Here is a 144,179-nt window from a genome sequence, read left to right as displayed (position 1 = left end):
ACAGCTTATTTCTGCAGAGTCTAAGTGTACATTGGGAAGGATTTGGCAAATATCTTAGAAACCAACCATATAAGGAAAAGGTAGTGATAGAACAAGGATTCTTACCAAGATAGCTGCTAACAGAAAAAGGTCCGAAAATGTAATATCTGAATCATTCAGGACACTTTTTAAATATTCAAATCTCCAAGCCCCATTCCAAAAATTCAAACAGCAGGTCTGGGATAAGGCTTAGGAAACTGTTAGAAAAATTTCTCAGATGATCTGAATGCATAGTTGGGTGTACAAAGAACTGACATGTTCTGCTGACAAAGTTGCATTTTTATAGCCCATGTTTTATTTAGAGACTGCATTTCCAAAAAGAGATTTGTCACATGCTGAACAAGCACACTGTTGCTTTCTCCTATGGAGGTGGCTATTATGATTTGGACAATTGCTCACAGAAAAACTAAGATTGAAAGCTCAGAAGGTAGACTAGTACATAGTCATGATCTTTAGCTCATGCTAGAGGAAGCATTCCTGGATGAAATGTGTTGCCATTCAATAGTAATGTATTTTTTCCCAACTTAAGAAATATGAGGCCAGGCGCGGTGGCTCACGCCTGTAATCCCAGCACTTTGGGAGGCCGAGGTGGGCAGATCACGAGGTCAGGAGATCGAGACCATGGTGAAACCCCGTCTCTACTAAAAATACAAAAAAATTATCTGGGCGCAGTGGCGGGCGCCTGCAGTCCCAGCTACTTGGGAGGCTGAGGCGGGAGAATGGCGTGAACCCAGGAGGCGGAGCTTGCAGTGAGCTGAGATTGCGCCACTGCACTCCAGCCTGGGCGACAGAGCGAGACTCCGTCTCAAAAAAAAAAAAAAAAGAAAGAAAAGAAATATGTACCACTTTCTCCGAGCTACTGAACATCCGTGTTTTCTAATGTCCTTATATTGAGAGAATCTATAAGAATCTTCCAGAAGCCACTGACTTCAAAAGCAGATTTAAGATGATGGAACAAGATCCATTTTCTGATTCTTCAACACCTATTTCTGTCCCTTTACTACCAATATTGCCTATTATTCCACTTTATCTCACACATTGCTGGGTGAAATTTGTCAACATTCAACCAAGACTATATTGTAACAAGAAAGGAGCTAACTCGGCCGGGCGCGGTGGCTCACGCCTGTAATCCCAGCACTTTGGGAGGCCGAGGCGGGCAGATCACGAGGTCAGGAGATGGAGACCATCCTGGCTAACACGGTGAAACCCCGTCTCTACTAAAAATACAAAAAATTAGCCGGGCGAGGTGGCGGGCGCCAAGTAGTCCCAGCTACTTGGGAGGCTGAAGCAGGAGAACGGCGTGAACCCTGGGGGGCGGAGCCTGCAGTGAGCCGAGATCGCGCCACCGCACTCCGCCTGGGCAACAGCGAGACTCTGTCTCAAAAAAAAAAAAAAAAAAAAGAAAAAGGAGCTAACTCTTCCGTTCATAATTGGGTACAAAATGTGAGGAAGGAATGACCTCTGCTACCAGATAGGTAACTCTCCTAGTAATGTGGACTTTTCCATTCTGATGTGGTTATTGAGATCACAAGCCTTAGTTCTTATGGGTATCAGGATGGATATCCTCTTAGGGAATAGACATTCACATCTGTCAGTCAGGCTGAGAAGAAGTGCATCTTGGGACAGGAAATGAGAAAATGGAAGTTTGATGTTACTCTGAAGGGACATATAGGATGAGAAGTTCCTCTGGGTCTTCTCCGACCTGAACAGGAGATGTTCAGAGGAATTCCCAGATGGTGAGGGAAAGAGGACCTCACTAAGAACTAGGCAGGGAGCAAAGTTTGTAATTGACAGGAAAGAGCCTATGGCACAGCATAGAGGCACCACAAAGGGCTTTTCTTACTTAAAATCAGCCAGAGTCTGTGGTGTAGGATCGATCCTATAGGTAGAGAGCCAAGTGGTATCTCTGTGTTATAATTCTCTTTCATTAACTTGGAACCTTTACTAAAGTCTTGTTAAACTTTCTACACCGATCTTAGATATTATAGGAATGGAAAGGAATGATACGTTTCCTCACTCATTATAAGAGTCACAGACAACACTCCTATAACAAAAGACAGGTTAACAAGAAAAAAGCATAACAAACTTATTTAATCAAAGTTTTATGTGACACAGGAGCCTTCAAAAATGGAGACCCAAAGACCCAGGGAAAACTATCTTTTTTTATGCTTACGTTTGATGAAGAATGTACAACCATAGAAATGTGATTGGACAAAAGGGTATAATCTAATGGTCATAGACAAAGGGGAGAATCCAGCAAGGCCTATCTGTTCAGAGTCCTCTTGGCCTCTCTGTGTTGCATTACTTCCGCCTACGTATGGGCCAGGATTCTTCAGAAATGAGAGTTTTCAAGGGACAGAGCAGCATTTCTCAATTTTATGGCTTGCTTTGGGGGAAAGCAGTTCTAGTTTCATTGATTTGCCTAAAAGAAGAATAATTCTGGTTTCTATGACTCACTTTACAGAAGAAAGAGGGGTGGATGACAGGAGGACAGGAGAAGATCGGGAAGGCCTTGCATCTGAGGCCCTTCCAATTTTCAGTTCAAAATATTCCACATGCCAAGGTGCCATACTTTGAGATGTTATGTTCTGAACCCCAATAATATGCAGGGAAGACAAAACTTGCATTGCCTAGGGTTTTCTGGGTTGCAAGTGACAGAAAATATCTTGTATTCATCTAAAGTAATAAAGGCCATTTATTGGCTTCCAAAACTACAAAGTTGAGGAGTCAGCTTGCTTAATTCCTTGCTAGATCTGGAAATGCAGATGGGTTGCTGGAGATCTCTTTCTATCCACCCCTTGGCTCTGCTTCTCTTTCCCATAATGGCTGTGTTGTTTCTCTCCTGCTGTAGCCTTTCCTAGGGTGGCAGAGGACACTTACTGGCCACCTTGAGCCCCAGTCTCTCACCAGTCCTTGTTCCACCTGACTTCTTGACAACCAAGGCTTCGAGTCCCAGTTATGGAAAAAAAAAAATCCTTCCATATGCTAAGTTCTTTATGTTTCAGATGGGAAGAACAAGAAAAGGAAAATAGAACTTCTGAATGTAAGAAGAAAGAATATCATGAATATGGCATACTGCCTTCCTTATGCATTAGAAAAAAGAGTCAACCTATCTCTTTCCAAATCTAGGTAAGAAGATGGCAAATGTTTCCAAATATATTATCACTGAAAACTGCAACATCAACGTTTGAAAATACAATTTTAAATCAGTTTTATTGATTTTTAGTAATCATAGCAACAAAGGGAATATAGTCAGGACCTAAGATAAAGATGCAAAACTGCCATTTTCTTAAGGAAAAAAATTAGTGAAATGGAAATGAGATACATTTAGGCCATGGAAAGAGGTAAATCTGTTTTATATCCACAACGTGCCATTTCTGTTTTCCCCTCAGAAGTCAGTCTTTTTCAGCTGCTGATACCCTTTTCCTTCTGTAAACTGTGATAATAAATAGGAATGGGAAATCACTATGGAAATAGGATTATTACTGCTGTTGAGGGACCTCCTTTCCTCCAGGCATCATAATTCCATGTGGAGGAATTTAGGATTAGCACTGCTCACCTCTCACTGTCCTTCCCTCGCTCCTACTCAGAGGAGGGAGAAAGGCAGGGCACAGGGGTCTCAGAGTTTCTGAGCTGTCTCATCAGACCACCCGGTTTGTGCTCTGCCAGGCTCTCTGGAGCCCACCATCCCAGAGGAGAGCTGCAGGAGCCCAGCTGTCAGAAACTGCTGTGTGTACATTTAAGGGTATAAAATTACAACCCCTTTGGCTGCACATCTAAAGTGACATTGTGCAGTTTATCAGCAGCAAAAGTGATACTTTGGCTTTCATCTATCTGACTCTCGGTTCTTTTTCCCAACTGGTTCAGAACTCAAGTAGTCAGGAAAAGGGCGCTAGGTATTGACCCAACATTATTATTATTATAACAAACCACAGCAAAACTCATAAAATAAAGGACCATGTCTTCTAAAGTTGTTTTTCACAGTAGCAAGGGAATGACTACATACAAATAGCTTTAAAAGGTGTGGTTTCCAATACGGAATTGGAACACATGCCAAATCGTTTTCCTGCCTGTGGAGCCAAAAAAAAGAGAGTAATTCAGGCTAAAATGCGAGGTACACCTCCAGCCTTGTGTGGAATCATGGAGCAGCCCAGAGATAATCAACAACTTTGCTGCTAGCTTTCTGCTTTGCTAATGTATGTGTCCTCATTTTTCTGAAAATTAGACCAATCTAAAAAAATTCCATAAACATTTTTTCTCTTGCTTTATTCTAAATACCTGCTTCAATATATAAATGACCATTTTGCCTTTATAAGGAGAAATGAAGATGGTATTTCACTGTAGAAGTTGCACCATTACCTCAACGCTTGCCTCTCCTGCCTCCCCTTCTACCTCCTCCACCTCTGCCACCCCTGAGACACCAAGACCAACCCTTCCTCTTCCTCCTCCTCCTCAGCCTCCCCAACACAAAGGATGAAGACCTTCATGATGATCCGCTTCTACTTAATGAATAGTTATTATATTTGATCTTCCTTATGATTTTCTTTTTTCTAGCTTAATTTATTGTAAGAATACAGTATATAATACATACAGTATATAACACATAAAATATGTGTTAATCAACTCTTTATAAGGAAGGCTTCTGCTCAACAAAAGGCTATTAGTAGTTAAATCTGGCAGGACTAACAGGTTATACTGGGATTTTTGACTGTGCTAGGCATCAGTCCCCCAGCCCCCAAGTTGCTCAACAGTCAACTATGTTTGCTTGGTTGTATTTTTTGGCGCCCCTTTTCCTTAGTGCTTTTAAACACTAGGCAGGGTATAAGCATGGATATAGATTAGACAGACACAATTTATGCTGATAGTATTTAAAGGCATTACCGTCTAATTCTATGTCTCAAATTATGCTCCAAAACCCAGTAATATTGACTTTCCTTTGTGGCTTTAATACTTTAAATTGATTTTAGAAAGGAACTTGACCAAAGAGCCATTATTACTCAAGAACAATGGTTCTTACACATAATGTGAATCATTTTAAAAATTCTAGATTTCTGAGACCCAGGTTCTGAGGTAGGACCTATGCAATGTGCTGTGATTACAGAGGATGCTGCTGTCAGCTAGACTTGTCCCTGCAGACAGCACAAACCTGCAAATATTTCAAATAGAAATTCCTGGCCAGAAGGTAAAAATGGTATGCAAATACAACCCTTACTCTCTGAAACTGGGTCGTTTACCTCCAGTTCTCCTGTCTTATGAGCACCTCCACCTTCCTCCCACTTCTTGAGATTAATACCACAAACACATCACACACACACACACACACACACACACACACACACACACACACCCCTCTCCCTGGAAACACAATGTTACCATTTTCTTCTCTCTCAGGCTAGTCGGTGATAAGAACTATATTTAAAGGCCAAAACAGAACAAAGCTAACCTCCTTCGTTGCAAACGCACAAGATGCCATTTAGAAAAACATTGATGCAATCACCCTGGCCCTGTTAAATAAGGGGACCCTAATGTGGCCCGCGATCAAACTCACTTCCTCATTAAGAGCACAAGCCTAAGGTAAGACAGAGCCTCCTTTGTTTAAAAAGAGGCTGTGTGAACTCTGCCACGGGTCCCCAGACACCCCTAAGTCCTCTGTTCTGAACTTGCAATTAATTCGTAAGAAACCAGGTACCACAGCAGCAGCAGTTTGACAGTAGATTCATTCAGCACCAGCCAGATGTGAAAGGCTTTGAAAGGGACCAAAAGACACTCCTGTTGCCCAGGGAGGCAGGAAACGGTAACCTCTGGTTTGCAGCCCTACCATCATCTGATAATGCCGTTTCTAATATATTTCAATTCACTTTAATAATAGCAGCTGTTTTTTGCAAAACCAAAGGTTATTGATTAACCCAGAGCAAGTAGGAGGTCACTATTTGATTTGTTATATTTTTCAGCCTAAAATGACTTAAAAACAGCTCAATAGGAATGCTCACATCAATGATATTTTACTATTTTCTATGCTCTTTTTGAAGTGTGAATAGAGTTTCACAAATTAAAGGGAAAAACGTTTTCTTTTAAAAAAATTGTAGGTTATTTTCAGAGAATTTGCTCTATGGAGAGGCATAATAAAAAATCTTCCTCTGGGAAGACTGTATTAGAGTGTCACTAAATTCAGTTCTATTCAACCTCTATCAGCTATTTGGAAGATGTAGAGGTTGACTTTTTACTGTCTGAAATTACACAAAGCTTAGAGGGATATTTAATGTAATAAGCTACTTCAAGATGAAAAATTATCTTGACATTAGAATCAATAATACAAAATTTGTCAGCAATAAATATGAAAATTTACATTTAGGATTTAATAATCAATTATGCAAGAACGGAATAAAGGAGGCTGGGTTCCTTTGAATTCATATGAGAAAAATGCCTCAGAATTTACTTTATCATAAGTGCACTAGGAATTGGCCATATGGTTTGGCTATTTAAAAATCTAACATAATTTTGGACTATATTAATAAAATGTAATTTGTATATTTAATCATTTTGTATTTACCCTAGTTGGACCATATCTGCAGTATTACAGTAAACTCTGTACCTTGCATTTTAAGAGTGACTGGGCTTGTCCAGATGGTTCAAATATCAAGGAATTTTAAAATTCCATCGGAGAGTGTTAAACAAACTGAATACATTTCTTCTAATACTGCCTCCCAACCAGCATGGAAAAATACTGTTCAGCATCTATGCCTGATGGTCACTTATCTTGTTTAGAATATGTTTAGTTATACAGAGATCATTACTCTGCATTGTCAGGCAGGTCTCACTTTAAAGTCCTTTCGAACTCTTCCTCATGTTATTGCCACTCTTTAATTCTAGATTATTAGTAACCTATTTTTCCTTGCACTTTCTCTTGACAAACCATTATAAACTTGAAAGCCTACTATGGCTTCTTCAGAGGATGTAAAGAGATTCTTTCTTTCTTTCGGAAAAATCAACTTGCAAAAAAAAAGAAATGTATTAGTCCATTCTCATGCTGCTGACAAAGACATGCCTGAGACTGGGTAATTTCTAAAGGAAAGAGGTTTAATTGACTCACAGTTCCACATGGCTGGGGAAGCTTCACAATCATGGCAGAAGATGAAGGAAGAGCAAAGGGACGTCTTACGTGGTGGCCAGAAAAGAGAGAATGAGAACCAAGTGAAAGGGGTTTCCCCTTATAAAAACATCAACTCTCGTGAGACTTACTCACTACTATAAGAACAATATGGGGGAACCACTCCTATGATTCAATGATCTCCCACCGTGTTGCTCCCACAACACATGGGAATTATGGGAGCTACATTTAAAGATGAGATTTGGGTGGGGACACAGCCATACCATACAAAGAAAAGCTTATATTGATAAGCAAAGCTTATCAATACAATAATAAATACAGATGTCCATAAAGTATTTAAGACCCCATGGTAAATACAGATTATAATTTCAGAAGGCTATTATTTAATTACTGATAAATAATCAAATTTTTAAAATTTGATCAATTTTAAAATTCTTCACCAATTTTTATGTTTTGTCATTTGAGAGCCTTGACTGATCTTTAAACATGCTTAGTAAATTCACCTGAAAGACCGACTTTGAATTGGTACAGGATACTCCTCAGCATTCATTTCCTATCTATTCAATTTCATGACTAAAGCAAGCTGTAGCTGGTGGCTTGAGAATGAGTTTATTTTTGCCTTTAGGGAAATTTAACAAATAAGTAATGTTCTGACTGGTGAAAGTAATAATTTACTATTTAAATTAAATTATTTAATTAAATAATTAAAGGTCCTAATTACTATTTACTTCACTGAAGACTTACCACACACAGGTAAAGAGAAACCATCCCATGGAAGTTCAAGCTTCCCCTCTAAAGTGTAAGTCTGCTGAAATGAATTGACAATACACATTAACAGAAGAAAAGCCATAACAAAGTTATTCGATCATAGTTTTATATGACATGAGAGCTTTCACATTGATGACCCAAAGGCTCAGGGTGAACTATCCATTTTTACGCTTAGGTTCTATTAATCATGGACAGCCATGTAGGCATATGATTAGGCAAAAGGCTATGATCTGATAGTAATAGACCAAGGGGGAAACGTAGCAAGGCAGGTTAGAGCAATATTTTTAGAGTCACAGTTTTAGGTCTTATGGCTGGCTTTGGGGAAAAGGGATCCTGGTTTCTATGACCGCCTTAAGGAAGAGAGATTCTAGTTTCTATGGCGTGCCTCAGGGGGAAATGAAGGATGAGAGACAGGAGGGAAGGAGAAGGCCAGAGAAAAATTTTGTTACTTCTGAAGTGTTCGCTTTGGGGTATCATTGTCTGAGCCCAACACTATCAAAGATCATGGGTTTTCATGTCATGTCATGTTTGTAATTAATGATTTAAGGCCTATTGAGAGAAAGAGGAGGAAGGAACATGCAAGAAGTGGGAGCTAAATAATTCCAAATTAGAGCCAGCTCACTAATACCCCTAAGTATCAATATACCAAGCATGTTGAGAGAATCTCACACCTCAGCCCTCATGTGTTAAATGTTCCACCTGCCTCTGACACAGGCGATGATCTCAGAGGCAGTCCCATGTCCTTGGACTTACCTCCCAAAAGGAAATTTCTTATCCAGCACTCCCCTACATTCTTCAGACAGCTCTGGTTTTTCCAAGTAGAACTTTCTTCAGTCTATCTGTAGCAATAGCAGAAAATATTTCCTTGGCTTCCAAATTCAAGGAGACTTGTGCATAGAAATTCTATTTTTTTTTTTTTCATTTTTGGTAAGTTTTAGTGTCAGGGGCAAATGTCAGGTTTCCCTGAGGTCATTTGGGAATTGAGGATGTCCCCATGTGAGATATTGCCGTACATGAAAAGGGCTCTGGGTGATAGAGAGACAAGAGAGGAAAAGAGAAAAGGAGCCATGTGGAGACTGGAGGTCTTGGGTGGGAGTGCTGACAGGCACTGGGTGGGAAGGCCGAGTTTATTACCCTGTTAACAGGTTCCTTTGTAAATTCATCATTTGAGGGGAGTCCTGACGCAAGGAGTGGGAACTGAGAAAAGAGAAAACAGGAAATACACACCAACAATAAAAAGCAGGCTTTCAAATGAAGAACAGAACATCCAAAATTTCAGCAATGAGAGATGTAAAATTCATGGAAACACTGACTCACGAGGTCAGTTAGCCATAGTTTAATGTCTTTAGTTCACTCTTTCTTTCCCTTCCTCAAAAGGAAGAATAAGGAGAAAATAAAAACTTTTATCCATAGTATATAATATCAAATGAAGTATATTTCAAAGCATTGCACAGAATTAACATCCTTGCTACTTTAATGCTGTAGTTAATTGTCTGGCCTATATGAAAAACTGAAAAATGAGAGAACAGTGAAATGAAGCAGATGCCAAAGGATTCTGGAATGAGAACAAAACACATCAATAATCCATGGGCAGATTTTCAGAAGTTTACAGATGATAATCCTGAAATATTGATTCAGCATTTGTTTTGTTTAGGACAGTCTTAAGTACTTAGAAAAAAAAAATCTTAAAATATATATGCCTAGTCAAAGATTCAAAGAGCAAAATGAAGCTATTTATCTCCAATCAATGTATAAGCATGTAAATTTTTTTTGTAGGTGACTAGATAAAGACAGAGAAATCTAGAAATGCCACAACCTTTTAAGGTTTTGAATTGCATTTCAGAGAGTCTGATAGTACACAATATTCAGAAATTAAAGAGATGGTTCCCTTCTACTTTCTTTTCAATCGCTGCCTCAAGAACAGGGGACCTTTGTTACACTCCATGGTATACTGAGCGTATGTATGGGAAATATCCTGTGTGGCTTAGGATGAAATAAATAACCTCCTGTGGTCACAAGCCACTCTACAAAATGGCACTAAGAAGACTGAGTTTAAAGGCAGAGGCCTTTAAGCATGGCCTTTGGAATCAATTGGTTATTAACACTGTTATAACACAGTTTAATTTTTATATGAACATTAAATAACACTTATTGAACAAGCTCAATTTCAGGACTTTTCTCCCCATTTATCTCACAAGTTTTTTTTTTTTTTTTAAAGCAACAGAAAAGGTCTCCCTATATTAGAAGTCCTAGAGTGACAGAGGAAATGAGTCATCAAGATAATTTATGAACTTTCCCATAGCTTGCAATGCACGAGCATAATAATCCTTTGTTATTTAGCCTACTCAGAGACCAAACTCCAAGACCTTGATGGAACACAATTAAAACAGGATTTCTGTAGACTCAAGTCTCTGCTTCACATCCAAAAATGGTTTTACCTTATTGCAATATACTCAATTAATTTTTTTTTTTTTGAGACAAAGTCTCGCTCTGTCACCCAGGCTGGAGTGCAGTGGCGCAATCTCGACTCACTGCAACCTTCACCTCCGAGGTTCAAGAGATTCTTGTGCCTCAGCTTCCTGAGTAGCTGGAATTCCAGATGTGCACCATCACGCCTGGCTAATTTTTGTATTTTTAGTAGAGACGGGGTTTTGACACGTTAGCCAGGCTGGTCTCGAACTCCTGGCCTCAAGTGATCCACCTGCCTCGGCCTCCCAAAGTGCTGGGATTATAGGTGTGAGCCACGGTGCCAAGCCTCAATTAATATTATTTACTATTTTTCACTTTTCTACTGTAGTCACAACAAGCTAGTCTCGGTAAGAAATTATTTTTAAAATGAATTTTTAAAAAGTTTCTGGGTTTTAGGAACTTATAATTCATAGGAGAAAAAGAGAAGCCCCAAACAGCTGGCATACTCAGTAAAGTATATGGTGAAAGTCACAGGAGAGCTTCAAAGTATTAGAAAAGAGGTAATTTGCATTCCAACAGATTTTTGTTTTATTTAATAATTGAAGCTTCTGGATCAATGGGGAAAAACGAATCAGGCATGATGTTTAAAACTCTGGTTATTTTTGAGAATCTTTTGATAGGGAGTCAAAATGATGTTCTTCAACTCATTTCCAAAGAAAAAAGTGTTCAACAATCTTAACGACCTAAAAGGTGTGTAGAGACTTATATTGTTAAAGATAGTCACGTTTTCCATAGTTTTGTAAAACTGTACTTTCTAAATGCAATTGTACTTTCTAAATATACTTTCTAGGTATAGTACATATTACCTTAAATATTCTCCCGCCTGTGAAATGTCATTTAGCTTGACTGGGTGTTGAAGGGTGTCCTCCAGTCTCAGAGCAAGGATAGCCTTTCACATCCTGTCTCTTCTCAAACACTGTGTCTTAAGGCACCTATCCTCAACACCTTGGAAAATTGGGCAAGGCCTGGCCTTCTGTCTGCCACATTATTTATCATGTGGATGTGATCTATTGACAATTCTAGACACCACGCATGGGAATAGGGGTTTCTAAGTTAACCCATCAACTTCTCTCCTGAGCAGCAAGAAACTCCATTCTATTTGGTAATATTTGCTGAGTCAAATTCTGGTTTGGTAAAAATATGTTAAGAGTGGATCCAATTCAGTCCTGAAACACATCTATGCACTCCATGAGGACCACACTGGATATTGTTTAGGCCAGTGCTTTTAGTCCTGGCTATGCTAGCCCACTTACCTGCCTTCCAGGAGACCGCTAAACCACATGTCTGCACATGAGCACAGGTGTGTGCTCATCACACACAGTTCTTACATTACATGAGGTTAGCTCCCAATTGCTCATTAGAATGTTAAATGCATTTTCCTAAAGGTTAAGCACTTACCAAATTATGCAAAACATAAAGATTAAGAATATTTTTTTCCCATTCCTAGACCATGGGCCTGTAGGAGTGAAAAGGTAATAATACCTTTTCTTCATATATTATGAGAGTCATGGCCAACACTCCTTTAACAAAAGACAGGTTAGCAAGAGAAAAGCATAACAAAATTATTTAACAGTTTTCTAAGACATGGAAGCCTTTAGAAACAGAGACCCAAAGACCCAGGAAAAACTGTTTTATGGAAAGTTTGAAGAGGAATGGACAGCCATGTGGAAATGTGATTGAACAAAAAGGGTATGATCTAATGGCAATAAGCTGAGGGTGGGGTGATGGGGAGCAGTGTGGGAAAGGGAGTGGTATCCCAGCAAGGCCTGTCTGTTCAGGATCTTCTTGGCTTCTCTGTCTAGCACTCCTTCCCACCACATATGGGGCAGAAGTCCTCTGGAATGAGGGTCTTATGACCTATTTTGAGGCAAGGTAGGTCAGATAATTCTTTTACAACCATGCTTCACACAGAAAGGTGGAGGAAAGGCAGAGTGACCTTGCTTCTGAGCCCCACCCAATCTCCTTCAGTTCAAAGCACTTTGGGATAGTGTTTTCTGAGCCTGACAGGCTCTAGTTTTTGGTTTGAAAAATGTGATCACCAAGTATATACAACAACGCTCCTGACCCACATTAGTAAGGCATACTTTTTTGCAGTTTCCTAGTAATAATCAATCCCACTTAATTATATGAGAATAATAAATGTATTTGTAAGATGCTTGGCTAGATCTTGAAATATTGTTTGAATCAAGTTACAGCCACTACGTGGAATAATTGGGGACAAGGGGAGTATTTTTTTGAAAATGATGCACTACACAACTAGGAAACAGTAAGATCCACGTAAGTCCCACACAGGACCAACAACTCGAAAGAAACCAGTGCAATCACAAAATTCTACTCTATTTTCCCATCGCTCAGATGCTTACAATCCCTTTTCCAGGAAAGCTTTTCCAAAATATGATTCTTTTAAGGCATACAATTTGTGCACCCATGCACTGCTTCCAAGTTGGGCACTTCTACTTAGAAAGATTTCTACAATATGTGGGATTGACTCTTACGTTCATTGAGGTTAAAAAATTGCTAATTAGCCAGGGTGTTTAATAATAATAAAACACCTAGACCTGATGATTCAAGTGCTAAACCTAACTTTATATTATGTCAATTTAACAAATAATAAATAATTATTTTTTTTACTTAAAGGATGAGGTGGGGTGGAAGAAGCAGATTTTTTTTAATAGTCTACTATGAGTTATGTATTTTACAAACAGTATCTTCCTTCCACTACATAACAAGTTCTGTTCTTATCCCTTTCTTACTTAGGAAGAGGACATAGAGACTCAAAGAAATTAATAGCTAGCCTGATGTCACACAGCTAGTAGTCAGCAGAGCTGAAATTTGGTATTTGCTTGGCTGCAAAATCCAGGCTCTTTTCAAAACTCCAAGCTGTTTCTTTCTTACCCAAGTTGGGTTGATATTGCCCAAATGAAGAATAGTAAGCCAAAAACCTAAAACCAAGGAAAGGCAGGGGGGAATGTCCCTGTGTGTTCCACGTATACTTTATTCTTTCCTGGCAGCTCAAATAACCACAGAATCCCTGGTGATCCTAAGCATTTGACGATGACTGTGAGAAGCGCTTGCATTGAAGAACTAACTAATCAACTAAATCACTCCAACATGTAGTACATTGCAGCCTTTGTTTCACAGTATGCCTGGGAAAATGAGATATAAAAGAGAGAAAGTACTTCAGGTCCTTTTATTGGAGTGGAAACATAAAAGAGGAGGTTAAGCAATAACACATATGAACAGTCATTTGCAATTACTTCTAACGCAATCTGGATCCATGGGTCATATGATCAACTAGCAGTTTGGGCACTTCAAGGCATAATAATTTCCTCTCTTTTCATAGATCAGAGCCATAGAATAACTCTCCCAAGTCGTAGGTTTCTACATGTCTCTATAATTAGCCTTTTGGCGCTACCCAGTCTGCTTTTTAGCCTTTTAAGTGATCTTCTAACACTTTTCTCCAAAACCTTACGCCTGTGGTTTGCCAAATCTCCCACAGGTCTTTTTCTTAGGAATCACTTTCCTTTTTCTTATTTTTGCATTGTTCCCCCTTATTAATGACAGACTAAATTTACCAGTTGGGAGTCTTCTTAAGGACAACATGTAAATCATGTATTTAGGATTAAAGTGAATTTCCAAAATGGTTATGTATACAGATGAGCCCAAAAAGTCCAGTTAATAAATGATCTTTCTGAGTTGTGGAACTGAGATACCATTGAGCCTATCTCTAAACATAATTTATAGCAATTTATAGCACTGTTTTTTTTTTATCAGAAAAAGAGTGTGTTCCCAGTTCTATATCCATTTATTTACTAAACACATATTAATGAATGCCTACCTGGGCCCAGATTTTATGGATAAAATGGTAAGTAAAAACCATGAGTTTCTGGAGCATTCAATATAGTGGTTGAAATAGTCAATTAAACACATTAATATACACCCCAAAACATATGAGACAGTGCAGGATGCTACTGAATATACTGCAGGGATATGTCACAACCTAAATGATGGACAAGAGAAAGCCAGGTAAAAGTAGTGACAAAGGGAAGGGAAGAGGTGACAGGCAGAAAGAACATGTGTGAAAGATGAAGCAGAAGAGAACACAGTTCACTGAAACCACTTTGGAAAGCTGAGCAAACTGGAACTCAGGTACAAAAAAAATTAGTGACAGGTGTAGTGGGGCAGGTGAACATTGGTTGGAGTTCACAGGGTTTGGAAACTAAGTGAAAGGGTTTATAAACATATTTGAAATTTAATAGGACATGGCATCCTTAGCAGCAAGATGAATGGATAGACAACAACAATATTAAACTATATAGTAAAAATAAATGAAAGGGAATAGAGAAAATTAAATAGCCTGGAGGAAACTATCCAATATAAAGTCAGGATCCCTTTCCTGGTTTTAGGAACTGAGCCCATTTTTAGGCTCAGAGCTTACTGACTGTGGGAGAGGCCAGATTCCTAAGGAAAAGGATCCTGCAATATCATGGTAATTATAAGAAGTAATAATTCCCCCAACCTTCTCCAAAGGAGGCCAATTGCTCATTTAACTGTGTTCTTGAAAAAGGATAATACTCAGATATGATGAGGTCTACAGTACATAGGGTTGAAGTTGACATTGGTACCAAGGGACCTAAAGCATCAAGGTGGCAAGTTGTTTCCATCGAGCTTTTTCTATACTAGAAAAGTCAGTGACTTGTCTTGGCTGGAATTGTCATGAATTCTGAGACAGGGCCTCAACCAGCACCACTCTTTAAGGGCTTACAGAGTGTTTGATGCACTAACATGGCATCCTATCTATCACTCAATCAAACAAAAGAACACACTTTAAAATAAAAGTGAGGATGCAGTGGGCACATCCCCATGGGATTCACTGATCCTACCACATACTAGAGCACCTGGAAGTTGTCAGGCTGAAAAACAACAAAACATCCTTGTATTGATGCAGCTGAAGTAGTGGTTTGGAGATGATACTCATGAAGATGAGGTACATTCCTGCAGCACAGAGTCAACCACAAATCAATGACTATCATTTGTTGCTTTGTCCTCACTGAAATCCAGAAATCAAGAAATCAAGAGCAGAAACAGGAGTGGCCCCACTTATTATTGTGCCCAGTAATCCACTCCCTACATGGCTAGGGTTTACAAGCATGCAGTAGCTGCAAAGTCTTCTTAAGATGTAGGTATAGAGCTGGGACAGTGATGTTTCTGCTACATTTCACTGGTTAAAGCAGGTCACAGGGCTAGTCCATGGTCAACAGGTATCCACTGACCTTTCCAGCATAAAGAGGCTTAATGTAAAAACTCACCATCTTGATGCTTCAGGTCCTCAGGTGTCAATGTTAACTTGGACTTTGTGTCCTGAATTCCTCAAAATATTCCAGTATTCTCTTTTCCCTGGAATACAGTTACATGAGTAAATTGTTATAAGCCCCATTGGGGAAGTCTGGGGGAATTATTATTACTCTATATACGTACCATGATGCTGCAGGGTCCTTCCTCCTGGGGACCTGGCTTGACTATGTTGCCCTCTTTAGGGACAACAAAAGGGCATGAATACTGGGAGTGCAATTCACTGGGAACCACTAATGTGTCAAACTACAACTCTCTCCAAGACTGAATTCACCATTTCCCTAACATTATTGATTGGAAATCAGATTCTATCCTGTTTCAAAGGCAGTGACTTAAGTAATCTTCCAACATTGTATAGGAAAGCACCTCTAGGGTAAAGTGAGGGCTCCCCTTCTGAGCACACAATACCTGTTGTCTCCAAGGTAGGATTACAGACGTGGGTTAATTAGTACAAATATCCTAGGTCTTTTCTTGTGTGGTCCTGTATTTCTGCCTTAGGGTTTTGTGTTTTTGTCAGGTAAACTTTTTCCTGGTAACTGTAGATCCTGTAAATATTCTTAATGTCTAGCTCCTCTGACACTTCTCTCTCTCATTTTTATTTATTAATATTTGTGGATAGGTAGAGGAGGGAGAATCAGGAGTAAATAGTTTCCTGTTTTCATAATTAAGAACAAGAGTTTGGTTCAGTAATTTAAGGCTAGGGTTAGTGAGGGAAGTCAGTGGGGAGAGGAGAGGATGAACAACATAATCTAGGAAACTTTTCAAATTATATACTTTGCTCTCTCGAGTTAGTAGAGAGCGGAGAGAGGGAATTTGAGGACCACCATTATTATCTTTTTAATGCAGAGCAGGTTGCAAATATAATCCTTACTTTCCCAAAGTTTATTATTGAGGGATATTTATCTGTAATTTTCATCTAAACCCTAGTTTATCATTTATAATTTTAAAATTCTTTTAACCACAAAATGTTTCACAGAAGCTGACCTTTAGCAGTTAACATGAGCTATCATTGCTTTTTTTTTTTTTTTTTTTTTAAGAGATGGGGTCTCAACATCTTGCCCTGGCTGGTCTCAAGCTCCTGGGCTCAAGCGATCCTTCCGCCTCATTCTCCCAAAGTGCTGGGATTACAGGCATGAGCCACTGAACCTGGCCTATCATTGCTTTTCGTGAAAGTTTTTCTTATGTCTGTACATACCTGATAGGTAAGATAAAGTATGAGATACAGTATGAAAATTCTGAAGACATAGAATGTTGTTTAGAAAGAAACTTAAAATTTGACAAAAAGTAAATGTATTTTCAGTACCCTATCTGTAGGCCTCTTTAGATACCTAAAATTACATTGTTAGTTTCTCAACGGGTATGATTTATGCATTTATCCTTTACACAGTGACTTTAAGGGATGTAGTCTCTGGGTCAAATTATTATTATGAGTGAACTGGAGGTTTCTGGGTTTTCTGCATACCACCAAAGTAGCTTGAGGCTTTGATCATGCTAAAAACCAACTGTCCTAAATCTGTCAGTGTACCCCTGCCAAACTCAGTGAAAAGGGTCCCCTTGATAGCTCAAATTCCAATTCAAAATTTGGATTCTAAATGGAACCCAAAATTAAAACATTTAACAGGAGATGATAAATGGTTGATAAAATATAAAAATATGCTTAACTCCTCTCAAAGTGAAATGGAAATTAAAACTAAGCCAGGATACTATTGTTAACTATTATATAGGCAAAGATTTAAAATATTCCTAGTAAACAATTTTGAATACTCTATAGGAAGACAGGCATGCTTACATATTGTTGACAGGGGCATAAATTGGATACTTTTAGATACAACTGTTATTATTTTTAAAGACTTTCTTTGTTTTCTACAAAGATTTCAGGAAGTGTTATGGCTCTGTTTTACTCTAAAATGCAATCTTGAAAACAAATTTTTAAAGTTTTTAGAAAATCATATTCAACCTAATCTCTTCCCACCATGTTCCCAAAAACATTTCTTACTTTTTTCTATCTATAGTCATCTCCAGATTCAACCATTTCCATCACTATTGACCTCTGCCTGCAGTCCACTAAAATGATCAGATATCCTGGAACTGAATCAGTGTGTTGATTAACTTGTTGATTACCAGTCCAAAAAATTCAGTAAGTGTTTTGCATGTCTTGCCAACGTTTTAAATTTGGGTACTCGGGAGGCTGAGGCAAGAGAATTGTTTGAACCTGGGAGTTGGAGGTTGCAGTGAGCTGAGATCGTACCACTGCCCTCCAGCTAGGCAACAGAGCGAGATTTCGTCCCGTCACCCACCCCCCCAAAAAAATCTGGGAGTGTTCACATAAAAACCTGTATTTCTGGCCATCCTTAAATACTGGCAACTGAGTCTATATTTCCATATAGTGTCAATATAATAAAGCTGATGAGCAGTCACTGAAGAAAGTCACATGTAAAGGAGCTTAGGAAATATAAAATCTGACTGCACAGCCATGTGCCCGGCAACAATTAACTCTACCCATATGCAAGAAGGGGAGAATGAGATCTTACGGGTTGCTAGTGATCTCCACAATACCATTAGATACACAGTTTATCTAAAGCAAAGACAAAATGCACTTGGTATTCAACATTTTTTAAATTATTTTTTTATTCATTAGAGGATGGCCTTTCAAGAATGAGATTCCAGTTCCAAAATGGCAGCAGAGAGGCAAGAAGATTTCTCCCTGTGCCACTATATATGTATATATATATGTGTGTATATATATATATAGTGGGTATATATACATGTGTGTATATATATATAGTGTGTATATATATATGTGTGTATATATGTGTGTGTGTGTGTATATACGGTGCTGAGATTTTCACCAGTAACGTGACAGAACTCATATACGAGGATGAGACAGTTCCTAGGGCCACAGAGAAGTTAAAAAACTGACCAGATGGTAAGAGAATCGGATTCCATATATGAGATGTCCCTCTCCCATTCTGCCTGGCACCAAGCTGCTGGAAAATCTCCCCCGAACTCACAGTTTCTACACTGGAAAATTGAGTTTGAGGTGGACAACCAGCTTCTCCACCATCCTGAGTTCCCTGGCAGAAGTTTCTACACTGGAAAAGTGAGTTTGAGGTGGACAACCAGCTTCCCCACCATCTGGAGTTCCCTGGCAGAAGACCTGTCCCTGCTTTAACTCATGGAAGTACTGTGAGTACCTAAAGAAAGACATGTCCCTGAGGTTAGGCAGAGACAAACAGGGGAGGCAGAACTACCATCCCCAGCCCTGGAAACTCTGCTCTGTAAATAGGCCAAAGGAAACACCAAATTACATTAGCTGTTCAGCAGCGCCATGCTGTACGAGGTATGTTCCACAGGCCCCTTGATACAAACCTCCAGCCAGCCTTCCCACACTGCCAAGATAATCCCTTTGGGACCTCCCCCATTCAGGATAGGCAGCACTCTGAACATTTGCTACAGGTGAGGCCAACCTGGGCTTAAAGTACCGCCTAGAGCTGAAATGGAGGCAGCAACCTAGCAGTAAAGATTTGCTAAACAAACATATCCAATAAATAATGAAACAAGCTGTACAGAGAAAACTGGAGTAAATAATTAATCCTTCAATGCAAGGACGTAGACGTATACCCACAAGTGACAACATCACATAGAGAATCAAGAATGAGGACTTGCTATGGTTTAGCTCTGTGTCCCCACCCAGACTGCATATCGAATCGTAACCCCAACATATTGAAGGAGGGGCTTGGTGGGAATTGATTGGATCATGGGGGCAGCATCCCCCTTGCTGTTCTCATGATAGAGTTCTCACAAGATCTTATGGTTTACAAGTGTGGCACTTCCCCGCTTACCCTCTCCTGCTCTGCCATGGTAAGACGTGCTTGCTTCCCCTTTGCCTTTCACCATGATTGTAAGTTTCCTGAGGCCTCCCAGTCATGCTTCCTATTAAGCCTATGGAACTGTGAGTCAACTAAACCTCTTTTCTTCATGAATCACCCAGTGTCAGGTAGTTCTTTATAGCAGTGTGAGAACAGGCTAATACAAGACTCAAAGCACATGTGGAAGCTTGATGAAGAAAAATAGCTACGTGCTATAAAAATACCAACCCATTAAGGCTTGATGTCACCCAAAAAGCTGGTGATTCTCAGTGAGTCAGTGCATGGTGCACCATCAAACTCCTACTGTGGTTTACACAGGGTTTCTGGCACTGCTGACATTTGGGGCTGGATAATTATTTGTTGTGGGTGTTGTCCTGTGCATTGCAGGATGTTTAGCAGCATCCCTGTCTATACCTACTGGATGCTAGGAGCACCTTCCCATCCTCACCCTCCACTGTGGCAACCAAAAACTGTCTCCAGACATGGCTAGGTGTCCCCCAGAAGCAAAATTGTCACCATAACACTGGCTGGGAACCAGTGGCTTAACTATAAATCAAAACTATGATTTTTATAAAACATGCTTTCAGTTGACCTCTTCTTATGGATGTATTGTTAACCCTCCATTTAATATTTAAACAGGTTCAATACAACACCACCTGCATTCTGAAAGTGATTTCTGTTAGCATCAGTAGTCTCTTTCCTTACTTTAAATTGGATTCTGCTGCTTCAGATGTTTTCAATCACCGTTTATGAATCATTCTTGACATCAAGGTTTGGATTATCAGGTTAAGTAAAAAGCAATTTGAAAATGCTTCAGTGGTGGCAAAAATAAGACATTTAGGATGAATGTAAATTATGCAGGATCTTAAGGTTGCAAAGAGTCAGCAACCCCTGTTTTTGAAGAAAGTTGACTGCGTATCAGTTGAGCTTTAACTCAATAGTAATACCTCGAGTCCAGAATTTGTCTAATCCTGTTGAGATCCTTGTTCATCTCTGACAAGATCAAAAAGCCACCAAGAAAAAAGGTTAAAAAAATTTTTCTACTTACTTTTTCTACGTTTGGATTGAAACAAATATTTAATTATCAAAGCACTAGCTAGATTCTATGGAGACTACAGGGTTCCTTCTTTCAAGGGGCTGATGGTAGGGGGTAAGAGAGGGGAAGGTGGTTGGGAGCCTTAGCAAGACTTCATGCTCCTTCCCACCAAACTCTTCTGAAGGATTTAAGGAGAAAGGTCTTGTCACCTAGGATTGAAGGGTATCTCCTTATGGCTTTATCCCCTTGCATTCAGCCTGACAGCAGTGCCTGCCTAGCTCATAGAAAAATTTCCACACCCACAGCCTCTTATGCCTGGGTAGCCACATTTTCTCTCTCCTGCATGCCACCCCCCTGCTGCCCACTAATGGCGGCTGATTGGATTGAGATGAACACGGGGACCCAAGGACATCTAATTATCTGGCAGTGACTTGTGACATTGTCTTGTCCTAAAAGATAAGCTAGACCAAATGTATTTCCTCTTGAGAATTTAATCTAGGAAATATCCAGTGGAAGCTGAAGTCAATAAACTGCATGGAAGAATGCGCCATGAGGCAGTCGGGGCTTTAAGATGGACTCAGAGCTATAAGGCATTATGTCAAACTAAAGTTATGAATAAGAAACACATCTATGAGCATACAGAATCTAAAAATTAGAACACATATATTCAGAGGAGAAGAAAAAAATAAATCACTTGGGATGAAAATAAAAAACAAAAACTATTTTTTAACTCCCCCCCTCCCTTTTCACCAGAATTATTATAACAACTCCAGCAAAAGATAATATTGTGGACTGGTTAAGTAGGTCTGCTGTGGAGTCAGGCAACCTGGGTTTAAATCGCAGCTTGTCTACTTAATAGCTGAAGGTTCATAATCATGCAAATTAGAAAACTCTTTATGCAGCAGTTTCCTCCTGCCTCAGAATCTGGAGAGGATAAAACTGAAAGGAGTGCTTTTAAGAATCATTTTCTTATTATTAGGTGAGATTTTGGGGATGCTCACCACCTTTTGTTTCCAAGTCACTGACATTTTCTGGAGACTTCAGTGTCCCAGTAACCTTCCTAGTCCCCGAGTATGTTTTTAAAAGCACCTACCCATTGGAAACTAGTCTCTAGCTGAGATATCACACTCTGCTAGGGGGCTTTGGAGCAAGATGTCACTTTAGAGGACACTGACTACTCAAAACCTCCTGTATTCCTGCACAATACAGCTCCACCTCTTCCAGCCTTAGCTCTTTTTTTCCAAGATAATTGCTCTAGTCCTGACAGAGTTATTGATTTCAAACATTTCCCTAAAATACAAGTTTCCAAATTCATTTATTTTCTATCTCTAACTGGAGTTTTCTGCATATGTCGCTCCTCTTCGCCTCTCCCGAATCCTCCCCTCCTATAAGGTCTTCCGTGAACTTTTCCCTACTCATTCCACCACACATTAGTCTTGCCTTCCTCGAGTCTCCCTGTGTGTGCAGTTCATTTCCACCTGTGTAGGCTATCTGTGGCATTATTTCTAGGCTGCAGGATCTACACAAGACTGCTCCATGCTGTCTAGTACTGTGCCTCAAACACTGTGTTTAGTGAACAACTGTTAATTCTTTGGGGGAGGATCATATTTCTGTCAGTTTGCCACAAGACTCAGCAATATGGTGAAAAACCACCAAAACCACCAAAAAGAAGCTTTATCCATGACTTGTAGGAGCAAGGGAAGATCATATTGTTTCAGGTTGGATTGTCTAGGAAGCAGATTCTGGGATGCAGGTTAATAGACAGGAGATTCATCAGGCAAAACTCTCATGGTCAATCACTGCAGAAGGGGAAGGAAGGAAGGAGGCAGGATTGGGCAGAGAGAGAAATCAGGCTGCAGAGCAATTATAACAAGACCTCTGCAGACCCCATGGGTGACTTTGAACCCAGCATAGCCCTTCAGAGACTTCCCAAATGGGAAAAAGGGCACAAGGCCTTTATACCTGTTCCCACCCCACTGACCAGTTTTTAGATGTGGACTGGCCTGGGAAGGGGCAGGTCTCTTCAACTGAGGAAAGACCCAGAGAGGGCTGACAATGGAAGCCCATCTGCTGGCATCATTCCCAGCAGCTGGAGGAATTTGTCCTTTGAGGATCTGGGAGACACAGCACAGAATCCAAAACAGACTTCTGCAAAGGCTTAAGAATCCTGGAGCTAAAAAGATCCAGTCTAGACAGTATCAGACAAGGTCCATATCTGTGGCAATAACCTGCTTTTGATTCTTCAGCAGGTTCTCTCTTGCCCATGTCATAAAGTACACACACTCTTCTGCCTGGCATCTAAGCCCCGCAAGGGACAAATCCAAAAACACAAGAATGATTTCTCCTTGGCTCATGGTTTTTCCTCCATATTCATCCTTTGACACCCCAAGCCCTGTCCACCATGAAAGCCAACTCATTTCTCCCATCTCTTCCTCCACTGAGCCCTTGTCCCAGCCTTTGCCGCCAGCTCCTGCCCGGGCACATGTAGATTCTTCCACCTGCTCCATTCATTTGGGTCCCTGAAAATTCCTACTGTATGTGGCTGTATACCTAGGAGATGTGTATAACCTGCTCTGCCTGTGAGATATTAAGCTCCTTGAGGGTGAGAACTGTGTTTCTAACACTTGGCAGAGAGCCGAGTGCACAACAGTCACCCAAAATATACTTACTCCTCAAAACCAGACCCATCTCAGGTCAGCAGTGTAGAAGAAAAAAATGCGCATCAATGAGCCTCACTTAGCTGTCTTCTCACGTGGGTTCCTGTGCTTCAGTAAGAACTCAGAAAGCACAGTTCATTAGACAAAGACAAAGGGGGAAAAATAAAGGAAAAGGCCCCTGCTCAGATGTTCTCCTCACTCACAGCATACTTCAGGACAGGAAATAGAAACTTCCTGCCAATTCAAACAACATTATTTTTGTAAAAGCTTATCCACAGGCATGTAGAAAGAGGTGCACATGAAATGAGTTCATCATATATCATATGAATTGGTTAAAATTGAATTCAAGTAAATGAGAAAATTTTGAAGAGCCACACAATTTTAAAATTCACAGTCATTTCCCGAAAGTACCGTCTGGTAAAATTGGCTTATCACCTCACTTTTAATACACATATGCGATTTCCTGCTTACAGCATTTCCCCAAGGAATGAAAAAAAAATTACAACTGAGAAAGTTTTCTAAGAGGGATTATCTATGGTTTCTGAATAAGAAGCCTTCTGCCTCCCCAAGCACACCTGCAGCTCCTAATGACCGATTTACGCAATTTTCCTCTCTACTTGAATCAAAAATGGTAATAAATGTTGTACATGTCTCAAACAGTGAATTTTTTTTAATTTTGTATTTACTGGTTCGTGGAAACGATTCCATCTAGTTTACCAAAGTGGAGGGGTAGGTTTGCATGGAGCAATAAGGGATAAGATAGCCAAAGAGACAAAGTCAGTTGAAAAAAAAAATCTGTGTGTCTGGCTTTCTGTATGAATTATGACTATTCAAGGGGGGAAAAAAATCTGAACATTTGCCAAAAAGACTGGCGTGTAAAGGGACAGCTGGAGTTTTCTGTTAGAGGTTACAATGCATTGCTTGTTCCGCTAGGGCAGAATGGAATCACTTACCACAGCGACCCACACATTGCTTGAGACACTGGCACATCGATACCTCACGAAGCATTTTCTTCAAAGGAAAAGAACCAGATATTTCAGGAAGGTCATTGAAGATGCTTTGACCACAGACATGCTGACCTTACTGATAGAGATTTGTAGCCTTTGTGGCGTGTGGACTTAGTCTCTATAGATGCCTTCATTGTGCTATAACTTTTATACAGGATGTATTGTTTGAAATGCCAACCCTAATTCTAATTCCCTTGGGGACTCAGGAAATTCTAACTAAATAAAATAAAACCCCATTGTATTTTTCCTTGTTTGAGATGCAAATATGCAAATAACATTTTTAACAAGAATATGAATAAACACATAGCACATGACACACAGTTGGAACTTTCAATGGGACTCTAAAACTGAAATAATTTCAACAGCAAAGTAAAAATGAGGGAAGAAAAATGAAAATTGAACCAAAACCATGTTAAAACATCTCTCATCAGAACCAGAGACTCTGCCACCACTGTGCTAGGTGTTCCCTGCAGGTCTGTTTGCTCATCAGCCCTGAGAACACCACTAACCAATCCTGCATGGGCAACCCTCTTTACCGGGGTCAAATGCAGACACTTAGGGAGAATCATGTCTTTTTTAACCCTAGATTTAAAGAAACAAACAGAAAACTTTATTTTTTTAAATTTTACTTTAATTTCTGGGATACATGTGCAGAACGTGCAGGTTTGTTACATAGATATACATGTGCCATGGTGGTTTATTGCACCTATCAACCTTTCATCCAGGTTTTAAGCCCACATGCATTAGTATTTGTCCTAATGCTCTCCTTCCCCTTGCCCCCAACGCCCAATCAGGCCCCAGTGTGTGATGTCCCCCTCCCTGTGTCCATGTGTTCCCATTCTTCAACTCCCACTTATGAGTGAGAAAATGCAGTTTTTGGTTTTCTGTTCCTGTGTTAGTTTGCTGAGAATGATGGCTGCTTCCAGCTTCATCCATGTACCTGCAAAGAACATAAACTCATTCTTTTTTTATGTCTGCACAGTATTCCATGGTGTATATGTGCCACATTTTCTTTATCCAGTCTATCATTGATGGGAATTTTGGTTGGTTCCAAGTCTTTGCTATTGTGAATAGTGCTACAATAAACATACATGTGCATGTGTCTTTATAGTAGAATGATTTATAATCCTTTGGGTATATATCCAGCAATGGGATTGCTAGGTCAAATGGTATTTCTGGTTCTAGATCCTTGAGGAATCATCACACTGTCTTCCACAATGGTTGAACTAATTTACACTCCCACCAATAGTATAAAAGTGTTCCTATTTCTCCACATCCTCACCAGTAGCTGTTGTTTCCAGACTTTTTAATGATTGCCATTCTAACGGCATGAGATGGTACCTCATTGTGGTTTTGATTTGCATTTCTCTAATGACCAATGATGATGAGCTTTTTTTCATATATTTGTTGGCCACGTAAATGTCTTGTTTTGAGAAGTGTCTGTTCATATCCTTCACCCACTTTTAGATAGGGTTGTCTGTTTTTTTCCTGCAAATTTGTTTAAGTTCCTTGTAGATTCTGGATGTTAGACCTTTGTCAGATGGGTAGATTGCAAAACCTTTTTCCATTTTAACAGAAAACATTTTAAAGACTGATTTAACAAATCGGTTTTAGTGAGCCAGGATCTGTTCACTGTATGTAATTAATGTTCACATCCTAGACTCCCCAAATTGGCAGAACAGTCAGACTCCATCTCATTGGTTAAGCATATCAGGACATATTAATTAAAACATTTATCTCATATTTAATTTGCCTTAGAAAGCCATATGTTTAAATAAGTACTCATGATGCCTACGGAGGGAAAAAATATTTGCTAAGTTCAGGACTTGGAGCATAAACCAACTTCAGGCCAAATGGAGCAGACTCCAGGATTTAGAATGAGAGACTTCTAGAGGGCTGTTAGCTGGAGACTCCATTTGGTTTCCTTAATTGTGGCGTATGTACCAGTGCTTGTGTCGTCTCAGACCATGGCCAGCAATGAAGCTGCAATAATGGCCCAAGAGTTGTTCAAATTCAAGGGCAACTCTGAATCACATAACTGAGAGTGGGCCAGTCTCTGGCCATTAAACAACCCCCAACATTCTTTTTAGATCTTTAGCATTTGTCGTGAGACTTAAATAGGAAGAAATAACTGTAGTAGATAAATGATGTTTTCCAAAAAGATTCCAGCTACCAGAAGAATCTCCTATCATTTAAAATGACTACTGTCAGGTATACTGAATAAAAATAATCTATTACAAAATTTTTGAATGCTCATATTAATGATAAAAGATCTAAAAGAAAATAAGAGAAGTCCACATTATGTTTAATGCTTTATTTGTTCAGATCACATAATGTTCCAGGAAGTAGTCCATTATTATTTCTATTGAAGAAATCACTTTCTACTTCATTCATGAGGTTTGCTTTCTTTATTATTCCACTGACTAAAGGAGTCCATTTAGCATTTTTGTCATTGATCTTTTATCTTTATTCACATTTTACTCTATAATAGCTTATATGACAGTATATATTTCTTAGAATGGGTATTGTCTGTAAATTTTTACTCAAAAAACAAAAAAGGACATCCCTAGTAATTGATTTAAAAACTATAGTTTGTAACCACAATTATTATCATCATCATCTAAGTTTTTTAAATTGTGGTCAAATATGTATAATATAAAATTTACCATTTTTAAGTGTACAGTTCAGTAGTAGTAAGTACATTCACATTGTTGTGAAAGCAATCTTGAACTGTTTTGATTTTATAAAACTGAAACTCTGTACCCATTAAACAACTTCCTATTCTCCTCTCCACCCAGCCTGTGGCAGTCACCATTCTACCTTTTTTTCTAGGATTCTGACTACTCTCGTTACTTCATATAAGTGGAATCATGCAGTATTTATCTTTTTGTGACTGGCTTATTCCACTTAGCATAATATCCTCAAGGTTCATCCATGTTGTAGCATGTGTCAGAATTTCTTTCTTTTTTAAGACTGAATACTATTCTACTGTATGTATATGCTACATTTTGTTTTTCCATTCATCCACCAATGACCATTTGAGCTGCTTTTATCTTTTGGCTATTGTGAATAATGCTGCTATAAACATACTTATGTAAATATCTCTTCAAGATCCTGATTTTAATTCTTTCGGAAATATACCTAAATGTGGAATTGCTGAGTCATATGGTAATTCTATTTTTAATTTTTTCAGGAAGCACCATACTGTTTTCCAAAGCAGCTATGCCATTTGACATTCCCACCAACAGTCCACGAGGGTTCCAACTTCTCCACATCCTTATCAACACTTGTTATTTTCTGTTTCTTTGACAGTAGCCAACCTGATGGATGTGAGAAGATATTTCATTGTGGTTTTGATTTCCACTTCCCTAATTATTTGTGATATCAAACATCTTTTTATATGCTTTTTGACCATTTGTATATCTTCTTTGGAGAAATGTCTATTCAAGTCCTTTGCCTATATTTTAATCAGGTTATTTGAATTTTTATGTTGTTGAGTTGTACAAGTTCTTTGTATATTCTGGATATTAAGCCCTTATCAGACGTATGATTTGCAAATATTTTCTCCCATTTTCTCTAGGTTGCCTTTCACTCTGTTGATTGTGTTCTTGGATGCACAGAAGCTGTTTATATTTTTAGAAGTTTTCAATTCTGATGAGGTTTAGTTCATCTAGTTTTACTTTTGTTGCCTAAAACCACAGTTCTTCAGTTAGCTTTTTACACTGTATACAAATTAATTAGAATTCTATATCCATCATTGAATTTAGTGCTGCTCCCATTTGGCAATAATTTCCAGTAGTTTTTCAATGTTTTTGCTTCATGGATGAGATGATGACATCATCATTTTAAAGTGTTAATTGAGTTGATGAAAATACAGAGATTAGGGTATATTTAGAGAAAAGAATCTTTTGCCCAGCCAAATTTATGCTACCCACTCTTTTCTGGTTACAAGTAAAAGGATTTTTAAATTACCATATATTTTAGCTTTCGTAAGCATAATAAAAGGGAGAAAATTATGCTTTAAATATATAATCAGAAATCTATGCATTTGAAACCAATCAAAGCAAAAGATATTATTACTTTCTATAAGTACAATTAACACAGTCTGCCATTCTCCAAAAACCAAATCTTTTGATCTACATTGGGACTAAACAGGAGTTTCTTTGTATACTCTTAGAAGCCCTGAGTGCTGAGAAGCTAACTATGCCGGATAAAATATTAAAGAAGCTCTCTTTGTGTTAACAGAGTTATTTCTCAACATTCATGCAAGACTTAGTACCCCACTTTGGTGAAAGTACTACTGTAGGATCATAGTTTCCTGGTGAGAAATATTGTTGCAAACTATCAATAAAGCATATGTGTGTTTATAGGAAAAGGAAGAAAAGAGTAACAAGAAAGTACAAACATTCATTATTATTTTTTAATCACCACCATTAAAATCTTTTGCTTACTTCCCTCTATTTCTTTGTGGCATGTGTTCAAAGATCTACAATGTGGTGTACTGTGTTATTGTTTTTGGCTCAATGCTATATTTAAGCAATAAGAAGTATTTTAGTTTCCTTTTTTCCTTGATAATCTAACAGCTATTGGAGTGCATAAAGTTTAGGGTCCACTGTCTTTCATTGCAGATTCGTTCTTACAGGTCAAATTGAATTTGGTTTCTGCAGAGCATTCAAGGTCTCAAGGCTATCTCAGACTCTGCTGCCTTTTGTCACTTGATTTTCAATTTACTGGAAGAAAGTATATTCCTGCTGGTCATGAGTAACTTGTTGTTCCTACGTTTATGAGATTTATAAGGGCCAAAGTTATTTATTGATGACCATATGTCACCTCCTAGAGATGAGTACCTGGTCAGATGATGCATAAATGACTCTTAAAATAAATATTTGACTATCTATGGAAAGGCAAATTAGCCTGGTTAGATTAAAAGAAATATTTTCTTTCTTTGTGTTTTTTCTTTATTCTTTATTTTTTGTTACTTTGATATTAACATTGCTTTTATTTGATGTACTTTTGTATTAGAAGGAGAATAAATGTTATGGTGAGCAAATTTAGAAATAAAATGGAGAGTTAAGAGAAATGTAATTAAAAGAAATAATGGAGAGTAAAGAGAAGGGAGGGAGAATTGCTAGGAGAGTGGAGTAGGGAACTGAAAAAACAAAAACAAAAACCAGAACACTTTAACTTCCCCCTCTACTAGTTTCTTACAGCTTGGGGATTTATACAGTTTTGTTGTGGTGGTGGTGGTGGTTTTGTTTTTTTGTTTTTGTTTTGTTTTGAGATGGATCTCACTCTGTCACCCAGGCTGGAGTGCAGTGGTGCAATCTTGGCTCTATGCAACCTCCACCTCCCGGGTTCAAGCGATTCTCCTGCCTCAGCCTCCCGAGTTGCTGGAACTACAGGTGCATGCCACCACACCTGGCTAATTTTTGTATTTTTAGTAGAGATGGGATTTCACCATGTTGGTCAGGCTGGTCTCGAACTCCTGACCTTAGGTGATCCGCCCACCTCGGCCTCCCAAAATGATGGGATTACGGGTGTGAGCCACTGCACCCAGCCAGATTTATACTGCAGTTTTAATTCAAATAACTTTATGTGTTAGTACAGTGAATTCAGAAGAACTGATTAACTGGGAATTTCAGGTGAAGGAATCTTTGAAAGAACTTCATCTAGCTTAGCCCCACAATTTGCAAGAGAAGATACTACACTGTGAAATCGTTTTCCCAGATTCTCCCTGGTTGTTAATAATAGAACCAAAATTAGAACTAATGACCAAGTCACTGTTATAAATTGATAAATGGAGGGTAATCAAAATTCTAAGATTGAAACAACTCAAAATTTAATGAAGACCACTTTCCATATGTTATACATTCTAAATCATGTCATTGCAATCTGTGTGAATAGTGCCCCAGGAGTTGTACAACATGATGGGACTGCTTCAGAGGCCCTGAAAAAGAAATCAGGAAACTTGGGTTTAGGCCCTGCTACAGTAGGCAAATCTCTTCACCTTTCTAGGCTTCAGTTTCCTCATGTATAACATATAAGGGTTAGACAAATGTTTTCTAAAGTCTTTTCCAGGTCTGAAAATAAAGCTATAAGATTATCCTCATTCAAGTTCACATATAATTCCCCATATACCCTATCCTGGAACACTTTTCCCAGAGCAATCTTTGCCCAGTCGATTTCATTGGCATGTAGTCTGCCACATCCATACTCAATCACCTTGTTTGGCCAGCCAAGGTTTGGAAGAGCTTTGCTGCTTTACTCGCTTTGAAGCAAGCAGAGCTACGCTTCTTTTCTGCATCTATACCACCCAAGAATATATTCCTGATCTGGCCAAGCAAAGTTGCTGAACAGTTCAAAAGGGCAGGGTTTTATTTTTTCTTTTCCTTTTTAAATTCTCACTGGAGAACAAAGCAAAGGGCATTACAAGAACCACATATATCTCAGTTACTGGGCTATGCTCTGTACACAGTCCTAGAGAGAGCAGGTCTCCTTCAGCCCTGAAAATATAAAAAGCAAATCTTAAATTTGTACAGCATGAAGTCAACTCCATTGCTCTGTGGGAAGAACCTCAAAAATAGACTTGGTTTATTGAAGAACAAAAGAATAAAAACAGATGTAAGCCTTTTGTAAACAGTAGAAAATGATCTGCAGATGATGCAGGGACGGCCATAAGAGCTGACAAACTTTTAACAAGTACAGTAAGCATGCATCCAGTTTGCCTGAGACAGCCCTGATTATTCCTGTTATCCCAAATTGTTAATAGTACCTCCTTTAACTGTAAAAATGCCCCAGTTGGAACATTAAATGACATGGTCATTTCTCAAATAAGCGACGCTGCTGAAAGGAAGTCTTCCCCATCCCAGAGGTGGCGGGGACAGCTCTCTTTAAGGATCCCTTTCAAGAACCTCACCTTGATTTCAGTGTTCAGGAACACTGCGCCCTGTATGCCTATAATGTTGTTCAACTCCAAGAGCACTATTCATGTAGACTGCAATGACATGATTTAGAAAGTATAACATATGAGGAATGGTCTTCATTAAATTTTGAGTTGTTTCAGTCTCAAAATTTTTGCTTATCCTCTATTGCCAATTTATTACACTGACTTGGTCATTAGTTCTAATTTCAGTTCTACCATTAACTTACCAGGGAGAACTTAGAAAAACCATCTCATAGTGTAGTTTCTTCCCTTGCAACTTGTAGGGCTAAGCTAGATGAGGTTCTTTCAAAGGTTCCTTCAGCTAAAATTCCCAGTTAGTCAGTTCTTTTACCACCAAGCTTTATTGTCCTACCTCAGTTGCCTATCAGCCAAAACATGAGAAAGCTATTTGATCACATATAGGGCTGATCCCATTCCTATCTAAGCCCACATGAGAGCCAGTTCCCAATTACAGCATATTCTTGGCCGTGTGTCGTGGAACTGGGAGGAGAAACCATCTTTGTTGAGACATATTGCCTTTCCACAGCTGAAGAACGACTTAGCCCTTATTCTTTCTTTTGCTGGGAGAGTTTTCTCCCAATAAGGGCTCCTCAAAGATAAGAGATAGGAGAGGCTGTAGTGTGGTAACTGTGAACATGCACCATATGCCAACAATAACTAGAAGGGACAGTTTTATACTGGCATACAAGAAATTCAAGAGCTTTTTTGTGGTCAAGGGAAGTGGACTGTCAATCCACTGTGTATTTTTATAAACAGGAGCCAAAACAAATCTTCAGATTTTTTTGTATGGATCATGTGCTTGGAGAGAGTGATGGTTGTCACTGGGCAAGACATGTAACATCATCACTCATAGGGAAAGTCAGATCATCACAGAGAAACACATGCACATAAAAGTGGCCTCTGTCGTTCACTGTGAGCCCAGACACATCCTGGGGGCACAAATGGGAAGAAAGGGAATGAACCATCCGCAGGAGGCAAGTTTACTCTGTGGCTCTCTTGTGTGTGTGTATGTGTGTGTGTGTATGTGTGTGTGTGTATTTTCTGACAGTGGGTTTTATTTTTAGTTTTTTAAAAGGAAACAATTAACTAGCCAATTCATTTTTGCTTTGTAACAAATGGAGTTTCTCTAAATAAGCAGGTATTCCTGCATTAGACAATAATCATCCATATCAAGTATATCTTCAGGGAAGAACAGCAAGAAGGATAAGATGTATACAATTTGTGACTACGTGAACAGAAAGAAAATTATTTTGCTTTGTTTTCTTTTGTTTTTATTTTTTTTTTGTCTTCAGAAAATGCTAAATGGAAATTTTAAGTAACCATATCATACTCTAGGAGTTTTGTCTTTATTTGAAGCATTAATTGTATCAAGACATGTCAAAGTAACATAATCAGAGTTAAATAAATAATTCACCTCTTCATAAGATAACAAATATTAGTGCTATTATTATTGTTATGACTATTTAAGTAGAAGAGAAAAAGCCATTTGTTATGAAAATATTTTAGTAAACTCACACTCCATTTCCTGGAAACACACCACCACCACTCTCATGTCTGGCTTGTTCATCCTATCTAAAATTTCTTTTTTTCTTTTTTCGTAGAAATTTGTCATCACCCATAATCCCTGAAGCCATGACTTTCTATAATGTTCTTTTGATGACTTTGGAGTAAAGCTTTTCTTCCTCAAAGCTATTTTAGCGAGCTTGTAAATACTCTTAAAACTCACAAAAGGAGCTGAATTGAACTAAACCCATTCCTTTTCAACTTATGGTTATTTGTCCAATAGTTTCTAGAGAATTTTCCTGAGATACACAATGAAGACAATAAAATAGGAGGCCTTAAGTATTTGTGTATAACTATGTATTTGCATTGAATTTGCATAGGCCTCCATGGAACATTAAGTTTGTTTTCTGCCTAAAAATATTTATTTGTTAGGCTTAGATTTGTTTTCCCCTGATATTAAATCTTACCCATATTTGTATCCATCATGCCATTTATTTAAAAATATTTGTTGAGCCTAACTGTCCCATAAGTTGATGAGAATAAATAGGGAATAAATAAGTTCAGGCAGTCCTTGGGAGGTTCTTCATGGAAAAGATTTCAATCTTTGTCTGACATTTTTGTTTTTTTAAATTTTCTGTTTTTGTTTTTAAAAACTTTGTTTTGGTTCCAGTAAGGAAATATTTCAAGTAAGAGACTCTTAAATAACACTCTGGATCTAGTTTGCCTCTGTCCACATTTTTTTTTAAGTCTCTGGCTTGTTAAGAAAATCTAAAAGTGGGAGAGAACCAGGAAGGGGAAAAATAACTGGAGTGGGGTCAGGGGAGAGCCTTTGAGGAATACATTATAGCCTCACCTAGTTTCATGTCCACTACACTCCCGCGGTCCCTGAAGCATACCCTATCTCCCTGACAGCACGCATCACTGTGGTTCTAACTACTCTGTTACATGACCATTTTCCCTAATCTTTTAATGGTTCTATTGCTTTAGGAAAGATGTCCCCTGAGAATATAAATGGAAGAATCTTGAGCCATTCCTCATGATGTACCTTACTTATTAGAATTTATAACTGTTTTTTCAAAAATTAAATAAAAATCTGCTAAGTTAAACTGCATTATTGTCTCTTTTGCTTATAAGAACTAGGATGATTCGGTATCTTACTCTTTTTTTAGGGGAGAAGGGTGGGGATGGAGTCTCGCTCTATCACCCAGGCTGGAGTACAGCGGAGCGATCTCAGCTCACTGCTACCTCCGCCTCCCGGGTTCAAGCAATTCTCCTGCCTCAGCCTCCCGAGTAGCTGAGACTACAGGCGCGTGCCACCATGCCCAGCTAATTTTTGTATTTTTAGTAGAGACGGGGTTTCACCGTATTGGCCAGGCTGCTCTCAAACTCCTGACCTCGTGATCCGCCCACCTAGGCATCCCAAAGTGCTGGGATTACAGGCGTGAGCCACCGTGCCTGGCCCTGATATCTTATTCTTATTAAAACATCATACTGCTATAAAAATCCTTCTCAGTTATACTGTCTACTAGATGCTTTCTTTGCCCTTTAGACCAAAGTAGCAGTCTCACTTTCATCTCTGCTCTGGGTTTAAACTTACTTGAAGTAAAATAAAAATAATGTCCAACTTCTTCACACATCAGCTTTCTTCATATGTGAAAACATTTGCTTTCTTACTTCAGAGCAATGATCTGATTATTCTCTTTTTAAAAATATAGCCTTGGAGGGCTAGGGTTCATTGGTATTTGCATTTCATTTATTTGGATTATACCCCTTTGAGAAAATGGCAAATCCTTTCAATATGCCAGCAGGAGAGGTGGTGTGCTTATATACAAAAGCGGAAATTACTTTTGTTTTTAAGAAATAATTTTTTTCATCTGGCTTTCCATCCAAACATGGATTTCTGTACAAACCATCAGTTGATTCTACCACACAGTAAATTAGACGCAATTGTTTAATTGACAGGAAATTAGTTTGAATGGGTTTGGATTTTTTTTTTTTTCATTTTAAAGAAAAGGGTTCAACCTCCAGGAATACCACTTTAAAATCAGAACTTAATTTCTTTTCAGAATTACAACCACTCAATCTTCTCTCGTTCCTTATTCTTTTTTTACTTAATAGTTTTCTAAATCATTTGTTAACTATTTTACAACTATAATACAACTTCATGAAGCAATCATAATACATAACAGTGAAGAGCTATTTATAAATACTAATCAAAAGGGAACAACCTAATGATAGGAGCAGGAGGCAGGGAAATACTGGGTAGAAGAGGGCAGTCCCCAGTGAGGTCCACACCCTTAAGCCTGGAACCGCAGCCCAAAGTGAGAACATGCATTTGTTTTCCCGCTTGAATGTTGCTTTTTGGCCTGCCACCCCGCACCCCCAATCCTGTACCCATAAAAACCCCAGGCTCCACTGGCAGAGCAGCAGACCAACAGAGTGGCAGGAAAGGAGAGAAGAGAAGAAGCACCTTGACATCAGCGAGAAGCAGCTTGACTTCAGAGCAATGGCTTGATGGCAGGACCTCAGAGAAGAGTTCAGCAGGGGATGGCCAAACTCCAGAGGAAGACCACCTTCCCACTCCATCCCCTTTCCAGCTCCCCTTCCTGCTGAGAGCCACTTTCATCAGCAATAAAATCTTTCACATTTACTATCTTCAATTTTTTCGTGTGATCTGATTTTTCCTGGACGCCGAACAAGAGCTCTGATACAGAGGCTGTCACACTGAGCTATTAAATATTTCAGCTGGCTGTCCACGGATAGCAAAGCTAAAAGAGCACTGTAACACATGGCCCCTGGGGCTCCAGGGGTCACAGGCACCCCCAACACTGCGGGGGCTACACGGAGTTCTGCCCCTGCTGGAGCCCAGAAGCACTTGTCGCAGCCCCTGCACCCGCTCACCTGCATGCTCCCCCTCCCGCCAGGGGTTGAGAGCTGAGTAAGGGGCTGAGTAAATGAGCCACTCCCTTCATAAGTCCCACAAAGGGGTCAGGGAAATTGCCTGTTTCACTAACATTTTAATATTCATGTAGAGTATTATCCACCAAATAAATGGTTATCACCTGGTTTGGCTAGTCAACCATTTTGTGCGTTAAATACACAATACCCACCACTTTCTCCAAGTCAATTTGGCACTCATTTGCTGTGTTTAAAGATATTCTTAATTGACATGTAACTTCTAGTAGAAAATGGGAGGTACTAAACAGTACTGGAGAGATTTTTTTTTTTTTGAGACTGTAACGTTCGGTATTGATAGGAAAAAGGAATCTCTCTAGCTTCTGCATCTAAAGCGAAAGTTTATTTTTTATTTGTACAAATTTATGGGGTACATATGCAATTTTGTTACATGCATAGATTGCATAGTAGTAAAGTCAGGGCTTTTTAAGGGTATCATTACCCAAATAACATACATTGTACCCATTAAGTAAATTATCATCATCCACCTCTCCCTGACAACCTCCTGCTTTTATTTTTTACAGATTACCTTGTGGTGGTATTGAATTAAATAGGTCAGAGCATGTAGTGTAGCAGAAAGCACATTATAGTTGAAATCAGAAAACCTTTCTGGCATGTGATCTTGGAGAGGTCACTTGACTTTTCTGGAATTAGTTTCATCATCAGTGAAATGAGGACATAGACTAGATTTCTTTATAGATGTAAGTTTCTAATAATCCATTTTATTAAGTATAAATCCTTTTTATTAGGGCACTTTATTTTATACATTCGCTGGAAAATAACGATAGCCAACAGACACCATGCTGAATATTTTATTGTCTTGTTTAATTTACTTCTTAAAACAACCTATGGAATATATGTATCTCCATTATACATCTAGGAAAATGGAGGTTCAAGTTAGAATATTGTAAAATGTTCAGAACATCCTCTCTATGTAGAGCGCTTTAGGGAGGTGATTGTGAATCAGCAATGGTTGTAAATTAGACTTAGTGCAGTGCTTCTCAGTCTTGCATTTCGTGATGATTAATATTGAGTGTCAACTTGATTGGATTGAAGGATGCAACGTATTGTTCCTGGGTGTGTCTGTGTCTGTGAGGGTATTGCCAAAGGAGATTAACATTTGGTCAGTGGAGCTAGAGAGGCAGGCCCACCCTCAATCTTGGTGGACTCTATCTAATCAGCTGCCAGCATGGCTGGACTAAAACAGGCAGGAAAAGATGGAAGAGCAGACTTGCTGAGTCTTCCAGTCCTCATCTTTCTCCTGTGCTGGATGCTTCCTGCCCTCAAATATCAGACTTCAAGTTCTTCAGCTTTCAGACTCTTGGACTTACACCATTGGCTTGCCAGGGGCTCTCAGGCCTTTGGCCAAAGACTGAAGGCTGCACTGTCAGCTTCCCTACTTTTGAGGTTTGGGGACTCAGACTGATCCACCACTGGCTTCCTTGCTCCTCAACCTGCAGATGGCATATCGTGGGACTTTACTTTGTGATCGTGTGAGCCAATTCTCCTTAATAAACTCCTTTTCATTTATACATATATCATATTAGCTTTGTCCCTCTAAAGAACCATGATTAATACACACACATATTTAAATCCCCAGAGGATCCTGCTAAAACTCTGATTCCAATTTAGTATGTTTAAGATGGGTTTGAGATTCTGCATCTCTAGCAGGCTTCTGGGTTTTGCCAATGTTGCTCATCTGTGGGCCACACTTGGAGTGACCATCAGATTGAGGAAGTTTCCTTCTAGTCCTAGTTTGCTGCAATGTTTATCAGAAACGCATGTTGGATTTTGTCAAGTGCTTTTTTTTTGCATATATTGATATGATCATATACTTTCCTTAAATAGTCTGCTGAAATGATAAATTACATTGATTGGTTTTCTGTTGTTAAAAAAATGCATTCCTGACAAAAACTACATTTGGTCATGATGTATCATACTTTTTATATATGCTGAATTCAGGGTGTTATTTTTTTATTTTTTGTAACTATGTTAATGAAGGGTATTGGACTGTTTTCCTTTCTTGAAACCCTTTTACCTGATTTGGTATAAGAATAATGCTGGTTCATAGAATGAGTTGGGAAGTATTCACTCCTCTTCAATTTTCTGGAAGAATTTGTATAGAATATGTTTTTTTAATATTTAGTAGAATTTATTAGTGAAGCCATCTGGGTCTGGACTTTTCTTTGTGGGAAGGTTTTTTAACTACAAATTTATTTTAATGTTATCTATTTCTTTTTGATTGAGCTTTGGTAGTTTGTATCTTTCAAGGAATTGGCTCATTTCATCTAATTTGTCCAATTAATCGGCATAGAGTTGTTCATAATATCTTTTACCTTTTTGATATCTTTATGATTTACAGTGAAGAAATGTCTTTCATTCTTATTATTGGTTGTGTTTTCTTTCTTTTTTACTGATCTGTCTGGTTAGAGGTTTAGCAATTATGTCAATATTCTCAAAGAACTGGCTTTTAGTTTCATTGATTTTCTCTATTATTTTTCCCTTTTCTAATTCATTGATTTCCACTCAGACTTTTATTATTTCTTTTCTTCTGCTTACTCTGCACCTAATAAGCTTGTCTTTTCTAACTTCTTAAGGTGGAAACTGAGGTCATTGATTAGAGAACTTCCTTTTTTTTAGGCATTGAAAGCTATAAATTTTCTTCTATATATGACTTTAGCTGCACCAGAAAGTTTGATATGTCGTGTTTCCATTTTTGTTCAGTTCAAAATACTTCGTATTTAAAAAATTTTTTTCTTTGACCCATAGGTTATTTAGAAGTGTATAATATGATTTGCATATCTGAGAATTTTCCAGATATCTTTGTTATTGATTTCTTAGTTAATTCCACTGTGGGCAGAAAATATATTTCATATGACTTGAATTGTTTAAAAATTTTTTGTCTTTAATTTTATTGAAATATGTTTTATGGCCCAGAATATACTGTGTTTTCATCAATGTTCAGTGTGCACTTGAAAATAATGTGTATGCTGGTGCTGTAAGGTGGAGTGGTCAATAAATGTCAATTAGATCAGGTTGGTTGATAATCTTCAAGTCTACTATATTCTTACTGATTTCTGTCCTTGTATTTATTGACTGTTGAGACTAGGTTTTGAAATCTCTGACCATGATTGTGGATATGTCTGTATCTTGCAATTCTATTGATTTTTGCTCCATATATTTTGAGGTTGTGTTACCTAATACATAAATAATAAATATGATTATGTCCTTCTAAAGAATTGGCCCTTTTATCATTATGAAATGACCCTCTTTATCTCTGACAATATTCTTTGCTCTGAAATCTATGTCTTGTATAAATAAGGTCATTCAAACTGAATTTTTATTAGTTACATAACATATGTTTGTCCAGTCTTCTAATTTATAGAGTATTTTTGTCTTTATATTTAAAGTATAATTATGTTCTTTTTAATTCATTTGAACAATCTCTGCCAAATTTGTTTAAACAATTTGCATTAAATGTGACTATTGATATGATTGGGTTAAATCTACCATCTTACTTTTGATTTCTATTTATCCCATTTGTTATTTGTTAACATTTTTCCTATTTTTCTGTATGCTTTTGAATGAATTGAATAATTATATGATCTTATTTTATCTTCATTGCTGGCTTATTCAGTATACCTTGATATATTATTCTTTAGTGGCAATTCCAGCATTTATAGTATACAACTTTTACTTATCACAGTCTACCTTCCAATAATACTATTCTACTTCCCATTTAGTATAGGAACTTTCAACACTATTTCTCCATTTCTCCCTTCCTATCTTTTAGGCTATCGAAGTCGTATATTTTAGTTCTATATACAGATGCTTGTCAACTTAACAATGGGATTACATGCTACCCAATAAATTCATCACAGCTAAAAATGTCACAAGTCGAAAATGCGCTTAATATACCTAGCCTACCAAACATCATAGTTTAGCCTAGCCTACCTGAAACATGCTCAGATCACTTACACTAGCCTATAGTTGAACAAAATCAGCTGACACAAGGCCTATTTTATAACAAAGTGTTGAATATCTCATGTAATTTAGTAAATACTGAAAGTGAAAAACAATGATTATGTGGGTTCTCAAGTAAGGTTTCTACTGAATGTGTGTCACTTTTGCACCATTGTAAAGTAGAAAAATTGTTAAGTCAAACCATTTCAAGCTGGGAATTGTCTTTATACTACAGAGTATACCTGTTATTTTTGTTTTAAGTGAGTAATTTTTTTCCATAAAGTTTTCTTTTATTTAAAAGATCATTCACAAAGATTGTATCCATAGATTTACTTTCAGTCATATAGCTAAAGTATTTGGAATTCCATTCTTACATTTAAAAGGCAACTGGATTGCCTAGAAGTTTAGATGAATTCTTTTTGTTCTTTACTTTTTCCACATTGAAGATGTAATTAGGTCATCTGAAAACGTTAGGTTTGATTATAACTGCATAGTGCATGTTATTCTTAAGTATTAGTATAACATTGCACAAATGGTTCTTATCTCCAAAGCAGAGAAGATCACAGGTGGAAGGAAGGAAAGGAGAGAGAGTTCTGTAAATTGCTGAGAACTTGTAACATAAACAACGTAACAGAAGCCAAGGATGACAGCCAGTGATGAGCTATTATCTAAGTGCACCACACTGCACAAGCCAGGCTAGCCCTCAGCTCTGCAGTCATCCTAGTGAGGGTCTCCTTTCCTTAGGTTTCTAGCTGCTAACTGACCCTAAACTGCTCCCAATGGGACAGACTGTGACTCAAATGCTTAGAAATTTTTCATTTGTTTACACACTGGTGTGTAAGCTCAAAAGCTATTGCCTAACCTTCTACTCCTGGATGAGTGCTAAATGCTGTAGATGAGAACAATAAACTTTGTCCCAAAGATGAGGCAGCATACCTGAAAATTTATTGTCATCTACAGTTATTTTAAGGTTCTTGACAGCTCCATTTAGTAAAAATTTCAATTCATCAAGTGAAATAAAGTGTCAGATTCTAGGCCCATTTTCACTATGAATTAACAGGACAGTGGGAAGCACAGCATCTCATTATGCTACTTATACTAAAGAACAGATAAACACAAGACAGATGAAAAGCACAAGGACAACAGAGATTTGGGGGAGAAGCACTGTCAGCCTTATAAAGTTAGCCCAGTGCAGCTCCAGCACCACCAAAATGGGTGATTATTTTCTAAAAGCCCTTAAGTATTCAGAAAAAAAACCTTTACATAAACCCATATAGTTGTGATTTCTGTGGCTTTCATTCCTTTGTAAAGATTCATATTTCCATCTGGTATTTTCCTTGAAGGATTTCCTTTACCATTTCTTATGGTGCAGCTTTGCTAATTTAAAAATAAAAGCTATTTTAGCTTTTATATTTAGGAAAGATTCTTTATTCTGCTTTCTTTTACAAAGATATTTTCACTGCTTAAAGAATTCTAGGTTGCTAAGGTTTTTTTCTTTCACTCAGTATTTTAAAGATCCTGCCTACTTTCTTCCAGTGTGAATTGTTTCTGATGTAAAATCTGCTGTCTTCTTTATGACTGTTCCTCTGTACATAATGTCTCTATTTTCTTCTGGCTCCTTTGATCTCTATTAATTAAAATGTGTCTTGATGTAGTTTTCATTATATTTCTCATGCTTCAGGTTTATGGAGATTCTTGGATCTGTGGACTAATAGTTTCATCAGTTTAGACAATTTTTCTCAATTATGTCTTCAAATATGTTTTATGTCTCACCCCTCTCAACTCTCTTTTGGTTACTCTAATTATTTGGTCATTTGATGTCATCCCACAGATCACTATGCTCTGGTTTTTGTTGTTATCGTTGTTTAGCATTTTTTCTCTGTTTTTTTTTGGGGGGGGTGGTGGGGAGGGAGGCAGGCTGTTTCTATTGCTATACTTTTAAGCTTCTTAATCTTTTCTATTGAAACGTCTATTCCGCTATTAGTCCCATCCAATGAATGTTTTAATCACACAGTGTGGTTTTCATGTGTACAAATTAAATTTTGGTTATTTTTATATTTTATATATTATAAATATATATAATATATAATATATAAATATATATTTTTATTTATATATTAACTTTTTCAATTTTGCCTCTAGCTTCTTTGGCTTATGGAATACTGATACGGTTTGGCTGTGTCCCGACCCAAATCTTGAATTCTAGCTCCCATAATTCTCATGTGTCACGGGAGGGATCTGGTGGGAGGTAATTGAATCATGGGGGCAGGTCTTTCTTGTGCCATTCTCGTGATAGTGAATAAGTCCCACAAGATCTGATGGTTTTATAAAGGGGAGTTCCCTGCATAAATTCTCTCTTGCCATCCACCATGTAAGATGTCCCTCTGCTCTTCCTTGATTGTGAGGCCACCATGATTGTGAGGCCTCCCCAGCCATGCAGAACTGTGAGTCAATTAAACCTCTTTCCTTTATAAATTACCCAGTCTCAGGTATGTCTTTATCAGCAGTGTGAAAACGGACTAATACAAATACAAATATAGTAATGATTGCTTAAGTATCCTAATCTACCAATTCCATCATCTGTGTCAACTACAGATCAGGGTCAGTTCCAAATGAGTGATTGATCTTCCAATTATTTTCTTATGTTTTTTTTTGGCATGTCTTTAGGTTCAAGACATTGTGAATTGTACCTTGCTGAGTGCTAGATATTTTTCAGTTACTTTGTTCTTGATGGATCTTATTTTTAAGCTTTATTAGAAGAATCACAGCAGCATTTCATTTAGGGTTAATTTTTTCCGCACAATTTTTGCAACACTCTTCTTAGTTCTCTAGCAGATGTCCTCTGAATTGTGAGGTTTTCCCCTGTAGCTGTTGGAAACAGGCAGTATTTCTGGCCCCTTGTGAGTTCCGCTTACTATTTCCCCCTATTCTTTCAGGAAAATTTTTCTTCAGGTTCGGGTACTTTCCTCACACACATGCTAATATGGTTTAGCTCTGGGTTCCCACCCAAATCTCATCTTGAATTATAATCCCACGTGTTGAGGAAGAGACCTGTAATCCCCATGTATCGAGGGAGGGAAGTGACTGGATTATGCGGATGGTTTCCCCTATGCTGTTCTCACAATAGCAAATTCTCACAACACCTAATGGTTTAATAAATGGTAGTTTTTCCTGGACTCTCACACACTGTCTCCTGCTGCCTTATGAAGAAGGTGCCTGCTTCCTCTTCTGCCATGATTGTAAATTTCCTGAGGACCCCCCCACCCATAGAGAATTGAGTCAATTAAACCTCTTTCCTTTAAATTACCCAGTCTCAGGCACTTCTTTATATTAGTGTGAGAGTGGACTAATAGAGTAAATTGGTACTGCAGAGAGTGGGCGTACTTGAAAATGTGGAAGCGACTTTGAAACTGGGTAATGGGCAGAAGTTGGAACGGTTTGAAGGGCTCCAAAGAAGACAGAAAGATGTGGGAAAGTTTGGAGCTTCCTAGAGCCTGGAGACTGGTTTTGAGCAAAATGCTGATAGTGATGTGGACAATGAAGTCCAGGCTGAGGTGATCTCAGATGGATGTGAGGAATTTGTTGGGAACTGGAGCAAAGGTCCCTCTTGCTATGCTTTAGCAAAGAGACTGGTGGCATTTTGTCCCTGCCCTAGAGATCTGTGGAACTTTGAACTTGAGAGAGATGACTTAGGGCATCTGGTGGAAGAAATTTCTAAGCAGTAAAGTGTTCAAGAGGTGACACAGCATAAAACTTTTTTAAAAATGCAGCCTGATCATGTGATAGAAAAGAAAAACCCATTTTCTGGGGAGAAATTCAAGCCTCCTGCAGAAATTTGCATACAAACTGAGGAGCCAAATGTTAATCGGCAAGACAATGGAGAAAACGTCTCCAGGGCATGCAGAGACCTTTGTGGCAACCCCTCCCATCCCAAGCCTAAAAGGAAAAAATGGTTTCCTGTGCCCAGCCCAGGGCCACCCATGCTCTGTGCAGCCATGGGACTTGGTGTCCGCATCCCAACAGCCAGGGCTAAAGGGACCAAGGTATAGCTCTGGCCATGGCTTCAGAGGGAGCAAGCCTCTAGTCTTAGTGACTTCCACATGGTGTTGGTGACTTCCACATGGGCCTGCAGGTACACAGAAGTCAGCTATTGAGGTTTGGGAACCTCCACCTAGATGTCAGAGGATGTATGGACACACCTGGCTGTCCAGGCAGAAGTCTGCTGCAGGGGCAAAGCCCTCATAGAGAAACTCTGCTAGGGCAGTATGGAAGGGGAATGTGGGGTTGAAGCCCCCACATAGAGACCCCACTGGGCCACTGCCTAGTAGAGCTGTGAGAAGAGAGTCACTGACCTCTAGACCCCAGAATGGTAGATCCACCGACAGCTTGCACCGTGTGCCTGGGAAAGCCATAGACACTCGACACCAGCCCATGAAAGCAGCTGGGAGGGGGTTGTACCCTGCAAATCAACAGAGGCAGAGCTGCCTAAGGCCATGGGAGCCCACTTCTTGCATCACTGTGAGGTGGAAGTGAGACATGGAATCATTTTGGAGCTTTAAGATTTAATGACTGCCCTGCTGGATTTGGACTTGTGTGGGGTAGTAGCCCTTTTGTTTTGGCCAATTTCTCCCATTTGGAATGGGAGCATTTACCCAATATCTGTACCCCCATTATATCTAAGAAGTAACTAACTTGCTTTTGATTTTACAGGCTCATCAGTGGAAGGTACTTGCCTTTTCTCAGGTGAGACTTTGGACTGTGGACTTTTAAGTTAATGCTAAAATGAGTTAAGACTTTAGGGGACTGTTGGGAAGGCATGATTGGTTTTGAACTGTGAAAAGACATGAGATTTTGGAGGAGCTGGGGTGGAAAGATATGGTTTGGCTCTGTGTTCCCACCTAAATCTCATCTTGAATTGTAATTTCCACATGTTGAGGGAGGGACGTGTAATCCCCATATGTCAAGGGAGGGAAGTGATTGAATTATGGGGGCAGTGTTCCCCATGCTGTTCTCATAATAGTGACTGAATTCTCACAAGAGCTGATGATTTTATAAATGGTTGTTTTTTCCCGCACTCTCATACACTTTCTCCTGCCACTTTGGAAAGAAGGTACCTGCTTCCTGCCAGAATTGTAAGTTTCCTGAGGCCCCCCACTAGCCATGCGGAACTGTGAGTCAATTGAACCTCTTTCCTTTATAAATTACCCAGTCTCAGGCTGGGCATGGTGGCTCATGCCTGTAATCCCAGCACTTAGGGAGGCCAAGGCAGGTGGATCACAAGGTCAGGAGATCAAGACCATTCTGGCTAACATGGTGAAACCCTGTCTCTACTAAAAATACAAAAAATTAGCCAGGTGTGGTGGGGGGTGCCTGCAGTCCCAGCTACTCAGGAGGCTGAGGCAGGAGAATGGTGTGAACCTGGGAGGCGGAGCTTGCAGTGAGCCGAGATTGTGCCACTGCACTCCAGCCTGGGTAACAGAGCGAGACTCCATCTCAAAAAAAAAAAATTACCCAGTCTCAGGCAGTTCTTTATAACAGGGTGAGAATGAATTGATACACATGCCCTAATCTGGACTCAGCTGAATGAATACTCTCAAGGGGGGTTCCTCTATAGATATCCGGAGTTCTCTGTGCAGCCTTCTCCTCTCTGGTACTCTGCTCTGTGATCTGTTACTACTTTGGTGTCCCCAGACTCACAGCTGGCTCTCCAGCTCATGAGATCACTGGACTCTGCCTGGGCTCCCTGTCCTTGCACTGTGACCTGGAAACTTTCTCCAGGCAGTAAGTAGGGCCATTGTTTGGCTCACTTAATTTGTTTTTCATATCTCAGACATCCTTCTCCCTGTGATGTCCAATGTCTTAAGAGTTGTTTTATATATTTTGTCTGGTATTTTAGTTGTTTCAGTCATAAGGGTAAATCCAATATCTATTCCTCCAGCAGAAATGGGTTTTCCAGAGTTGTTTGTGAAACATAAATAATTTTACATTAGTATCTTGCTGCAAACCTTCTAATAGCTTCCTTTCAAAGACTCCTTACTAACTTATCCACATCCACAGATTCTACATATTCTAATCTGTGCTTACCTTTCAGAGCTTATCTACCATTCTAACCCCACTTTGCTCTCAAAGGGTGTCTTGTTTTTTCCCAATATGCCAAGCTTGTTCCTGCCTCAAGGCCTTTGCTATAGCACAGCAGTCCCCAACATTTTTGGCACCAGGGACCAGTTTCGTGGAAGACAATTTTTCCACAGACCAGGGACGGGGGATGGTTTCAGAATGAACCTAGCACATTATATTTATTGTGTACTTTATTTCTATTATTATTACATTGTAATATAAAATGAAATAGTTATGCAACTCACCAAAATGTAGAATCAGTGGGAGCCCTGAGCTTGTTTTGCTGCAACTAGATGGTTCCATCTGGGGGGTGATGGGAAACAGTGACAGATCATCAGGCATTAGATTCTCATAAGGAACATGCAACCTATATCCCTGTGCAGTTCACAGCAGGTTTCCTGCTCCTAAGAGAATCTAATGCCCCTGCTGATCTGACCAGAGGTGGAGCTCAGGCAGTAATGCAATGGAAAACAGCTGTAAACAGAGATGAAGCTTCACCTGCCCGCCACTCACCTCCTGCTCTGCAGCCCACTTCCTAATAGGCCACCAGTACCATGGCCTGTGTGTTCGGGACCCGTGCTATAGCAAACCTGTCCACCTGGTCCATCTTTCCCCCACATTTTCCAATAGCTGACTCCGTCTCTACTTAAGAGTCCACTCAAATATCACCTCCTCAGCAGGGCCATTTTATCTAAAATAGGTGTGTGTCATCCCCTCACTATATTTCTTTAACTGCTGAGCTTTTCTAATGAGCCCTTATTCCTGATATTATTTTATATAATTAACTTATTTGCTTATTTTCTGTTTTCCCTATAAAATAAGGGAAAGGACTTTGTCTTATTCACTACTCTATCCTTAGAGCTTACAACATTGCTTGGCACTTAGTAGATGATCATTACATATTCATTGAATGGATGGCTGGATGGATGAATAGAACCTCAAAATTAAAGGGCAATAGAGAGGACCCTATACACTAGAATTCAGGTACTGGTTCACATCTCAGACAGTTCTTGTGTCATCAGCCAATAGCATGTGGCTGAAGAAAGAAATGTGTTTTTGTAGGAAACGGTAGTTTAAAAATTACTGTCTTCTTGCCTTTTCTGAATTCAAAGGAATTCCACAGTCCAGCAGTCAGAGGCTGGGAGTGTTGAAGATTTGCTCTAAGGACCTTCGACCCTGATTTTTGTTTCTTGTTGCTTCAGCTGTTGTTTTTCTTTCCTTTCATCTGAGAAAATCCTCTATGTGGCTCAAAAGGCAGGTTCCCTACCCCTATGGATGGCTGCATTCATGGTTCTTTTGTCTTAAGTCCTATAGGGATGCTTACTTTTGCCTGTTTGGCCCAATGCCCCATTACCTTTGTAGTGCCCGTCACATCTTTGTCACTTTATAAGGCATAAAAATAAGTCTTCAGAGCAAAATTTTCACGCTACCTTTCAAAGCCATCTTTGGGAAAACATTTTTTTCTCCACTAATACATCTGTCATAAGGCCCTAAAATTTGTCTGAAGTCGTTCTTTCACTGGAGTTTATTGCTGAAATGCCAAACATCCTCAAAGATGGCATGCTCTGTGCTCCATACTATAGTTTCAAGACACAAAATTGCCAAGTTGGTATTAGATATGATTAGACTGATGCACTGAATACTCTTAACAAAATTTTAAATACAAAAATGTATATTTTTCTTGATGAAAGCAATTCTGCTAGGAAGCGAATATGTGGATTTTATCCATCTGTCTTATTCATAAATATACGCATTTATAAAACATAAACCTGGAGGGAAGATTCTCTCATTCCCCACCCCAAACCCTGCAAAATAAACAAGTTGAATGTCTTATCAAGTTATGCACTGATCGGGGTATATTTACTCCAATATGATTTCCCAAAAATGTTGCTATAGCAGGACTGCTGGGGAGGAGATATCTATATATGAGGAGACAGTACCTGATTAATTCTTTGGGCAGAGAGAGAGGCACTGGATTTACAAGTCGAGATTTCCTGACTTGAAAACTCCTATTTCCTTGGTTACATATGATTACATTCCTTCAGGAATGTTTATGATGAAAGCTTTTCATGAATTGACCTGGGAACCTAACCACCACATATTATATTGTTTCTATAGGAGAGACATAATATTTGTACAAATAACTACATTATATCTGAACTTTTGAAACACAATTTCTTTATAAGCTGAAAGCCATCTATATTCAGGGAACAAAAAAACATAATAGCCAGTAAGTGCCCTTAGGAAGAAGAAACAGCACTTGCTTCCATAGAACAAAGTAAACCCAAGGAATGGAGAAGTGGTCTGGATTGTGGTCTAGTGGAGAATAGTAGATTGGGTTGGGGACCTGACTCCTTGTCCTATCTCTTTTGCTGCTAGCCTCACTTGGCTGTGGATGGCTGCTGCTCAGCCATCTGTCAGCCCATGGTATCAGCCTAGATCTGCTCTCTGATCCCCAAAGGCTTAAGGACCAAAAGAATGGCTGGATGGGGCCCTATTGTTACCCCGTTACCCCCTTGTAACCACTGAATCGTGTCTTTCCAGTTTCAGAAGTGGGAGTCTGTACCTACAAGTCTCCTGCGTCCAGCAGTCTGCAGAGGTCATCCTCAGGAATAAGATCTAGACAAAATTGAGAAGGTTGATTTAGTCTCTAGTTCCCCTTTCCTGTCCCTATCCTGGTGTTGTCCTTCCTGATACCCCAACATTCCCTCTGACTTTGCTGCCTTTTCTTCCTCTTTTAAAATACACAGAATGATTAAAGTGACTCAAATCAGCTCCATATACTCCTTCTTTCTGAAGTGTGTGCTTTATAACACAGAACAAGGTCAATGTTGGATTAAGCCAAAGGAAGACATCTCAAATTGTAGAATTTTTGTGCATTAAGGTGTAGGTAAGGGAGGAACTCAGGGGAAAGTGGATTCTTCCAGCACCCAAGAAATTGTACTATATAAATGGCTAATCCATCTTACCTGCCCTTTAAGAGGCTGATAATACAGTAGTGATTTTCAACCCTGGCAGCCTTTTAGAATCTCTGAGAGTTTTTTTTTTTTTTTTTTTTTTTAGAAGGAGTCTCACTCTGTCGCCCAGGCTGGAGTGCAGTGGCGGGATCTCAGCTCACTGCAAGCTCTGCCTCCCAGGTTCATGCCATTCTCCTGCCTCAGCCTCCCCAGTAGCTGGGACTACAGGCGCCCACCACCAAACCTGGCTAATTTTTTTCCTATTTTTAATAGAGGTGGGGTTTCATCGTGTTAGCCAGGATGGTCTCGATCTCCTGACCTCGTGATCCACCCGCCTCGACCTCCCAAAGTGTTGGGATTACAGGTGTGAGCCACTGCGCCCAGCCAAATCTCTGAGAGTTTTAAAGACATATATGATGGCACAGGCCCTGCCCATAAAGATTCTGACTTCACTGATCCAAGTGGAACGTGGGTATTGATATAGTATTTTTAAAGTTTTGCCAGTAATTCTAACAGCGAGCCAGAATTGAAAACTATTTTATGTAGGTGCAAATGCTCCTGTGCCCTTCCCTCCAGAGACTCTTCTCTCTCATCCCTACCCTGGTCTCTAGACCCCTAGCAGACCTGACAGTTCTTCATTTTTCCTTCTCTGCTCACCTCTCTTTCCCTGCTCCACAGGGCTGAGTGGGCAAGTGTGTCTGTGCCCAACAGCCCTGTGATGGACCGGGAGTACTTCCTTGCCTATGAAGGAGTTTCTCTACAGGAGAAGGGTGTGTCCGCAGAGCAGCTGATTTGCCTCTGTGGGCCTGAGCAGGCAGAATGAAGCCTGCAGGATAGGATAACCTGTTCCTTATTCTTTGAGAATGTTCCTTAGGAGATAGACTTGCCAGGGGGATTTTCTGAGCAATTTGATTCCAATTACAACTTATTTCTGCCTCTGTAAGGACCACAAATCAATACAGCAGTTTCTATTTTAAGTCAATGAGCTTGAGCATTGGTACTAATGTTTTACGTGCTGACAAATCTATACATTTACTCAGAGATATTTTCAGAAAACTTTGATCATATCTCTTTTTGCAAATGCTTGAGAAAGGTATGCACATCAGATGGATATTTGAATGAATTAGGTAAAGTTTCCTGGTTCATAGCACTTGATTAATTAATTGTTCCTGCAGAAAACAGAATTCACTTGGGCCAGTTTCTTAATGGTTTCCAATTCTGACTGTACATGGAATCATCTCCAGAGTTTTTTAAAAATTTCTAATTGCCAGGCCCCATCCCAGAGGAAAAAAAATGTCTGGGAATGGGGCCCACGCAATGGTATTTCTGAACCATGCCCCAGGCCTGGAGATTTCTGTGTGGAGACAGGGTTGGAAGTTGCCACTCCTCAGCAACACTCAGCAGGCTGTGTTGGGGGCAAGCCTACCACTTCAGCAAGTTCACTGGCACCTGTCCCACATAGAATAGGTTGAATCTTCTCAGGGATGTTAGGTTTCATTTTGTTTTGTCTGCTTGGTAAATCCCATAATGTTAAATTTTGAGGAATATTGTTGACCAGAAACAAATGTCAGCAAACCTTTGGGAATGATCTATTTTTCTGTGTTTGGAAAGCTGTTTTCTACTTAATGTCATAGAAACTACCAACATTATTGCTTTTTCTGCCCAAATTTTATTATAAAACTTAGCAAGAAAGAAACTGGCCCATTGTGAGAATGAGATATTTCTTTAGCACTTCTAAAACACAAGAATCCTGAAGCAACACAATCATCTCCCTCTCCACAGCCAGCAGAAGGGCGGGATGTCATATGACTTGACGTGAGATGTGAATATCAGGAAACTCTGAAATCAGAGATTATTTCTGGGAAGTTTTTTTTTTTTTTTTTTTTAACCTGTAAGGAACAAGACATGAATTTTCCTTGCCTCTGACATTTAGGACAGCCCTTTAAGTCTCTACATTAAAACTTTGGACATTAGGATCTGAACGTTCTGTTTACCAGCCTTGCAGTAAATGTCCTGTACTACCACAATAGAGACTTTTCTTGGGGTAAAGAGGAGAATGTAATCTGATCGCTCCTGATTCCATGGAGGCAGCCAAACAATGTCAGCACCAATGACAGACTTTATTAGGTGTGCTGGGCAAAGACACAGTTGAATTTAGCTTTCTAGTCTATGCGGACATCTACCTAATGACATTTAGCAACCACTTCTAGTTGGAATATCATTATGACTACATAATTTTGTGGGGAAAAAAAGTATATATATATATATGCCACTTTTTACAAAGTATGAGAAACATACCATTAATAAGAATTATGGTTAAAATATGTCAAGAGAATTTTATTAGAAAACAAGATAAGGAAGGAAGAAGGAAAGAAAAAAAGAAAAAAGAAGAAAGCAAGAAAGAAAGAAAGAAAGAAAGAAAGAAAGAAAGAAAGAAAGAAAGAAAGAAAGAAAGAAAGAAAAGAGAGAGAGAACAAAGAATCTCAGATTTTGAGAAATTCTCTGTCTAGACTGGCCATATCCACCCAAGTTCTAGAAAACAATTTGAGTGCTGAGTGAATGCACTACAACGTAGAGAACTAGAGAGGTGTCTGGGAGTTCTTGGTTCAATGTTTAATCACCTGTATGACCTGAGACAGGTTTTTCTTCACTTCTCAGGGCCTCAACTTCTGAAAAAGGGCTGATTTTTTTTTTTTTTTTTTGAGTTCTGAGATTTCCTGGGAAGAGGAATGAGGAAACGAGCTTCACCTAGAAGGCAAAAGAAGACATTTGCTGACAAAAAGTCAAAAAAATGCTAGTTAAATTCAAAACAAGTAAAGGTAAGCTCCATTTTTGGGGAAAAGAGTATGTGTGAGCTTTCCCCTATCTCTGATGTATTGACATAAGCATTATTGGCATGCTTAGGTTAATTTAAACAGAAGAATTGTGCTTTATGCCACTGTACTGCTAGCCAGCAGCTTACAGAAAGAAAGGAATGTTTTAAATATATGAAGAAGAAACTGCAGGGGCATCGTTAAGCATTTTGAACCTGAAGGTTTTCCTGTTTTCTCTGGTAAATGTTAGGGATTTGTGTTAGCAAATGGAGGCCACGGCATATTATTTTGAGGAAGGTGGGGACATGTGTCTTTTCCTTGTTCCTCCTACATCAGACCTTCTAGGTGAGGTTCTAGAACACTTAGGATTTTCATCAGTATTAGTAGAGCGACTACAGAACTTTATCAATTCTATTCGTTATTCAATACTTGCTGTGCCAAGTAGGACTGTGCTCCGAGAAAACACATACAAAGCTGGACACATCCTGTCCCACCGAGGAGTAGCTGTTACTGGAGATGAAGTGCGAAGCATTCAGTCTTCAGTAACCCCGTCTTTTCATTCGAGATTTGGAAGGCTCTTATGGTAATTAACAGTAGAGCCACTGGACTTAGTGAGATCCATCCTCTTGGGAAATCTGGGAAACTGCCCACAAAAAGCTGGAGCTTTTTGCCCAAGGAGGGGATTACATTCTGATCCTCTGGGAGAGACCCTCTCGTGTGTCCTTTGAAGTGACTGCTTCTCTGCAGGTGTCAAGTAGCTCAGATTTGGAGCTCTCTGCTAAGCACTCTGAGTGACCTTTCTCCACGGGTCTTTGGGAAATTCACATAGTAATCCCTTAAAAGCATTATGGCGATCAGAAACAGTTTTTAAAATAAAATGGAAGAAGGCTGCCCAGTACTGTCATTCCTGGCTTCAGTTTTTGTTGTTGTTGTTGTTGTTGTTTTTTGTTTTTTTTTTAAGGTGGGGCTATTTCAGGTAAGGTTTTTCTAGCACTCTCCCCTCACCCACCAGACATTCAATGCCCTGCCTGCCCATCCCTAGCCAAGCACATGGGTCCAGATGCAGTGTTTCCCAGGCTTGGTCGTTCTTTGCTAAATGTGCTATGTTGAGATTTGCTCCACCAAGAAGGATGCAGTAGGAGGTGTGTCCTATTCCTGTGTCTGTCTGGTGACTTCCCTATTCTAGCCTTAGGCTTTGGGACCAGTCATTGCCCCAGAGTTAGGTCCTGGTGTTCACTGTTCCTGGTTCAACTCTCTCTCCTCAGCACCTGCCCCCACTACCTGCCAGCCAGGAAAAGGAAATGATGGCCCTGCTTGCTTCTCTCTGTATTTGAAATATTAGTATTTTCTATCCTTTGCTGATGATGCCCATTAGTGCTGCGGCTGGCACGGTAGGGCAAGGCCACACCAGAACACATCCTTTGCTTCTTTTCCCAGCTGTCACTTTTTGAAGTTAGCATCATTGGTTATGACCCTTTGTTTAGTTGTTTCTCACAAAGTTTTTTAAGCTCGGCCTTACTACTCTTTTAAATTGTATTAAAAGATTGTACATAACTAATTAACTTCATTCATTATATTTCATAGTAGGGAAGGTAATGTTGTTTGTTTGTATTTAATAGAAGGAGTCTCACTATATTTCCCAGGCTGGCCTGGAAATCCTGGCTCAAGGGATTCTCCTGCCTCAACCTCCCAAGTAGCTGGGATCCAGGGGAAGGTAGATGTTTGATGGTTCTTCATTTCACCATCTTTAATCAGAATAATTGTTAAATAATTGCTAAAAATGTTTTTTGACTAACAAACAATGGACAACTTTATTTGATGATAAGATGGGTTTGGGTTCAAACTCTTGCTATGTGACTTTAACCAAGCTACTTCACCTCTCTAAGACTTAGTTTTGTCATATTTAAGAATTTGAGGTAACTCACAACCCAGCAATGTTGGAAGTATTGCATGGAGGAATGGGGTCTAGCTTTCAGCAGAACACCTCACATATGGTAAGCCATCCATAATGACAGTGACAATGGGAATGATGAGTGAATGCACTTTGGGAGGAGCAAGGGACAGGGTTGATGGAAGAGGAAGAAATCAGTCTATTAGGAATCTGCAAGTTTGAAGCAAACATGCAAGCAAAAACAACAAGAAAACATTGTTTTTTAATGACTATGGTGATAAACAATAGAAAATAGCCGAAATAGCACCTATCACCAGCAGTGGGATAGAACCCACTCACATATACATACACATCCACACAGATCCACACGCACACACCACACTCATGTACACACTCAGCCACATACACTCACTGACATATACACGTATATGTACACAGACTGCATGGTTTGGAAAGCTGTAGAGAGTGAGACCTTTTTAATTATGTGTTTAGCTTAAATATTCAACCTGCCCCAGTCTTACTGTCAGGAGTGTCCGGGGCTCTTTCTGGCACAGTTCTACCCCAGATACAGGTCACTCACTTGACTACACTTTGACTTGACCTTGTAAACAAGCTTCTTCCCCTTCTGAGGTCCATGTGGTTTCTGTGGTCTTTTATTTTTTAACCTGTTAAAACACTTTTAAGTTCAATTTTGTGGTTTTGACATCCCTCTCCCGCTGGAACCTGACAGTGGTTTCCTATTTCTGGTTTATTGCTAAGGAATGATGAGAAATAAAAAGCATTAGAGCAAGGTCACCACAATATAGTAAATAAGAAATCTATCCATGGTGAACATTTCCAAAGAAGGCTTCCTCTCAGGGTGATTTTCTCTTTGTCCTGTCTTAGAAGATGAGCTATAATTCTCTGAATTATTTGCCACATTACTTACTTTATCAAGCATGATATTTCAATCTTCACATCTGCTTGTAATTAAAGAGAAGAGTCTCTGAATGTCACAAGGACACTGGAATACATGCAATGGGACCTGTAAGCTGCTGCAGGAAGATTTTGGTAGAATTTCCCTTGATTCTCAAAAAACAAAACAATGTCTTACTAATACATTTTCCCTGTGAGTGCTGGTAGACCTACAGCTGGTCTCTGTTTAACCAGATGATATTTGTTCTAGTTGTTAAGAATCAAGCCTATCTCCAGAGAGTTCAAGTGCAATAAAAGAGAAGATGAGAGGGTAGAACTGATTTCTAATCTCAGAAATGCTTGGTAATCTGGATTAGGAACAAGTCAAACATACCCAAATGAAAGATGATAGTGTTACCAACAGAGGAGTCATTTGAAAAGTGCTTACGCTCATGAATTCTCAAAGTGTGAAGATCCATCTTTGTGGAACCTGTGTGCCTATTGTGTACCCACACTACTTCTTAATGGATTTAGCATGAATGAAATCTATGAAAACATTTCTAAATATCAAGTGGAGGCAAGCACAGGTGAAGGCAAGGTAGAATGTAGTAAAGGCCAACCTGGTACATTTGCATGATGTTCGGATGCAGGCCTCAGCAGAAGTATCCATGGAAACAAACTTTCTGGGGCTCTGAAGGAGCTGTCGATGGAAGCATATTCAGTCCTCACAGAACCAAATGAGTACCAGTTTATGGTTCAGAAAGCCAAGAATTCAATATAGAAGCACATCAAGGGAAGAAGATATAGGGGCCTACAATAATCCATTTTCTCTATTCATTTAAACATAACTCCACACATCATAAGGAAAATGTACAAGAAAATTTATGAAGCTATATGAAATCCAGTCTAAGGGGAAAAAAATTCTAAGAAAAAGGTACTTTTATTTTAAACAGAACGATTCCAAAATGTCTCTTGCCTAAAAGACAAATGAGGTAACTCAGAAGATAAGCATCCTCAGAGATTAGAAGTGTGCAGCAAACAGCTAAATCAAACAATTATAATCTCTAATTTTCTAAGATTTTTCAGATTAAGATAATAAACATATTGATCAAGAAATAAACATCCCACTAACATGCCAATTACATTCTCCATCCTAAGGACACAATGCAATACATGAAGAAATGGCTACTATGCAATATGATAGGAAATATTTTCAAACTCACAAAATAATCACAAAAACTTAAAAACAGAAGGAAATAATACCAATAATTAGGCTTATGAAATCATACTGTTGCTCTTCTGATCTAGTCTTATTCCTCCAAGCAGCAGGGCTCCTAAACCATGTAATTATGTGGTGAACAAATGGCATAACAACTTTAAATATAGCCTGTTTCTATTCAGTGTAAAATATCTGGAGATAAATTTAATGCCTTCTCTTCTGTTTTTTGTTGCCTGTAATCCTACAACATGACCAAGTTTTATCTTCAAGGTCCTCTGCTTTATTTTTCCTTCAGACAGGACACTGATTCATTATTTGTTCACTCATTCAACATTCAACACACACTATGTGGCAGGCTCCACTGGCCTGAATGATCATGTTCTCTACTAGATAACCCCAGACCCTTTCCTTAACCACAGCTCATTGGACCTGATGCAACAACTGACCCAAAGATGGTGGCTCCATTTGCTTCTAAAACTTACGGCTTGTGAGGCTTGGCTAAAAACTAGGTAGAGCCAATCTTCCCTGGGAATTTGGAGCCTGACGTCCTTGGCTAATCAGCAGATGAGGGTCAGAAACATAACTATAAAAGGTTTCATGATTTAACAAGGACTGGATCAGCCCCTCTAAGTTATGTACAAGCTGAATAAGAGGTAGGCAGAGATGAAGATGGATCATAGACACAGAGAGTAGCAGAGACCCCATAACCCTGAAGCCCCCACAGAGATAGAGTAACCTCAATTCCTGATAGCTATACAATTTTAGGTCCCAGGACCTGGTTACATAATGAATCTAATTTTTGATTTCTATCACCCTTACTATATTTTTGTAAAAATTTAAGTTCTTAAGCTATCTTAGGTGGGTTTCTGTTCCTTGAAACAAAAGAGCCCTGACAGGAACACTGCCTGATTACATATGTCCTGAAGAATATGGCTGAGTCCATGAATATGTGAAAGAGGCATTTCAGTGCAGGTCAATTGGAAGTTGGGCTCACTCTTTTCAGCTAGCCATTGTCACCTTTATAATGATGTCCATTTTAAAATCTATACTTGTAGCAAACCCAGCTATCCATTTATATGTAAAAATTGAATTTGCTATCCCATCATGCTAGGTACAATTTTGAACACACTACATATACAATATATAGCAACTTATGGTTGAAACTTATCTTACTGGCAAGTCTGAAGTAAGAGTTGGGTAAGAAACCAAAGTCCCTATGACTGTTACTGTGAATATAACACTATATGTTTAAAACCTCTTCTACACTATTTCCTTTCCAAAATATAAACCTAGAACTCCTGCTATGCATCTGTGAGGTTATAGTCTTAAACTTCTGTTTCATCCCTCTATGACATACTTTAGATCATGAAACATGTTCTTTCATCTTGTTGAACATGTCATTATAATGTCTATTTTGCAGTAAATCTGAACCAATAAAAACTTCCAGAGTGAAATAATTCTTCAAGATTCTAATGTCATTTTTAAACTCAAAAATGGGTATATCTACAGTCCAGGAATATGTGTATGATCTGTGTTTTAGAAAACTAAATTGTGTTCTTCCTCTTTATATAAAATAAGTGGTAATATTTTAATAACATGGACATATCAGTAGAGTTTGCGTTGTTTCCCTGGAATTAAAAAAATTAGTCATTATATCAGTGTTTACAAATGAGCCCTAATGGTAAAAATAAAATATGTATGTAGTTTAATAGTGATGAGTCAATTGCAGCTCATGAGATACTTTTTATACATATTTATAAAAGGAAGCATCTTCCATAATACAAAACAAAGCAGTTAGAAAAATTAATTGGAAAACGCAACCAATAAATGTTTGTCAAATAGGGAAAAGCTTTTGTGGTCAAGAAAACCACATAGATAAGAAAAGTGTTAACAAAATGCTGGGTCAAAGAAAGATAGATGAATTAATAGTAGCTCTGACTACTGCAATATAATATATACATGGAAATATAAAGGACATAAACTAACCAAAGCAATCTTGAAAAGTAGAACAAAGCAGGAGGACTTAGCAATATCTGATTTCAAGAATTACTATACTATTGTAATCAAGACAGTATGGTGCCACTGTAAAGCGCAATGAAATAGAATAGAGAATTCAGAAATAGACTATGAATATTTGGTCAATTGATTTTTGATTAAGCATTTTCAACAAATGCTACAGGAACAATTGGATATATATATAGGAAAAAATTAACCTCAACTCTTACCTCCTACCATACATAAAAATTAACTTGAATGGATTATAAACCTAAATGTAAATAATTAAAGCCATACAATTTATTTTTTTTAAAAAGCATAGAAAAAAAATCTTTATGACACCGGTATGGGAAAGATTTCTTGGAATTCAAAAAGCACAAGCCATAAGAGTAAAAATTGTTCATTGAATTTCATCAAAAGAAATATTTCTGCTCTTAAATAGACACCATTAAAATATGAAATAACCAAGTCATAAGCTAAGAGGATATATTCACAATACATACATCTGATAAAAATCTTGTATTCAGGATATATTAAGAATTCTTAAAATTTAGGAATAAAAAGACAAACAGTTCAATTAAAATAAACAGGGAGAAGATTTAAACTGACATTTCATACACAAAAATATGAATGGCCAATAAACACATAAAAATATGTTTAAAATCATTAGTCATCAGGGAAATATAAGTTAAAACCATGAGATATCACTTCATACCCACTAAAATGGCTAATATGAAAAAGACTGAAAATCTTGGAAATGATGTGGAAGAACTAGAACTCTCATAAATTGCTGGTGGGAAAGTAAAAGTGGTGTAGCAAAACCAGCAGTTTCCTACAAAATGAAATGTACGCTTACCACACGACCGAGCAATTCCACTCAGAGATAGTTACTCAAAAGAAATAAAAACATGTTCTCATAAAAACTTGTCTGTAAATGTTTCTAGAAACTTCATTCAAAAAAGCCAATAATTAGAAATAACCCATATATACATCATATGAATAGACAACCTGCAGTATGTCTATACACTGAAATATTGTACAGCCATCTAAAGGGCAACAACATGGAGGAAGCTCAAAAACCTTACACAGTTGAAAGAGGCCAGAAATATAATATTCCATTTATATGAGATTATAGAAAGAACAAAACTAATCTACAGTGAGTAAAAGCAAATCAGTGGTTACCTGGGGTTCTGTGGTCGTGTGTGTGTGTGTGTGTGTCGGTGTGTGTGTGTGTAGGGAGTGTGGTTGACTGGCAAGGTACACAGAGAATTTGGGGATTAATAAGAACATTCTATATTTTGCTGGTTATGGTGGTCCTATAGATCTATGCATTGAATACGTGAAGAAGGAAAACCCATCTTAAGAGTTATGACTGAAAATCTTTTGACCAAACTAGCAAAATTTAACTATACAGAGAAAGTTCAGCTAAATGACCTGTGTGTGCGTCTACTTGGAAGGAGCATCCAAGTTCCACTGTCTCAACAAGAAATTGATCCACTGATTATCCAGATCTTGTGGCTTATTTTGGCTAAGGAGGTGTTCTTTTTCTTTTTGGCCTGGTAATGTTTCTCTAACCCTAGGAATATGTTAACATTATATTCTTAAAACCTTTGGAAAATATCAAAATTAACATAACTAAAATGCCAGTCTCATATAGAAACTAACATATAAAAAAGAAGCAACTTTAAACCCATAGTGTTGGTGTTTTAGAATAAATTTATATATAACTGTATTCATTTGTGCATATTTGTCTGATTTTTAAAATATTTAATTTATGCAAACTATTCAGCAATACCAGTATTTTAGTTGTTTAAACTGTTTCAGGAAATTTAATTGATTAAATTTGTCATTAATGACCAGATGCTTCAGGAAAAGTTTCTAAAGTTTTTATCTGATGTAAGAATTTAATAATTCTTCCACTCAAAGTGTTATGTGGTTAAATGTCTTTACATCTTTATACAAGGTACACAAAACCATCTTGCCATAATTAAAGAACTACGGTTGACTCTTGAATAGTTTTGAAGTATACAGGTATACTTATACGACACTTTTCTTTCGGCTCTGCCACCACTCCTCTTCCTCTTCCTCCTCAGCCTGCTCAACATGAAGACTACAAGGATGAAGACCTTTATAATGGTCCATTTCCATTTAATGAGTAGTAAATATATTTTCTCTTCCTTATTGTTTTCTTAATAACATTTTCTTTCCTCTAGCTTATCTTATTGTAAGAATACAGTATATAATACACATAACACACAAAATATGTGTTCATTAACTGTTTATGTTGTCAGTAAGGCTTCCAGTCAACAGTAGGATATTCATAGTTAAGTTTTGGGGAAGTCGAAAGTTATACGTGAATTTTTGGCTGCATAGTGGGAGGCAGTACCTCTAACCTCTGCATTGTCAAGGGTCAACTGTACTATACACGGCTCCCCATGAAGCATCAAAGAATCTGGGATCCAGCATTTTCCTAGGAAAGGACTTGTCATTTGCATAGTTAGGCTTATCTCAATTTCAAGGAACAGAAAAGGTTTAGGTAAATAAAGAAATAAATTATGGGCAGCGTCTCAGCAGCCACATGCTTTTAAGCACTTCTGAGGCTGAAATATATAGCCATGACTTGACCAAGAATTGTGGGCACCCTGTTGTCATAGTTTGGGTTTACCCCAAACACAAAGCCTGAGCAGAAATTCAGGTGCAATGATTTACAAAAGACCAATAAGGGAGTGGGGAAGCAGGATAGGAAAGGGGAAGAAGCTAAGTAAGTGATTTTAGCCTAATCTCAAGGGCATCACAGGCTTGAGATGAAGGAACTGGACTTATATCCCACCCCGGTACATGTAGGCTACAAGCCACCCTGGAAGGACAAAGGTCGAGGGAGGCTTGAGAAGAAAAGAATGGGAAATTTCAGAAGAATGGCAGCTCCAGTGGCTCCAGTGGCCAAGGGCAGTTGTAAGTGACAGTTGTTAGGGACAAAGCCCAGCAGTTTGAGGGATGCACTCACAGAGCTAGTGATCCGGGTGGGATGGCAACACTGCCCACTGCACTCGTGCGGTCTAATAATGTCACCCCTTCAACCCAATATTCTCCAATACTAGGAGACATGCTAAGAATTACTTGGAAAAAAAGATAGAAAGGACAGACTTGAGTGGCAGGGCTTAATCAATTTTCCAAAGAAAACCAATTTTCCAAAGAAATTCAAGTTTGACTCCAAAATGCAAAATTCATCCAGGAAAGAGAAACATCCCCCAAATAAAAGCCTATAGATAAGAGATTTTTCCTTCTTCAACGTGAGTTTAGGAATTATGTGAATACAATGTCTAAGAGACATTGATATCCCTTGAGATGGATCTCCCCGTACCTTAAAAACCTTTTTCAAGAATTCCTTTCAACCAAATATAATACTCTTTCTGAGAGAAGTTCTAGTGAGTACATCTTGTTACAGTTTTAGGGCTGTTTTAGCATCCCTTATAGATTGGTGCCACAGGCAACTACCCAGTGGGCCCCCTTTCATACAACTCAATATAGCAAACCTAAAAGTGGATTCGAACAGTGGGACATCATCTATTGGCTATCCATATACCTAACTTCATCACCTCCTTCAAGTGTTTGCTCAAACATCTTCTTAGTATGACCTGCTCTGAATACTCTGTTTAAAATTGCAAGCCCCCACCTATCAGCATTATGAATTCTCTTGATCCCCCCTTACCAAACTCTACCTTTCTTATCCATAGAATACTTACCACCTTCTAAGTGATAGTGCTATTAATCTATTATATCAATATCTTATTGTCTGTTCCTGTCCCCATTAAAAAGAAACTACATGAAGTTAGGGCTTCATTTATTATGTGTTTCAAGCATCTGGAACAGTGTCCAGCGCATAGTCAGTGCTCAAAAAATATTTACTACTTTAGTAATCCTACAGTTTAAGTGACTCAGATAACCTGTTGTTCTCTAAGAAGCATGAGCCCTTTGTTCCCAGTGTTGGTGATTGAACCATTCTCATAATTTAGCCACAGCTCATGGCTGAATAGGTGTGATCAGTTATCATTGATTTGAAACATCTCTAGGGGATATGCTTCTCAAGACAAACCAACGGTTTCCTATGTGTGTGCTTAAATGGTGTTTCCTAAGGTATAGATCCATGCACCAATCAACTGTGGCCACCATAACAGGACTACAGGACATGACACATAACAACTTTTGCAGAACAAATGTCCTGTGGTGACCTTTTCCCATGCCACAGGGTCTGTGGGTATAGACTGGTGTAGTATGAACTGGCCAATGCCGTTTAAGCTAGTCATGAGCCCTTTTCCATTGTGCTGAATTTTTGCAACAATTCATTTTCTTTTCCATCTAAATGAGGTCAGTGGGAAAAGTTCACACTTGGGCTGCACTTGAAATGTTCATTTTAAAATAAATATGTATGTAAATATATGTGGATATTAACTGATGACTTCAGGGCTTTGGCCCTCTGTCAATTGACTCTCAATGTTACCTGTTTCAGAAACCCTTAAGAAAAGTCATATCTTATGACAGAGTTGCTGGCAAGGAAAACAGCCTAGAAGAGAGGTTTGGAGTTTAGTAGAAAACTGCAATTGTATCTAAGTAAACATGTTTATAGATTACTGTCTAAATGTGGGATTAAAAAGTGATGTGGATATAGTAATTCCTTTGACTTCCACAAGTCCATAAAAATTAGAAAGGAATAAAATAAAATTTAATGTTGTGGAAAGAACTGTATACCAGTATTCTCATTTAGCTCTGTCTCTAAGAAATTATGCAACACTGGCTAAATACTTTAACCTCTCCAGGACCCCATTCACACATCTTTAAAACAATAGGGCTGGAAGAGAGAGCCTCTAAGGCTTGCCAGTCATGACCACTTAGAATTCTGGATTCAAAGTACTTGGGCAAACAGTCTGCTAAACTCCCCCAAATCCATCACCTACTCAGTAAGTACATTTTCCACAGATAGCATTTTGAAACCACTACACACATTTTACATTTTAAAAGCTCTATTCATGCAGAAACTAAAGAAATAATATTTACAAAATCAATTTCTGTTATTATCTGGCATTGTTTTATGCCATGTAGACTATTTTAACCACTTAAGAAAGATACTCTTTTATCCATAAAATATTAGATGTGGTACTAATCCATTGTAAACTAAATGCAGGCCATTTAGTTTACACAGGGCCACAGATAATCCTGCAAGTACAAGGTTACTGCATTATGCTGAGAGAAATAGATTATACAGCACAGTGCACTGCCTGTATGATTAGGTCATAAAATTCATGAGTTTTGTATTGCTTTGCAACAAGAATTGTTAGTCTTTTAACTAGAATCCTGCCATGTGCACCCTATAGTGCTGCAGACTTTGTTCAGTGGCTACTGTTCAACTGTCCTTTGCCCATGATATCAGTAAAACATACAGAAGTTTATCTAATATTTATTTAGTAAAATGATTCATTCTTTTGGTTTCTCTCTGGGACTAGACTGAGTATGCCATCAGAGAACTCATAACTCTTGTATCCTGATAATACAGCAGTTTGTCTCCAACCCTAAATCAGCTGTAGAATGATAGAACACAAACTTGGTGTCCAGCTTGTCTAAATCCATCATTTAACACCTGGGCAACCTTTTAGATGAAGTGACAAGTTATAATGTCATTTTTTAAAAGCCTACAGAAATAGTAACAAGTATTAATACAGCCCTTATATGTGCCAAGCACTGTTTTAAGGGTTGTACATGTACTAATTTACTTAGTCCATTCTTCAACCTGATAGTTAACAATCCTGAGGGGCATGCTATTTATATCCTGTTTTACATATGTGGAAACTGAAGAAAGAGGTGCTAAGTAACCTGGTTAAGAACACACAGCTAGTATGTGAAAGGGCCAGTATTTGAACCCAAACAGTTTGTCTCCACATATAAACATATATGTATGTATTAGAAGAGAAATAGACTCCCAGTAAATAAAAGGCTTTTTACTAGAATTTAAACACACAAATATTCGTATTTCACTCATTTGCACTTCTACACCAAAAATAACAATCTGCTTTCATGGGTGAGTTTTCTTTTGTTGAATCATGAACATTATGCTGGAGAATTACGGTGGGTCTGAACTTATTACCAGCATGGCACACTGGGAACTCAGTTTGGATTTACAACATGCTCATCACACGTCATGTTAAATAGAAGCATTGACAGCTAACTTTCCGGCTTTTAGTAAGACTAATTATATAGGTTTAGTCTGCTCTAGGATTCAGTGAATGAATTTAACATAAGAAATATGCTATTTGGCACAAAGTAAGAAGATTTAAATTTGTATCATGATTCAAAGGAATGAGGAGAAAGAAAGCAAATCCTGAACCTCTTTATAAAATTTTAAGGAAGGAAAAATTAAGAAGCAAAATTAAGCTAGTAGAATCTCTTTTATACAAGCTGACCTTCAGAATAAAGTCAGCTCAAATTATTTTGCCCTCTACCAAGGGTGAGTTTCTCCTTAATTCTTTTCCCTTTAAATATCTTCACAGTGATGGTTGTTGTAACGGTTAATTTTATGTGTCAAATTGACTGGGCCATGAGATGCCCTGATATCTGATTAGACATTATTTCTGGGTATGTCTGTGAGGGTGTTTCTGAAAGAGATTAGCATTTGGATTGATGGAGTGAGTAAATCAGGTGGCCCTCCCCAGCCAGTTGAGGAGCTAAACAGAGTAAAAAGGTGGAGGAAGGTTGATTTACTCTCTCTCTGCCTGACTGTGTGAGCTGGAACATGAATCTTTGGCCCTTAGCGTTCCTGGTTCTCGGACCTTCAGACTCCAACTGGAATCTATACTATCAACTTTCTGGCTCTCAGGCCTTTGAAATACACCACCAGCTTTCCTAGGTCTCCAGCTTGCAGATACCAAATTTTTGGACTTCTCAGCCTCCATGGTCACATAAGCCAATTCTTTGTAATCTGTCTCTCAATCTCTCTCTCTCTCTCTCTCTCTCTATATATATATATATGGAACATATATATTTATTTATATTTATGGAATAGATAAATGTGGAATAGATGTATATCTCTCCTATTGGTTTTGTTTCTTTGGAGAACCCTAATAAATTTGCCATTGTTCTTATAGATTTTTATCATTTCTAGTAAGCCTAGGTACTTTACATACATTGCTTCTTATTTCTTTTTTTTTTTTTCTTTTTTTTGAGATGGAGTCTTGCTCTGTTGCCCAGGTTGGAGTAGAGTGGCGCGATCTCCGCTGACTGCAAGCTCCACCTCCTGGATTCACACCATTCTCCTGCCTCAGCCTCCCAAGTAGCTGGGAATACAGGTACCTGCCACCACACCTGGCTAATGTTTTTGTATTTTTAGTAGAGACAGGGTTTCACAGTGTTAGCCAGGATGGTCTCGATCTCCTGACCTCGTGATCCACCCGCCTCGGCCTCCCAAAGTGCTGGGATAACAGGCGTAAGCCACCACACCCGGCCCATTGCTTCTTATTTCTAATCCTTACTATGATACCGCAAATTATTGCTATCCCCATTTTCAGTGTAAGAACTCGAGGTTCTAAGACAAAGTAACTTGCCTAAGGTTGTACCACCATTCTTCAGGATGGCAGAGTTTATCATTATTAATATCCAAACCTAACTGCACAATGAGGTATCACCTCATACTCATCAGGGTGCCCACTATTTAAAAAAGAAGAAGAAAAGAAGTATTGGTGACAATACGGAGAAACTGGAAACCTTGTGCACTGTTGGTAGGAACGTAAAATTGTGCAGCCACTATAGAAGATTAAATGGCAGTTTCTAAAATAATTAAAAATAGAATTACCATATGATCCAACAATTTCACTTATGGGTATACACCCAAAAGAACTAAAAGCAGGGCTCAAAGAGCTATTTGTACATTCATGTCCATTATAGCTCTATCACGATAGCTGAAAGGTAAAAGCAGCTAGTGTCCACTGATAGATTAATGGATAAACAAAATGCGGCATATACAAACAATAGAATATAATTTAGCCTTAAAAAGGAAAAAAAATTCTGACACATGCTACAACATGAATGGACCTTAGGGTCACTACACTAGGTGAAATAAGCCAGTCACAAAAAGAAAATGCTGTATATATGATTCCACTTTCCTGAGATACTTAGAGTAGTCAAATTTATAGACATAGAGTAAAATGGTGCTTGCCAAGGGCTGGTGGGGGAAGGAATGGGAAGCTGTCGAATGGGTATAGAATTTCAGTTTTACAAAAAGAAGAGAGCTCTGCAGAAGATTTGCACAACAATGTAAATGTACTTAACACTACAGAGCTGTACAGTTGATAAAGGTTAAGATGGTAAATTTTGTGTATATTTTACCACAATTAAAAATTAGAAAGAAAACTAACTTTACTCAGAATGCATTACATGTGTCAAGCAGTGACACTGGCCATTTAATCCTTACAGTAATCCCATAAGGTAGGTATTATTATTCCTTTTCTACTGGTGAGGGTTGTGGTAGGCTGAATAATGACTCATAAAGATGTCAGTGTTCAAATCCTCAGAGCCTGTGAATATGCGCACTTTATAGATGTGATTAGCTAAGGACCTTGAGATGGGGAGACTAAACTGGATTTCCTGAGTGGGCCCAATGTAATCAGAAGTGTCCATATAAGAGGGAAATAGGAAAGATTTGATCATAAGAGAGGAGTCTGAGAGTGATGCAGCATGAGAAAGACTTAACTAGTCACTGCTGGCCTTGAAGATGGCAAAAGGGGCCACAAACCAAGGAAAGCATATGGTAGGAAAGTCAAGGAAATGAATTCTCCCCTAGTTTCTCCAGAAGAAACACAGCCCTGCTTATTTATTTTAGGACTTCCAGTCTCCAGAACTGCAAGATGATAAATCTGTGTTGTTTTAAGTCCCCAAGTTTGTTATAATTTTACAGCAGCAATAGGAAACTAATTCAAGAGCTTCTATAACATGTTCAATATCATATAATTACTAAATTTTACACTTAAGATGCCAATTCAGATCTATCCAACTACAGAAGCTTGAGTTCTCAACCAGTGAGTCTATGACAGAGTCAGTCAAATGAACTGCGTGGTACAATGAAATAAGAATGTGTTCATACCAATCATATGGTGATATCCGCCTTACACTTACTCATATATACATTCCTCTTCTTAAGAGTTCTCAGAATGTTTGACACTAACTTTTCAATTATTTGAAATTGATGTTAAGTAGCACCCACTGGGTAGAACACTGAAATATAAAAATTAATATTTCTGCCAAATGTCATCTATACAAAAATTTTAACTGAAAATAGATTACTTTCTTATTGGAATATTTTTCTGGAAATAATTGCTTGAATTAAAGAGAGGAAAAAATATCTGACAAAGAGGAGTTGCAAACATACCCTAATACTGCAAAAAAGTCAGACTGTCATCACCCTGAGAGATTTTCACTTATAACTTTAAAGCATCATTATTGTTTTCATTATTACATAACAATGTTCCCTGTTTCCTAATTTTTTCACTGAGGTATTACTGCATATAGTAATAGATCCTAAGTTTACAATCTGATGAATTTTGAGTTATATAGCCAATATCCCAGTCTAGATAGAACATTTTCATCATCAAATGATAACAAGGAAAGAGGCACCCTCTTCTCATGCCCCTTTCCAGTTTTGATCTTCAGGAAACTATTTATGATCAGATTGTAAGCAACCCATTTCTTACCCCCTAAGCCATAATTCTGCTATGCCCATAACTGATCATGCACGTATTTGGAATAGAAATTAGGGTTATATTATATATGGTACACAAAGGGAATACTTATTCACCTTTCAATATGTCATTTCATGCTCTCCATAGTTCAGCCCCTACCTGCCTCCATAATTTTGGTCCCCCTCTCTCCTTTGAGTTTTCTTCTTCAATTGTATGCTCCTATACCCAGCATAACCTCCTCCCCTCCCTATAAATCTACATAATACCTATTCCTCTTTTAATGTTGAAACTGCCTTTGCAAAATTATGACAGTAAGAGAAATCTGACATAGTTAACTCCATCTTGCTTCTAACCTCCAAGCTGTCCTTGGTCATTCCTGGGTGTGGGCCAAACTCACTTTGGGAGGAATTTAGCCTATAGTTTAACCTTAAAGCAAGGATGATAATAGCTCTTCCCAAAATTAAACCACCTTTGTAAAACTAGTGAAAGGCCAGAAGGTTAGAATTATGAAAGGAGCCTTAGTGCTGCTAAGATATACTTAAACACTAACCAGCCATTTCTCTGGAGGTCACAAGACTTGTAACCTCCCCCAGTTACTCCTGTAGATAATATCACTATCGTAGAACCTAAAATTGGCCTTTTAAGATTTTTTTTCAGACTTTTGCATTTCTAATGACCAGCTGACTCAAGACTCACATAGTCCTGTGGCCCCCACTGAGAGGTTGACTCAGTGCACCAGGATCATTTTCCACACCCCTATTATTTCATCCCCAACCAATAAGCATTCTCCATTCTCTAGCCACCTGCCCACCAAACTATTCTTGAAAAAACCCTAACCTCTGGGCCTTTGAGGAGACTGATTTAAGTAATAACTCTATCTTCCACATGGTTGGCTTCACGTCCATTAAACACTTTCTTTACTGCAATACCACAGTCTCAGTGAACTGGTTTTGTCTGTGCAGTGGACAGGAAGAATCCATCAGGTAATTACAGTGACAATTCAAGGGCTACTTCTTTATTGAAACGTTTCCTGAAGTCTTCCCCAATCTATGAAAAATTACCTCCTCCTTTTTGTCCCCAGTGTATCTTAATCACTATGCTCAAATAAAATCCAATATTGCATTTCTTTATACATGTTAGACCATAAAAGAGGGTTGCAAATCAAATGCCTTCATGACCGAGGGAGGCATAAGTGAGTGAAGCAGCTAGAATTAATATAATATGGAATGGTGAGAGTGTAGCAAAGTAGAAAGTGCATACCACTACCTATAGCATGCAAATAAATTTATTTTAGAACAAACAAAAACTGAAAAGTCTGGGAGCGAAAAACTTATGACACTATCTTTTTTAAATGTAAGCCACTAAAGTTGGTGTATACTCTTCAAGATGGAAGGGGACAAATACTAGTGACCAGCCAAGGTTTAAAGAAGTCTGTATGTTAAAGAGTTTCCCAGCTCAATCCCAGTCTAGCAATCCACTCTATTGCTTGTGAGAGTAAACCACAACTAATTGCCTTTACTTAAAGTTCTAAGTATTATCCAAGAAAACAGGAAACAATTTTCATCCCAATGCTTTATTATGCACAGATTAATTTTACTTTCATAGAGAAAGTCAAAGATATGATTTCTCAAAAATGCAATATTACTCTGTTTGACATCATACAACAGCTTTTTCTCATTAAGCATTAAACTTGGGATTTTAAAGTATCTACAACATGTTCACATTTTATAGGCAACTATTATATATCCTGTGTTTAATTGGGATCTAAATTTATGACATATTGTCAGATAATTTCCTCACTAATGCCCACAAATAGTCTCTTACAATGTTTATTCGTTTTGACAGCATTGCTTTCTTGGATCTTTTCACTTTCTTTGTAAGGGGTCTTGCTTCAAACTACATTTTATGAAGTATGTGCTAAGAAAGAAACACAAGCCAAAAGTTTGAGCAATGCCACTAGTTAGATGTTGCATTGAGGAAATCAAGTCTCAGAACTTCCAAGGGAAATGTGGAATGAAGAACAAACAGTTTTGGTAAACTCTCCTTAATCCTCTAAAAGACTATAATGAGTGATTTTTGTTAGAATTTTAGATGATGCTAATGTCATCTGAAACATCTACTTAGGTAGGCAACACAGTGCAGATATTAATGTCACAGACTCTGAAGTCAGAGGCCTCAGGTCAAATCCAAGGTCACTTAATCACTTGAGCCTCAGTTCCTCATCTATAAATTTGAATTTATCACCAAAACTATGATAGGAATACTAGCTACCTGTTAGGCATGTTAAAAAGTGCAAGTAACATAATTTGCAAAGTGCTTAGCATCACTTGACACATGGTAGGTGATATGGTTAGGCTTTGTGTCCCCACCCAAATCTCATCTTGAATTGTAATCCCCATAATCCACATATGTCAAGGGACAGACCAGGTGGAGATAATCGAATCATGAGGGCAGTTTCCCCCATGCTGTCCTCATGATAGTGAGTGAGTTCTCACAAGATCTGATGGTTTTATAAGGGGCTCTTCCCCCTTTGCTCAGCACTTCTCCTTCCTGCTGCCTTGTGAAGAAGGTGCCTTGCTTCCTCTTTGCGTTCTGCCATGATTGTAAGTGTCCTAAGATATCCCCAGTCTTTCTGAACTGTGTGTCAAACCTCTTTTCTTTATAAATTACCCAGTCTCGGGCTGTTCTTTATAGCAGTATGAAAATGGACTAATACAGTAGGACCCAAGAAATTATAACATGTACTATTGCTATTTACCTGGAATTATCAATAAGTTAGATGACATTTAATTATTTTTGGTAATAAAGAAGTTTGCGTTCTACTATTTTTCATACTGATTGTTTAAAAGCTTCAACATCTGTTTTGTACACATACACAACCACATATGTGTAAACAATTTTTATAATAAGCCTATAGTATAAAAAAGGATAATTCTACCTAGAGTTATCATGAGGAGGGAATGATCTTTTATGCAAACCTCCATCAGTAGTGTTGGAAACTAGCGGGAAACTACAGTGTAATTACTACACATACAAGGCTCTGCATTCTTATTCAATTACTGCCTTCGCAGGCCTTTTATATTTTTACTCAAGCATAGTGAAGACAATATGGCATATTCAATCTCTACTTGGATAATTATAAATAATTAAATTTAATTAAGCCCTAATTATGCATAATGAAAAAAAACTAGCATTTCCCTGGGATGTTCATGCAATCCCATGACTAGCTTGGCTAACTGTACACTGCAGCACAAAACTTGAAAATTATTAAGAAACCTAAAAAGCAGCAGATACCGCTAATTTAAGATGTGTCCTGGAACAAGCCGCTCAATTTCTGTGGGACTTAGCTTCCTCACCTACATAGCCTTGGGTGGAATTAATTCTTTCCAAGACTTCTTCCAGACTTCAGAGTCTGTGTTTATATGATTATCTAGTCTACCTTTCTCTTATCTCAACACAACTTAAGGAAAGCAGCACAATCCCATCTTCAGTGGTGGCAGAGATCCTCAAATGACGTGATAGGTGCCCCCTACTGGAGTGTCTCAGAATTGCTAGTGTGGTGGGAAAGAGGAATTTGTAGCTTGAAAAACAAATAAACAAACAAAAAAAACCCGCCAAGGGAAAGTAAAGTGGGGCTTTACTTCTGTTGTCCCTATTGACTAAAGTATTCCAACCATCCAAATACTAAATTTTAAAAATTATTATATTTAGAAAACCTTGTGGGGGCCAAGAGAGACTTCCCCTTTGCCCTCTGGGGAGTTGCTGAAAAATCAACTCACAAAAGGCAGATTAACTGGAGAAAAGGCACACATATTTATTTAATGTGCACATAGGGAGAATCACTGAGGGATGCCCACCATCCCAAATGGTTCAGAAGCTTAGATACTGCCCTGGCAAAACAGGTTACCTGAGAGGGGCAAAGAGAAATTCTGTTGAGGGGATTACTAGGGAGAATGAATGTCTCAGGGAACAGAAATTAGCTTGTCCATTATCTTGTGAAAGGGTCTGTTCAGGCATCGTTGCATTCTTGGTTTTACAGGGAGAAGAAAAAACAATTGTTCCTTTTGGTGGGCCTGGATCTTAGGCAGATAAATGTTTTGGGAGAGACGGTGGGTGGAGGAGGGCACTCTCATGAGGTTTCTGCAGTTCAGCATGTCAAAACACCACATTTGGAGTTACTGACTTCTGAGCCCTAACAATCTCTAATCCAGGGATCATAGAAAAGCTGCCCTCAAACCATAAACAGTCTATATATGTGTTTTATACGGTCAAACAATGTTCTTAAAATATTGGAATTTGTCACCAAAACTTACAACCCAAGAGAATTCACAAAATCCGAATTTCTGGTTTGCTTTGAAAATTCAGAGGACCAGGCTACAGTAGGCTCACATTCTTGCAGCATGATAATGGTTGTAGCTGAGTAGCAGCTGACTCCCTGACTACCATTCTCAATGGCCTCTTTAGCATTTGTCACTATGTGTTTCTCTCTTTTTCTTCTAGTAGAGAAACATTTTTCTGTATCTCAGCTCTATCAAAGGTAGGAAATCTAAAGACAAACCATGTTTCTTATGCCATCCGATTTCATTCATTCATCGTCAGTGTCTCATATTTGACTCACCACTACTGTTTCCCAAAAATTGGCCAGTCAAATATCAGGGAACTTATTTTCTGCTTTGTCACTTTGAGAAATATCGATTTGACCAGTTTTTACTCTTACTCTTTTTATTCATTTACTCTCAGGATGATTGCCAGATTTTCCCTTTCTCTGAAGCTCATTTATTTTAATAAAGTATAATATACTTTATTACTAATTTACATTCCCAGAAAATATATGTACTATATAATATAATATATAAATATACATTAAATATACAATGTAGGTATATATTACATTTATATATTATAATATATAGTATATATAATACTTATAATATATAACATTATATTTTCTATAATATATACATAATATATGTATAAAATAGAAAAAAAGATCCACAACAGACACAAATACTGTCAGTCACACATAAAAAAATGAGCAAAACTTCCTATCAATTATAAAATGTTTCTAAAAAATATAAAGAGTATCTAAGTATAAGGAACAATATGCCATATTCATTAATAGGAAGATGCAATAATACGAAGATATCATTATCCTAGCATTCATTTATAACATCAGTAAAATGCTTAAAATTTTTTGAATTTTTTTCCATGAAACTTAATAAGCTGATTCTAAATTTATATGTAATTCCAAAAGGGTCAAATCTATTCAAGAGAATTTTCAAGAAGAAAAGGTAAAAAAAACTTATCCTAAAAATTCCAGGACTTTAAGCTATGGAAGTTAAGATGGTAAGGTATTGTGACAAGAATAAAGAGACCAAACATAAATCTACATGTATGTACCCCTAATTCAACAATGTAACTACACTTAGTCTCTAAATACCATTTCCTACTAAAATGAACAAAGGCTCCTTGGAGAAAGAGCTGAGTCCAGATCTGGAAACATAATTTACAGAATTGTCAGAAATATTTTGTCACTTTCAAGAGCAAGGAAGCTCTCCAAACTACTAGGGTCATGACAAAAGGACTTAGGAGCCAACTTAAAGAGGCTCCCAGTGGCCAAAAATAAGCATCAATAAGAATAATAACCAAAACAAATTTAAGGTATTGAGGTATATATGTATAGATTCTTGAGATAACAATGTGTCTACACAACAATTACCACCATGACAAACCTTGTTCATCACTTTTAAAGGATGCCAGAAAGCCAACTCATTTTAGTAGCTTATAAATAAAGATAAAGAATCAAATATTCTTTCTGACTTTCCAATAAAAACCATAACCCAAGGGAACCAAATAAGTAATGAAAATTTCTCTTTACAAACGATTTCTTGCTAATAAATGAAGAAAAATGACAGAATGAGAATATCACCATTTTACAACCCTTATTGAAATAAATTAATGGAGGCAATGATTGCTAACATCACCAAAAGTAAGAAAAGACATTACATGCTTTCTAATAGAAGTACATGTGTCATGTACCCATGGGATTTTAATTTGTAGAGGTGGCTGGGTGACAACATAGAGAAGCTAATGCCATTGAAAGATTTTTATTATTTACATTGCACAAGCGGAGTGGGTGTATCACAGCATCCAGGGCCACATGGAGAAATGCCAGGTTTGGTCAGTAAGCAGAAGGGGTGCAGGGACAGCACGGTCCAGAGCCTTTGTTGTGTTTTCCAAGGGGAAGGCAAAGCAGAGCAGTTTAGGTCGGGTTGTTTGAAGAATGTTGGCAGTTGCTGGACTATAGTGGTGGTCTTTGGTTGTCTGGTACTTGGCCCTCAGTGCTTAGGACAGAGGAACACTGCCTCTTGGAGATAAGAGCCAGATAAGAGGTGCCTCAGAGTACAGACTCTGGTTGGTTAGTTTACATGTGAAAGACATGCTTCTAGGCAAGTCTTTTACTATGTCTTGCTAGCCCTGGAGGGACAGTCTCTTCCCATTCAGAGAGGCCACTAATGCTAGAGCATTAAAAATACAAAAATAAGAAAACATAGTTAATATAATACATACTGCCATGTATGAAATATTACTGGAAATTCTTACATAATACCCTAGGATAGTACTGTGGCTTTCATGTGTGTCCTTCCAAAATTCATGCTGAAACTTAATCCCCAATGCAACAGTATTAAGAAGTGGGACCTTTTGTGAAGTGATAGTCATGAAGGCTCTGTCATTACAATAGGATTAATACCTTTACAAAAACGCTGGAGGGAACTTGCTAGGCTCCCTTTTCCCTTTTCCCTCCAGAGGACATAGCATTCCTGGTGCCATTTGGAAGCAAAGAACAGCTCTTACCAGACATTGAATATGCTGGCACCTAGGTCTTGGACTTCCTAGCCTCCAGAACTGTGAGCAATACATGTCTATTGTTTATAAATTATGCAGTCTCAGATATTTTGTTATCATAGCACTATTGGATTGAGATGGAAATAATCAGCAAAACTCAGACTATGAGAAACTTTATGTCAAATATCCCTGTTTCTTCAAAAAATGAATGTAAAAGTAATAAATAAATAGAAAAAGGGGGACATACAGATTAAAAGAGACAAGACATCAAAATTTGGATCTTATTTGGGTCTCACACAGATAAACTATAAACATGTATAATACAACTGGGAAAATTTGAACACTAACTGGATATGTAACTACGTTAAAAGATTATTGTTAAAATTTTTAGGTATGGTAATGATTTTATCATTTTTTTGAAAGAATTTTTTTGATTTTATCAGTTTTTTTGAAAGAATTCTCATATTTTAGAGACATCAAATGAATTAGCTTCAGATGCAATAATGTGCTGTTAGTGACTTACTTTAAAATATCAAAAAATGATAATGGAGTGGGCGTATAGAGAGTGGCTGTGTGCCTAAACCAAGACCGACCATAAGTCAGTAATTATTGAAACTGTAAAAGAAGTACATCAAAGTTCATTATATTACATTTCACTGAGCTTAAAATTTTACATAATAAAAATTTTTAACAGAAAGCTCACAAAAATTAAATTAGAGTCTGAGAATATCTAGTTTTGCAAGGTTGTTGAGCACTGGGAGTATACCCACGACATGGAACAATTTGGCAATATCTGGTAAATCTGAAGACAGGTATACTCCATAATGCAGCAATTTCACATCCGGATGTATACCTCAGAGAAACTTTTTCACCGATATATGAGAATACACATACAAGCCAAAAAAAAGAGAAAATAATCTAAATGTCTATTAACAGAAAAGAGGATAAATGCACTGATGCAAACAAAAGATATTCCACAAATGTTAAAAGTAATGAGTGAGAGCAGCATGCATCATCATGAGTATATACCAAAGCCATAATTTTTAGTAGAAAGAATGCAAGTTGCAGGATAATAGTTGTAATATCATTTACATGTAAGTTTATATAGAACTTTAAAATAAGCAAAATTATACTCTAGAACATTTATGAATATGTAATTATACAATAAATGTTTAAAATATATGCAGTTATAATAAACACCAAATTCAGGACAGTGATTTTTCTCTGAGAAGGAAGGGGATGGTATAGAATCTCAGAGAAATCTCCAGGGGATAAATGTGTAGGTAACACTTTTGTTTCGAATACTTCTTCTCTGAAACAAAAACAAAACTGAAGCAAATATAGCAAATTATGAAAATTCACTAAGTGGATGGTGGCTACTTTGTGTTTTGCTAAACTGTTTGCCATAGTTGTCAGCATGTTTAAAATAGTTTAACATTCTAAAATAAAAATGGTGGTGTGTTCTGTGTCAATAATGCAATAATGGAATGTTGCAGCTGTCTCAAAAGTGTCTAAAAATAATTAAATAATTTCAGCCAAGGCAAACATAATCATTCGAGGAAATTGAGAGCTTGAACCTCTGTGTGGTCAAATGGGCATTGTGACACCCAACTGGCCTCTTAGCAAAGGTTTAGCTTTAACCGCTGCTAGAAGGAGAGAATAACCTGTGTCATTACACTAGATTCTGTTTCTAGTGCACACAACGGAGATTAGCTGTTTATTTCTTCCCCTGACTTTTGAAAATCATAGTTTCCACTTGTAATATAAAACTTTTTTTTATCTTAGCTTGACTTTGTGGGGTGACTGCATGATAAGATACATATAAATCCTCACTTGTAAAACATTTCAAAGTGCCCAAATGAAACATTTGCTTCTTTTTTTACATTACATTCAAAACTAGGCTGTAGAAAAACAGACACTTTAGTGATGACTCTACCCAAATACTGAAGTCAAATAAGGAGCTGCAGAACAGTCTTTTCCTTGTTGGTTACAAATAGTTTCTTTCCTAATGACAAAGATATTTCAAATACTCAGGGTTTTTGTTTTTCCTTCCTCCTTTTCAAACTTATTTTCTGTCTTTCTTATTCGTTATTAGTGTTGTCCTATAAAGGATGACCTGTGACATCTCTTAAATTCTGAGCAAGTTTCTTTTAATACTGTAGCCATATTTTAACGTCAGCAGTTGGCACTTCACATGTTCATTCTCACGGAGTGCAATGTGTGAAATGTGCTGTAGAACTGCCCCATATGCATGACTCCACAAAGATGCCTTCTGTTGCAATCAAAGCCTGTCAGCAATATCTTTGGGGTGCAGCATAACACGTAGTGGTAAATGGAGACAGAAGGCCAGCCTCTGAGTACACTGCAAATGCTCAGCCTCTGTGAGGGTTATTCTCTGTATCTTGCTAAGGAAGCAATAGTAAGAGTCCAAATGTGTTTGGTAGAACCACTGAAAGAAAGCTCAATCAAAAATTTTTAGAATTCCCATCCCCTCAATTTCAGACTGTTAAAACAAGAAAGATCTACTTCTTTATTCAGGTGAGTGATGAAATGCCACAACTACCCTAGTGGCCTGCTTGAAGATAGTATTGCTTTTATAGTGTTGGATGATGTACATGATCTTCAGAAGCAAGATCCTATGTAACTATGTGTGTGTGTGATGTTCAGGGGGCATTAGCCCAGTGCTCTCTTTTTCAAACAATGATACAAAACAGAAACAAAACAGAAAATCACCTTCAGGTTTGGGAAGAATGGTCAGATTCTAGCCTCCTTCCTTTTCCTAAGTTTTTCCTAAACTGAAAAGCACTGAAAAATGGCCTCAGTTATATAGGCAGCCACAGTATGTAAGACTAGATCTGTGCTTAAGCCAGAGAAAAGACCCTCCTCTGTTTCAGCAGCCTTCCTTTCTATAGAGGTAGTGGAATGGAATAAACTCTTCAATATCTTTTTATCTATGTTTATCTATCTATCTATCTATCTATCTATCTATCTATCTATCCATCCATCCATCCATAGCTTCTCAGCCTTTTGGCTAAGATCAGTGTATTTATCTACATATTTGCCTTCCATTTTCTTTCTAGTTATCTTCTCGTCCCTTTCTTAATTTTCTTTCTCTTGTATTCATAATAACCTTTTCATTTGGTTCCTACCCCAAACCACGTTTGTATATTTGTTCTTATAACTTCTGGTTATTGCAGTTGTCATAATTTTTTGCTGACTGCCTTTAACAATCTCATCAAACTTGGATATCTTTAGGAAGATAAAACAACATAAACTATCACTCATACTAAATTTCAATATCTCAAATTAATCCAAAACATCATAATTTTTCATGAAATCCTGAGATTTAATGGGTCAGTAAATAATTGCATGGTTTTCTCCAAAAAAAAAGTATTTTTACCACCAAAGTGAACAGAGAATGTGTATTTACCCCCCAAAAGACTCTGAAAAATATGTGAATAATTAATTCCTGCAAACATAATTCTCATCCCCTGGTTGGAATTAATTTGACTGAAACTTTAGATGTATTCCTGAGTTTTTCTTGAGTCTACAGAGTCTACAATCTAGTCCTAGGGGTCACAGTTTGTAACAGTTCTTGGAATAACAAGAAAATCACTGCATGTGTTCAGCTCCTCTTTGTCTCTGTCTATGAACTTTCATTGGTCTAATATTTTGTCAACAGTTCATCAAGGAAATTAATGAGCAGTCTGACAGTTTTAGCTCATGGGGCCACCATTTCCATCTGTGCGGTCTTCAAGTTGTCTCTCTGGGAAGGAGTGAATACACAGGATTGTTTTAGGGGCTGGATGGAAGAACAGCATTCTTCCATCTTCATGAGTCTAATCCAATGATGATAATAAGCCCAAGTCATTCACTCTTTCTCAAAATGTGTTTACAAAATAATATTTGTTTGTTCAAGCTCTGTTGTTTGTGCAATGTTATGGTATATTTACCAGCCAATTTTCATTTCCGAAGATCTTTGATAGTGAGCTGTTCTAACTGAAACCACATCTTTCTCATTGTTGCACCTCCACTGCCAGCACAGTGTTTAATTGAACAACATGGTATGTAGAACTTTACAAACATTAACTCATTTAATATCCAGAAAAGCCCTGTGAGATGTTTGATTCTTGTCTCCATTGTAAGGATTAGGAAACTAAAGCAATAAGCCATTTAGTGACCTTGCTCAAGGCCCAGATAGCAAGTGGCAGAGCCTGCTTCCGAAGACCCCACTACTGCTGTGCTAGATTATGCGTCAATGCTATGCTGCTTTGGGAGCGTCTGTGTATTCAGTACTAGTCTGTGGATGCAAGAGCAAGTGAAAAAGACTAAAAGAGGAAAAGGGAAGGGAAAAGAAAACAATTTGAAGAACAGTTGAAGCTAAAAATATCATTAGTAATTCAGAGACAAACTGGGATTTGAGTTTCCTTCTTATAAGATGGGATCATCTGAAATAAATGCTCTCATTTTATTTTAATATAATTTTGATAACTATAAAATATAGGTAACTTAATTTTTGGAGCATAATAATAATATAATGAATACCCATGAACCCACCATTTACCTCAAAACTAGAACATGACTCATCTGTGTGTTTTTTCTCTAGCTCATCTTCTGGTCTTCCCCCAGAAGTAAGAGCTACACTGAATTTTGTGCATATCATCCCCTTCCCATTTTAATATAGTTTTATCATATACATAGGTAGCCTAAACAAGCTTTTCTTGTTTTTGGTCTTTATCAAAATGATATGATACTATTTAAAATTCTCTTTTGCCTTTTTCACTTAAAGTTATCTTAACAAGATTCATCTATGTTGAATAGAATGAACTCTCCTTTATAAAATGTCATAGGAGTTTTCAAAACACTTTGTTTGTTTGTTTGTTTGTTTTTGAGACGGAGTCTCTCTCTGTCGCCCAGGCTAGCGTGCAGTGGCGCAATCTCAGCTCACCGCAACCTCCACCTCCTGGATTCAAGCAATTCTCCTGCCTCAGCCTCCCGCATAGCCGGGACTACGGGCACGCGCCACCATGCCCAGCTAATTTTTATATTTTTAGTAGAGATGGGGTTTCACCATGTTGGCCAGGATGGTCTCAATCTCTTGACCTCGTGATCTGCCTGCCTCGGCCTCCCAAAGTGCTGGGATTACAGGCGTGAGCCCCCACGCCTGGCCCTCAAAACACTTCTATATAAATTATCTCATTTCATTCACATAAAATCTATTGGAAATAAGTAGATTGCTCTAATTTTTCCTATTTTTTTAAATTGCGATAGTACCAAAAACCATGCTGGCAGCCACTAACAAATCTGGGTGTTTTGCTGGGCCCGCCCACGTGCTTCAAGACCCACATGTCATTATGGGCTCCAGGTCTTGCAACAAACAGGGATATTACGAACTTTGCATATCAATAAGTCTGTTTGAATGCTTGTAACTGTGATTTTATTTTCCATGTGGTATGGGTGTTCTCTCATTATATTGAGAGAGAAAAAAAATAAATAAAAAAGCAATCAAAGCACTTAGGACTTCTTGGAAATTCATTTTATTTCCATATGTATGGCACATAAATAAAGCTTTATGTTCATTCCAAATGTGACTGTCATGTCCATTTCACCATAGCTGATAGGATGTGATAAACAATAGCACATGTAAATTCCCACCAAAAATATATATCTGGAGGAAGTTCTGTCTTTTATTACCTTGCAAATTTCTTTTTTAGACATTCTTTCAGCTGCCTGGCAAGCATGTGAGGCAGTAAGAGACCTGACGTTCCTGTGGTTGGCTTGAGTTTTGTGTTATTTATTACTCAGGGATGTGCTAATATCTACTACCTTACAAAATAACTACAGCAGAAAAACTAGAATTCTGCTTCCCACATGAAATATGCAAAACAAATATGCCAGTGGGCCATAACGCCTATGAGATTAAGAACTCAGAAAGCTCAGTTGACTAAAATGAAAAAATGCCCAATTCTCTGGTGGTTTCCTCCATGGCATTGGACTAACAGATAATTCCTCATCGGACACGGTATATTTAATGCAACATTAGATACTTTCTCCATAACTTTTTACTAAAGTTATGTCAGTATAAGGGAATTTATTAATAATTGAATAAACTAACATGGTAATTCAGAGCACACTTCCCTGACCATCAGGAAAGGGGTGAGGAATGGACTTTTCACATAAACTTTTCAAGTTTACTCTTACCTGTGGGTTGATTAGTCATTACTTCCAACGAGTAAAATACATGTATATACCACCATCAGAGTTGTCTGTAAAAGCAGTGAGAACTGCCTTGTGTTAAATAGTAAGACTAAAGCATTGACCGTCTTAAAGATAAAAACAAGTTGTTCTGTATCTTAAGTAGCCAAAAGATCTGCTTCCTTTTGAGGTCACATGATGTAAGAAAAAAATACTGAGCAAAAGTTGTTTTCCCTTGCCACATTGGCCTGCAATACCATGAAAAGTTTGGGAGCACACATTTAGAGTCTGCCGGACTAGGGTTCAAGTCCTATCTTTGCTACTTGATATATTTGTACCTTAAAAAACTGTCTTAACCTCGTTGAACATCAGTTTTCAATATCAAAAAATGGAGACTTTCTTCTGGTCTTTATCCACAGGCTTGTTATGAATATTAAAGGAGGTAAACCACCTGACAGTGTCTGACACATAGCAAGGGCTCCTTAGAGACAGTGTCTTCTTGGGCAATCTGATATCCTGCTGATATAAACAGCTCTATCATACTTGCCATTCTAGAACCATGTTTCCTGCAGACAGAGAGTTGGTGATTGCATTCTCAGACATCACTCAGCCTTTGGTTTCCATGTGTCCCACAGCTGGAGCTGGGGGACAGGAGTCAGTGCTCAGCAGCACATGAGCTGCCAGTTTGCACCAGAGCTGCACTTTCTGTGCTCAGCCATCTGACCTGCCGGAAGAGGTCCAGAAGCCTCCTGTCTCCTCAGTGTAATCCCTATGGAGAGTCTGTGTACACAACTCACTTTCATTTTGCCTCCACATGGCGATTGTTGTCCTTTTCTAGGGCTTTGTGTTTTCTTTCTTACTAGGTCCTTTTCATGTTGAAGTTGGGCAAGACCTACCTGCACAGCAGGCATACTCACTCCTCCTGAGGAGTATCCATCTCTTGTTTCTACCCAGCATGGTTAAAGATGGTTGTTTTGTGAAACAAACAGGCTTGGCCCAAGTTAGGGCTAACAGGATGTGTTACTCCTCAGGGGTGAAAGAATAGGAAAAGTCCCGCATGAGGTGCTCTCTCACCCCATTACTCTGTTGGAAATGGTCAGGAAGAGCAAAGAAAATCTGAACAAAAGAAATAAAGTTAGATTTGCTAGTTTTGATCAGAGACTTTTGCCTCACAAACAAAACTGGGCATGATATTTTAAAGATAAAATTCACTTGGAAACTATAATCAAGTAGCATAAATGTACTTATGATATGAAACTGAAATTAGAAGTGCCATTCTCAAAACTGAGTGATCCCAAAGGGCTTCTGATGACTGGTATTTAACTAAACTATGATGATTTTACCTCACCACTGAATAACATGTATCACAGAGATGCAGAATGAAAAAAAAGGAGAGGGGACCTTCTGATTCTGTTCAGGAATGGAACTTGGAAAGAATAAGGGGAGAGTGGAGAAAGGGAAATCTAAAGGAAAGTCATGGAGTGAGTTGAAAAAAACGAATCTCAAACAAGGAATGGCTGTTCCCTGAATTCAGAGTTCTTTGGGAGCTTCTTCCTTCCCCAGGACTGAAATCTCAAGGTTATTTCTTGCCCACTCCTTTCCTTCTCTTTAGATGTGTATGGACAGGCAGTCAGTTAGAGGTGAGAGCCATGCCTGGCAATTTCTTAGGCCGTATGTTCCTCTCATGGTATAGCTTAACCTTTGGCTGTTTGGCTTGTCATTTCTTTTTCCCAGTATAATTCTTCTGCTTATGGTCATTCTTGAAGTCTATACAATAAGCTGCATTAGTCAGGACTGCCTAGGGTTCTCCATTTAAACAGATTTTGAACACAAACATATTTCCATTGAAATTATCTTCATGCACTCTAGCACACATTCCTTAAAACACTTAACTTTTTAAGAAAAAAATAACTATTGATTGTGATGGTGGTTTCAAAACTCCTAAAACTGTACATTAAAAAGGGTGAAATGTATGTAAATTACACCTCCATTTTAAAAAAGCTTTTTAAAAAAGTAAATGTTGCCACATTATCTGCTATAGACAAGTAGAGCACGTAGGGAATCATGTACTGAAACTAAGAACATCACAAGCCCTAGATTTGTAGGCCCAATAAGCTACTAATTAACTGTAGGATCTTAGGCATGCAATTTCGTCTTTAACAAGTCAGTTTTATCATCTGTAAAATGAGGAATGTGTTCAGATTAGCATTTGTGAAAGTATGTTTGGCAAAATACTAATTTTTCAGAATATTTTTTAATATATTTTTTTTTTGAGACAGAGTCTTACACTGTCACCCAGGCTGGAGTGCAGTGGCGTGATCTCGGCTCACTGCAAGCTCCACCTCCCGGGTTCACGCCATTCTCCTGCCTCAGCCTCCTGAGTAGCTGGGACTACAGGCGACCGCCACCATGCCTGGCTAATCTTTTGTACTTTTAGTGGAGATGGGGTTTCACCGTGTTAGCCAGGATGGTCTCCATCTCCTAACCTTGTGAACCACCCGCCTTGGCCTCCCAAAGTTCTGGGATTACAGGCGTGAGCCACCACACCCGGCCTTAATTTTTTAACTATTATTATTTTTTAATAGAGATGGGATCTCACTCTGTTGTCCAGGCTGTTCTGGAACTCTGATACTCAAGAGATCTTCCTGCCTCAGCCTCCCAAACTGCTCGGGTTACAGGTGTGAGCCACCACACCCAGCCATGTTTGTAGTTTTTATGTGAGGCAAAAAAATGTTTCCTTCATCAAATATTTTAAAGAATGGCTACATCAAGTAAAATGAAGTAGATTCATGAAGTACAGGACATGTCACAGCTTTTTCACCATGTGAAAATGTATACACCGTTTCCTCAGCTTATCCAATCACTATAGTCTTTATCTACTCCACCCCACTCAGCCTTCAGCATCTGCGGGTTTAATGTATAAATGCTGGGAAACACTTAAGTAATCCTTCTTGACAATCATCTCCCACAAAATGTTCCTTCCACAAAATGTTTCTCAGGCATCAATTTTATTTGCACTTAAATTGACACATAGGAGCAGAATGAAGTTATTAAGTGGTTATTCTAACAAAGTGATTTGCCATTTTGTTAGAGTCTGAATATAATTGGGAGAAATCTTTACTTCATACTGCATGTATAGACACAGATGTGGTCAGTGAATAATTGTATAAACACGTTTCAGAATTGCTCCAGCCTCTTTTGAGTGGAGTATATGTAGAAAGCAGGCTGAGGCTAGCAGAAGTGAGAGATAACAATAGAAGTGTAGGCAAGAGTCAAACGAAATTCTATTGGAAAATAAAAACAATGGTGAACCTGAAAAGTGTTTGAACCCTGTTACAAACTCGCATCAACGGTTTTCTTTTTTCTCTGCGACAAATGTGACAGCCAAGTTACTGTATAAAAAGAGGCCTCATTTTTAGCCCCATTCTGGGAGCCCATGTAATTACTACTGGAGTATAAAGCTGGGAATAGGGGATCATTTTGCACTGAATGAACTATAATCAGCACCCCAGCTTTGTGCAGTCATGTCTCCAAGGAAAAGTTCATCTGAACTTTTCCAAAGTTTCTTTCGTATATATCAAAATTATTTATATGCTGTCAAAAATTGGCTGAAACCCAGCTATCCACAGCTATCCACAATTCCTAGAAAATTTAGCATATGATGTTTCTGGAGCATTTTTCTGCCTTTCTGCAAGGAACTTATCTAGTTATATTAATGATTATTGGCCTCTTTTACCACTCTTTTGCAAGAAAATCCTTCTGGACAATACAAATATTAAAAATGTAAATACAGTCACATATAATAAATGACTGCTTTTACAATACCTTGGCTATATGCTGTATATGATGAATCCCAGCAGCCTTCTCTCTTTCCTAGTTATATTTATTAGCAGTGTTTTTCTTATGTAACCATAAATAATACTCTACTAAGCAATTCCTAACACATATATTTAATAAGTTAAATACAAATAAAATCTTAGTAATTAAATTAATAGCATAATTTTCTTGGAAAGAAGTTGAACAAATGCATTAAGGAAAATTTCAAGTCCTCAAAGTTGCAGAAAATAAACTTGTAACACACCCAACTGGAATCAGAAGGATAATAGTAATTTGTAGCCCCTCCAACGCAAAATTTCAGGAGTGGCCTCACTAGCCTTTTACCTAAAACTGATGACTTTAGGTGTCTACTCTGTCACAATACTACAGCTACTTATGTTTCCTTTAAGCCTAAACAGAAAAAAGGAAAACACAGCAAATATTTTTTGCCTTTATATTAGAGCAGTGTTTAATCATCAGCAAAGTGAACAACTGGTCTTTAACAATAGGCTGCTTCCTTCTACTGAAACTTCTACTTACACTGCTATACTCCAATTATCCTGCAAGTAAATAAAGTGGATCCATTAAGGTCCCTAATAAACATCAATAAATATCTTGAATTTATTTCACTGAACTTTGATTTAGTTCATTATAGGCTCACCTTTAGCTCCTGAGCTGTAACCTTTAACATTTCCATATTCTGCCTGGTCCCAAATGCTCCTGGGAATACTTAGGTAAAAACCACACCCATAATTGCAATATTTCTATGTTGGGTTTAATATTATTAACATGGAATCAGATATAGGTAATTAAATCCATTTGCAGCTAATATAGAGATATTAATTCTTGACTTAAAGGTCAAAAATAAAAATCTTATGAGATAAAATTGTACTGGTCTTTAGATTTTTATTTTTTAAATTGCATTCAGTTCAAATATTTACAGAAGCACTTAAAAATTATATATTTGAATTTCTGAGAGAAAATAACTATCAGCTATGTATAGTTATCTTCTTTCTATTTTGTGGAGGAAAGAAAAGGAAGACTGAAGATATTATTTCAGTTTCCTGGTAACGTATTCAACAGACACCACAAGGGATTTAAAATATTTATTGAATTGAAAGAATATCAGCTAATACATAACAATTTGATAATTAATATCTACGAACCCCATCAGTCCAAGGTTGCCAAAATTAAAGTACAGAGTAAAAAGTTTCAAAAAGCTCCAGAATGAAATAAGACACTGGACCTTCTTTCCTGATGCAGCAGAAAAGCAGACTGAACACATCCCAGGCACAAAGAATTTCACTATCCAGTGAATCTTCTACTGACCGTTTCTTTCAAATGCCAGCAAATTCTTCACAGAGGGGAACGCAGCAGCCATCTTCTTTGTCCTTGGGACAGAGCAAGAAGGGTCTGTTCAAGCTGGTGACCTAGATTTGAGGAGCAAGAAAAACAAATGATGATCCCTGTCCCAAAATATCTTCATTTTTCCTAAAATGAAATTTCCTAAATGAGCCCATTTTTCCTAAAAAGAAGGTATTTCCTAAATATCTTTCCTAAATTATTGCCTCCAACTCCTGCATTACTGTTTCAAGTTAAGACTTGGAAGACTGTTGTAGTAGTCTGTTCTCACACTGCTAATAAAGACATACCCAAGAGGTTCAATTGACTCACACTTCCACACGGCTGGGGAGGCCTCATAATCATAGCTGAAGGGGAATGAAGAGCAAAGTCACGTCTTTCATGGCAGCAGGCCAGAGAGCCTGTGTAGGGGAACTCCCCTTTATAAAACCATCAGATCTCATGAGACTTATTTTATCACAGCAACAGCATGGGAAAGAACTGACCCCATGATTCAATTACTCCCACTGGGTCCCTCCCACGACACATGGGAATTATGGGAACTACAATTCAAGATGAGATTTGGGTGGGGACACAACCAAACCATATTACCTGTTAAAAGGCAAATATTTGGGTGAGCAATACCCTTTACACTGCCATGGCAAATAGATTTGACCCCATATGACATCTCTGATAAAGTGACAGAGGTTGCTGTAATGTGCTGAAAAGATTCTAAGGCCATCCCCAAGCTCAATAGAAAAGAATACTCTTTGAATAGCAATGTCCACTGTGAGCACAAAAGAGACTTGCAACATATAAGTTGACTATTTCCTGACTGTTGTTTTTCCTTATCCAGCATCTACTCATCTTTCTTTTGCCAATATCATGCTGATTTTCCTTTAAGTATCCACCTCTTCCCTAATTTGCATTCTCCCATTTGCATTCCAAATTTTTTCCATCTCTGTTTTTACACATTCAAAACTCACATCAGTTTGATTAAGCAAGAAATGTGTCAATAATCATAGATGTCCCCTCCTGGGAACCATGTAGGTGGGCTAATTTGTTGGTGCAGAGAAGGGAGATTTGCTCTAGATTCAGCCTTATAAGAAGTGAATTGAAGATAAAGCCTTAGAAGCTCCAGTAGTGCAGTTGGTTAGCACACGATACTTAAATGAAGATAAAGCGTTAAAAAATTGCATTGAATATTCATATGACTTGTGAGAACATCTGGCAATTACAGAGCATTTTGCCAAGACTTAATAAAATAAATAAGGAGAATAAAGATCAGAATATATTTCAAGCTAGTACAGGCTTGCTCAATATATTTTTTAATTGGTCAAGAATTATATAACAAAACCTTATGAGATAATCTGTAGCAGCAATTCTTTTTCTCAAAAATTAAAGAAGCTATTTAAAGAGAAGGGCTGTCCACCACAGCAACTTTCTAACACTGACCTACCTAGTTTCTTCTGTAAGGGGATACCTTATTGTATTTAATGTACTCTAAAAATACATTTACTTCCATGTTATTGTTTTATCATGACCATTTATTTATTCAATTTTTTTGAGATAAGGTCCTGCTGTGTCTCCTAGGCTGGAGTACAGTGGTGCAATCACAGCTCACTCACTGCACCCTCAAACTCTTGGGCTCAAGCGATCTTCCTGCCTCCTGCCTAGCCAGGACTACAGGTGGACACCACCACGTTCAGCTAATTTTTTTTTTAAATTTTTTGTAAATTAGGGCCTCACTTTGTAGCCCAGGCTGGTCTCAACCTCCTGGCTTCACTCAACTCTCCTGCCTTGGCCTCCCAAAGCACTGGGATTACAGGCATGAGCCACCACACCCAGCCCTAACCATTTTTCGTGAGCATTTGATCTTGCTCTTCATGACACTTTTGAAGAAGTGAGCCCAGAGTTTGTCAAAGGGATGTTACATTTTCCATAACACAATTTTTTTTTAGGCAGAGTCTCACTCTGTTACCCAGGCTGGAGTGCAGTGGCGTGATCTCGGCTCACTGCGACCTCCGTCTCCTGGGTTCACACCATTCTCCTGCCTCAGCCTCCCAAGCTGCTGGGACTACAGGCGCCCGCCACCACACCTGGCTAATTTTTTGTATTTTTTAGTAGAGACGGGGTTTCACCATGTTAGCCAGGATGGTCTCAACCTCTTGACCTTGTGATCCGCCCACCTTGGCCTCCCAAAGTGGTGGGATTACAGGCGTTAGCCACTGTGTTGGGCCTCCATAACACAATTTTTAAGGCTTCTTTAATAGAGCCGCTCTTGGGATCTATGTTTCCAAAAAGAAGTTCAAACTGTCCCTCCGTTTCATTGCCCTGTATTTTCCTTTATGATACATCACAATCTGTATTTATTTTGCTATTTGTTTCCTTGTTCTTTGTCTATGTCATACAAGCTGTATGAGGTGGCACTTTGTCTGTCCTTTTCACTATGTCTCCAACACCAAGCAGAGTGCCTGGCACAAAAATTATGTGTGAAAAGAATGCTTAATAAATCAATGAATCTATGAATCAATGAAATAATTCATAAATGAAACTGATGGTGATACAACACAGTGGAGGTGCTTTTATTTTGTAAGCAGCTTTGTTCATAAATTCATGAGAGTTCAGAAGTGGAAAGCTCATAAGTAGAGGCACTTCTGTTCTCCTTCCTGCTTATCTCGGACATGGCATCAATACCCATCTCACGTAGATTCCTAGGCAGCCACTTCAAATGGATTCCTTCCATCTCTGGGATAAGGTACTAAAGCCAAAGTAGGTATTCATGCCTCTGTTCGCCCTGACCCTGCCTTGGACTCTTTATTCCAGTAAAGCAAGCTATGGTACATTTTCCTCTCATTGTCTTGCCATTCTGTCTATACAAAAGTTTGGACCTTTCTATGCGTTGCCATGATACACTCTTTATACCATTCATAACATCTGGCTCACAGCTTCTAATAACCCACAAATGCCTTGACATAAGCAACAGCTAATTTCGTATTATGCAAGGTTTTAGTTATATTAGAAAATGACATAATGTATATAAAAGCGTTTTATGAGCTAAAAAATCCCATGCAAATGAAAGAGATAATGATCATGATTATCACTATCATTGTTGTTGCCTCAGCAAAGACGGAAAACTCTTTGAAGAGTCTTTTCACATTCTCCCTTTTTGGCTTTTAAGAAATATTGAACTACATGCTTCCAGAGAAGAAATTGTTTCTTGGCATTAAAATAGAAATTTTAATAAAATCGCATTAACTCTTCCAGGCACTGTTACATTACAGAGGAAAACAAACAAACAAACAAAACCAGATCCTATTGTCCCAGATCCACTATTTATCTAAAATGTGAAGAACAGGCATTTCTTAGTAGTTTACATTTTCTTTTTTTTTTTTTCCATTAACTTTTATTTTAAGTTCTGGGGTTGAAGTGCAGGATGTGTAGGCTTGTTACATAGGTAAAGCTGTGCCATGGTGGTTTGCTGCACAGATCCACCCATCACCTAGGCATTAAGCACACAGTCCATTAGTTATTCTTCCTGATGCTCTCCCTCCCCCGCCCCTCAACCCTGACAGGCCCTAGTGTGTTTGTTCCCCTCACAGTGTAAGCTTTGAAACATACTTTCATTTCCTATGCAGAGGATGATTTTGATTCCCCACTTTACACAAACTACCCGCTTAGAGAGGAGACCCCACTAGGCCAGTCAACCCAGCAATATCTCAGATCACATCAGACTCATTGGAAGAGAGGTAGAAGTTGCCTAAACACTATAATTTGAAGCACATCAAAAAGGTCCACACATGGCTCTGCCTAGAGGTCTAGCCCTGGGGACTGAATAAATTAAATAATAAGCCTAATGTCCTTGAGCACTCTCAGCTACCAAACAAAAGCCATGCTAAGCAAATGGAAGTACAAAAATGGATGCATACAAACATGCTTCTTTCGCACACAAATGTTCCCAGAAAGTATTGAATTGCATGCTAGCAAGAGAGCTAGCCACAGAAAGGATTGTATAAGCAAATTCCTGTTTCCCAATTTTGACCTTTACTGACTGTTCAAGAATATTCAGCTGTCTCACACTACCTTGAGCAATATTACCATTTCCTATTTATCCAGATAAAAGAAAATGCATACCAAGAGTCTCTGGTAGCTATAACTTACTAAATGATACCATGGGAGCCTAAATAAGTTAATATAGATTTCACATGTATAATATATTCTTTGAACAATTGTACTTACAGCAATAATATAGCTCATCAGTTTTTGGAAGCACTTTTCAGGGCTTATTTTTGCAATATCACATGCTCTCCTAGCTTTCCTCCAGTTATGAGAAGTCAGAGGGGAAAATAATGAAACCCATCTCTGGTCATAGGCATCTGACTGAAGAACTTTGTTACTATTATTTGCAAGGATTTGACACTGACTTGAGGTTTCAGTGATGATTGGCATTTGTAAAGAAGCCTTTGCATAGCATTCAGCAGGCTGTTAAAAACATGTATAATTTAGCTTTGGTAGTTTCAATAAAGTAAAGGTTAGGTTCTGCCAATGACCTTTCTTGAACTTCTAGGAGTATATAGTCTTTTGGTGAAAAGGTAAAAAACAAAGACTATATTTTCCTACTTAGGTGGTAATTACACTTCAGTTTATGTAGTTCTGATGTTCGTGGGAGATCTTTATAATTTACCCCTGGGCAGGCTCTCACTGTGAAGCTTTTTTTTCCCCTTGAGAGAGTTGGTTGTTTTTTTTTTTTTTTTTTTTTTTAACTAACATTCTTGCAAATTGGATAAGTGTTGCATTACAGTGATCTGCAACTCATTGATAGACTTACATGTTTGAACCTTAGGAATAGCACTTGAAAGAAAGATTACAAATCCCCTTAACCTGCAAGCATTCACTTTCCAAAAATACCTGTTTGCAAGGCATGAAAGCACTGAATTTTGAAAGCCCTGGTAAATCCAAGCAAAGTGAAATGTACCTCTGCTCAAATGAGTTCAATGGTGGTCGGCCTTTAAGAAGACAACGTTTTTTGAGGCTTTCTACAGATAGCCAAAGAAACTCGTCCTTCATTCAACATCACAGGGTTCCTCTGCCATCATGGTAATTACACATGTTGCCAACTCAATTAAGATTGCACAAGGAAAGATGATTATTCATTGTAGCAATTTCACTTTATAGTCAGTGGTAAATTCTGTGAGAAAACTTCATCCGGCAACTTTCCCATCCTCCTGGAAGGGGGGTCCTTGGTGGTCAGCCAGAAACATGCAAAACTATCAGTATAATTCATGCTGCTTAGGGGTTCAAAAAAAAAAAAAAGAGGCATTTCCAAAGCCAGGGCAAATTAGCCTTTGGCATTGAAACTCTCGATTATTTATCCACTCAGGCGCATCTATACAATGAGAAACAACTGCCTTGAAAGGCAATAAAATGTTGCATACAGTTCCCAGGGGCCTGTCTGCCTGATGAAGCATTTAATCAACCAGGCCACAGAACCATTTGCGTTCTATGTATCTAGCTAGGGGAGGTAGTCAGTGAAACTCATTAAACAGTACTCAGAAGAAACTATCCAGCCCAGGTCTTTATTTTCTCCACAGGCTCTCAGGCAAAGTCCCAAAAGTCCATCATCTTTGGGCTATTGATGAGTGTTACCAACCTCCAGCTCCATTTTCTCAGAAAACTCAGGTCAGGAAGGTGTTTCTTCCTTTAATCTCTTCCTTAACTCCCAGGCTGTGGTCAGCATCTCATGCTCTCATTTTGCATGCTTTTGTTTTCTTTCCCCAATAATAATGCAATCTATCGAGTAGGAATGATGGCATTCTTCTCCCACAGCATCTAAAACGATGTTTGGATAGATCATTGGGTCTTGAAAAGTACATTTTCATTGTACTGGGCTGGATGGTTTCTTCTGAGCACTGTTTAATGGGTTTCACTGACTACTTCCCCTAGCCAGACACATAGAATGCAAATGGTTCTGTGGCCTGGTTGAATAAATGGATTTGTACTTCATTTTACTACTAGCGGCTCTTCACCTAAACAAAATTTCCATTTGGAAATGGGAATATCCCTCTCACTTATGTAAACACTACTTTCCCTTTCTTTTGATCAAGGACCTTCCTTCAACTTCAAAGTTTTTCATCTCCTCTGTACACATGATGCTTCCGGATTCTGAAGACTTGTAAGTCAAAAATTTAATGCCTAAAAATTTTTCAATGTACCATCTTTCATAGACACAGAGTAACTATGCATCAGAACAAAAGCACAACTACTTATTTATATAATGGTACTTTGTATATAAGAATGAAAGGGAAGGCCAGGTGCAGTGGCTCAAAGCTGTAATCCCAGCACTTTAGGAGGCTGAGGTGGAAGGATTGCTTGAGGTCAGGAGTTCAAGACCAGCCTGGGAAATGTAGCAAGTCCCTGTCTCTACAAAAAAAAAAAAAAAAAAAAAAAAAAAAATAGAATAAAAGGGGAAAGATTTTTTGGAACTCAAGCTATTCATCCGTTGAGGAGTCTCTGTACAAATTATCTGGTCTCCTTATTGTCAGGAAGCACACAGAACCTTTCTTTATGTATTTGAGTATTACATATGCATTTATTTGAAGAAAATTCACAGGCTTTACAATGAGTTATAACACCAATCCCAGTTCCTTCTCACTGTGGAACTGTTAGCGACCCATTTGGTCATTTTAGGTGCACCATTAGGTGCATTAGTATACCTTTGAGATAATCTCAGATCTACTGCTTATTAGTTGCATGACGTGGCCACATTTTTTAATGTCTTTGCTTCAGTTTCCAAATCTGTGAAACAGAAGTAGCAATAGCAATCACCTATGGGTTATCAGGAGGATTAAATGAGTTACTACATGTAAGGCACATAGAGCCTGGCACTTGGTATGAACTCATCAAATAGTAACTTTTTTTTTTCTTCCAGATCTGGGGACATTCTCATGTGTCCCTCATGAATTTTCTTCCATTCCAACTGAGAGTAGTGGGAGGATGCCACTTCTTAATTCAGGGTCCTCATTGCTAAGTCTTCGGCCTTTTGTTATGTACTCGTTCAAAATACAGGCTTCAAGTGATGACTCTGTATTTCTATAATCTCCACTTAGACAGAGATTCCTAAGGACAGGAACTCAGTCCTAAGGTTGTTTCTATGGCCCACCATGTTTAAGGCAGTGTCTCACATGGAGTAAGAGCTCCATATTTATTTTTGTTGATATTTTTTACTGTTCCTTCCTCTCTGGTTACCCAACACTGATTATGGCAGCATTCCACTCTTTCTCCTCTTCCACACCACGTGTAATTTGATCCAATAGAGGTTACAGAGCCTGTAAGGCATACTACAAGGGACTTACCAGTAACCAAATATGTGATCCTTACCAGAACTCTTATTGTTTAGATAGGAGAAAGAGCAGATAATTTTTTGGACAGATGTGTGTCCTGGGTTGTGGGCTGCTTGTGGGTTTCTCATGTGCTGGCAAGCTGATAAAATTGAAAGGCAATGAAAACATTTGGACAAGCATTCCAGTGAAGCTAACACAAGAATTCTTGATTTTGACCAACTTTGGCTACATTATTAGGAAAAGATAGCCCATGAAGGTGTTTTCTATGGGAAACACTCTACTATAAGAAGATAACCAATGAAAATTTTTAATTCACTGAGCCAGACTTCTTTCCACATAGTCTCAAGTGATTCAATTACAAAACACGTTTTTCGGCAGGGTGCGGTGGCTCACGCCTGTAATCCCAACACTTTGGGAGGCCGAGGTGGGTGGATCTCAAGGTCAGGAGTTCAAGACCAGCCTGGCTAACATGGTGAAACCCCGTCTCTACTAAGAATACAAAAATTAGCTGGGCATGGTGGCACGTGCCTGTAATCCCAGCTACTCGGGAGGCTGAGTCAGGAGAATTGCTTGAACCGGGACCCGGGCGGCGGAGGTAGCAGTGATTGAGATCTCGCCATTGCACTCCAGCCTGGGTTACAGAAAGAGACTCTGTCTCAAAAACAAAATGAAACAAAAACAAAAACAGAGAACACTTTTCTCTTACCTGCTTACTGGCATCTTTGAATGCAGATTCAATAGTGAACTGGACTTACTCTCTTCAGAAGGTACTCCTACTGATGCTAGAAAATGCAGCCACAAAGGAAAAACATTGTAGAGGAATTTCACTCCAGCAGAAAGAAGCAACTCCCTCATTACCAGATTGTTGTTTTCAGTAATTCTGTGGAAAGTCCCTTCTCTTGTTCAGTCCCTTGCTTCTCCATTTGGCTTAATCCCCCCAGCTGTAGTTTTCAGAGTCTTATGATTATTATTAATGTTATTGACTGGCTGTTTCAGATAGCGTAGGTTCAAGTCTTCATGAGTTGAAACTTAGCCTTTCTAATCCATCTGCTCACGAAGGTCCCTCGTGGATTCTTTTCCTTTAAGTTGTGACTTGGCACTTTGGTTTCGTCTGATTTGTTCTGTGACCTATGTACAAGCCATGTTTTTTTCAGTATTGGAAACGGGCTATTTTTTTGGTGATCACTTACACATGTTGCTGTTTTCCCTGTGTTTCTCTGCTTACTCCATTCTAAAATCCAACACATGATATGCTGAATTCAAATGGTTTTTGGAACCAGGTGAGAATTGAGCTTTGGTCTTTTTTTTTTTTAATGGGCAGGTTTTTCCAGTGAAGGATTTTCAAGCTTTTTTCTTTTGAATTTTGCTCCTTTAAAATCCAGATGCTGTTTAAAATTAGTAGAAGGCATTTGAACTGTATGACTAAAAAAACCATAAACTGTTAGTATTCATGAATTATATATTTCTTTTAGAGATGAAGGCTCCCTATGTTGGCCAGGATGGTCTCGAACTCCTGACCTCAGGTGATCCACCTGCCTCGGCCTCCCAAAGTGCTGGGATTACAAGTGTGAGCTACCATGCCTGGCCACTTAGTGACTTTTAAAAGAAAAGGATTTGGACCACAAGAAATTTATGCTATTGTAGAGCATTAATTAGTGAGGATATCTGAAATAATGAAATCTCCTTCCATTCAAATTGGCTTGAACATAAGAGAAGGACCATTATATATATTTCAGGCTGGTTTCAGTGATGGCTGCCAAAGTGGTCTAGAAAATCCTTGTATTAGTCCACTTTTATGCTGCTGATAAGGACATACTCGAGACTGGACAATTTACAAAAGAAAGAGGTTTAATGGACTTACAGTTCCACATGGCTGGGGAGGCCTCACAATCACGGTGGCAGGTGAAAGGCGTGTCTCACACGGTGGCAGACAAGAGAAGAGGGCTTGTGCAGGGAAATTCCCATTTTTAAAACCATCAGATCTCATGAGACCTGTTCACTATCCTGAGAACAGCGTGGGAAAGACCCAGACTCATAATTCAGTGACCTCCCACAAGGCCCCTCCCACAACATGTGGGAATTCAAGATGAGATTTAGCTGGGGATACCACCAAACCATATTAGTCCTTAACTATATGGGACTACGGTAGAGATAATTGCAGAAAACAGAGACTTCTTAGTTTCCTGAGCCTGAGAGAAACCAGGAGAAGAGGTTCTTGAAGGTCTTTCTTGCCCATCCAATAAGCCATCTCTTTTCCACCAGAATCTATAAAGGGGCTAAAAGTCTAGCATTAAATGTTGAATCAAATTGTTAGTTTCAGTAAGAGTAAAAAGCCTGTCAAATCTCCCGGAAGTAACACTAGGTGATTCCCCTCCCCGACCCCTCACCTCCACAAACAGCAAAGTGTTAACTTCTCTGTGCTTCAGTTCCCTCATCTTTAAAGTCTCTGTAGCATGCCTCCTCATGACCTCCTACATACATAAACAAAAATGGCTAGACAAGCCCTGATTGTTTCACAAGCTATACAGCCTTGACTCTTCATCACAGGCTATTTCTATACAGCTAAAGGGAAATGGAGAATTGAAGCTAATGTGGAGAATTGACATCTCATGCTCAATTTTACTCTTGCAACATTCGGAGAATGACTGTTTTTTGAAAACCTATTCAAGTGTGCTGGAACCAGGGCCTGGATAAATAAATTTTTAAAAATAGATCTAATATAGGTGATACTTAGGAGCTCATTTGCTTCAGAATTCTACTGCCTCAAATCCACTGAAACAACTTGTGCTAAGATCACTAGTATTTTCCTAATCCTCAAACTCAATGGATACTTTGCATTTATTATCTTAATTGAATTATCTGGACCATATGGCATTGTGCAAATGTGGGTCGCTGTCTCCACGTTGAAACTCTTTTTCCTTTGCTGAGGTATTGTAGAATAGACTAGGGTACAGATTCTGGAATCAGATAAATTTAATTCCAACCCCACCACTTTCTAGTTGGTAGTCTTAGGGAAGTTACTTGAATTTCCTGTGCCTCAGTGTCCTCATCTTAAAAATGAATGTAATATAACTTATTTTATAAGATTGTTCTATTAGTTGATTTACCTTATGCACAATGCTTAAACAGAGCTCTCCCACATAGATGGCATTCAGTAAATATTAGCTCAATTATTCATAACACCATTTTCCTTCCTTATTCTGATCATTGTCTCACGGTCTCCTTCACTGGTACTAATTCCTCTGCCTAGCCTATAAAACCAGTGTTCTTGTCTCTTCTTGTTGTACATAATCACCTTAGATGATCTCTTTTACCTCAAACCTTCACATACAATCATTAGGTGAAAGCTTCTTAAATCTCAGTGTCCAGCCAGACCTCTCTCTTGAGCGCTGAGCTCTCTCTCCAACTCTTTAATGCACAATTCACCCTTGGTTGCACCATCAATACCTCATATTTAGTATGTCCAAAGAGGAATGCACCCGCCCCTTTCCTGGAACTTCAGCCACCAGAGATGACAGCATGCCCCTCAAAGCAATGTGGTAGGGAAATCAAGATGTGGGTGTTTAGTGAATGGTGAGTGTTCTCCATCTCAGTTCCAGCAAAGGGTGGCTGTGGACAGGCAAAGAGGCTTGATTCTGAGTAGGTAGAATTAGCTTAGATTTTTACAAAACTTGCTTATAATTGGGAATTCCATTCTGTAGTAAATAAATAGAGAATTATTGAAAATGTATGATAGCACAGTTCCTAAAAAATATTGTCGCATGTTTCTAGCTCTCATTTCCATGAGCTATAGACTTTACTGACATCAGGGATAATCTCCAGTCTCTTCCTTTGTATCCTATGTATCTCTGTCAAGAACAAAAAGTCTGTTGCTCTTGGTTACTCTATGAGTGGCCGGGCAAGGTCCAATATATGAATATGAATCTTTTCCACAATAGAAACCCAAAAACCAGCTGACCTGACTTCATGCCTCTGAAATCTTTGGTGCAATCAGATAATCCGTTTCCAGTTATTGGACATCAAGCTAGTCTGATAGCTGTTGTTTCATGGCCAGTTATGCTGTGCCATTTTAACTTATACATGGGAGGGTCTTTTTCACAGATTTCCTGAGTTATGGTAGTGGTTTACTATCAGTCATCTCAATAGATAATAGATTCCTGTTTCTTCCATCAATATATTCATGTAGAAAAAGTCCTGAGGCCAGGATCCAAAATGTATGTTCACTGGTGATAATTTAAGTAATCCTACAGAGTTGGCAGGGATGCCTGACAACTCATAGGAAATGGCCTCAAGGCATCTTTGCTTTGTCATCTAGTAAGAAAATGTAACACAAGTCATAGAAGGTGTCCTGCTCCAAACCATCACCATAGCACAGGGTATATTAGCACCAGGCAAAAGATTATAACCATTCTGAGTGGGAGTAACGACAGGCACATTCATAGTGAGGAAGAGTAATTTCTGACTGTTACATGCCTGACACACAGAATTTACTGAGGAGGAACGCTGATATTCATACCACTTCATCCAACAACTATTATTTTAGCAACTACTATATACCAGACACTCTTCTATACACCAGGAATATACCAATCAACATGCAGACCAAAGTCCCCATGCTTATGTAACTCATACCCTATTGCACTGAGAAAGGTTTGAGACATGGGAGAAAGTTGGGTCGGAGATTTTTGCTTAGTTGTTTATTGAGACCAAGTTCCTTGATTGTACAACTATGCTCTAGTATTTTTTAAAAAGAGAAAAAAGTAAAGAAAGACACTACACACACACACATACACATATACAAATACACATAAATATATACCTATTTATGTATATATTCATGCATAATCATATATATAATTAACAATACCACTCCCCTCACCCCATATGTGTTTCTGTGAGGAAGAAGGTATTCGTTCTCTCAGATGGTTTCACAGCTGAAAAGCAAAGCAGATGGCTCTTCTAGAGGAGGCAGCTTGCTTGCTAAAATGTCATGGATATACAGAAATAAAACCGAAAATGAAATGAAAGGCAAGAAAATATTCTCATTTGAATAATGAACTATCTGATGTTTCCTTAGAGCCACACAGCTCAGATAACAAAAAGAAACACTCTCAGACCCTTTGTTCTGCATTTACGACAAAACTCAAACCACATGTCTGTCATGTAATAAGCCACTCTGGATAATTTTTTGAAGAGTAATAATCATTGTTTGATGGAACCACTTGTAAAACACAGAAGGCACCCCAGAGAAGCTGGCACTCATAGTAAACTATCCAAGGGATAATTTGTGGCAACAAATGATACACTGAATATTGCATTTAAACTTTAAAACAATTGTTCACACACAAAAGAAAACTAATGGCTGAGCTCTCGCTCCACCCCAGCTTCCTGTCACTGTTCATTTTTCAGTTTCCCCATGGTTGAAGGAAGCCCTTGGGACTTATGGCAGCAGATAGCTCAAAACGATGCCTGTAGAGCTTTTGTAATTATTATTATGTTAAACACATAATTTGGTTGCTTTGTTCTGTGAGTATATGTGCTTATTTCAGCCTCATAATAGTTGCCAGATTCAGCTGTGTGATTTGTATCCTGCAATAAAATGCACCAACCACAAGTTTGCCTTTCTGCACCCACGTTTCCACCAGAACTGTGCAAACCAACAATGCCCATTATTGTCTCGGGAGTTTTGCGTAGACCTGAAGTGACAAAGGGGAGTAACTTCAGACAAATCAACAGAATGTAATTACAGGTAAGGAGTTTGGCTTTACTCCCCCTAAAGGTCTTTGAGGCCTGGGATAAATTTTGACGCAACAGCAATTGGACTGGTTTTAAGATCAGTTGTTTACTTAAATCTATTACATCCAGATTTCACATGAGCCAAGAGACCCACCTGCAAAGCCTGACCAAAGTTTGCTGTCTTTCCAACTACCTCCTGGGACAGGAAAAATCCCCAGAAAAAGATTAAATGAAAGATACTAGAGATGTGACCTCCAGCACTGTCAGTGTGGACTAGAACCAAGTTGTTAAGGCCCCTGGGATCTCCATGATAGGAAAGAGGAGCCAACCATTGTATAAACCCTTCTGATTGCCGTCCCACCCTGGGATCCCTCCTCCTCAAGCTTATTCTGAGAACAAAGCAATTTGCCTGCTGCTTAGAAACAAATCACCCAGGTCTGAACAAACAAAGCAGACACTTCTTTTATGGAGGAGAAGTTGAGAGACCCTAAAAGCACTGTGAGTTAGAAAGGGAAGAGGTTTAAAAAATTGATGAAATTGTTTTCCCTTAAGAGTAACTTAACTGAATAGTGAGCGGCCAATTGTTAGGATTTGAAAACAATTCAGAAGCTATAGAAATCCTTTTGACTGTAACCTCCCTTACCCAGACCTTGGTCTCATGAGAAAGAAAACTTTCTTAGCTTAGAGTCATAGCAGATAATGCCTCCACTAAAGTTCCCAGTAAGGGCAGATGAATGAATCAACAGGAAGCAGCCAGCAGTGCTTTGTGCTTTGACAAATCCTGGCTTTCAAACTCAGGCCTCTCTCCTATATAGTGGAGAAATCAGATAATATATTGAAGAGGTGATCACAACTTAAATTATCAAGGAGGCGTAGACAGACATTGGGTGCCTCTGGTGCAACATCCTAAGAAGGACATGACGTCACCTAGGTAGTCTTCCAGCAGAACACAGAAAAACTAAATCTAATCATGAGGAAACGTCAGAAAAAAATCAGAAGCATTTTATTTAAAAAATTAGAAGCATTTTATTTAAAAGGGGAGAGAGGCTGGAGGTTTCACAAACGGTGATGTGATAAAAGTCATAGTCACTGAAAAGTTGAGGAACTCTTGCAGATTAAAGAAAATTAAAGAGATATGAAAACTAAATATAATATGTGATCTTAGAGTGGATTCCATATGGAGGGGGAAATGCTATAAAGAACATGATCAGATCATTGAGAAATTGATCTGGCTGGCTCAGGAGTGAAGCTGCAGACCTTCACGGTGAGTGTTACAGCTCATAAAGGCAGTGTGGACCCAAAGAGTGAGCGGCAGCAAGATTTATTGCAAAGAGCAAAAGAACAAAGCTTCCACAGTGTGGAAGGGGACCCGAGCTGGTTGCCACTGCTGGCTCTGGCAGCCTGCTTTTATTCTCTTATCTGGCCCCACCCACATCCTGCTGATTGGTCCATTTTACAGAGAGCCGAGTGGTCTGTTTTGACAGGGTGCTGATTGGTGCGTTTACAATCCCTGAGCTAGATTGTATTTTTTGTATAGACAAGGTTTCACCATGTTGGCCAGGATGGTCTTGATCTCCTGACCTTGTGATCCACCTGCCTCGGCCTTCCAAAGTGCTGGGATTACAGGTGTGAGCCACCGTGCTTGGCCTTATAAATTTTTTTAAATGAACTCAGTAATACTATAATAGAGCATTTAGTAAATGTAAATCAATTTCTAAACTTAATAATTAAGCTTCCTTCAAGCCTGTGTCCTTATCCTGGACACCTCATTTCTCTGGGTCCTGGTTTCCTTACAGCAAAATGGAGATAATAAAGCTACTTTAACTTCTTCAAAGGTTTATATGAGATAATATATGCATCATCAGTGCCTACAGAAGCGTAGGGGAAATATATCTATATGGTTGCATGTATATATCAGTATAACTTTTTTACTGTAAGGGACTGAAAACAGAACTCAAAATAGTTTAAAGAGTAAACCATTCATATCTCATTCAACAGGGTGTTCCAAAACAGCACATTGTACAAGAATAAATATGCTAACCATACTCTTCTTCCTCCTTGCCATCTCCTGCCTGTGTTCCCCATTGGTTAAAGCCAACCAGAAGCCAGAGGGCAAGAAATCCATTGACACAGACCATATAGGTCAGCCTTTCAGGGAAAAGCAGGGTGAGAAAAGTGAGTGATGGGTATGAGGACTGAAGAGAAGATATTTGCTGTAAAGTGGTTTCAGCTTGGTTGACTTAATACGTGACTCAATGACATCAAGGTTCTAGATCCTTGCATTAATCAGTTGCCCACAGCTAAACCCTTCCCCAAAAATGGGGGAAAATATTTCCTCTCAATCTGAATGCCCAGTTTAGGTCTCATGCCCAGCCATAATCCAAGGAGTCCTTAGGTGAATGCAATGCTCTGATTGGCTTAAGCCGAGGTGCCAGAATCCATCATAGGCAAGGAAATGGGTGAGTTACTATGATAGGATTAGACTGTAGATTCAACCTCAAGGTCCACAATAAACATAAAGCACCCACAAATCTTTTTACCCCTCCTTATTTAACAAGGCTCTGCAAAGTACTGTTCTTCATTCTGTGGACATTAAAACGCAATACATGATCTCTTCTTTTAGAGAGTTTACAATCCAGATGAAGAAAAAGAGGAGTGTTAACAGAAAAATATAAAATATAACCTGAGAATACAAGATGGCATGTTAAGTGCCCAACTAGTGGTATAGATATGGAGCATTTAGGATAGTGGTTTCCCAGATATGATCTATTGTGGACTGGTGAACAGAGTAAGTAATTCTAAGGGTTTGGGAATTCAAATGCTCACCCAGGATTGACCGTGGGTGCTAGGCTGTAGAGGCAAAGTATAGCATATACTGTAGTAAAATAAATATGCATCCCAAGCACACACACATGTGCATCTCAGTCATGAAGTGGCCTCTGTGGTCTCTTCTGCAAACTCCGTGGCCTATCATCTCTGTCCCTGCCACCCATGATGGTGTGCCAGTGTTTACATCAGCCCACCAGCAGGAACACAGCAGCCATCTCTTCCAGTGGCTCATTCCCACTCATGCGTGACTATTACAAATGCTCCTAGGCTCCACTTCCACCAACGGCTTCTGTGGAAGTGTTTATTATTTGGGGATGCCATCCCCCTACCATCACCAGAGTCTCCCCAAGGCTGGTCCTAATCACTGGTGAGCAAGCTTCTTTTTGAGAAATGTATACTCCCATTCATGGCCACAGTATTGGAGTCCTCAGAGCACTCAGGATCTCCTCAGGTTTCCAGCTGCATGTCCACCCATGACCTGTCTGGGGAAGCCTTGAGAAAGAGGCCTGACCCACTTCTGGAGGTCCTAGGCCCATCACAGCCCTAGACTAGGCAGGCTGCAATGAGCTGAAAGCAGTTGGGTTATTTTTACGTCAAAGAGCAAAATATCAAAAAGGAAGTTGAGAGCACGCCACTCTTCACTATCCAAGTCACACCCAAGCTTACCTGATATCCTGTAACTATTTGCCTCGCACCAAGAAGAAAACAAACTTCCAGCAGCTAGCAAAAAATAATAAAATGAAATAAAATATTTTAAAAAATAAAACGATATTAGTATTTGTAAAAATGTTTAGATACAAGCTAAAGTATTACTAAATTCATTGTAGCTTTTTGCTATTATACATTTCCCTCAAAATTGAAAAAAGAACAGCCATTGTCATAACACAATATCAAAATGCTTTTGTCCTTATAAGATATCAAACTGGAAAAAGTTGAGTCCCACTGCTTTAAAAGTTCTTAAACTGGAAATGATCATTGCCCTTTTAACCTTTCCCTATGCCAGCATATGATCATATGAGAATCATTTGGGCTGCTTCATTCTCATGAGGCTGCTCTGTGGCCTATCCACCTTATGCTGGAGTTTGTCTTAAATAAAGTACTGAGGAAAGGAAGAGATGGTGGCTTGAAGGAGATATTTTCCCTTAAAAGATTCTGCTGCCACATCCTTCCTGCTCAGCTTCCACCCAGACCACTGGTCTGGCTCACAGAGTATCCCATCTTCTCTCTAGAACACAAAAACACCCTGTCATATGTCTTGGGTTGGAGACTCACCTTGGCAAGGAACTATTTTCTGCCAGCCAATCAAGAGCTATAAGTATAAAGTATCTGGGGAAAAATTTTATTTTCCCTAATTTCACATTCTCAAAAGAGCAAGGTAATGTTTTTCCTGTAGAGACAATATTCTCCCTATTTTATTGTTTCTAGAGGATTTGGAATTAGATAGACTTTTGTCTCAAATCTTGACTGTCACTTACTAGTTGCATGAGCTCAAGCCTTATTTTCCCCATCTGTAAAAATGGGAGATATATATACACACACTTATGATGAAGGATGTGAATTATTTATCTTTATATCATCAAATATATAATAAATACTCAGTAAAGTGTTGAGCACATGAAAGTAGAATAAACACACATATTCCTACATCCCAGCCAAGCTATACCATGCTCTTTTTAAAGTTGTAATAATGAGACCTTGAGTGGCAAATATGGCTGGGGTGGTTTTGAGTGATCCAGAGAAGACGTTCTTTTAGGCCGAAAATCTCCAGCTATTCTGTTCTTGATACACATCTCAAAGAGGTTCATATACAGATCCAAGGGGACGTGTACAAGGATATGCGTTACAGCATTATATGTGGTGGCAAAGAGTTAGAACAACCTGGTTGTCTATCAAATAATAATGTGGTAGATAAACACCAGGTCTGTAGCTGTTAGAAACAACAGATTCAATATACACATGGCAACACATGAATGTATCTCACAACCATGGTGCTTAGGGACAATAAGTAAAACACAAACCCATTTACATATAGTCATGCAAAGCAGCAACGCTCATTTTGCAAGAAAAGCACACTAACAAAAGATTCGCAATAAAAGCATTAGAGAATTTGACTACGGGATAGAGAAAAATGACTAACTGGAATGGAGATAAAAGGAAATAGATAAAGGGGGGGGGGGAAGAAAGAAAGAAGGGAGGTAGGGAGGGAAGCAGATCCTTTGCTCTCAACAATGATTATTATGTGCCATGAACTGTGGACTGAAAGTATAATTAATTGTTCCTTCTGCATTTAGCTCAGAAAAGAAGAAAGAAAGAAAAAGAAAGTAAGCCTGTGGAATAGTTCTCAAATATTTTCCCTTCCATCACAGAGGTCCAATAGACTTCCATCAGGACCCTGATCCTCCAGGGCCTGGAGGAGAGGAGAACAGGAGGAAGGTGCGGGTTCTAGGGTTCTAGAGCAGAGATTCTCAACATTGTGGTCTGAGAACCACCTGTATCAGGTACACTGGAGGCTCTGGTTTATGTGCAGGTTAATGAGTGCCATCCCAAACCTACAAATCAGAACCTCTGGAGGAGAGGCCTGGGAATGCATTTTGACAAACTCCTTAGAAGATTCTCTGTCACCTGAAGTTTGAGGACCACCGCTGTAGAAGTATACCTCATTCATCTACTTAAATCAGACTGAGTCTTTTCTTAAGCTGAATTCAGATACATATCTTTCTGCCCATTTTTTGCTTTTATTATTATTTTTCATTGACACAATAATTGCACATATTAATGGAGTTCAGTGTAATATTTCAATACATGTATACAATGTGTAATGATCAAATCAGGCAAATTACCATATTCATCATCTTAAACACCTGTCATTCCTTTGTGTTGGGAACATTCAAAATCTGCTCTTCTAGGTATTTAAAAATATACAGTTAATTATTATTAATTATATTCGCTACAGAACACTAGCGCTACAGCGCTATAGAACACTAGAACTTATTCCTTCTATATAGCTATAATTGCTTTCTGTTAACCAACCTCTGGCTATGTGCCCCACGCCCCTTCCCTAGTAACCACAATTCTACTCTCTACTTCTCTGAAATCAACTTTTTTAGCTCCCACGTATGAGTGAGAACATGCGGTACTTGTCTTTCTGTGCCTGGCTTATTTCACTTAACATAATGTCCCCCAAGCACATCCATGTTGCCAGATACATTTTTATAAACCGATTTGTGTTGCCTAGCTTCAGGCTGTGAACCTCTCAAGTGAGTAGTCATAGAAGCCATCTCCTTTCATTTTTTAACTTATTTGTGTCAGGCAAGATGGAAAAAAGAGGAAAAATCGGGCTTCTTAATCAGATGTTATAAAAACAGTGTACCATTCCTTTATACACAAAAGTAAAAAGCAAATTCAAGAAATTAGTTTGCATTGGCACTTCTTGGGTGCTTTAAATCACTTGACAATGGGAATAGAACATCAGTGAGCTGGTATCTGCTATAATTACACCTACTGTTGCATGTTATTTCTTCTTCCATGGAACACATGGCAACTTTCCAGAAACTTTGTTCTGTTATTATACTGTAATATTCTTCAATGCAGGGGGAAAGAGTATTTTTGAATTTTTTCCCTTTCCTTTGAAATTATTTCCCATGCCTTTCATGGACCTTGGTAATGTTCCAAAACTTTTCTAATCAATATAACATTGTAAGCTGTCAGAATGGATTTTCTTCGCTAGAATTTATATGGCACTACACATTTAATATCTGTGCTACATAAATCGTTTTTTGGCATTATTTTCTTGTTTCTTCAGAGTCTTTTTTTTCAGACCTGTTGAATTATCTCCAATTTTAAAGGCTTTATTAAAGTAGCTCTAGAGTTCCATTTCCGGAAACACTGAACAGCAAAATCTTCTTGACAATTTGCTATCATGTTACTTAGAGACTGAGACTCATTCCATTTGCAAAGTGCCTAAAAAGAGGGTATTAGACATTTGAGGAGGATGAACTGCTTTGATCAAACTGGTTAGTACATTCAGTCATATAACCAGTGAATTCTGGTAGCAAGCTTGATGATTGGGGAATTGTTTTTTGTTCCTTTAGTATATTGAGTGGCTGCCTTCATGAATTTACGAAAACACTGGGGTTTTTTTTTTGGTTGCTTGTTTTTTGTTATTGCCTCATTGTAGTCCATAACCATAAAAATAACCTCTTATTGAACACAAAAATGAAGCTTAACATTGAACAGTAATGGCAACTCAATAATAAAGCAAATTAAAATGGAAAAAATCTACTCTGATATGTACCAAATAAAATATTATTCTTTATATAATGTCTTCGTAGCTGTGCAATTACAATTATGATTCAAGTTCTATACTGTGATATTTCAGCATTATAATAGTTTTGTGTTTTATTGGTTTTTTTCAAGAACATACGTTGAAAAATATATGCAGAATTACATATGTTATTTGCATGTATTAATACCGACCAACCAGTGGAAAGATGTGGTAATGGATATGTACTGAAGTTCAAACCACTTACCTTTGTGCTATTCCTGTATTGTAATATGGAAATGAAAAAAAAAGGAAATAAACGTTAAAGACTATGTGATGGACTAAGAATAATAGAGACCAGCCAGGTCAGTGCTCATGAGTGAGTGAAAATATTGGTTATTTTGCAAGATGATTATTTCTGTTAATTTGTTTCTAGGGCTAAATGGCACTGTATAAATACATTGAAGTTAGAATGCTGACAGAGTGAAAATGTTTTGCTTTCTGAGAATGCCACAGACTATTTCTGAAACATTTAAACTTTGGCATTAACTAAATACATTTTCCAAGCACCTTTCCTCTATTTGAAAATATGACTACATATAGTCCATATGTTTCTGATTCATTTGCAACTAATTAATCAAAATTGGCAAGACCTATTTGCTAACCACAAGGTCTAGGAAGCCAGTTTTTTATGTGTGTGTTTTTTTAAAGGTATTCTTAAATTTTCCATTTGGACCACTCAGTTAATTCAGAGGAGATTCAAACTCTGATTATGAGAGTTTCTTAAAAAACAGAGAAGCTGTTGAGTGTTTCCTTTCACTCTATTTTTTCTATCTAATCTATTTTGCCAACCTGAGAGGCCCTTTTTTCCTTTAGATGCCCTATTCTCAAGGTAAGTGGAACGTGTTTATTGATAATATTAGTAATAACAAATTCAAAAAATATTTATTCTGGATAATGCTTCCATTCCCCATGGATCTTATATTCTAACAGAAAAAAGGTTATTATTAATAGAAGTCAACTGGCTGGGCATGGTGGCAGACGCCTGTAATCCCAGAACTTTGGGATGCCAAGGCGGGTGGATCCCTTGAGGTCAGGAGTTCAAGACCAGCCTGATCAACATGGCAAAACCCCATCTCTACTGAAAATACAAAATTAGCTGGGCATGGTGGCGCATGACTGTAATCTCAGCTACTCGGGATGCTGAGGCAGGAGTTTTGCTTGAACCTGGGAGGTGGAGGTTGCAGTGAGCCAAGATCATGCCATTGCACTCCAGTGTGGGCAACAAGAGCAAAACTCCATCTCAAAAAAAAAAAAACCAGAAAAAAAAAAGAAGTCAACTGTATAATACATTCAGTGCATTTACTTTTAGTTTCTTTCATACTTAACTGACACTGTGTTTCAGGACACGTCTTTTATGTAAACTTTCCCCTGAAGACCCAATACAGAGACCGAACCTGCACATTAGCAATTAAACACTTGAATATCTACACATCAATCTATCTGTTAATTAATCAGTTAAATATTGCAGTTGTATTTCTCATATTATCCAATCTCCCAAATGCACCTAACCATAAACTTATTTAACACACAGAATCCCAGGTCCCTGCTCTGGAGGCTGGGGACTGTGCATGTTTAAATAATACCTCAAAGTGATTCTTAGCAATCTGGAACCCATAGACACCGTGCTGGCTAATTATACTTTCTGTTACACAGAGTTCTCATATGACCCTGATTTCAGGTCATTTTCATCTTTTCAACAATGATAATGTTTTCAATGTGCAATTATATGTGACAATATTTAAACATCATAAGACCTTTCCTGCTAATATATTTACCAACAGAAAAATTTTCTGTCACACTACTTGTCATAATTTTTCCTTCTGAAAAAGGATCTTTATAATATTAAGTGTGGTCTCTTTCCTTAAGAAGATTGAATGTGCTGTTTAGAAAGGAGACAGCAAATGATGGTGACAGCCACAACCTATTTTTGGGAATTTGGGGGCAGGTCATTTAATCTATTTGAAGTTTATCTGGATTTTAAGGAAAATATCAAAATTGGAAATAAGTTTTATATTATTTGAAGACAAAGCAACTCTTTATGTCATTGCTTTGATTTTTTTTGTCAAAATATTTTATTTTTATTTTAGGTTACACCACAAAAAGGGTTAAATGTATATATTTACATTTATGAAATGGAGCATGGATTAAAACAGATTGAAAAGTATTAGTTTAAAAGGTGTATTCATTTTCTATCGTCATAGCTAATTACCGCAAGTGTTAATTAATGTTAACAAATGTTAATTAATCAGTTAAATATTTCAAAGAACACACACTTATAGTTTCTGTGAGTCAGAAATCTCGGCACAATTTAGTTGGGTCTTCTGGTCAAATACTAACCAAAACCTCAATGAGATCTCATAAGGCTGCATACAATGTGTTGGTTTGATTTGAAGACTTGGCTAGGGAAGAATCTACTTCCAAGCTCATTCCGGTTGTTGGGATAATTACTTTCTTTGTGGTTGTGTGACTGAGAAGTCCTTGCTTCTTATTGGCTGTCAGCTGAAGACTGCCTACAGTTCCCAGCCCTCTCAATAGGCAGCTCATACCATGGCTGTTTGCTTCTTCAAGATCAGCAGGAGAATCTCTCTCCCCAGTCCACTAAGACAGAGTCTTACATAACAAGACAATTACAGGGGTGCTATCCCATCACCTCTGCTATATCTTATTGGTTAAAGGCAGATCTCAGTTTCCATCACTCAAGGGGAAGGCACTATATACTAGGGCTGTGAATCATTAGCGATGACCCTAGGGCATAATTGGACTTCATCAAAATAAAAACTTTTGTGCCTCAGAGGACACTACCAAGAAAGCAAAAAGACAGCCTACAAAATGGGAGACAACATTTACAAACCTTGCGTCTGATAAGTCCTTTATATATTCTACTTTCTAGAATATATAAAGGACTCGTCCAACTCAAAAACAAAAAGACAATCCAGTTGAAAATGGGCAGAGAATGTGAATAAACAGTTCTCCAAAGAAGATATACAAATGGCCAATGAACACATGAAAAGATATTCAACATCATTAGTCATTAGAGAAATGCTACTCAAAACCTCGATGAGATACCACTTTACACCCACTAGGATGCCTACGATAAAAAAGACAGACAAAACAAGTGTTAATGAGGATGTGGAGTTGGAACCCTTATATAGTACTGGACTCCCTCCTTGGTCAAACTTTAGCCAGCCTCCTCTTAGGCCTCTTCTCTATTAGGCATTATTGTTAACCTGCTCTCCTTGCTCTGCTGAGCCCACTTTAGCAAAAATTGTGCCAAGCCAGTTTAACTAGAATCACACACCCTTGGTGTCCAACCAGGTTCCTCTTGGTACTCTTCCATCCATGGACTCCCTCACTCTGCCTATTGCTATAAATCTCCAGCTGCCCCTGTTGTACCCAAAGTTCAGTTCAATTTCTCTTATTGCAATAGTCTTGAATAAAGTATTTCTTGCCTGTTTAATTCTATTCAATGCAATAGATTTATGATTGCATTACAAATGCATTTTTACCATCTAATATAATTTTTTGTGATGCTAGTGAGAATTTTAAATCAAACAGCTACTGTAGAAAGCAGTTTAGCACTTTCTCAAGTGGTTAAACATAGAGTTACTCAGCAATTCCACTCTTAGGTATATACTCAAGAGAATTGAAAACATATGTTCACACAAAAACTTGCATGTGAATATTCATAGAATAATTATTCATAATAGCCAAAAAGTGAAAACAACTCAAATCAACTAATGAATGGATAATCAAAATGTCCATAAATAACCATAAATGGAATATTATTCATCCATAAAAATAAATAGTACTGATATATGCTAAAACATGGATGACTATGAAAACATTATGGTTAGTGAAAGAAGCCAGACATAAAAGGCCATATAGTGTATAATTCCATTTCTATGAAATGCCCAGAAGAGGATAATCCATAGAGACAGATAAGAAATTGGTGGTTGGCAGAGCTGGGGGAAGACAGAAATTGAGAGGCACTGCTCAAGGGTATTATAATAGATTTATTTATGCGGTGATGAAAATGTTCTGGAATTAGATGGTGGTGATAGTTACACGACCTTGTGAATACACTGAAGGCCCCAGAATTTTACACTTTTAAGAGTGAGAATTTTATGGTATATGAATTTTATTTTAATCTGTTAGAAGTGTAGGGGCCAAGGGAAAACTTTCTTTTTACCCTCTGAAGTTTCACTGAAAATCAACTGAAAGATGGCATATTCATAAGAGAAGACATACCAAATTTGTTAATGTGCACCGAAGAGTCATACAAAATAGGAAAACACAAAGAGAGGGCCAGATGGTTGATACTTTTATATCATCTTGAAGTTACAGAAAGAACAGGGGCTTGGAGCATGGCAAGGCAAGTTATGGGAGGAAGAGAGAAAAAAGTCATGGGGCAAACGCAGTCTTGCGATGCAGATGAAACCTCACATGTAGCAGCTCTCAGAAAGAATAGACAGTAGCCTGCGGTTGAGTTAACCTTTTCAAGATCTGGACGCACCAATGCAGATTTTCTCTACAGATGCAAATCTCCTTCCTGCAAAAGCATCTTTTTAGCTATTCTGTGTTTCTTGCCACTGTGAATAGTTATCTTGAAATATGTCAAAGAAGTATATTTTGGGGTAAAATATTTTGGGGTGGTTCATTTAAAAGTATACAAAAAAAAAAAAAAACAGTGAAAAGGCATCATTTTCTAAGTGAACTTACTCCATTGTATGTTTGTGTGGTGTGTGACATTTAAAAATTAATTTTAATTATAATGCTAAAATATAGAATAAGAAGTGTTAATATTTCTAAACAAGTACAACATCAAAGTTAGTTATCTTTGCTCAAGCACTAAACCTAACATTGCAGTAAGCTTTTAAGGATTCATCATTCCCAAACAGTCAATAGTAAAGGGAACAGTAACTAATGTGTAATGAATAAAGCAGTTCTGTAGCACATTGTCAAATATATATGTATTTTCTCAGGTATATAACTTATCTCTCTTGTGCTTCTCAGAAGGTTTGTGTTATCCAGTGGGGAAGGAGGCAGGGTGGAAGGAGCAGAGAGGGGAAGAGAGGAAAAAAGAAAAGAAGAGGAGACGAAATAGTCATTAAAGCTCATCCCTGATTTCTGCCTTAGGGCTTTCAAGATATTGCTGTTTTTCTCCAGCACCTAATTGAGATTAAGCATTTAGGCTGCAAAGCATTCTGTAAATTATTTTGCAATATTAATTTGTACTGGTTGAGCTGCATATCCAAGAGTTGGGAAGGAGACCACAAAACCCAGAGAGAAATAAACTGCTTTGCACAAGAAAGAAACAGGAAATTCATGGGTGAGGGCACACAGTTAAAAACAGCTTAAAGAGAAGAGGGAGAACCTAGGGAATAAGCAGAATCCTGGTAAAATAGTGAAACATCTGGCTCTGCCTGAGGTATTGGAAAGCAGAGGGACTTTTTATGAATCCAAATACCTAATGTAAGTTTAAATCACTTGCTGAGTGGTACCACAATTAACATCACTTTGGCAGACTTCAAAAACAAGTGATGTTATTTTGCAATACTAATATTATAATCATGAATTTTAAACCACTTATATCTTTATAAGAAGACTAAAAAACAAAACTGTGAAAAATAATAGCTACAACAATTTGTTAAGAGACAGGCCATACAAAAATGCAAATTGTGACATCAAAAATTCAAAATATTGCGGAGAAGGCACTTAATGTGTGCAGTTTTTTTGTTTGTCTCTTTTTTTGCAATCAAAGTTAAATTCTCCCATTAAAAGACAGAGTGGCCGAATGTATTAAAAAACAACACCCAATTATATGCTGCCTACAAGAAACTCACTTCACCTACAAAGACATACATAGATTGAAAGTGAAGGGATAGAAAAAGAAATAAATCAAAGGCAAGTTATTTGCTTCCAAGATTCAACGATGGAACAGACATTGGTAAATATTCCCATTCCAAGAGGAAAAAATCAGCCAAAATGGTGGGTAACAGGGCCCATGCAAGTATGGAACCCAGCAAAGCAAATATTACAGTTTAAAACTCTAAAATAATCCCTCTTGACTGCACATTCTGTATCCAGGGCACACTGGTGAGAAGAGTGGGCACCCAAGGCCTTGAGCAGCCGTGTTTCCATGGCTTTGCTAGATGCAGCCTACATGGTAGTTCTCACAGTTTGGAGTTAAATGCCTTTGGCTTTTCCAGACTGAAGGTCCACATTGCCGGTGGCTATATAACTCTGGGGTTTGGAAGGTAGTGGTCCCGCTCCCACAACTTCACTAGACAGTTCCCCAGTGGGATTCTGTGAGGGCTCCAATCCCATATTTCTGCTCAGCATTGTCCTAGTAGTCTTGCCATGGGGACTCTCCACCGGAGTAGTCTCTCTTGTGTTGGTCTTCTGCCTGAGCACCCAGGCTTTCTGCTATATCCTCTGAAATCTAGGTGGCAGGTGCCAATTCTCCACCACCACTCCTACATTCTGCACACCTACAGACCTAACACAACATGGAAGCTGCCAAGGCTTATGGCTTGTGCCCTTTGTAGCAGTGGCTCCAGTGGTACCTGGGGCTATTTGAGCTGTGTCTGGAGGCAGAGTGGCCAGGATGTGGAGAGCAGAATGCCCAGGTGGCAAAGGACGGCAGCACCCTGGGCCTGGCCCTTGAAACCATTCTGTCTTCCTAGGCCTCTGGGCCTGTGATGGGAGGCTCAGCCTTGAAATTTTCAGAAACGCTTTTGGGAACTTTTCCCCATTGTCTTGACTATTAGCACCTGCCTGCCTTATATCTCTGCTAATCTCTCTAGCAAGTGCTTGCTTCCCAATACCCTAGGACTTCTATCTTGAAAATGCTCTTTTCTCCTCTAACACATGGCCAGGATGTGAATTTTCCGAATTTTTCCACTCTGTTTGCTTTTTCTCTACCAGTTTACCATAAGCAGTTAGAAGTAACCACACAGCAGCCTGAGCCCTTTGCTGCTCAGAAATGTCTTCTGTCAGATACTCTAGTCATCAATCTTAAGTTCCGCCTTCCACAAAGCCCTAGGGCATGCACACAATGTAGTCAAGTTCTTCGCTAGATGTAAAAAGGGTGATAGCTGCAGTTCCCAGTAAGTTCCTCATTTCCATTTGAGACCTCATCAACGGCCTTTACTGACTGTATTTCTATAAGCATTTTGATCACAACCACTTAACTAATCTCTAAAAAGTTCCAAACTTTCTCTCAAATTCTTATCTTTTTCTGAGCCCTCCAAATTCTTCCCATCTCTACCCATTACCCAGTTCAAAAGCCTCTTCTGCATTTTCAGGTATCTTTAGTGTAACACTCCACCTCTGGGTACCAATTTTTTGTCTTAGTCTGTGTTGCTGTAAAGGAATACCTGAGACTGGGTAATTTATAAAGAAAATAAAGAGGTTTATTTAGCTCACAGTTCTGCAGGCTGCACAAGAAGCATGGTGAGAACATCTGCTTCTGATGAGGGCCTCAAGAAGCTTCCAATTATGGTGGAAAGTGAAGGGGAGCCAACATGTGCAGATCACATGGTGAGAGAGGAGGCAAGTGAGAGGAGGAGGTGCCAGGCTGTTTTCAACAACCATTTCTCAGGGGAACTCTCATGGAAACTAATATAGTGAGAGCTCAGTACCCCAAGGATGACACCATGCCATTCATGAGGGATCTACCCCCATGACCCAAACATTCCCATTAGGCTCTACCTCTAACTTTGGGATCAAATTTTAACATGCAGTCTGAAGGGTCAAATATCCAAACTATAGTCAGATAGATCAATAGGTGAAAAAATTGGAAAATGGCCTAATAGCAAAGTTGTAATTTCATATTGTAAGCAATAGATGAGGGTAGCAGGTGGGGAGTGCATCTTGTCTTAGTCTGCTCAGGCTGCCATAACAAAATAGCAAGCACCAGTATTTTTTACTTAAACAACAGACATTTATTTCTCACAGTTTTGGAGGCTGGGAAATCTGAGATCAAGGTGCTGATAAATTTGATTCTTGGTGAGGGTCCAGTTCCTGGCTTGCACATGGTAATCTCCCAGTATCCTCACCTGATGAAGAGAAGACACCCTGGTGTCTCTTTTTCTCTTGTAAGGGCATTAATGCCATCACTAGGGGCTCCACCCTCATGGTATTATCTAAACATAACTATCTCTCAAAGGCCTCAATTTCTAATGCCATCACATTGGAGATTAGGGCATCAAAATATGGATGTGGGGGGCACACAAATGTTCAGTCTGTAAGATGGCTGGTGAGTTGGCCAAGTCTTGTTAGAGTAATAGTTGACTATCCAGAATAGTTACCCTGTAGGCAATTGCGTGCACCATCATGATACTCTGCAAAGACTTACCTAAGTTCAGGATTTGGGTTTTTTAAGCCATCAACCTAAAGATGATGGTTTAAACCAAAGATGTACCTAAGGTGACACATGTAGACAGTATGAAGTGAACAAAGAAGAGGGCCAAAACCCCTGGATACTCCAGGGGACACAGAGAGAAAGGAATCTGCTTAGGAAACTAGAAGATTCTGTTAGAAAAGGAGGAGAAGGGAAATGTGGAATCAAAGAAGCGAGAGAAGAGTCAAAGATCAGGGAAGGGCTGAAAGATTAGGGTGCAGCCACAGTCCTTCCTATTCACCAACTATTTTGCTTGCAATTTTGTTATCTGATCATTCCAGATGCTAGTAACCTGATGATAGAAAAATGCAAAAGTATCTTGACTCAGCCTGTTTTCAGTTCAGACTTTGCTACTTTTTGTGTCACTGTCAGAGGTGTTGGAACCAGAGCGACTCTATTTTGAGTGAGGGCTAGGAAAATGAGGCTGGGATTTGCTGGGCTGCATTTCCAGAAGGTTAGTCATTCCTAGCCTCTAGATGTCTATGGTTAAGGGAACAAATTAATAATGTTTACTAAACAGACCCAGACTTGGGCGTGTCCAGATATCCTGATATCTGGAGAACAAAGGCATTCCTAATTTTGCTTTAAAGATAATAATATCGATTCTCGCAAAATATAGTAATCAAGCAAATTAATCCTTTATCACAAATCCTTGTAGCAGAGCACATCTCCCCATATATACAAGTATTGTACTTAGGGTGGATGTGTTTCTCCTCTTACTTTCAGGAACATCCTACTCTGTCTATGGAGTAGACATTCTTTCACCACTTTACTCACTTAATAAACTTGCTTTTACTTTGCACTGCGGACTCGCCCTGAATTCTTTCTTGCACGAGATCCAAGAACCCTCTCTTGGGGTCTGAATCCGGACCCCTTTCCTATAACATCTTTCTGGCAAAACCTAAAGGAACTATAGTGAGGAAACCTTTAACCCAAAGGCTAACTTTGGGTAAGTGGTGGGGTCCTGTAACATCTTTCTGGTGACCACAGAAGGGACTATAGTGCAGAAACCCTGACCCAATGGCTACCTTTGGGTAAGTGCTGGGGTCCTGTAACATCACCATTAGCAAATCGTTTAGCCCTTCAGAAATGCAGTGTTGTCACCTACAAATGGAAATATTTCTAGCCACATCTTCTCCTTCACAGGGTTGTTGTGAATATTGGGTAACATCATATTGTGCAAAGTGATAATATTTCAAAAGTCTCCTGCTAAGCTGCAATACCTCAACTGAGAAGGGCTTATTATCATCCATAATCACATTCATGGATGACTAATTTCTCATCAGCTTTCTCTCGGAGATAGAACATAAGCTCAAGTGATCTCAGAAAATGTCCATAGCAGGAAACACAAAGCTGGACATCAGAAGGACGCTGAGAAGAGAGATGACAACAAAGGACAGGGGGTGTTGAAGAGGAAACTTGTCCAGGACCAGAATTACTGGGAACATGAATTTACAGCATTCCAAAGTCCTTACAGTTTAATGAAAGGAGAGGCAGTCCTTTGAACTCAAGTTTTAAAGATGTTACATTTAAAAGGCACATGCAACAGAATAGGCACATGCAACAGAATAGGCCCTTTCCAAGAAACAATAGCGTAAGTGCTGGCACAATTACCAGCAGGTTTTCTATGTTAAGTATATATTCTGAAAATAGAAAGGACATTTCATACAACTTTTTCTTTAACCAAACAATCAAGAAGCAAGTGGTACAGCTCTCAGACCTTCAGATGACAATTACTGAACTCGGGGAAGAGAAATGTTTCTTCCCCTGGGACCTCTAAAATTACTGGTAACATGACTATGGAAAATGTGTCAAATAAACCAAAGCACCAACTTCAGAGACTGAAAGTCATTGGCTTTCCTGTGAAAATATCAAATATTTCACAGTTACTTGGCCAAATGTATGCTCACATTAGGTAAACAGAACATATTGTAATATTTTTCATTTATCCTGCTCTGCATGTATTATTAACATATTACAAATAAAATGAAAGTGATAGGTAGGAGAGAGTGCAGACTAGATGTCTTTATGGTCTAATTCGTTTTGATGAAGGCAGTTGCTATAAGGCACTTTCCCATTCAGGGGTTTAAGTCTTCCAGACTTGGGCATAAGGAGCAGAAGAAATCCTTGGTGTAGAAATAAATGAAATAAAGAAAACAGGACTAAGGAGATGCTCTACCAAGTGGGGGATTCTAAGAGCCAAATTTTCTTCAATTTGTTTACTCATTCATAAAAGGAATTCACACATCAATTATTGATTGAAACCCTTTAATGTGCCAGACACATGGAGGGGGACATGTTTCAGGGAGAGCGGGAGGGAGGTGGATGAGGCCTTTGCTCTTAGGAAGCTTCCAATCTAGGAGAGAAGACTTCTATTAAAAAATTAATTAAACAAAGCACCACATCACTATTTGGATAGAGAATGGGTATTGAAGGGAGATGAACAGAAACTCAACTGGGGCTGTAGATAACTACATTAATGTCTTCGACCTCTTCCTTTCCTCAGATTGCTATATGCCTCCATGCTTTTGATTCTCTCTCTTCCTTTCCCTCTCTTCCAGTGTTCCACTGATTTTAACAACAATGAAAAAAAAAAAAAAAAAAAAAACAAGGAGTGGGGCAAGCTTTGGGTTGTGTGCCAGAAGCTGAAGAAACTCCTTAGCTCAGCATAGAATCAAATGCTAGCTTCTGTGGCAGCCAAAGTGAATCTATCAGACTAATGACATTACAGTCTACATTGTGCTTCATCGTAACTAACCTTAAGTGGTTCGGGTAAATCACTTTAATTTGTTATGTGTGGGCAGAATCAAACTACTTTTTTTGCTTCTTGTTCTCTTTGCCTTTTAGTTTAATCTTGTTTATCATCAACATCATAGCTTATGCTAGGAAATTATCAGTGGAAGCCCCTGTTTTCTACTATCTGAAATTCCTTCCACAATGGAAAGAAAGGGGAGTGGTGTCTTGCATCTCAACATGATAGCTGGAATGAATGAGAGTGAAGAGCCTCTTTCCAAGCAGTTTTTGTGTTTTTAATTTCACATTCTTTTACTTGAAGAGGGCCCCCAAATCTTGGATCCACCCTCAAATGATATTAAGACTAAAAAAGTATATAACCCATAAGAATAAAAAATGTTGACTAAAATAGATTGATATCATATCAGTGGGACATCAGAGTAAAAGACATATTTGTGTGTGAGACAGAATAATAAAGGGAAGAAAAGGGCATAGAAATAAGCATAGCTGGGCTGGGCGCAGTGGCTCATGTCTATAATCTCAGCCATTTGGAGGGCTGAGAGAGGAGGATCCCTTGAGCTCAGAAGTTTGAGACTAGCCTGGGCAACATGTTGAGACCCCATATCTACAAAAAATTTTTTAAAAAATTAGCCAAATATGGTGGTGCATGCCTGTAGTGCCAGCTACTCAAGAGGCTGAGGAAAGAGGATCACTTGAGCCAGGAGGTTGAGGCTGCAGTGAGCTGTGATCACACCACTGCACTCCACCCTGTATAGAGAGCAAGACCCTGTCTCAAAATAAATAGATAAGTAACTGGTTTATTCTACCTTTGGTTGGGATGGAGCATTCTTCAAACATTCAATGAATATTTACTGTGCACTCCTATGTGCCAGGCACAGTTCCAGAAAAATGAGATACATCAGGAAACAAAACAATCAATAATGCCTGCCTTGTGGAGCTTACATTCTAACAAGGGAAGATAGACAATAAACACTAAGCATATTAAGTAAGCATATATTGCATTAGAAGGTGATAAGCACAATGGGAGGATTGGGAGTTTGGGATAAGGACATAGAAGATTTGAAAAACACAATCAACCAACAAGATAGATGCCATACTCTGTATATGAATACTCCACACAACAACAGCAGCAGTCACATTTTTTTCTTGCACCCATAGAATTTCAAGATAAACCATATCCTGGAAAATAAAATGAACTTAGATAATTAAAAAGAGAAGGAAGACATTTGGCTTTTACTGAGAATGAACTGAGGCTCATTGTAGGGTGTTGAACAAAAGGGACCTTGTAAGGCTGTTCTGGCTATTGCATTTCCTCTTGTTGGGGAAGAGAGGCACAAAGCTAGAGGCTAAGAGATCAGTTAGGAGGCTGTTGCCACCACCTGAGTGAGAGATGGTGGTGGTTTGGGGTCAAGGTCTTAGCTTTGAAGGCAAAAAAGAGTAGCCTGATTGTGATAACTTCAGGAAAGTATAATACAAAATTGTTTTAATATTGCTATCATTTGAAATAATATGGGGAATAGTAACACACCGCATCTCAGAATAGAAGCACTATTATGTCTTTTAAAAAATTTTTTAATTTAATTTTATTTATTTTTTATTATACTTTAAGTTCTAGGGTACATATGCACAATATGCAGGTTTGATACATAGGTATACGTGTGCCATGTTGGTTTGCTGCACCCATTAACTCATCATTTACATTAGGTATTTCTCCTAATACTAACCCTCCCCCAGCCCCCCACCTTATTACAGGCCCCAGTGTGTGATGCTGCCCACACTTGTCCAAGTGTTCTCATTGTTCAATTCCCACCTATAAGTAAGAACATGCAGTGTTTGGTTTTCTGTCCTTGTGACAATTTGCTCAGAATGATGGTTTCCAGCTGCATCCATGACCCTGCAAAGGACATTAACTCATCCTTTTTTATGGCTGCATAGTATTCCATGGTGTATATGTGCCACATTTTCTTAATCTAGTCTATCATTGATGGACATTTGGATTGGTTCCAAGTGTTTGCTATTGTGAATAGTGCCACAATAAACATACCTGTGCATGTGTCTTTATAGTAGCATGATTTATAATCCTTTGGGTATATACCCAGTAATGGGATTGCTTGGTCAAATGGTATTTCTCGTTCTAGATCCCTGAGGAATCACCACACTGTCTTCCACAATGGTTGAACTAATTTACACTCCCACCAGCAGCGTAAAAGCGTTCCTTTTTCTCCACATCCTCTCCAACATCTGTTGTTTCCTGACTTTTTACTTATCGCCATTCTAACTGCTGTGAAATGGTATCTCATTGTGGTTTTAATTTGCATTTCTCTGATGACCAGTGATGATGAGGACTTTTTCGTGTGTCTATTGGCTGCATATATGTCTTCTTTTGAGAAGTGACTGTTCATATCCTTTGCCCAATTTTTGATGGGGTTGTTTGATGTTTTTCTTATAAATTTGTTTGAGTTATTTGTAGATTCTGGATATTAGCACTTTGTCAGATGGGTAGATTGCAAAAATTTTCTCCCATTCTGTAGGTTGCCTGTTCACTCTGATGGTAGTTTCTTCTGCTGTGCAGAAGCTCCATAGTTCAATTAGATCCCATTTCTCTATTTTGACTTTTGTTGCCATTGCTTTTGGTGTTTTAGTCATGAAGTCCTTGCCCATTCCTATGTCCTGAATGGTATTGCCTGGGTTTTCTTCTAGGGTTTTTATGGTTTTAGGTCTAACATTTAAGTCTTTAATCCATCTTGAATTAATTTTTGTATAAGGTGTAAGGAAGGGATCCAGTTTCAGCTTTCTACATATGGCTAGCCAGTTTTCCCAGCACCATTTATTAAATAGGGAATCGTTTCCCCATTGCTCATTTTTGTCAGGTTTTTCAAAGATCAGATGGTTGGAGATGTGTGGTGTTATTTCTGAGGCCTCTGTTCTGTTCCATTGGTCTATACCTCTGTTTTGGTACCAGTACCATGCTGTTTTGGTTACTGTAGCCTTGTAGTATAGTTTGAAGTCAGGTAGCATGATGCCTCCAGCTTCTTGGCAATGCGGGCTCTTTTTTGGTTCCATATGAACTTTAAAGTAGTTTTTTCCAATTCTGTGAAGAAAGTGATTGGTAACTTGATGGGGATGGCATCGAATCTATAAATTACCTTGGGCAGTATGGCCATTTTCATGATATTGATTCTTCCTATCCATGAGCATGGAATGTTCTTCCATGTCTTTGTGTCCTCCTTTATTTTGTAGAGCAGTAGTTTGTAGTTCTCCTTGAAGAGGTCTTTCACATCCCTTGTAAGTTGGATTCCTAGGTGTTGTATTCTCTTTGTAGCAATTGTGAATGTGAGTTCACTCATGATTTGGCTCTCTGTTTGTCTGTTATTGGTGTATAGGAATGCTTGTGATTTTTGTACATTGATTTTGTATCCTGAGACTTTGCTTAAGTTGCTTATCAGCTTTAGGAGATTTTGGGCTGAGATGATGGGGCTTTCTTTTCTTTCTTGCTTTCTTGCTTTTTTTTTTTTTTGAGATGGAGTCTCACTCTGTCTCCCAGGCTGGAGTGCAGTGGCATGATCTTGGCTCACCGCAAGCTCTGCCTCCTGGGTTCATGCCATTCTCCTGCCTCAGCCTCCTGAGTAGCTGGGACTACAGGTACCTGCCACCACGCCCAGCTAATTTTTATTTTTATTTTTTTGTATTTTTAGTAGAGACGGAGTTTCACCATGTTAGCCAGGATGGTCTTGATCTCCTGAACTTGTGATCCATCCACCTCAGCCCCCTAAAGTGCTGGGATTACAAGTGTGAGTCCCCACACCTGGACAGATGATTGGGTTTTCTAAATATACAATCATGTCATCTGCAAACAGGGACAATTCGACTTCCTCTTTTCCTAATTGAATACCCTTTATTTCTTTCTCCTGCCTGATTGCCCTGGCCAGAACTTCCAACACTATGTTGAATAGGAGTGGTGAGAGAGGGCATCCCTCTCTTGTGCCAGTTTTCAAAGGGAATGCTTCCAGTTTTTGCCCATTCAGTATGATATTGGCTGTGGGTTTTTTATAAATTGCTCTTATTATTTTGAGATAGGTCCCATCTATACCTAGTTTATTGAGAGTTTTTAGCATGAAGGGCTGTTGAATCTTGTCAAAGGCCTTTTCTGCATCTATTGAGATAATCATGTGTTTTTTTGTCATTGGTTCTGTTTATGTGATGGATTACATTTATTGATTTGCTTATGTTGAACCAACCTTTCATCCCAGGGATGAAGCCACCTTGATTATGTTGATAAGCTTTTTGATGTGCTGCTGGATTCAGTTTGCCAGTATTTTATTGAGGATTTTTGCATCAATGTTCATCAGGGATATTGGTCTAAAATTCTCTTTTTTTGTTGTGTCTGTGCCAGGCTTTGGTATCAGGATGATGCTGGCCTCATAAAATGAGTTAGGGAGGATTCCCTCTTTTTCTATTGATTGGAATAGTTTCAGAAGGAATGGTACCAGCTCCTCTTTGTACCTCTGGTAGAATTCGGCTGTCAATCCATCTGGTCCTGGACTTTTTTTGGTTGGTAGGCTATTAATTATTGCCTCAATTTCAGAGCCTGTTATTGGTCTATTCAGAGATTCAACTTCTTCCTGGTTTAGTCTTGAGAGGGTGTATGTGTCCAGGAATTTATCCATTTCTTCTAGATTTTCTAGTTTATTTGCATTTATAGTGTTCTCTGATGGTAGTTTGTATTTCTGTGTGATCAGTGGTGATATCCCCTTTATCATTTTTTATTGTGTCTATTTGATTCTTCTTTCTTCTTTATTATTCTGGCTAGCCGCCTATCAATTTTGTTATCTTTTCAAAGAACAAGCTTCTGGATTTGTTGATTTTTTGAAGGGTTTTTTGTGTCTCTATCTCCTTCAGTTCTGCTCTGATCTTAGTTATTTCTTGCCTTCTGCTAGCTTTTAAATTTGTTTGCTCTTGCTTCTCTAGTTCTTTTAATTGTGATGCTAGGGTGTCAAATTTAGATCTTTCCTGCTTTCTCTTGTGGGCATTTAGTGCTATAAATTTCCCTCTACACACTGCTTTAAATGTGTCCCAGAGATTCTGGTACCTTGTGTCTTTGTTCTCATTGGTTTCAAAGAACATCTTTATTTCTGCCTTCATTTCATTATTTACCCAGTAGTCATTCAGGAGCAGGTGGTTCAGTTTCCATGTAGTTGTGCGGTTTTGAGTGAGTTTCTTAATCCTGAGTTCTAATTTGATTGCACTGTGGTCTGAGAGACAGTTTGTTATGATATCTGTTCTTTTACATTTGCTGAGGAGAGCTTTACTTCCAAATATGTGGTCAATTGTGGAATAAGTGCAATGTGGTGCTGAGAAGAACATATATTCTGCTGATTTGGGGTGGAGAGTTCTGTATATGTCTATTAGATCTGCTTGGTGCAGAGCTGAGTTCAATTCCTGGATATCCTTGTTAACTTTCTGTCTCGTTGATCTGTCTAATATTGACAGTGGGGTGTTAAAGTCTCCCATTATTATTGTGTGGGAGTCTAAGTCTCTTTGTAGGTCTCTAAGGACTTGCTTTATGAATCTGGGTGCTCCTGTATTGGGTGCATATATATTTAGGATAGTTAGCTCTTCTTGTTGAATTGATCCCTTTACCATTATGTAATGGCCTTCTTTGTCTCTTTTGATCTTTGTTGGTTTAAAGCTTGTTTTATCAGAGACTAGGATTGCAACTCCTGCTTTTTTTGCTTTCTATTTGCTTGGTAGATCTTCCTCCATCCCTTTATTTTGAGCCTATATGTGTCTCTGCACTTGAGATGGGTCTCCTGAATGCAGCACACTGATGGGTGTTGACTCTTTATCCAATTTGCCATTCTGAGTCTTTTAATTGGGGCATTTAGCCCATTTACATTTAAGGTTAATATTGTTATGTGTGAATTTGATCCTGTCATTATGATGTTAGCTGGTTATTTTGCCCATTAGTTGATGCAGTTTCTTCCTAACATCGATGGTCTTTACAATTTGGCATGTTTTTGCAGTGGCTGGTACTGGCTGTTACTTTCCATGTTTAGTGCTTCCTTCAGGATCTCTTGTAAGGTAGGCCTGGTGGTGACAAAATCTCTCAGCATTTGCTTGTCTGTAAAGGATTTTATTTCTCCTTCACTTATGAAGCTTAGTTTGACTGGATATGAAATTCTGGGTTGAAAATTCTTTTCTTTAAGAATGTTGAATATTGGCCCCCACTCTCTTCTGACTTGTAGAGTTTCTGCCAAGACATCCACTGTCAGTCTGATGGGCTTCCCTTTGTGGGTAACCCGACCTTTCTCTCTGGCTGCCCTTAGCATTTTTTCCTTCATTTCAACCTTGGTGAATCTGACAATTATGTGTCTTGGGTTTGCTCTTCTCAAGGAGTATCTTTGTGGTGTTCTCTGTATTTCCTGAATTTGAATGTTGGCCTGCCTTGCTAGGTTGGGGAGGTTCTCCTGGATAATATCCTGAAGAGTGTTTTTCAACTTGGTTCCATTCTCCCCATCCACTTCCAGTACACCCATCAAATGTAGATTTGGTCTTTTTTACAGTCTCATATTTCTTAGAGGCTTTGTTCATTTCTTTTTACTCTTTTTTCTCTAAATTTCTGTTCTTGCTTTATTTCATTCATTTGATCTTCAATCACTGATACTCTTTCTTCTACTTGATTGAATCAGCTACTGAAGCTTGTGCATGCATCACATAGTTCTTGTGCACGGTTTTCAGCTCCTTCAGGTCATTTAAGGTCTTCTCTATACTGCTTATTCTAGTTAGCCATTCGTCTAATCTTCCTAAGCTTCCTTGTGATGGGTTTGAACATTCTCCTTTAGCTTGGAGAAGTTTGTTATTACCGACCTTCTGAAGCCTACTTCAAAGTCATTCTTTGTCCAGCTTTGTCCCGTTGCTGGTGAGGAGCTGTGATCCTTTGGAGGAGAAGAGGCATTCTGGTTTTTGGAATTTTCAGCTTTTCTAAAAAGCTCTGGTTTCTCCCCATCTTTGTGGTTTTATCTACCTTTGGTCTTTGATGTTGGTGATCTATAGATGGGCTTTTGATGTGGATGTCCTTTTTGTTGACATTGATGCTATTCCTTTCTGTTTGTTACTTTTCCTTCTAACAGGTCCCTCAGCTGCAGGTCTCTTGGAGTTTGCTGGGGGTCCACTCCAGATGCTGTTTGCCTGGGTATCACCAGTAGAGGCTGCAGAACAGCAAAAATTGCTGCCTGATCCTTCCTCTGGAAGCTTTGTCCCAGAGGGCACCTGCCTGAATGAGGTGTCAGTCAGCCCCTATTGGGAGGTGTCTCCCAGTTAGGCTACGCAGAGGTCAGGGACCCACTTGAGGAGGCAGTCTGTCTGTTCTCAGAGCTCAAATGCCATGCTGGGACAACCACTGTTCTCTTCAGAGCTGTCAGACAGGGATGTTTAAGTCTGCAGAAGTTTCTGCTACCTTTTGTTTAGCTATGACCTGCCCCCAGAGAAGGAGTCAACAGGCAGCAGGCCTTACTGAGCTGTGGTGGGCTCCACCCAGTTCGAGTTTCCCCGGCTGCTCTACTTACTCAAGCCTCAGCAATGGCCGACACCCCTCCACTGCCAGACTATTGCCTCACAGGTTGATCTCAGACTGCTGAGCTAGCAGTGAGCAAGGCCCTGTGGGTAAGGGACCCACTGAGCCAGGCATGGGATATAATCTCCTGGTGTACTGTTTGTTAAGACCATTGGAAAAGTGCACCATTTAGGTGGAAATGTCTGGTTTTTCCAGGTACAGTTTGTCATGGCTTCCCTTGGCTAGGAAAGGGAAATCCTCTGTCCCTTTGCACTTCCTGGATGAGGCGATGCCCTGGCCTGCTTCATCTCGACCTCCATGGGCTGCACCACTGTTCAACCAGTCCCAGTGAGATGAACCAGGTACCTCAGTCAGAAATGCAGAAATCACCTGTCTTCTGCGTCCATCATGCTGGGAGCTGCAGACTGGAGCTGTTCCTATTCAGCCACCCGAGAAGCTTATGACTTACATGACACAACTTGAGTTATCTTTCCCAAATGAAAATTAATAAGGGTTGCACCTCAAGATGTTAGTAAAAGGTCATTGCTTTATATTTAATTTTTCTAAATTCAATTATTGTGTCTTGGCAAAAACAGACAAAAGGAGGAGTTGGTCAAAGAGGAGGAAACAAATCACTTAAATTGGGTCACAATTCTGGCCTGCCATTTCACTAAATGACCATGAGATGAAAAGGAAGTTTGCTCTTCTCAGATCAGGCTTAGTTCTTGGTGCCTCTGAACATGAAGTTGTTTCAAAATGTGGCCTTTTGGTGTGATATGTTCCCTACAGGCAAACCTGCTATACTACTTAATGTTCAATCCGAGAAACCAACAATTTGTTTTAACATTGAAGGAAAAATTGACAGTGCTAGATATATTGAGAGGTGGGCTGTGGGTCTCCAAAAATGTTGCTTCCTAAGGACTTTCAAGAATCAGTTATGTTTAAATTCATTTTCCTTACTGATTGTCAAATCTAATCACTAAGTAGCAATGTAAGTCCCTTGTATTGAGATATAATACCATTAATATTGTATGCCAGGTGCTAGTATGTTCATTTATTCAATACTCATAATAAGTCTATACTTATATTTATATATCCATACTATCCTATGAACTTTTCATTTTAATTATGAAGGAACTGAGGAACACAGAGATTTGACAACTTGTCAGCATCATACATTTGGTAAGAGTAGAGCTTGGGTTTCAAACCCAGACAGTCTGGCTCTGAAGTCTGAACTTATTTAAGACTAGGATATAATTTTATGAATAAATATTGACTTAGTTTTTTAAACATTTTATTTATTTATTTATTTATATGGGTGCCAGGGCATAGGGATTGAGGGGAGGGGGTGCTCAGGGAAGGGGCTAAATATTGACTTTAGCAACCCAAAAATGGTTACTTACTTCCAAGCAAAAGAAAAATTCCTTCCCATCTTCTACCAGTCAGTATGAAGACACTGAATTCATTATGTAGCCAGAAAGGTAATAAAATGTTTGAAGATTGAAAAAGAAAAAAAAAGATATAGAATGGAGAGATCCCTGCTGCTGAGAAAAATGAAAAGCTCTTAAAGGCCATAGGCAAAGCTTCATTGACCTCCGCAGGGGCCCAGAGGTAACCCTACTCCTTTCTGGGAATTAATGGTCTGCTTATTCTTCATTCTCCATGTCCTTCCCCACCTAGATTGTGAACATCTCAATGGGTAGAACTCTGCTGTCTTAATCATACTAGAATCTAAAGTGCTTAGTACAGTGCCTGGTGCATAATAAATGCTTTCAAATGTGTTGAATGAAATACTAAATGAATGAAAAAGATAATAAAATTGTGATTCCTATGGTGACTGGATTTTTATTCTTTATCTCTCTCTAATAGACAAACGGGCAACGATACATTATTCAGTAACCTTGAGGCTGATGCTTTTCACTCTTACAAGCCTCAGGTAATTATGCTGTCCTGAAAACACCCATTAAGGACCTTATGCAGAATCCTCAGATGTTTATCTCCAGGGGCCGTAAGTGACCTAAAGCAATTTTTGGAAGCAGTGATAGTGCCATTAAAACTAGTAGAAAGTGGTCACTCTCTTTTCTGTATGTGGTAAGCTTACTGTCTTTATTGTCACCTTCATAATAAGAGAAAATATTTTATTTTATTATTATTTTTTTTTTTCTGAAGAGTGTGGATAATGAATTGGTGAGGGAGAGGCTAAATCCTTTGCTGACTTCTAATGATGAGCAAAAAAGACAATTCAAGTTCAAGGGTGTTTTCTCTGAGACAGAGTTTTTCACCTCAGGGCAATCTTTGCTTCTTTGTGAAACCAAACCTGCTAATTGGTATCCTCCTCTGACAATGCCCACATTGGGTCCCTGGAGCCCAATAAGTATCTAGGGCCCCCAGCTATCTAACAATCATGGGAACAAGAGAGGAATAAATTATCATTAAAGACTCATTGTTCTCCATAGCTGGGAGTTTGGGCTTTTAAAAACATCAAAATGTGCTAGGTCATTTAATAATTTACTTCCTGAAGTACATTCTAATTCTAATTGAAATGTGTGTTTTACTTAGGACTAGGTGGGAAACATAGAACCACACTCTTGAAGGTATCTCTTTGAGAGCCACTTGCTTTATTGAATAGCTTTGCCTTCAGCTTTGTAACTTTGTATTACAGTTCATATAGTCTTTATAAAGATAACTATTCCTGTAAATCTGGCATAGCCTTAGTTTTTTTCTCTAGGCTTTGCTCACAGAATTCAGACGCCTGACTCTGGAACAGAAAGTGAACATGCGTGCTTTGCAGATGATTCTGACTTAAACATATGGCTATTATGTTGTACATTTTAAAAAGTATATTTAATGCAGTGAATTCAACTGCTTTCCATATGGTTTGATTTTGTTTTTTCCCCCCCTTCCAACTCCATGCAGGTTAGTTCTTCCCCTATTACTTCACAGCCTTGTGGGGGTGTGTTCATCAGTGTCAGAGCATGACAACATGTCAGCTTGCACATTGTATATAGCTGGCACTCTTTTAGCTGGAAGCAACACAAGCTAGCTTAAACAATTGAGACAATTATTATCTCACTAAATAGAAAGTTCAGAGTCAGGGCAAACTCCAAGTTTAATCAGCAGCCCAGTATTGTCACCAAACCCCTGGGATTTTTCTCTCCATCCTGCTCATTTCAATGTCAGTTTCATCCAAAGTCTGGTTCTCCTCATAAATCCCAAGAAAGCTCATGGGTTGATCAGACCTTTATTCTTTCTTGTTCTTGCCAGCAGGAGAGAGAAAGATGATCTTTGCCAACAGGAAAGATCTTTGCTGTCAGCCTAGTTGGGCCATCATAGGCCTCACACCAATCATAGTTGTCAGGTGAATGTAAAATGGGTTTGACCGTCGATGTCCAATATGGTGGCCATTAGCCATATTGAGCCCTTGAAATATGGCTAGTCCAAAATGACATGCACTGTAAGTGAAAAAGATACACTGGATTTTAAAGACGTAATACGAAAAAAATGTAATATAGCTCATTAATAATTTCTATACTGATTATATTGACAATATATTTCAGATAGATTAAATAAAATACATTAGTAAAATTAATTTACCTGTTTCTTTCTACTTTTTTAAAAATGTGACTGCTAGAAAACTTTAAATTACTTATATGCCTTCCTATATTTCTATTGGATGGTGCTAGCTAACTAATCGAGATTCCCTCTGAAGTGGGGGTGAGGTACACACTCGAATGAAATTTAAGGTTATCTTAGAAAAAGGAAAGCAAGAATCAATGTGAAGTAAGCAGCCACATGGTCTACTTCGTCTGGAGGACCATTTTTTAAATTGCTTTCTTGTTGTTTTTATTCTAATTTCTAATTGGTGACTGGAGGATATAAGAAAATCAGTAGTAACATGTGGGTTTTGTTGGGGACCAGGCCAGTTTTTTCTAAGCATTCCAAACTATGTACTATGTGGGAGTTTTGAGACAGCAGAGATGTCATATACTGTTCTTGATTGCCAAGTAAGTTCACTGGGAACAACGCTGGATTAAGCTCACAGGCCTGAATCCTTTTCCATTGCTTAGTCTTAAACAATTTTATTTTGTTTCATGTTCAGCATTTATTCTGTTATTAAAGCAATATGTAACAGTGGCACCAAATGTATAAAAATGATTAATACACTGTGGGGCACAGGAGACCTTTCCTGGTGTCCGTTGCTTGTTGCTTTCTACTCTACACCATTTCTCTTTTTTTTCCTTCTTGTTTCTTGCCTTACACTCATAGGCAGAAGGACTCCTTTTCACACTTACCTTATTGTAGGTAACCTCTGTCTGTTTCACAGCTAATTGTGCAACGAAGAACAAGGATTTGGTAGAGTTTGTAGAATAATCGGGAAGCCTGTAGACATTAGTGAAGAAAAATCAGCGTGAATTCTTAACAAATTATAAGTTACTGTCAAGATGGCCAATTGTAAAGCCAAGACTCTTCCTTGAGAAAAGTCTCTTATCATCAAAGGTGTGTGGGCAGGGCAGGACGATATTCTACTTTAGGTTCAACTCACCCCAGGGCTGGTATTCTCCTTGCACATAGCAGCACAGCCTACACCAGGAGCTGCACTACTGAAATACTTCTGCAGCAGTTACTAAATAGCCACTGCCCAAAACCTCCACATTCCTTTCTTACCACCCTGGCTTTTCTGGCCTCTCCCCCTGAAATCTGGCAGGGAAGATGCAGACAGGACCTCCAGGGTCCTCTTGGCGCTGAAGGGACCTCCAGGACTCTGCCGTACTTTTAAACAATGCTTCAACTGCCCAACATTTAAACCTGCCTTAAACTAGTGATCAGTTTCCATCTTAGCAAAGAGACAAAGGAAAACAAAATATCTGGAATGAAAACTAAGAAGGCGAAGGGCCAGGCACAGTGGCTCACGCCTGTAATCCCAGCACTTTGGGAAGCCAAGGCGGGTGGATCACGAGGTCAGGAGTTTGAGACCAGCCTGCCCAACATAGTGAAACCCCGTGCCTACTAAAAATACAAAAATTAGCCAAGCGTGGTGGCAGTCACCTGTAGTCCCAGCTACTTGGAAGGCTGAGGCAGGAGAATCGCTTGAACCCGGGAGGTGGAGGTTGTAGTGAGCTGAGATAGCGCCATTGCACTCCAGCCTGGGCAACAAGAGTGAAACTCCGTCTCACAAAAAAAAAAAAAGAAAGAAAGAAAAGAAAAGGAAAGAAAACTAAGAAGGCAACTTAATGTTTTCTTTGATGATTTCTAATAAAAAAATCATTATAATTTTTTATTCATACACTCCATTTAAAGACTTCTCTTGAAGAGTCATAGTGGAGCGGAAAGAAAACTGTAGCACTTTGTGATATGATAACTAGATTCCAGTTTTATCCTGACACTGGCCACCTGTGTGAACTTGGTAAGTTTCTTCATTTCTGCAAGCCTCACTTCCTCATGAGTAAAAAGCAATAATGCCAGTTCCCACTTCACAGAGTTATGAAGGTAAAAATCAAATAAAATATGAAAGCAACCGGCCCTGTTCTTGGCACATCACCAATGCTTGATAAGCTCTGGTCGAATTAGAATTTGAGAAGCTGGAGAAAAACTGCATGAAAAAATTTTTTGTAACTTTGTATTGAAGTAAAACACACAGGCAGAAAAATTTAAATTATTGTATTTAGTGTAATAAATTCCTGTAGAGAGAACACATGTAACCAGCACCCCCATCAGGAAATTAAACGTTATCCATACCCCAGGAGTCCCCTCCTGCCTCCTTCCAGTCACCCATCTCTAAGGAACTTTTCATACCAGACTGATTGTTTTAATGTGGGAACAGAATATTGCACATGCCCTGATGGGCTTGAGTGCTTAAAAACAAACAAAAAAGGTTCAGGTGAGTTGTTCTCCAGACTGAATGGAGAACCTGTGATAGATTATGTAGAGGCGCGTTAAAGACAAGCACAAAATCTCTCACTCACTCATACACTCGCACAATCATACACTGCAAATGTGTAAGGACTTCCTTTTCTGTGAACAATGCCAGGTTAGGGATTGTGGCATTTGCAAACATGCTCCCTGTTCTCCAGGATTTTTTTTTTGAGAAGAAGTCTCACTCTGTCACCCAGGCTGGAGTGCACTAGAGTGATCTCAGTTCACTGCAACCTCCACCTCCCAGGTTCAAGCAATTCTCCTGCCCTAGTCTCCCAAGTAGCTGAGATTACAGGTGCATGCCACTACACTAGGCTAATTTTTGTATTTTTAGTAGAGATGAGGTTTTACCATGTTGTACAGGCTGGTCTTGAACTCCTGACCTCAGGTGATCTGCCCACCTTGGCCTCCCAAAGTGCTGCAATTACAGGCATGAGCCACTACGCCTGGCCAGGATTTTTACCAAAGGAGCAGCATAAGCAAAATGGGAAACCATTGTCTAGGGATCAGCAAGCCTGGTTTCTCCTATTCTGCTAGTGAACTGAAGCCTAGGGTTGGGGTAGACCAGTGAAGGCATGAATGCCAGGCAAAGGATGTCTGCAGGCAGTATGGAGCCACTGGATGCTTTTGAGTGTGGGGTGACAAGGCAAAAATAGTTTTATTGTGGAGGATGGATCTGGGAAAAGAGAGCCTAGCCACAGAAAGTCAATGAGGAGGCTCTGCAAAACAGTCTAAGCCAATGAAGCCTCAGAATCACCTAGAGAGGTTTAAGCCACAGATTGCTGGGACCCTTCCCCAGGGTTGCTGCTTTAGAGGGTCTAGTTAATCTGAGAATTTACATTTTAAGTTTCCAGGTAATACACTTTGAGAATCACAGTTCTGAGCCAAAAGTTCTCAACACTCACAATACATTAGACTCACCTAGAGAGTGTTTTACAAACACCCATGCCCACGTCTCACCTCCAAAAAAAGACTAGGATTTAATTAGTCTGGGGTAAAGTCTGGGCATTAACATTTTCTAAGAGTGATTCTATCGCGTTGCCAATTTTGAGAACTACTTATCTAGACAGGGATTCTGGAATGTGGCTCCTTATCAGAATTACCCAGAGAGCATGATAAATAGATACCTGGGCACCACCCCAGATAAAGGACATCTAGGGTGGAGTCCTGGCATTCCTATGCTTGATCTTCACAGACTGGTCACTCTGATGCAGATGGTTCTCACACTGGCTTTTAGGAACTGCTGGTCTGGAAAGGCAGATGAGGACGCAAACCCTAAAAACAAAGTATGAGGAATGGCAATAAATGAGAGCTCCTAGGATTTTCTGACTGCTTAGATGGGCAGATCCTGGAATGGAATTGAAGCCCAGAGGGTGGGAAATCTACATACGGGTCACAAGAAAGCCTTGTGTGGCTGTCAAGGTGTGGCCACCGAAAACCACTGGTCGCACAAAGAGCCACCACTTGAATCAGTTATCTTCCTGCCAACAGCCTGACACATCCAGATGCCTCATCTTATCAAACCCTGACAATTAGTGGGTGCTAATTCATGCTGACTAAGCCCTAGGAGGTTCAAGTCTCTAACACAGCACAGCAACTGTTAATTTTCACTGAGAATCAATAACAACCAAGGTAGCCAAACACTTGTATTCTTCCCACGGGTAAATCACACAGAAAGCCAAATTGTCATCAGAAAGTTACTGGGTAGAGATGGAATCAGAGCGGAGAGGAGTTAATTGCATGATTCAAATGTTTAGGGGCATCAGGTTGTGATAGCTGGGTGCCTCCTCTACAAGTGAATATTGGGAGGAGTCTGAAAAGACACAGCCTCTAATGGACAGTTCCTAATGACCACAACCAGTATTTGCCCCAGTGACTCGGCTGGATTTGTGCTCCACCATCCACAGGCTAATTAATTCATTAAGTCTTTAGATATATGAATATCCTTAATCAAACGAGTCTCATCTTGCTCACCCGTGAGTCCCTATGTTTCTTAGGGTGATTTTGCATATCTCTCATCTGAACAATGATGTAGTTTATAGTTTAGTTCTCAGAGGACAATTCCATTTCCTTAATACTACACTTCTGGAGTGGTAGTATTGGGGAAAAATACTGTCGCCACATACAGTTCGATTTCACTCTTTTAGCAACAATTAGTCTTATTTTATGTGGCAGAATTAGAGGCTAATATTTTAATTATTTTTATGTTTTTTCAAAGCATAGTATACTGTCATGAATAAAAGAGACATAGTTAACCCTGAGCATATGAGGCCTTTATGCTCAGATCATGAGGCCACAATACCTGGGTCACTTCTCACCTACTAAGAGCTTCCTCGAAAAGCAGGCAGGCAACTGTAGTTAGAAAACAAAGAATTAAGTTCTGCAAGTGTGCCTGGCAACCTAAACCTGCAAAATGATGGCAAACGTCCCAACCATATTTTAGCTTTACAGTTATGTTGATGATGAAACAGGCTCTTTGTGAGAGCCAAAAGTAGAACAAAGCATTTTTATCATGCTTGATAAAGATAACGAGAGAAATAAATCCAAACCATAGCATTTAGTTGGCTTCTTGAGGAGAGAGAAGGAGTGGGAGTGATGAGATGTGGACTCCCCAAGTGCACATTTGTTGCTTAGTGACATGAGGAGCAGCTCTTTACCAGGAGGGGGAAGAAGGCGCAGGTGGGGAATCCTTGAATCTGCTTTCTATAGAAGCAGACAGGATGTGTCTTCTCCGACCCCTTGATACTCTTCTATTTATGTCAGGCCTTCTGGGTGACTGTGCTCAGATTCTTATTTAAATCCAATTAAATCTGGGACTTGAGTAAACACAGATGTATATCATGCAGAAGATAGTAGTAAAGGATTCTGCATATAGGCCAGAGCAGCTGTATCTTTTCTGCTATTTAAGGTTTGGGTTTTTTCTTAGTATCTTGGAAAGAAAAAGTGGCAGTAAATATTGGCGGTTTTAATTTTATACAAAACCAGAGTGTCTCCTTTTTCTGGCCTTTTCTCTTGGCCTAGGCCAGATTGACTTTATTATAACAATCTGATCGGGCCCCTCTCCTTCCTGTGGCGACCCCACTATCCACAGAAAAAAGTTGATTCCCAGGGGGACCTCAGACTCCCTTCATGACGGGTTCCCCCTTGGCTACATAGCCTAACATCCTGCCACGTCTCTCCATCCAATGCAGACTTTTGGGGTGTCCCCACTTCAGAGCTCTTTCACCTCTGCACACTTTATCTACCTCCTTTACCTTGCCTGAAAGTGAGAATTACAGAGTCTGGAGCAAAACTGCCACCCATTATGGCTCTGCGCCTTCATTGGTGGTGTGACCTTAGGCAAAGTACTTAATCTCTCAGTGCCTCAGTTTTCTCTTGTCCAGTAAAAGAATGGTAGTGGCTAACTAGGCTCACAAGGTTGTTGGCCTTAAATGCATTAATGTGTAAAATATGCAGAGCAGTGCCTGGCACATAGGAAATAGTTAATATTTTTAACTTCTACATATCCCACAAGACTAAGCCTAAACATCATTTTCTGTGGGAAGTCTTACCTGAAAAAGCCTCCCCTCCCCTGTCTAGGAGAGTTGATTTGTTTAATTTTTCCATTTTGTCTGCATCTCCTATTACTGCATTTATGTCCCTCAACTACCAATCCACATCCTCTTACCCCCACATCCATTATCATCATGTATGTATGTGTGTACCTGATCCTCAAGTAGCATGTGGGCTCTGTAAGGGATGGTCCTCTATCTTAATTGGCCTATACTTTCCAGTGGGTAGTATAATAACCGCTACATTGTAGCTGTTTAGTGAGTATCCAACAAAAGCATATGCAAGCATGTTCCTGAGGAATAGGATTACACGTGCACTGTCTCAGTACTGAACTGTTTCTAGAAAGAAGGTGCTGTGGTTTGGATGTGTCCCCTCCAAATCTCATGTTGGACTGTGATTCCCAGTGTTGGAAGTGGGGCCTGGTGAGAGGTGACTGGATCATGGGGATGAATCCATCATGAATGGTTTACCACTATCCCCTTGGTGACAAACAAGTTCTTGCTCAGTTAGTTCACGTGAGATCTGGTTGTTTAAAAATCGGAGACCCCCTCCACAACCCTCCCTTTAAAGTCATCCTGTGCACTTTACCTTTATTAATTCATTTAACCCTAACAACAACTCTATAAGGTAAGTGCTTTATTACCCTTATTTTACAGACGAGGAAGCTGAGGCAAAGTGACAAAGTAGGGTTTGAACTCAGTCTTGCTCCAGAAATTATGCAGAGTCAGTTAAGACTAAGTTCTTCCATGCTGGGTCCCCCACTAGAAGTCATCTGACTTCCCATCTTAAATGGTTTTTAATGGTTGTTTTATTTTCTTTTTATTGTCATCTTTGGCAGAGAAATTGACTCTGGCTTATTCAGTCTTCTTAACAGAGGACCTACTGATTTTGAGATGTTAGACCGATTAGAGAGGAAAATAACAGCAACACAAAAAGGGGAATAAGAAAATAAACCTCTGAAGAATTTGATGTTTGAGTCTAGCGTTGTATGTAAAAGCACTTTGCAAGTTGCAAGGCAGTGGTTTTCAAACGATGATGTATTCAAACTATGATGTATTCCAGAACAACCAGGAGAGCTTGTTAAAAATGCCGACTTCCCAGTATCACCCTCAGAGATTCTGATTGCATGAATCTGGGGCCTTGCCCAGGAATCTGCCTTTTTAACAAGCTCCCAGGTGACCTTGATGCAGGTGGTCCAAGGTGCTCACCTTGGAAACACTGCTGTACATATGGGGCTTAGAAATGAGAGCTAGCAAATCCCAGAAGAATACTTGAGTTTTTGCCTGTACAATAATTCAAACCACCTGAGTGGTAGCTTATTAGTGCTTTTCTGGTTCCCCGGTAACTCACTAGCTTTCGGCCAAGGAACTTGATTGAGAGGGTATTGATGGGGAGGAAGGGGAGGAAAAGAAAGGAATAGGGCCAATTAAAACCACCTTCCCACTGAGGTGATTGTTTCTCTGTGGACAATGAAGGAGCTGTGGAGCACCTTCTTCCTTCAGTGTCTCCCTAATTGGCTGTTGTGACTATCATTCTGCCCTGAGGGAGGTTAATAGAAACAAGAGAGAGAAGAAAAGGATGCCAAGTAACTTAGAGCAGGAACAAAAAAGGAGCTGGAACTCATTTCCACCAGGACAGAGAGAAGCCCTGATTGGTCTCTTTCCCTAAGGTCCTCTTTCACACATCTCTACGACCTTTCCCCTCCTTTTTTCTTTTCTCCCTCAGAGGGACCAATAAACATGGGTTGTCTGGACAAGCAGTGCTTTATTAATGATCCAGGGAAAATTCCGATGACCCAGAATTCTGCCATAAAGTGATATCGTGTTATTGCAAAGTGATAGTGTTCTTAACCTTCTTGCTGAACCACATTTTTTTTTTTGAGATGAACAACAGCCAGAGGCTCTTTTATTCTGAGCATCTTTCCAAGAGAACAGTTGAGTTATTTGGATTTTCATACTGGACCATTACATGGCATGCATTAACAGTGTGTGCTATAAACAACTTACCTTTCGCTGAACTAAGTAATTTAAAGTAATTTTAACAACATAGTTTGGCATCGTGATTAAGATTTCCTGGCTTCAATCCTAGCTCTGCAAATCACTAACTGTGTGTCCTCGAAGGTGACTTTACATCTCTAAGCTGCAGGTTCCAATCTGTAAAATTGAGATAATAATAGGACCTCCCTCCCACCATACACACACACAAACACACACATACAACAGCGAATTGTTATGACCACCAAGTGAGACAATACATGTAAAATACAGTGCCTCACCCACAGTAAGCCCACAATAATGGTGGCCTCCATTGTTTTTTATTTTTCTGAATTATTATTTGATATTTCTAACATAATAATTGCTGAATTGCTGGACAAAAAAAAAAAAAAACAAAACCTAGAAAAAAAGGAACTTTTTAAAAAGTGTTTCCTCTCTATTAGCATTGAACTTCAAATGCTCATAGCACACTGTAAGCAGAGCCACAGATGGATTCCATCCAACGGGAAGGACACACAACTTAGGAAGCAAACAGACATAGGAGAGCAAGATAAATCACTTAGTTGCTTACCACACACATTGTGAGATACCGAATGTGGATTAGAAGTTTCTTACCAATAGTTGGGCCTCCGTTTCTTGAATGGTTTTATAGTTCCAGACTGCAAACAAATGATTATATGTGTGAAAAAAATATGGAATAGGCAGGAGGACATATTCAAGTGAACCAGAATACCAGGGGCTCTGGTGTTCTCTTGGAGCTCTCTGCACCGGGTAAATCCTTTGAGTGTAGGCTTGCTGACAGCCGTCTCATTCACACGCAGGTTCCTCCCGGGTATAGCTCTGAGAGCAACAGCCCCCAGTCAGTGCAGGGTTACTAAGCAACTATACTCTCACTGAGGTATGCAATAAGAGAAAGTCTTGATTTTAAAAACAAAAGAAAACCAAAACGCCATAGTAAGCAGAGCTAATAATACAACCTGCTCTTCTCCTTTGAGTATGTTAACCCTCAAGCTAGTTTACCTTTACCAGCATATCACAACCTCATGGAAATCAAATTAGAAAGCATGCTGCAGTTGTATAAAGTAACTTCAAGCAATGTTTTAAATTACTGCTAATACATTTCATGTTAAAATGGCACCTTATATAGTGAACCCTTTTGTGTGTATCATCTCTCAACAGGGCACCTTAATGGAGAGCGATTGTCATTTGAATAATGGTTTTAGCAACTAAGTCAATGTTTAGTTTTGGACTTAATTTTTTACTGTTTTTGTATTATCTAAGTTATACATTCTTATGACATAAATTATTATTTTTGAAGTAGCTAATACAAAGATAATGACAAGGAATCGTTGACTGGATCTTTAGAGTAAGGATTCCAAATAGATCTATACATGTTTACATGTTCCCTGCATATCCCCTTAGGAGGACACAGAGAAACACTTCCTTGTTCTGATTCTTACTTTGATTAACATTTGTTAAGCACTCAATTTGTGCAGAGAACTATGTGAGACACTGGAGTTGAAGAGGGAGAAGGAAGAAGATGTACAAGGAGACAATACAAGGTCCAACCATTCAAAGAAGTGTTGTATAGTTTTAATGAAGGAGATAAAATTGTACACAGATACTACAAGAGGCAATGAAAGGAGGAATTAAGATATTCTGAATGATGTAATAATTATAGAAATCACTAGCTTCAAATTGCCAAATCAGAACATTACAGTTCTAATCTACTGGGATAGGGCAGGAGAGCAGTACAGAGGGAATGTTAAAGAATTAGAGCTCTCAAATAGAAATGAAAGTGGGTATGACAGCATTCTATACATTCCAGCCTTTTCAACATCATGGTGTATGTGCATAGATAGATAAATAGATAGGTAGACATAATTTTATTTTTACAATGCCTCAAGGCATAAAGGATTTGTGTCAGAGGAAAACAAGTCACCAGCGACCTAGGCCTTGTCCAGCTGCTTCCAAGGTTAACAGGACTGGTGCCCCTGAGGCCCACCATACCCACTGGGAAGCTCTGCATATTTGAGACATGCTCCTTACATGGATTTTCCCACTAGAGAGTCAGAATCTCAAATATAATATGAAGGAATGTTGGCCCAACACAGTTGACCACGGTACATGTGATGTGGCATGGTTAGCAAGGCGATATGAGCCGGGATGGAACTCCAGCCTGTACACTCACTAGCTTCCATCACCTTGGCAAGTTAGCTCACTTCTCTAAGCTTCATGAAAATGTCACTAATAAACTGGAATGCCCTGCTGAGCCATGTCGGAGCCTGAAACAAAACGAAGACTGCATGTTCCTATATACGTTATCAAAATAGCCCCCTTTATTGTGAATCAAACGGGAATAGTTAACTGGAGCTTTTCAGGGACAAATCATGACTTCTGTTTAAAGCTCTGCATTGCCCAATCTGTTTGCATGACATTATCAACCCTAATAAACTGGCTGGTGGGGCATGCTGCTGATTGGAAATGACTGTTCCTGTTGCACAATAACACAGAGTTGTAGAACAAAACAGCCTGTTTTTATTTAAAATTATGGTGTTTATGCTTTGCGAATGCTTGGCATTAATTTGTTTTTAAATATTTCATTAAAATATTATTTACATTGAGTGCTGGGTTTTTTTGGTTCCCCATTAAATGTTGCTTGCCCCTGTGGTGAATGCCTCACTCTCTTCACCCTAATTGGGGTTCCAAAAAATGTACTTTGAAGGACCACTATAACTACAAATAAAGACTATAAAATATCTTTATAAAATCTGTACTTAAAAATAATAGTCATTGCTATATGATTTTATAATACCTAACAGATTCCTTAGCTATTAGTGAATGTGTTTTCTGAGAGTCCCTGAAAAAGCAGTGTGAAAGAGAACAATACGCAGTTTATTCAACATGCTGAAAAGATACACAGTGAGTTCTGAAATCTGCCTCCGATCCTGTCACCAAGGAAATGCTGATGACCCTTAACCAGAATATACAAGGGAAAGGTGCTGGCCCAGCTGGGATTTCTCTTCTTCCAAGTTCTGGGAACTCTCTTGTGTATCCAAGAAAATCTGCTCTCTGATGTCCCCTCTGTCGCTTTAGACTCCCAACAATTATACTCAGATAGCTTTTAGTCTTTGCTTGTACCAAAAATGCTCGAAGTACTGAGTTTACCAATAGATTTCCATAAAAAACTCTGATTCCCTCCTTTAGGTTCAGCAAGATGCTAAAGGACAGCTTGACTAATTGTACCATCATTCCTTCTGTCTTCCTCATAGGTAACTCTTCTTTCTGGGCCAATATTGATTCTCTGTGGACAGACATGAGGATTTTAAATTCCCTCTTTGGCAGGAAGAATAACTTCCTGACAGAAGGGTGACCCAATGTGTTTCCCTGTTAGCAGGTTCGCAGTGGTGGCTTCTTTCCTCAGCATCAGCATCAGCAGCAGCAGCTGGAAAGCATTCCTATTGAAGCACTTCACGTCCAATACCGGGAGAGCTACAGAAAATAAACTAACATGAAACATCTTCTGCCTTTGCCTCTGAGAATGGTACCCTAGGGCAATTTCATGGCAAGCACAATAAAGGCACCAATGTGCAGTTGCATTAAACAAATACTGAAAAATTAGCACATTGACTATTTCTAATTATCTCCATTTATTCTGTAATGTGGTGTCTAGAGGAAATGGTTCTGTGGTAATTCTGCAAGATGTTGCTTTCAGCCTGGGAAGACAAATAAACAGGTACTACTTTAGCTTTTCCTTCTCTTGGTTGTTCACAGAGTGAAAAAAAAAAAACCCAACTTGTTTAAAAATTGAAAAAATATTACCCATCAAAAGAGAAAGTGCTTACAAAAGGAAAGACTTGACAAAATGTAATATGTAGACACAGCACCAGGCTTTTCACTTCTGATGAATTTGCAGCCTAAATACTAAAATATGCTGTTTCCCATTTCACCTTGTTTCCACAGAGACCACGGCTGACAAAGAGCCCGTCACCAACAGTTACCGCCCTTTGTCTGCCCTGGATGCTGAAGGCTGCATGAGCAGAGAATGAGCAAATGTGGGATAAATGTAAGCTGCTGATTTCATTCACACTTGGAACCTTATCTCTTTCATATTTCAGTCGCTAAGGAGTTCTCAAATTTGCCTCAAACTGACTCATTTTACACTCTGGCTTTTCTTCCATCTACCTTTTCTTCTTTGTGTGTAATAAAAATAACACATGGAAAGTTAGAAAGCAAAAAGTTAAGAATCACTGATAATTTTCCAAATGAATTTTAAATAATCAAAAAATAAATACAAACTAATATTTGGATATATTTTCTTCCAGATTTTTCCCTGGCTCCTTCTCCTTATGTATTTATTCTGTATGTTCTTTCCCACTTATCTGAAATACCACTGAGTAAGTGAATTCCCAAGTATTCTTAGGTCTGTTTCTAGACTCAGTTCCAGTGACTTTTTTTTCCATATTAACTTGCAGAGTTCTGAAGGCTCCTTAGATCCTTTGTAATGTGACTTCAGAGGAATTAGGGGAGAGGATCAGTCTGCTATAAGCACGAAGACTAGGTCTCCCAGCCCTCCTTTTACCAGACCAGCTTTTATTTTTTAACAAACTTTGGACTTCTGTGTTGGATTTTGTTTGAATAAAGGGCTTTGTGGCAAAACCAAAATAAAATAAAAACGTCACATATTCTGTTTCATTTTTCTGTAGGGTACATGAAATTTTGATGTTATGCTTTTGCAGCGGCCATTTGAATGTGTCAATATTGATATTATTGTTTTCTAGTGATGATGCTTCCATACAGACTAAAGAGCAATGATACATATAAATCATACATGAGTACTATGTAAAATACATTCCCTCATCTACTCCCTGAGCCAACTCTGGCCATCGTCACCCTCTTCTGATGTCCCCTACGATGCCTTCGTCCATTCCAGGGAGAGAACAGAGTTCTCACAAGACCTGGGCTCATCCCTGACTGCTCTCAAATCATTAGTAATGGGAAATCCAGATGTACTTCCGAAGACCAGAGAAATCCACAGTGGCTGAACCCGACGTGCTGCCTAGAGACTGACTGCCCGCATGCTGCACTATTTTTCTTCTCATAGTAACTTCCATATGCAAAATACGGAACTTCCGTGTCCCAGTTGCTCCATGTCTGTCTTTATCACCACCCTACTGCTGGACCGTTCTCCCTCACATTCCCCATACTCACAAACAAAGCTCTTTAGGCCTCTCCACACTCATTTTCTGCTCCAAAAGTAATCATTTTCCAGGATTACTGAGAGAAGGACTATTCTTTCTGAGTTGGTAAAATATCCACTTTGTAAACCAGCATGTAGCCTTCCCTCATGACCCAAGCAAGAAAATAACGAAAAAGTTTTACACTGGCCTAACCTATTACCTATTTATATGTAATATGCTTTATCTATCCTACCCATGAATATTTCATCAGAGAAGTCAAGTAAGCAAAGAAATCTGTGCATCCTCTGAGAGTTTTTCTCATTTACATATTAAATGGTCTGGCCCTCAATACTGTGATTTCTCTCTTGATGTGGCTATGATCTTGTTCATTTACATTCAATTAGTGAATGATTTGACTGTTTACTAATGGCACTTACTGAAAATCTAAAAGATATACATTTCCATTTTTGTGGACTTTCTCATTATTCTAAATCTATTTGAATGAATGCAAAGTAGGTACAATGGAGCAGTAGATGTGGGAATGGGGGGATATTCAGACCTCATATAAATGATGACCATTTATTCAATATGTTCAATGATTATGTTAATTATATTTATAATCATAGTTAATAAGGATAAAATATATTATTGGAGGCTAAGTTATTACAGGCTTTTGAAATATTTTATTGAGTTAATATGACTGTAAAACTGATATATGTTTAATTTTAAAATGCCAACAGTGTGGTATTAAACAAAGTAAAAGTTTTTCCTCATTGGTTTAAGGGTTAAAGATAGAATAAGGGTCAAGAATTTTTTCAATACACATTTCTTGGTAATACGAAATGTTTTTTATACTATAGCAGGGTCCTTTTGGTGTGATTATGTAAAAATATCTCAGTTTGGAGGTCTACACCAAAATCACAAGAGTTTCAATTGCTGTAGTTATATAAAGCAATTTAATATCTAGTGGGGCAAAGCTATACTATGAAATAATTACTGTTATTTTTTCCTTAGGATTTTATTGGTGGATCTTACTTGCTTAGTCTTCCAGATATACTTTAGAATCATTTGGTCAAGAAATGAATTAAACTTTGACTTTATGGAAGTATTATTTTGGGCAGCTAAGAGAAATTACAATATCTGTAGGCATGATCTTTAAACGCAACTCTATTAAATGCTATCGACATTCTGCTTCAGTGAGGATCACCAGATGCTCTGTTGACGTTTAATGCCTAACATTTGTCCTCATGGTAAATTAGAACTTGTGAACACAGTTGGTGGTTCATTCTATTTTTACACTCTATTTTTTCCAGAATGTCTGAGAGGTGTGAGCAGGTCATCCTGATCCATCAGCACCTCATGAAGGTGAGGTGTCATTAGACCCTCAGTTGACGGCTGCCGTCTTTATAGGGATCATATGGTATAAGCTGTTGTCAAGGAAAAGCATAGATGTGGAAAGGAGGAACAAACTTTAAACTACAAGTAGGGAGGTGGGCTATGAAAGACTAATTTTGGTCTTCCTGCTGGTTATTCTTTATTCTTTTAGAAAATATATTCAAACATATATGTACATGCAGTTTCTGGTTGGCAACACAAACTTACCACCTGTTCACTTGCCTCTTCACCTTTGTCTTATGTTTTTGTAGGTGGCCATGAACAGGAACACACTTAAGTTACCTCATGGTTATGGAATTTTATTTTAAAGAGTCCTGGTGAAATGAGCAGTCATTCACCTCTTTCAGGTTCTGAGAAAATGAGAACCTTGTAGTGGTAGTTAAATATAAGGATGCCCGTTGAAATAAGAATGACAGAAAATAACGAAAGAGTTTTATACTGATATATATGTATTACATATTTGAAGTGTGGGTTATCTGTCCTACCTATAAATACTTTCTCACATAAGCAGAAAACAAAAATCCTGGGCATTTTCTGAAAATATACAAAGGACAATTTGCATATTAATCGGTCCACCTCTTGAATACTATGATTTCCCTCTTGACTTTATCATGGTCTTATTCATTTACATTCAACGAATACATTATTTGACAGTTTAATAGAGCTGCTCACTCAGGCTTCAAGGAACTAGAACAGGATTTAAAGTGGCATCAGAACACAATGCCTCCACTCTAATATGCTGTCCTAGTAGTGATTCAAGTTATCTGCTTTTACTTCTTCTGAGACTATTGACCCCTTCAGACTAGTTCCCTCTACTCTTCTTTTATTTATTTATTTATTTATTTTTATTATTATTATACTTTAAGTTTTAGGGTACATGTGCACAATGTGCAGGTTAGTTACATATGTATACATGTGCCATGCTGGTGTGCTGCACCCACTGACTCGTCATCTAGCATTAGGTATATCTCCCAATGCTATCCCTCCCCTCTCCCCACCCCACAACAGGCCCCAGAGTGTGATGTTCCCCTTCCTGTGTCCATGCGTTCTCATTGTTCAATTCCCACCTATGAGTGAGAATATGCGGTGTTTGGTTTTTTGTCCTTGGCGATAGTTTACTGAGAATGATGATTTCCAATTTCATCCATGTCCCTACAAAGGACATGAACTCATCATTTTTTATGGCTGCATAGTGTCCCATGGTGTATATGTGCCACATTTTCTTAATCCAGTCTATCATTATTGGACATTTGGGTTGGTTCCAAGTCTTTGCTATTGTGAATAATGCCGCAATAAACATACGTGTGCATGTGTCTTTATAGCAGCATGATTTAGAGTCCTTTGGGTATATACCCAGTAATGGGATGGCTGGGTCAAATGGTATTTCTAGTTCTAGATCCCTGAGGAATCGCCACACTGACTTCCACAATGGTTGAACTAGTTTACAGTCCTACCAACAGTGTAAAAGTGTTCCTATTTCTCCACATCCTCTCCAGCACCTGTTGTTTCCTGACTTTTTAATGATTGCCATTCTAACTGGTGTGAGATGGTATCTCATTGTGGTTTTGATTTGCATTTCTCTGATGGCCAGTGATGGTGAGCATTTTTTCATGTGGTTTTTGGCTGCATAAATGTCTTCTTTTGAGAAGTGTCTGTTCATGTCCTTCGCCCACTTTTTGATGGGGTTGTTTGTTTTTTTCTTGTAAATTTGTTGGAGTTGATTGTAGATTCTGG

General features: G+C 38.7%; 4 long non-coding RNA genes across 8 annotated transcripts; 3 read left to right on the top strand and 1 right to left on the bottom strand.

Annotated features, from left to right (window-relative positions):
- The first annotated feature begins 5,084 nt into the window (after positions 1-5,084).
- On the top strand, positions 5,085-17,829 carry LOC134810070 (uncharacterized). 2 transcript variants are annotated; one of them, XR_010157198.1, is made up of 3 exons: positions 5,085-5,221; positions 5,431-5,613; positions 17,749-17,829. It is a non-coding gene; the product is annotated as an uncharacterized LOC134810070 (long non-coding RNA). The 2 variants fall into 2 exon arrangements; XR_010157197.1 differs by having other exon boundaries at positions 5,131-5,230.
- A 46,938-nt stretch (positions 17,830-64,767) lies between these two features.
- Positions 64,768-105,700, top strand: LOC134810071 (uncharacterized). Of its 2 annotated transcripts, none has more exons than XR_010157199.1 (4): positions 64,768-64,889; positions 91,577-91,644; positions 98,458-98,561; positions 103,905-105,700. It is a non-coding gene; the product is annotated as an uncharacterized LOC134810071 (long non-coding RNA). The 2 variants fall into 2 exon arrangements; XR_010157200.1 differs by lacking the exon at positions 103,905-105,700 and adding an exon at positions 98,678-99,686.
- A 21,308-nt stretch (positions 105,701-127,008) lies between these two features.
- LOC104006393 (uncharacterized) lies at positions 127,009-136,705 on the bottom strand. Of its 3 annotated transcripts, XR_010157193.1 has the most exons (4): positions 136,486-136,705; positions 131,452-131,599; positions 128,704-128,791; positions 127,009-127,863 (listed from the first exon to the last, which is right to left on the bottom strand). It is a non-coding gene; the product is annotated as an uncharacterized LOC104006393 (long non-coding RNA). The 3 variants fall into 3 exon arrangements; XR_680101.5 differs by lacking the exon at positions 131,452-131,599 and having other exon boundaries at positions 136,486-136,681; XR_001717608.3 differs by lacking the exon at positions 136,486-136,705 and having other exon boundaries at positions 131,452-131,761.
- Positions 136,706-137,163: 458 nt separating this feature from the next.
- LOC134810069 (uncharacterized) lies at positions 137,164-143,764 on the top strand. The gene is made up of 2 exons (XR_010157194.1): positions 137,164-139,936; positions 140,346-143,764. It is a non-coding gene; the product is annotated as an uncharacterized LOC134810069 (long non-coding RNA).
- The last annotated feature ends 415 nt before the right edge of the window (positions 143,765-144,179 follow it).

Source organism: Pan troglodytes, chromosome 4 (genome assembly GCF_028858775.2).
Source record: "Pan troglodytes isolate AG18354 chromosome 4, NHGRI_mPanTro3-v2.0_pri, whole genome shotgun sequence".
NCBI classification, from domain to species: Eukaryota; Metazoa; Chordata; class Mammalia; order Primates; family Hominidae; genus Pan; species Pan troglodytes.
The sequence above is the reverse complement of the archived record's forward strand: the minus strand, read 5'-3'. Positions and strand labels throughout refer to the sequence as shown.